This window comes from Vanessa tameamea, chromosome 23 (assembly GCF_037043105.1).
Source record: "Vanessa tameamea isolate UH-Manoa-2023 chromosome 23, ilVanTame1 primary haplotype, whole genome shotgun sequence".
In the NCBI taxonomy this organism is placed as follows: domain Eukaryota; kingdom Metazoa; phylum Arthropoda; class Insecta; order Lepidoptera; family Nymphalidae; genus Vanessa; species Vanessa tameamea.
This window is the reverse complement of record NC_087331.1, coordinates 8,949,045-9,093,223: the sequence shown is the minus strand read 5'-3', so window position 1 is coordinate 9,093,223 and position 144,179 is coordinate 8,949,045. Positions and strand designations below refer to the sequence as shown.

The 144,179-nt window shown below is 33.8% G+C and overlaps 4 protein-coding genes and 1 non-coding gene across 8 annotated transcripts; 4 read left to right on the top strand and 1 right to left on the bottom strand.

Annotated features, from left to right (window-relative positions):
• Positions 1–41,681: 41,681 nt before the first annotated feature.
• On the bottom strand, positions 41,682–103,477 carry LOC113395194 (S phase cyclin A-associated protein in the endoplasmic reticulum). 2 transcript variants are annotated; one of them, XM_064218592.1, is made up of 22 exons: positions 103,142–103,477; positions 97,041–97,195; positions 93,967–96,873; positions 93,110–93,284; positions 92,517–92,592; positions 92,276–92,341; positions 92,094–92,196; positions 91,924–92,013; positions 91,411–91,569; positions 90,839–91,009; positions 89,975–90,136; positions 89,618–89,757; positions 88,882–89,464; positions 88,521–88,633; positions 88,101–88,221; positions 81,378–81,559; positions 57,225–57,342; positions 56,863–57,054; positions 48,383–48,491; positions 47,828–47,928; positions 43,688–43,849; positions 41,682–43,502 (listed from the first exon to the last, which is right to left on the bottom strand). In XM_064218592.1, the coding sequence occupies exons 1-22, from the start codon at positions 103,224–103,226 to the stop codon at positions 43,404–43,406; spliced, it is 6,069 nt and encodes a 2,022-aa protein (XP_064074662.1). In that variant the 5' UTR covers positions 103,227–103,477; the 3' UTR covers positions 41,682–43,403. The 2 variants fall into 2 exon arrangements, with proteins under 2 accessions (XP_064074662.1, XP_026488550.2); XM_026632765.2 differs by lacking the exon at positions 92,276–92,341.
• On the top strand, positions 90,528–90,600 carry Trnak-cuu (transfer RNA lysine (anticodon CUU)). The gene has a single exon. It is a non-coding gene; the product is annotated as a tRNA-Lys (tRNA).
• A 712-nt stretch (positions 103,478–104,189) lies between the features above and the next one.
• Positions 104,190–107,357, top strand: LOC113395204 (small ribosomal subunit protein uS17). Of its 2 annotated transcripts, none has more exons than XM_026632776.2 (4): positions 104,190–104,281; positions 105,044–105,160; positions 106,225–106,430; positions 107,208–107,357. In XM_026632776.2, exons 1-4 carry the CDS (start codon positions 104,270–104,272, stop codon positions 107,329–107,331), a joined length of 459 nt encoding a protein of 152 aa, XP_026488561.1. In that variant the 5' UTR covers positions 104,190–104,269; the 3' UTR covers positions 107,332–107,357. The 2 variants fall into 2 exon arrangements, with proteins under 2 accessions (XP_026488561.1, XP_026488560.1); XM_026632775.2 differs by lacking the exon at positions 105,044–105,160 and adding an exon at positions 104,871–104,999 and having other exon boundaries at positions 104,244–104,281.
• A 2,289-nt stretch (positions 107,358–109,646) lies between these two features.
• Galla-1 (galla-1) lies at positions 109,647–120,213 on the top strand. Of its 2 annotated transcripts, XM_026632763.2 has the most exons (3): positions 109,647–109,851; positions 109,935–110,198; positions 117,232–117,648. In XM_026632763.2, the coding sequence occupies exons 1-3, from the start codon at positions 109,707–109,709 to the stop codon at positions 117,327–117,329; spliced, it is 507 nt and encodes a 168-aa protein (XP_026488548.1). In that variant the 5' UTR covers positions 109,647–109,706; the 3' UTR covers positions 117,330–117,648. The 2 variants fall into 2 exon arrangements, with proteins under 2 accessions (XP_026488548.1, XP_026488557.1); XM_026632772.2 differs by having other exon boundaries at positions 109,647–110,198; positions 117,232–120,213.
• A 2,925-nt stretch (positions 120,214–123,138) lies between these two features.
• Positions 123,139–136,876, top strand: LOC113395195 (cleavage and polyadenylation specificity factor subunit 1). The gene is made up of 28 exons (XM_026632766.2): positions 123,139–123,527; positions 123,933–124,153; positions 124,299–124,472; positions 125,368–125,531; positions 125,853–125,992; positions 126,140–126,250; positions 126,706–126,887; positions 126,956–127,103; positions 127,205–127,618; positions 127,692–127,807; positions 127,948–128,086; positions 128,764–128,903; positions 128,982–129,086; positions 129,382–129,519; positions 130,264–130,455; positions 130,994–131,176; positions 131,542–131,671; positions 131,810–131,988; positions 132,315–132,529; positions 132,611–132,757; positions 133,215–133,287; positions 133,650–133,802; positions 134,070–134,264; positions 134,783–134,897; positions 135,038–135,142; positions 135,380–135,509; positions 135,818–135,926; positions 136,744–136,876. Exons 1-28 carry the CDS (start codon positions 123,365–123,367, stop codon positions 136,822–136,824), a joined length of 4,362 nt encoding a protein of 1,453 aa, XP_026488551.1. The 5' UTR covers positions 123,139–123,364; the 3' UTR covers positions 136,825–136,876.
• The last annotated feature ends 7,303 nt before the right edge of the window (positions 136,877–144,179 follow it).

The following is a 144,179-nucleotide window of genomic DNA, read 5'->3' as shown; positions in this document are numbered from 1 at the left end:
ACGACCTAATCGCTAAAGTCATCGGTGTATCGTCCGAAAATCACGGTTCCCGTGTAATTATTGACACAAATTTTCCCTGATTGTCTTCTGATTAAAAAGCAAACGCACAATGCGTAGAAAAAAATGTGTTTTTTTTTTTACCAAACTATACACGTCGCTTCATTATCGATATGGGAAAGTTTCGAACCCCATGTTTGGATTTCACACCCATGATTTTTTGATTAAAACTCGCGTTAATGTGATGGGGTGTGCCGCAAGGGTGATGTCTAGGTCGCGGACTTTTTGTGATGCATACGTTTGAGTTGACTCGGTCGGAAGCAATATTTCCCGCGATGACAAATGGATATTGATATTTTCGTTCGAGCGATTTATAAGCAACGATGTGAACTGAGTGGGCTCATTTATTTTCTTAATGTTTACTAATATAGGATTTCTTCTAAAAATATATCCAAAAAAATATCACCACAATAGAGTAATAGCTATATAAATAAAGTCACATATATATTTTACAGCATGGACAGGCGGAAGGGCAAATGGGCCACCTGATTAGAAGTGGTCATCACCACCAATAGACATTAGCTCCTTAAGATTTTTTTACCATTATTTACATCGTCAATAACAAATCCAACCTTGGGAACTGAGATATTATATCCCTTGTGCCTGTAGTTACACTGCCTTACTGGCCTGAACTCAAGAATACTAAGTTCTGCTACATGGTAGAAGAATACGAGATATGTATTTTTGAATTTAAAATTGAGTGACAAAACCGTGCCACCTGATAAATTACCGATATAACCAAACAGTCTAATTCTACTTTAACCTAAATTTATTAAAAAAAAATGTCTTCCGAACCAATTTTTGTTTTATTTCCTTGAAAGTCAAATATTATGTTACGAACTCCCAACGGCGCCATCCCACTCGGCACGTGTCGCAGAATTTATTTTTCACAGCTGCCCAGGAGTTACGGTTCACATATTTTTTTTCATTTTTTTTTTTCTATCGCTTATCTAATTTGTCTCACTTCAATCTCCGTAGGGAAATAAAGACGGTTAGACAAGACACATATCAAAGTTCAAGGATTTTAAAATATGTCGTGGTAAATAAGCTGCGTTAATTAGGTCATTTTTAATTTTGTAATTACGCATAAAATATCCTATCACAAAGTCTACTCTATTCCCTCGCTCTAATGATACGATTGGACGGCGAAACCAACACGAGTTTTTATGATACTGAGATTTTTTTACAGAATAGGCAAGATAGCCACTACACTAACGAAGAATTTATATCATACTGCATAGCTGAATATCAACACATTGTGATTTTTTTTTTTATAGTTAATAACTACATGTTTTGCACCAATCAGTTTTACCTGCAGTGATATCAATTTTTTTTTATAGTGCGACCTAATTTCTTGTTTATTATTTTTATATTTTTACACCTTTAAAATAAGATACAAAAGGTAAACAAGTTTAGTTAGTATAGAAAAAAATATTTGTTACTTCCTTGACATACAAATATTTATATCGTTACCTTATTCGTAACGCTTGATATTTAAATCATGGAGTTTTATTTAAAAATAATCTCCATAATTATAAAATAAAATTCTTCCCTGGAAATCGAAAGACCGCACATTAATCTAATCAACACAAAACATTGTAATGACTGTCAAAAGTCGACGCCATGTCGGCGTGTGCGCGCCGCGTGCTGCCGCGTGCCTTCAAATGGATAGTATTGTTTTCTTTGCCATCCTTTTACGAAATAACCCTAAAAACTTCCATTAATACGTATCATACCTTAAAGTCTACAATATAGAGTTTATTTTTGAATTACGTTGAATATAAAGTCGCTTCTTCTACTATATATTATGTAGGATTACAGTAAATATTAAGGTATCGAATTTACAACTCTATTGTTTAATGTTAGAGTATTATTTCGCTTATCACAAAGGTCTGTAGAAAGTTTAACTTTTTAAATTGTCCGACGGCGTCTATTCGTATCCGCTCTGCCTTCAAGGGTTGTCCTTAGATTTTATACTTGAAATTTCGTTCTTATTTCTTGGCAAGTAGGGCTTATTTTTGTATTTCTCTCGATAACACTTTGGATATCGAAGATAATAAAAGTGACACATTGGTGGCCATTGTATAATTATCCATATTGTCAACAGAAACGCATTCGGAAGTTGAAATTGCAGCCCATAATTGGAGCAATTTGTCTTTGTTTGATATAATCGCTAATATAACGCGAACAGTTACGTAGCTTTGGGAATTGGGAATTGGGTTTGATAGTAGATTCAGATAGACATACATCTATATATATACTAAATTAGATTATATTCTCTTTTATATACCTATTGCTATACTGGATATTTATTCAAATAAAAGTAAATAAACATGTCTCCTTTAATTAACGCTATTACAGCCAGGTCTCTAAATTCAAGCCTTTTTCTCTGACTGTTTTATGGTTTGGTCCAAGTCCAAGCAATTCACCTGTGCTCTCTTTTCCTTTTTTTGTCTTATAATATGAGAAATAAAATACAATTATAATTTTAAAATATAATTTAGGTCATATATATCAACCCGTAAATCAGCCGAGTGGAATGAACACGGACTCTTTTCCTTAAAAAAGATGAACAGATTTAACACGCTGACTTTGACGTTTGTTCACTTTGGTCTTTATCAAATGTATGCATTTTAACATTACATGTATTTGCAAAGAGCTGTTATTTTTTTGATAAAGCTACGTCCATCAATATAAGTATAATTTGGCGTTGATTATAATCAATCTAAATAAGTAGCTTTATATTTAAAATTCGTTACAATCTAAAAATACAGTTCCAATACAGTCCCAACTATATCTTAATAATCAACTAACATACTTTATACGAATAAGCTCATACAAGGTTTTCCCAGTCTCACTCTTTTTCCCAATCTCATATTCCTTTAAAATAGAAGTATATCCGGCTCGGAATTTAAATTCTAAAGAAAAATTCGTTATCAATATAAATCCAGCTTAAAAGGCTTTAACGAATATAAAGTATTTTTTTTTTATTTTAATCATATTGTATTTTTACCTATTAAGATACTTGATGAAATAAAAATTTTTAGTTATTCATCTTTAGTTTATTTGCGATCCGTGACAAAATCGACACGCGCCGCCATACTGCTTTTGGAATGGCGGGAACTTCCGGTGTTCGCAATGGCGGCTTTTAGGCGGTTTTTTGATGATAAATCGTTCCGCTCCCGGTTCCGGCGGAGAGATTGATGTTTTGCGGTTTTACTGATGTTTATACGAAATTTAGACTGTTTAGTTATACTTTGACACGTTAATGTCTAAACTTTTAATCAAAAATAAAATGTGTACCTAATGTTATTGCATGATTATAGTGTGGAAGGCTAAATAACTTTACGGTATAGACTGCCTAGAGACACGACTGTCGCAGTTTCGTTCCGATCAAATTAATATTAGAATGATAAATACTCAAATCAAAATACTCTTTATTGTCGACCAATAAACACATATATAAGTCACATTCAAGAAAGATCCACAAGAGACGGGTCTTATCACTAAAACAGCGATCTCTTCCAGGCAACCTTAAGGCAGAGGAAAGAAACAGAGGTAAAAAGAGGTAGGGGTGTACATAGCAGAGTTAAACAACAAAATAGTAATACATATGGTCTTTTTCATTTGATTACTACAAAATATTTCAACTAGAACCTTCTTTTTCACACAATATAAATAATAAATCGCTTAGTTGTTGATGAAATTGTCATAGTAGATACTCTTTGGTGTGAACTCTTTACTCTTTATTCTTTGGTATATTCTACTGGCGCGCATTTAGCTCACAGTTAACACGTGGGCGATTTGAGGAATGATAAATATTACTTACAGCGCCAGTGCCTACGGGCGGTGGTGACGATTACCATCAAGTGGCCCATTTGTCGGTCCGCCTACCTTTACTATAAAAATATACATATATAGTGTTAGTAATTATAATACGTCATAATGTATACGCTTTAACAATAGGTACCCAAAAAAAATTCAAAAAAGTTCTATGTTAAGAAAATCTGAGGAATGTTTGTAGGACAAAATATGTTATTAAAAATATACATAAGGTATTATAGCCGAGAGCATACCCTGGGAATGAAACAATACGTTACAAAAACTCCTCATTGCAAACATATTTTTGAGTTTATCTCGCCGGTTCCTGTCCAGTCTGAGGTTCTATTTGCCGAATCGGTAACAGATTTTTGACAATCAATACTAAATGCTTCTATGTTGAATAAGGATTTTGAATTTTAGAATCAGCTGTAACAATGTTAAGGGCGACTATGGCAGCACATCATACAGAAGCCTAGTAGCACCTCCATATAATGGATTAAAATAATGGTAAATATTTGGATAAAAGCTAATCCATAAATTCCATTGACTTTTGACTTGACGAATAATGTCAAAGTTAATCATCCTGTATAATTTAAATCAGATTGAACTAAACGGATGATCTACAATCCGTATGGGGTTGTAATAGGTGCTAATGATATGTGCAAACGGAGAATCGAATCCACAGTCGGATTAAAGCAATCTGTCACCGGCTCACCGTGCATTGTGAGTCGCCCACGCGAACATAATTTTATGGTTCTACGAGCGATACAATCATGATATTGTTGCGGTTATGCGGAAGGTCACCAAGAATATTATTGTATTTATTTATTTTTAGTTAATACTTTATTAAATTAAATACACAAAAAATCACTGTTTTATATATTTTTTTTTATTTATATATATAGGTGGTGACGAGAACATGAGCATCCTTATGATAAACGGTCACCACCGCCCATAGACAATAGCGCTGTAAGAAATATTAATGAATTCTTACATCGCTAATGCGCCGCCAGCCTTGGTAAATAAGATGTTATGTCCGTTACGCCTCTAGTAGCACTGGCTTACTCATCCTTCAAACCGGAATTCTATATACCTAAGTTGAGAATATTACGAAACGGTTCTTCCCCGCATACAGCCATCCAATAAGTTGTATAAACCGCAAGCTTAAAATGAACTCATGAATTTTTCATAGTTAGCACTGCCCGGAAAATTACAAGATGTAACGTACAGAGAACCAAGTAACAAAACAATTCACACCAAAATGTCAACTATGTCAATACAAATAGAGACAATTTTGCCTTCGATCATTTAATCCGTCATTTCTGCGGTGATGTAAAATGCATTGATAAATGCTCGTGGTGCATTAGAGAAATTGCTTAAACTAACAAGGGTGGTGTCCCCTTGTGGAAATATTGAAATATTACGTAGCACACGTGGGTTGGGTTTGTGGTTTGAGGATTAGATAAAAAAATATTTGTTCTTGTTCAATTGCAAATTGTATCGTTGAAAGCAGAATAAAACCTCTGAGTGCATAGCCATAGCCTGTAAATAGTCCTTCTTTTCTTCGGAGGGGCAGGCTTGGAACTTACACACACGTGATACCCATGTAAATTTCCTCACGATGATTTCCGAGCTCATGATAATTAACAAAGCTGAATTTAAGCAAATAAAAATTCAGTGTACTTGTTTGAAGTGGAAGTTTTCGTCTAAAATTGGTAGAATTTCACCACTTGCCATCTGTTAATATTTTTGTGAAAATTAATAAAGAAAACGATGTTAGTTTTGTCACATAAAATTATATATTAAAAAATCATTTTTTAATTTGACAGAAGAAGAATATTTTTTTAAATATAAATTCTAAAATAAAAATAAATCAATGCAATGAACCTCCTTTTAAAATTTGACACGTCAATAGCAATAAAAATAGTTTTAACTAAACACCATTTTGACTTTACTTTCAAATTTTGCAATGAAAATTTGTTGTACATAGGATTATGTATACATTTTTACCTGATGCTTAGTTATGATGATGTAAAAGCGTGGAATTAATGCTTGTTGACTTCCAGGCAGGAGACATGACATACATATATAATTGTATTTAACTAACATGACTGTATTTTTAGATGTTGAAAAAGAGTAACTACGGAGCTTCTTGCCGGTTCTTCTCGGTTGAATCTACATTCCGAACCGGTGGTAGCTTTACTTTAAATAGTTTGTTAAATGACGATTCAAAAGTGCTTGTAATAGCTTACTTGAATAAAGTATATTTTGATTTAATTTAAGCTACATTTAAGGCTTTTTAAATTGCGAATTATATTACTTATACAGTACTCACGAATACAATAAGGGTTCATATACACATTTTAAATTAAAGAACAAACCTAAAAGTATATATAAACCTTCCTCTTGAATCACTCTGTTTATTGATAAAAATAGAATTAAAATCCATTGCGTAGTTTAAAAGATCTAATCGTAAAGACGGCGGGAAGCGACTTTGTTTTTAGTATTGTACCTATGTTTTCAGTATATACATATATTAGGTACAGTTCTATATACATTATTTCTTAAACGTATTTAATTTCTATATAATTTAATAAAAAACATAATGTTCGTATATTAATTACTAGCTATATATAATTTTATAACACATAAATAAACATATAAATATTTTGTACCGTAAGCAGTTCTTTTGTTTAAAAGTACATTATTAGGAAGTCTACGTGTCATGCCGTGGACACAATGGCCGGTAACAAGTCCAAATTACTTTGCGACCTAAAAATACACACAAATGCTTTTAAACATACATATGCGCTAATAACGTATTGTGGCTTGTTTGTGTGAATCGCATTTAATGTTTCCGCTTTTGATTTGACGAGTCTCTTAAACGTATTATAGGTATATTGTGAGACAATGATGTTTTTTTTATGATATACATAAGCGGACGTTAGGACCTCCTGATGCGAAGTCACCACCGCGCACAGACAATGGCGCTGTTTGAAATAATAACCATTCCATACAAATACCAACCACCACCCTTGGGAACTAAGAGGTTGTCCCCTGAGCCTGCAGTTACACTGGCTTCCTTCAAACACAACAATACTGAATACTGCTGTTTGATGGTAGTATATCTGATATGTTGGTGGTACTTACCCACAGGCTCGCACAAAGCCCTACCACCTTGTTTATTAAATTATAATTGTAACGCAGCGTATCTCTTGCAATGATTGCAACGCGACACTTGATCCGTAATAACACTGTATAGAATCAACTCTAAAGTTTCAATACTTTATAGAACAATGTTTTATGATTTATAAAATGTAGACAAACTAAAAAAAAGCCGAGATGGCCCAGTGGTTAGAACGCGTCCATCTTAACCGATGATTTCGGGTTCAAACCCAGGCAGGCACCACTGAATTTTCATGTGCTTAATTTGTGTTTAGAATTCATCTCGTGCTCGGCGGTGAAGGAAAACATCGTGAGGAAACCTGCATGTGTCTAATTTCATCGAAATTCTGCCACATGTGTATTCCAAGTATTGAAAAAAAAAAAATGAAGTTATATTTTATTTAAAACTTATCAAATGCTAACGCTATAAACTTTAAAATGATTATTCTTCTATAAAATTATTCTAGGCTTTGTTATGACATTATAATTACGAAAGCTTTCCAAATATAATGAGATTGATAAATTATAAATGCTTTGCTGCTTCCATTCGTTCACGAAAATGGATATGTTTAGAAAATCTTTAGTTTTGTTAGATTTTCATAAAATATAGTTAAATTCATTTCAAAACAATGAAAATATAACACATTTTTCAATATTTTCAAACAACGCATCATCAGTTGATCGGTCACGTGACGCTTTCGTCACGGTGCCGTTCCCACGCCTCCCGCGTTACAATCCGTCACGGTACCGTATCGGGAGGTGTGAAGTGTCACTACACGCAGTATACTCTACTTCATATACTCTGTTACAAGAAAAACTCTATTACGGGTAACATTTTTAAAAATTTCATACCCTGACTTTAACTCATTTTTATTTATTCTCGTGAAACAATGTATCCAAATAATAAACAGCTATTACTTTCGCTGGAAATAATGTAAGCATTTTCACTATATCTTGCGATATCTGTGTCCTGCAATTAGAATCCAAACAGACAAATTTACTTTCTCATTTTTAAGTTAGGCACACAAAACAACATATTTTTCAGCCTTTTCGAGTCAGTAACGTCTTATTATGTATATTACAATAACATATAGGGACATCAAACTCAAATTTGACCTTGAAATTTTACTAACATATTGTGCAAATAAAATTTAAAAATGTCATATTTTTGTCAATAGTAGAGCATATCTCGTGCAGTTCCTATTTGCACTGCACAATAAACTGTTTAATTAAGTTCACACGAACACAACACTGTGGAATTGAGTACAATACAATACGTTTATAATTTTTACGTATAAGCGTATTTATTAATTAATAATCTATATCATATAACTTTTTTATTCAAGTAGCTTCTTAGTCTGAATCTTTTTACAAGATTAATTGAACGTGAATACATTAAAAATATGTAATTATTCCAAATAAACTTCATGGTTAACTGGCCGGAAAAATAGAAATATTAGGTAGTTTCCGTATGTTCAATGCAAAAATTCAATCAGTCAATCCTGAGAGAATCGGCTGTTTTATAAATTGAACAGTACAATCATAATTCTTATCCATCAAGAAAATAATAAGTCATTAATCGTTCTAAAACAATAGCAACAAAACATTCGAAATATTAGCCAATCGCCATCGAGCGAATCGAAACAATGGCGAACTTCAAACGTCAGATTTGACAGATGATAAGATTTCTGATCCATCCATTATTTCGGGATATATTCTTTTATGTCTATACATCGAGATAATATAATCTCGATGTATAGAAAACTTAAATGCTATTCTTTAAGAATAGATTCAAAAACAATTGATGTATACGAAAGTGATATGCATTAAGCCGCAACGTTGACATATGGTTTAAACAAATTAAATTAAAATAATATCTATGGCAACACTGATACTGTTATAAATGATATCGTTTCAATAAAATTATAATGATATAAAATTCTATCGAAATGTATTTAGTGTACCTAGTAGTGTTATGTATAATTTCTCGGAAACAGTTCTATCGATGTCGTCCTAATTTTGTGTTTAGATAAGGTATTGCTTTTTAAGATAATCTTTACATATATGTTTCTTGGAAAAAGGAATTTGTATAAATATTTATTTTATTTTATTTTTCATTAGGACAACCAACAGTAGATACAATATCACAACCAAAATAAAAAAATAAATTACATTTCAAAATTATCAAGGCTAAAGTTCTACTACTTACAGCTAGTCTCACCACGCATTATCATATTACACAATGTAATTATTGAAAATATAAATTAAACATAAGCATAATAATTAAAAATAAGAAGTATAATACATTTTTTAAAAACCAATAAGATAAACCATAAAATTAGGAATTAGGCATAAAAAAAATCTTTGTTTTTCGATTGAACTGAAGGCGACTATCATGACATATGTCTAAATCTTATTTATATACAAATGTAAAACAAATTTGTAGACCCGAAAAAGTTTGACCGCCTATGTACTAACTACAAATTTATGATCGATTCAAGAGCTATGCCGATTAAACAGGAATCGAGTATAGTTGTAATCGATTTAAAACGACCTTAAGTTAAACAACAATTAAGTTATTTGTTAAGTTAACAATTCATGAAAACGTAAAATGCTTCTCCGAGATGCTCTCGCAAATTTTGTCTTTAATTTTAAGAGATAAAATATTGTTATATCTCACTAAATGATAAAATCTGACCTTAGATCATTTATCTTTTTATGTATTAAAACATTTTAAGAGTCATTATTGTAACATATCATTGTCTATTCATCTGTTGCAACTTGATTTTAATAATTTTATTTCTATTAAATAATTACAAATATCAAATCTGCTGTCTATATTTTCATGGACTTATCTTTTAATGTAATCGATGAATATGAAGTCACATTAAATGCAACATTAGTTCGATCAACGGGCTTAAAAACGGCGAAAAGAATAATTATTTCATTTTAATACATTTTTGCCTTTACATAGATTTACAATTTATTTCTGTCACAAGGTATTCCTAGAAATGATTGCTGTCAATAACACGGCGTCACCACGCTATATACATAACTTTCTTATAATGTATGTGGAGTTTAAAAGCAAATAGACGAACGGGAATGGACGTTAAACTCAATCTTATAGACTGAAATAGGCTCATGAATGTCATAATAAGGCCTGTTCGTGTGGCACGCTTGTTATAAGAGGGAAAGTAGTCTACGCTTATGGAAATGGATGTCCTGTAGCTGTTTTAATTATTGCAGACTAGTTATCGCCCTCGGCATCGCTCGCATTCTTGAAATCGGTTGTCAGGTATTGTTCGCACGATGTACACTAATATTATAAATGTAAAAGTAACTCTGTCTGTCTGTCTGTCTGTCTGTCGCTCTGTAGTGCGAAACCATTTAACCAAATTTGGTATGAAGCAAACTTGAACTCCAATAAAGGACATTAAAATCCATTCAGTAGTTTTTGCGTGAAAGAGTAACAAACATCCACACATACAAACTTTCGCCTTAAGAATATTAGTAAAGATTTATTTAACTACGTAGTAAAGTAACGTATCAAAACTTAAATTTAAAGATTTTTTAGATAATAATTTAGTTTTTGTAGTTAGTGTTGCATAAAATAAAATTATTCATATCAGTTTAAGCCTCAAAAACAAACTTCGTTTTGACGCAAAATATATTCTGAAAGAAAAACATTACCATCCATATTCATCTGACCACTTGTTGAATGACTTTCTAAACGCACTCGAACAAGCTTACTCGAATTAAATGTTTTATAATTTTTATTTGACGTATGAATTGAACAAGAAAATAAGCCTAACCTAATTTGAAAGAAATTTCTGCAAATAATAGTGATTACCAAATAAAATTGGACCAATTTTTGAAAATCGCCCCCATTAAGTGGCTAAAAGCCAAAAAACTCGACCCCTAAAGGAAACACCGATTTTGAAACATCTCTTGATGTTGCCGACTGTTTTGACAAGGCATTTTTAAAGTTCCTAAATTTTTGATCTATTTTCGACTCTATCGTTATGCAAATACGAACTAGCGGCGGTGTTTCTGTTTATTGCAGCGTAAAAGCTTTTATAAAAAACGCTGATAGAATTGTATCGAGACATGAAGTATGAGACGGCAAAACTGAATGCTGATTTATATTTTTACGAGTTGATTGCTGTACGCGACTTCGCCTGCATCGACGATGGATATGACTCCAGGTAAAATGTTCATTGCCAAGCATAGTATATGTACAATATAAGGCATCTCATACTACCTATAGTTAAATTACTATCAATGGGTAGCCTAAGTTTTGAGTGAGAAATTTTGCGTGAAATAGTCTCAACATATTATACGTATAGATGCTGAGCCAAGATAGACGTCGACAAGTCAAAGTGTGTGTAAACAATACCTAAGCGTCTAACTATGACTGAGAGACCACTGGTTTTAAGTGAGCCTGGCCTTGGCTTGGCATTAATGCTTTTACAGCCTCAAAAATCATCAACATCTAGTAATATATACCAGTGGTTAGGTTAGAGCATGTACAACGAATAGAGTTTACAGGTTCAAACTCGGGCAAAGGAGAGGTGGTCTGAACCCAGTATTGGAACATTTTCTGGTTGTTATTTTAAGAAAGCAGTATATAAAAATTGTTTATTTATAAGGTGAAGTATAATACCAAAACCAAACAACACTTTCTTTTAAAAGGATGAATGCTTGCGGATAACGGAGGCTTTGTGAAAGTTACTAAAGAAACTCCGGTGTCATAATATTCCGTATTTTCAGCGTAGTCGGATAAAAAAACTTAGTCATACATTTAAAACTGGTCTAAAATAGTCACGAGATAAATACACGATATAGAAATATTATAAATACAAAGTAACGCCCTGTATTCAATTTACATAACTGCCACAGATCAGCAACGAATTCAGAAATGGCATATGTAGTTACACCCCCCCTCGTAGAACGCGGTAATTCGTCAATCATAGATGCTATTCTGTAAAAAAAACTCGTTGATGAAATGTCAGTAAATGAATAGATACATTTACCATTCGAAGTGAATGTCACAGAGAATTTGTCAACACAGCATCAAATTTGAAATTTGTTTTTATGACTGTGCATTCACAAAGGTTTTTATCCATAAGTCATTTTCACACAAATCAACAAATGTCAAATGCTGTTGTAATATTAAGAAAATACGAAGTAAATTTTACTGAATTTATTTATTGTTTCGATATGATTATTAAATGCATTAAATTTTTCCTCCCATTTCGAATATAATCTTGTTCTTTGGTCATAATAAATTAAGACGGCCAATTCCAAATCCATAAAAGTAAATTCCAGTAAATTATAGACCGGGAACCACTAATTTCACGACGATAACATCTTACAAATCATTCTCGCAATGAAAAAACGCCTTTATTGCTATGACATTAAAATTTCACCTCATTATTCATTTTAAAATAAAATAAAACGAAAATATTATGACACGACATTGTTCCTATAAAAAGTTTTATCGTAAAGATCTAAGGCTTCGAAATTGTAATTATTGAGAAGGTTCCAGAGCCCCGCCCTTTGGGAACGCGGCGCTGTGATTGGCTGGCGGACGGCGCGCGCGCAACGAAATATACGTTTCGTGTTCGTGTTCGCGTCTTAAAATCCATTTGACCTTTAGATATGAGCAAGAAAAACATGATTTAAGTCTTGTTATAACCAAACCAACTTTATGACGGCGTCTTACATTTGATATATCATAAAACAGGTTAAATTTGCATCCTCAAATATAACAGACGTGAATTTGAATATATTGAACACGCAGCAGAATTATTTTATATGCGGGTGATAGGGCTTTGCACAGGTTTATTTTGGTACCATACATTGTTCTACCAAAAAATACCTTTGTATTACAGTGTTCCGACTAGAAGGGTGACCCAGTGTAATCACAGCTGCAAGGGCTTTCTTACAACGATTTTCTTCATTGTGGAACGCTAGAGGAATTATTAAGCGAAGCATTTCGAAAAATCGTTGTACTCTTTGAATGTGGAATTGTAATCTTCAACATTTGTAATTCCGGAACCCTACCAGATGGTAGGATTTCGGAATTACAGATTCCAATTTCTAACGCTATACCTGGGGCTCTATACGGGTCGTGACCACCATAATTCTAACAAGAGACAATTAAAGACAATTGAATAAAGTAATAACATCATTACTCTCGTAAATTCTAAAGACTATTTCGTCTATTTGTTAAGGCGTCAAGAAAACTTGGTCGAGAACAAGTATGATAACCAGAGATAAGCAGTCATCTCAAATGTAATCAACGAGTTTGCCAGTAAGGTTAGAGGACTTTCATTTGTTTTAATATATACTAGTTAGAAATGAAAACCCAAAAAATGTATACGAAAGTGTCTCTGTCTGTCTGTTGCTCTTTCATAGTCAACATAGTCAGCTGAACCGAATTCGGTGAAATTTGGTTTATACCATATTGCTTCATAACAGTCTAGAGCTCCAAAGGAGAGCATGGTCTACTTTTTTATGCCTAAGCCCTGAGCAATCCCTAAAAAACACTTCCAAGAGACACAGTATCTTAGTATTCATTGATATCGGCATATTTATCTTTTGGAAAGGATTAGTTAACGTCAAGGTCTTACAGCGCTTATATCTATCTATATATTATAAACGGTGAATAGATAACGTTGAGTAATGAGTTCTTTTAATCTAAGAATGATAACTTAGAAAAAAAGTATTTTTATTATTCAAGATGTCAAACGGAAGACAAAAATATCACTTGAATAATTTGGCTATGGAATAAAATTTTCAATTCCTTTAAAATACGAAATATATAAAAAAAAAACTAACATGTAGGGTTTTTTGAATTTGTTTCAAAATAGATAACTTCCTCTAGAGAGAGGCCTTAGTCCCAGCTGGGAGACATTTATTTGTCTATATTAATATTATTCATGAATTTCACCATAGGCTCTTTAAGTAAACAAATAATACTAAAAAAATACAACCAAAGCCAGCAGCAAGCGCTTGTATTTGGAGCATTGTTTATTTTATCATTAATATCGATTCAATTAAAGCACTTCAATAAGTGAACAAATGTTCGAAATCAAAAATACATTAGCGATATACAATTATTATTGCGCACGCGCACCCCGTACTCGTATTTTTAGATGAGAACAAAGTTTTTATACTAATGCAACACAGACAGATTTACGATAAGTACGTCTCTCGTCACATTCCATTATAGTTATTGAAATTACTTCCAAAAATTAATACCTTAGTCTAAAAAGATTTTGTTTATCATTTAATGGATATATTTTAGTATAATTATTTGATACAATTAAACAAATATTATGTATAACTATCTGTTGCACCCGCGACTCCTCTTGCGTTGTGTATTGTTTTTTTTTTTGGTGTATTAAGACAATCGGGCAAAAAAACCATCAAGAGGTTACGGTGGTCATCACCGCCCATTGACATTAGAACTGTCATTTTATTTTCTATAATAATGAAATCTCAACAGACATCGTTAAATTTAGCACATCATATTATTTTTTTTAATTTACATGTTTCTGGTGTGCCTGGATTTCTTTATTTCCATTTAATTTTTATGATTACCATACAAGTTTTAATTGCACTGTAATTTTGTAACATTTTTTTGGCTGTATGGCCAATGTCTTTTGGTGTTTTTTTTTTTTTTTACATTTACGATGTCTGTAAGTTGTATTAACGCGTTTCGGAAAAGGTTTTATTACCTATATTATATAATAATATGAGTAGCTGCACTTGGCAGTTCCTAAGGAGACAAGCGAGAATTGCTTGTATTTTTTTATATATTAAAAATTAATGTTATTAAATTATATACACAATCATTAGAGTCCAAACACTTTTAAAGCATTCAGGAAATGTTTTTAACGATAATGTAAATGCTAAAAATTACATATATTGTGATGTGAGAGGAGTCATTTAGTAATATTTCCTGCAGTTTCCCTCGCTTTTGTAATAAGTTTTTACAACCGATGAAATGCATTGATAAACCCAATTTGTATATAAACTTTGAAGAAGGTACTTTCACGTCGCTTTAAGAGTCGATTTTTAAGAAAGAGTTGGTTTGCTTGACTTTGTTATGTCCTTATATTTATCTTAAAACATTATTAACTAATAAATCAATTTAACGTATTAATATATACATTTTTAGAGTATTTTAGGCGCCAAACTCAAGACGTACCCAAAGTTAAGGTAAGTGGCATTAATTTTGTAAATGTAAAATTATTAGCATGATTATATAACGGTATTGTTTTGGATTATGTCTGCTTCATAGTTCTTGCGACTGCCTTATAAGGCCTCAGACCCCGACATCTTGGATTCAAATACCAAGTTAGCCCAATAAAAATATTTTTGGACACTTTGTTGCGAAATTCGTTGTAACAGCTCGTAGTCCAGAGAATTGACAGCGCTTACACTACGTTTTTTGGTTTTGGAAATTACGTAAAGTTGTTGGACCATTCCTGAACTTTATCCGACCCATGAGATTATGAGAATGAAAGGCAAATAGAGAGTGCGCTTGTGTTTACGCCCTAACGTGTGCACACTGACAAGTGCACTTATAATATGTCCAGTGCAGATGAACAAAAATCAAAATCAATCAGGAAAATGTCATCGTCGTATGACTATAACTCTGTTTGTCTGTAAACTGTAAGCCACTGAACCGACCGTATTGTGACAAAGAAAACTTGAATGCGTACATATGTACGGATTTAATGGGAAAATACTTAATCCATATAAAAACGGCCCGGTATGGGAAACAGCTTGGGAAGTAAAGTATCAAATGCAGACTAGACGCGAGTAACAATTTACACACACACACAACACACACACATCAAAATATTATTTCCAAAAAATCATACAAAACTTTCTATATTCAATGTTATTAGTAGTTTTGTATCGGCGTTATAGGATTAAATTAAATACAGAGCTACCACCTGTTCGGAATATTCCACACCGAGAACGAAATAAAATTCATAGTATACTGCTCTTAATAACAACATACAAACTCACACTTCCGGTTTCGTCTCTAATTCCTACTCCGTTCAAGTTGTCCGATTATGGAACAAAGTACCCGAACATATTAGAAAAGTTACCTCAAAATTTACTTTTAAAACTCGTCTACGTGAGCACCTATTGTCAGTAAGCCCCTAGCTCTTATGATTTCTGTTATGCACTATTATTATTAAATTAACTATTGTTATATTATATATATGTTTTTACGATAGACAGTATATATCAATATTTATTTTGTAGATACTATATGGATATGTATGTATATGTTTTTTTATGTAGTTTTATATAAGTATGTGCATATATTGTTATATATTGTTAATTCATTTTTAATTACCGCTTTCATGGTTTTCTGTTTGACCTATAGGTTGACTGGCGGAAAATGCCTTCAGGCATTAAGTCCGCCTTTTGTCCCATTAACTTTATGGTGGTCAATAAAGCATTTAAATAAATAAATAAATAAAATAAACAAACAAAAATTTATAATAGTATCAGAATTTACAACATTACAGTCGTAAAAATATAATGCCATTGAGAGTTGTTTTACTCTCGAAAGGTCGTCTATTGAATGATGAAATTACTATTTTATTAAAAAAAAAAGTGGAACGGAACGTCGTTGCGATTTTGACAAATATCCATTAAACATCAAAATGTATCGATTTTAAATATAACTCGTTTTATTGCCACAAATATAGAAGGTTCATTTTTCGCCCAGAGGATCGAAATTACGATTCATCGGGGAAATACTGCCAGCATTCTTGCCATCATTCCACGAGGTCAAGATTTATATAGTAACTAATTTAAATTCTTATCTGTGTATAGTTAATGCCTTAATGTAAATACTAATTCATCTCGTACTCGGTGGTGAAGGAAAATATCGTAAGGAAACCTGTATGTGTCTAATTTCAGCGAAATTCTGCAAGTACAACTATAATTGCAGACCAGTACCAAACCGGATTGGAGCAGCGTAGTGGAAAAAGCTCCAAACCTTCTCCTCAAAGGGGCAGGAGGAATTAGCCCAGCATTGGGAAATTTACTTAAATTTAGGCTGTTACTGTTACAAATTTTACATACACGTAACAAGAGCACATTCTTTGAATAGTCATACTTACATAAATCATTATTCTGACCAAGCATATAAAACGTCACTAAATATCCTCACTGTTGGACAAAGGCTTCACTGAGGAGAAAGTTTGGAGCATCATCATGGAACTGCCACTACGGGTAGATGTTTTGTTTTTATAAAATATGTAGACGGTGGACAAATATGCATATAGGTCACCTGGTGGAAAGTGGTCACCACCGCCCAAAGACATTCATGCTATAAGATTTTTTTAACCCTTTATTACATAAACAATGCACCACCAACCTCGGGAACTAAGATGTTACATCACTTGTACCTGAATTGAATCCAATAACTACAGAAGTATTACTGCTTAGTGGGAGAATACATTATGATGAAGTACCAATCTAGAGGAGCTTTTACAAAAGTCCTGCTACCAAATAAAATATAATAAAATACGTCCAGCATCGACTTCTCTCAAAGTGCAGCCACGCTTTCACTTCTCCGCCTTCCGCTTCCTGTCGGGGCCCGCCACTTTCTTCAGGTCATCTGGTCACTTGACTGGAGGGTTAACGTAACCTATAAATTTACCTTCAATCAAACTCACTAAACAGTAAACCCGCTGAGTTTCTTTGAGCGGCTGTTCTCAGGTGTGCCGCTTTCATTTTTATTGATATCGGAAATGACCTATATTTCCAAAGTTATGTTAGCTTGGCCACTTATGTCGCTTCATTCATGGTCGGATGAACGTCATGGAGAAATTTCATTAGGACGAGATTTTCAAATTTTCGACTATTGCTGAGATCTCCTACTGATCAAAACTCCCAGGATCTCTAGGTCTGCAGCTAGTAGACCAAAGGCCATCAGATAGTTTTAATTTACTAACAATAAGTATCACAAACCCAACCATGACCTACCAGTCCTAATGTCGGTTATAAGCCGGCCCTCACGAACTATGAACGGAAGCTAAAAATACTTAGCTATTTGTAGAGCACTCAAGATCTAAGTGCGGCTTCTTATCTCCCGACTGAAGAACTCTAAAAAATATGGCGCCGGCGGTTCCTTTGACGTAAGATGCAAGAGAGAGATGTAATAGAAATTATTTTAAAAATTATGCGAAATCGCATAATAATATATAGAAATTATAAATATAAATAGGCGGACGGGCAAATGGACCACCTGATGGTAAACGGTCACCACCGCCCATACACCACAACAATACTAAGTATTGCTCTTTGGCGGTAGAATATCTGATGACGGGCTCAATACCGAGTCCTAATACGGAGTATGTCTCCTTCACCAACGAACATGAGATAAATTACTATAAACACAAGCTCAAAATAATTTAGTAACACAAAAGTCAAATACATTGTATTAGTATATTAACAATAAATAAATAAAATAATACTCATTTAGGGAGTTAGACAGATTTATATAGTAACTTGTATTTATGAGAAAAATTGCCGAGAAACAGGTCGATTAAACATACAAATGAGTCAGTGCAGTTCGTGTAATGGTGAAAATAAAAAAAAAAACTTTAATTCGTGTAATTATTTTCTCTACCAATAGACTCGCTCACTAAGTAAATATAATAAAAACATAAAATACACGCCTGTCACGCGATAGTATTAATGTTATTTATTTAAAGCGGGTGAGACTGCGAAGCGTAACTAGCATAATAATATTATATTAAAACCTTCTCCAAGACGCTCTACATCTTCTGGTATAAGTTTTATGATTACTGCTTAAGTGAGATCGCTGCTTCGAATCGGGCAAGCACCATAGTTTTCATGTGCTCAATTTGTAAAGGACATTATCGTGAGAAAATATCTAAGAACTTACTTGGGAGTACACAGCGTGGTGATATCTGTTCCAAACTTTCTCCTTAAAAGGAGAAGTGAACCATGACCAGTCCTGGTTTATATGCTAACTTTTAATTTTTTCTTAATTTAAATTCTCCCATCTGTCTTGTAAGATACGAAGAAGCAAAAATTAAAGATTTCAAGTAAAAGTCAAAAAACAATTCCAACACTTACAACACAATACTTGAATAAGTAGTGAAAACTGTTACGTCATAGAAGTACTAGTTTTTCTAAACTCATCAAAATAATTTAAAATCTCATTCAGTCGACAGCGAGCGACAGCCGGATATGAAACACATTTGAATATCGACTCCACGAGTGTTTGACACTCGACTGAGATGAATTTAAAGTCAATTCGGATACACTCCGGGAAGCAATATCCTTTGTTTACTGAAACTTGAGGCATCAGAGCGTAATCGCTTTCATTTTTATATTAAAACTTTGGACTTAATAAAGTAAATAATAATCATTTATTTCCAATAATAAATAATCAACCTGCATGACATTGACCGTAATAAAATATGAATTTGAATAACCAATTTTTTTTTTCTATCTGTATCATATATTTTAGACAATTGAATATAAATATTTTATTACAACAGAACAAAGCCCAATTACCAAACCCTACTATTGGTACCTACCATTTTGCTCAGTTTCGGAATGTAAATGACATATTTTTCTAATATATCTAAGTGTCGTTAGTACCTTGAGCTTAGCTAGTAGCTTGAGCTACCGACTACTGTATCGTACCATTTAACCACAGATACACTTCCACTCGACCCCAAAGTTGACCCTCTAGCTACGTTGTGAGACTGGAAGCATGGCGGATGGTGTTGTGATTACTTTAAATAATGTCTGTCGTATGCGGGAAACACTACAATTTTCATTAAAATTGTCCACGGCAAAACCTACCTACACCAAAAACAACAAAGCTGTTACTCTTGTTATGATAAAATCTCAACAGCAATTTTAATGTGTAACTGAAACTATCCATTAAAAGTAAATTATACCTACATTTAAAAATATTACATAATAGTAATAATTACATGTAAAATTATAACTACATAATTTATATTTAACAAACATGTAACTAAATTGACAGAGATAAGCATCTAAATGAAATTGATTTAATTTAAATACACTTCGTTAAAAACTATGTAATACGTAAATATAATCAATAATTCATTTTAAAATATAAAAATCAAAAAACGTATTACAAGAATTATATTTCATAAGCATTTTAATTCGATGTCATTGCCCAATAGCAATAACAATAGTATTAACAATTAGTATTATTAATAGCAATTACATATTTAAAAATATGATTGCTTAATAATTATTTAATATATAATGTTATTTACAAACTTACTTCTTCGTCGAACTTTATATATTATCCCACGATACCAATTATATATCTTATTGATTTATATTACATTTTTAAATTATACAAAACCTAACAGTATGATTAATTCGAACGTGCTAGTGTCTGGGTCTACCAATTCGAATAAAAAAAAACAAAAATATGTTATAGCTACAAGATCAATGATATAATATATTGAAAGTAATTATTAACATTTTTAATCTAACATCAATTTAAACGTAGCATGCTTATTAGAATACATGATCCCCATATTATTGGGACGATGGTAACAGTTGCTAGTCGCGCGCACGCGAGTACCATATGCTTGGTAATGAGGACCGGTCAGATTGGGTGATCACTTACGACCCACCCTTGGTGTCATCCATACACGGAAAAATATGTAACATACTTGCATCATACTGTTTTGAAAATAGTGAATGAAGTTGGGGCCCAGCAGTGGAAGTGGAAGAGCTATTATTATTTAACTAACGTCTCTAAGTGTTGAACTTAAGTTAGGTGGGGACAGTTGCCCGTGCCTTTTTTTACATTTTACTTTTATAAATTTTGGCGTTATTTTATATTTTTACTGAACGTCAGCAGATCTTCGCTGAACTTCGCTCGTCGTCTTCTTGGAAGACGTGGCCCACACTGACTTTTTATTCATTTTAAAATAATGTATAATTAATCCATAATAAATAATATATGATAATATATAAAAATACTGTATATAGTAGTTTTTTTTTATCCTATTTACTGCAATTCAGCGGGACCTGCTCCGTGCAAGATGCCAAGATGCCGTTGATATATTATATTTGTAATAATATTAATATGTACTTTATTAAACGCGTTCAAACAAAGAAACTGTTCTACTTTAATACTAGCTGTACATCCCGGCCTCATCCAGGTGGAAAAAGAAAGGTAACCAAACCATCACAAAACCCACTCAAACACATACAAAATCTTTTCATCCGTTTCGAAGGAATTCAGTGACATACGACATACAACATACTGACTTATACGTATATATAGGTTATATCCATAGCAAAATCCCGGCTTTCCAGGTATCATTTGCCTTAATGTAACAATAAAATAATCCATCGCTAAACTCCACTATGCAATATATTAAAGAGCCGCATCAGTTCCGGGTCAGCGCCGGGACGCGCGACTAATACCGCGGAGTGGCTGCGCTTGACTGCGCACCCCACCAGGAATTCATATTGGGTATCGAAGTGTTTCGCGAGAGACGAAATGATGGAATGGTTTTATATGAAACAATAGAACGCAATCATTGTTCATAAATAGAATTTCAAATGTAAAACCAAATATATTTCTCATTTAAAAATGAGTATGTAAGGAACTCAGTACGACGTCATTCTGCCAGTCGATTAAAGAATTCTAACTCAAACTTATATCGAAACTTCATGATATTTAAAATTCTATATAAAGCAAAATAATACTATTGAGTTTATTATTGGTTTGTTAAAGTAACGTACAATTAATTAATTCAATAAAATTACAATTACAAAGTAGTTAAAGCCTACTTAAAGTTAGATTAAATTTAGATACAATTAAATGCTAAATTACAAAATTTCTACAATTTTACAATGAATAATCATTTATATTTATCAACAAATAATAAAAATATAAACCTTAAAAGAAAAGAAAATCATTTTACATTATAAATTGTTAATTTCTTATTTTATAAAAAATATGTTTTTATTTGGAACGTTGAGACAATGGTTTCATTGTCAGAATGAACGCAGCGTATAAAACTCTTGATTGCTATACTTCAGTACAGTGAGTTTGTCAACTGAGATTAAGGGTTGATTCGTCATTGATTGGGGAATTTATATTACAATGGAATACTTGAAATTGGAAAAAAATCACGCCACAGTTCCGTAACACTCATAATAACGAATACTGTACGTAGGAAATTGAGTCTTATTTGTGTATAATTAAAGTGCAAATTAATATAAACACACATTAAGATCATTTAAAACCGTAAAGTAACAACCGTAACCCGTAATAACCCGAGAATCTGACCAATCGCATTAGTATCATGGTTATTTTTTGAACATGTACAAAGTAATAACATAAAATTAAATATAAAAGTACCGAAACCTCATTTTATATACTAAAAAAAATGTTGAAAGACTCCATATGTAGATCCAATGCCCAGAGACAATGGCGCTGTAAGAAATATTAACCATTCCTTACATGGCCAGCTATCTTGAGGGCTAAGATGTTGTCCCATGTGCCTATCGTTACTTCTTCACTCATCCTTCAAACCGTAACATAACAATATGGAGTATGGCTGCTTGATGGTAAAATATGTAAATAGTTCCATTTGTCAATGTCCCAGCGCAACATTCCGCCTCCATCATTGCGGGTTAGTGGATTTACATTCTGGTCAGAATTTGTGTTCTCCTTAAACGAGCATCATATTAGTTAAAAAACACAAGTAAATAATATATGATGAGTGGTGGTTGCCTAAACGGATCTGTTCGGTTCGTTTTCTGCCTCACACAACCACTCTGTGGAAACACCTCTCTCATTTCTTAAAGACCGGTAACGCACCTGGTGGTAGACACTTTCCAACAGGTGAGCCTCCTGCTCGTTTGTCACCTATAGCATAAAAAATTATGAAATTAAATTTATATACTTTATTCCAACCACAAGAGGAAAAAAGCAAAATAAACAACATTTGACAGCAAATTGACGCGATATCATTGGTCGAGATCTTGATTAATCTTTGATATTCTATGGATTGGCGAAAATATGGCGTTTTGAACGTCAGCGAAACTTATCTGAATTTTGGAATTAAAATTAAAGTGGAAGTAAGTAGTTAAGTTTAATAGTGTTGTATTGTAAATAAAGATTACTCATAAACTCTTAGTAGTGCACCATGTAGCTGAGCTATTAAAAAATCGCATGAAATACGTAAATCTAAGGTTTGTTTATCTTTTTTCCTACTTTCCTTGGAATAGGCTATATATATAGCTATATATTTGAAAGCATTTGACATTTTATCGTAGAATTGAAGATCGATTCGTCAAACCTACGTGTAGGTACATGCATGTCAAAGTTTAATCAATAACTTCGACAGGCAAATGGCTGTAATTTTATTCCGTCGATATAATTGGCACCCCATTGGCATGAACTTGCATCTCTAAATTACCATAAACAATGACATGTGTTCATACTCGTATCTGTACTATTTTTTTCCTGCCATTTCTCTCTCTCTCGTGGGGTATGGTTAATTTTATAAACTTTTTGTATATTTCGTGATCAAAGAATTTTAAGTACAAGATAATATTTTTATGATATATAATTTAATTATAGTTTTTAACTTAAGTGTAAGTTTTATTGAATACTTCTAAAAATTGTCTTATTGAGTGCTCCGATATATTCAAAAACAAAATATACTTTATTTAATTTGGCATTACAAGATTCGGATCGGTAATAAGTACTCACTTTTTATTCTTTTTCATCGAACATATACACTTAATAATCATATAAAATTAAATTTATTTTTAATATAATAATAATGTTTAAACCCAAGCACTCTTGTCCTATAATATATAATCTTGTGTAGAATAATATGCCTTAGGTATTCATTTATACTTTTTAATTTCAACTTTAAATTAATTTATTTATAATTAATATAAAAAAATCCGCGTCGTTCTATCTATACAATTAAATGAAGCCTAACTGAACAAACTACTAAACCCATATACATAAAACTTATACCGGAACATACAGCGTGTTTTGGAAGTTTGGAGAAGGTTTTAGATATAACTTAATTTAAAACGCTTCGTCTGTTACGTAGACTGTTACTTGAATTTAATGTTCTGGTTTTTTATATGTATATAAGTTAACAGAATATCCATCGATATCCGTACAAAGCCGGATCGCACGGCTAGTATAGTGCAAACATTGGAACATAAACGTAATAGCAGTTGAGCTGTCTGTCAGTAGATTACACAGCAATTAGTTGATTGCTCCTAACCCTTCCACGGGGCTTATATGTGACTGTCGCTTTGTTTGCGTTTTATTGTAATTAAACGGCGATACTGCTGCCTCTATTATGCTTATAGAGTATTTAATAAACCCCCTCCCCCCTTCAATTACGAAAATATTTAAATACGATGACGCTAAGACTTTTAACGTAATCGTAAGACGACGGCAAATTAATCAAGGATTCGATTTTTGAATATTTTTTTTTTTTTAACTTAAATTATTTATAATTTTAATTTAATTAGAATTAAAATTAAATCTAATATTCCATCGTTAGTTCTTCTTAGGTCAAGATATTTCGTTAACAGTATCGATGGTATAGGTACCTAGTAATCAATATGTACGTACCTAAATAGAGAAGGGTGCATAAAAAAATCTTTGAATTTGCTTTTTTGAACTAAGTTCAATCATCCTTTATAACATAAATACTTCAACCTGTAAATATCTCACTGCTGGACTAACATCTCCTCTCTAATTAGGAAAAGGTTTGGAGATTCACCACCCTGCTCCTATGTGAGTTGGTGGATACATCTTATCAGTAGTCCGATACATACAAGTTAACTGCCGATGTTTTGCGTCACCAAAATACACGAGATGCATTATAATGTTTACTTATTAAAAGTGTGAAAGTTAGTTGTTACTTACATAAGAAACATTAAATATACAATGCTGGGCTAAGGCCTCCTCTCCCAGGCGGTATCACTGGACGTGGCGAACGCCTTCAGTAGACTTCCTTTCGAGACAATAGGGGCTGCATTTCGATATCACGAGGTGCCTTCCTATCTCAGAAGGCTGTTGGGGGCATACCTCCAGGATCGGGTTGTTCTTTGGGAGGGGGCCGATGGGCGACTTGTCCGGCGTCGAGTGGGCCGCGGCGTTCCGCAGGGGTTGGTTCTCGGTCAGCTCTAGCCCAGCGAGCCTTGATGAGAAGGTGGGAGGAAGACCTGGGGTCCCCCTCGGCAGGCCTGGCGACAGTAGAGGCTATCCGTCCCCACTTGAGTCGCTGGATGGAACGAAGACACGGCTCGCTCTCATTCAGGCTAACGCAGGTGTTTACTGGGCACGGCTGTTTCGGTTGGTATCTGCACCGGATAGCGAGGCGAGAGATGACACCCTCCTGCCACGAGTGCGGCGCGCCTACGGACACGGCCCGCCACACGCGCCACAGGGGCCTCAGCGCCATTCCCTGGCGGCCATTGTAGGGGGAGACCTCTCGCTGCCGAGCGTGATAACAGTACTGCCGACCCGGTTCGCCGAAGAAGACCGGGCAGAAGGCGTCTTCGTTATGGACACCTTCTTCTCCCGCCATAAGGCTCGCCGGGGATAGGGTCTCTATACCCTGAGAACCCCATAGGAATTGGAGGCCAACAGAGTTGGGCCTACCGTCAGGATGTCACTGTAGTATGCGCAAGCGATTCCGTGACGTCTCCCAAAAAGATGGAGTGGGTACCACTGGTTTTTAGTGGGTATTCCCGCGCCTTCAGCGCCGGCGAGCCCCACATAACCCCCCCCCCCCCCACAGCATGTGGGGGAAACGCGTTATGCGTTTTTCCAGCGTATAAAAAAAAAGGCCTCTCCCTATGGGGAGAAGGTTTGGAGCTTATTCCCCTACGGTGCTCCAATCCGGTTTGTTGGATATACATGTGGCAGAATTTCATTGAAATTAGACACGTGCAGGTCACATCACTATTTTTTCCTTCATAACCGAGCACGAGATGAATTATTATTAAAAAAATTAAGCACATGAAAATTCAGATGCTTACCTGGGTTTGAATCCGCACCCATCGTTTCAGATGTACGTTTTCTAACCTCTTAATGCACATTTCGCGTCTCACTGTATCTAGCTAGACACTTTAAATATAGATATACGTATACTTAAGCTATTGGGACCTCGTAATGTCCCCCGGAGAAACTGTGAGCTAAGTGCGTAGCGTGCGGGCTTGCTGCGGCGAATTTGCGATTTCCTTATATGTATGTTTTATAGGAAATATTAGTATTTTTTTTTCTTTAGCGGGTAGAATAATATGATGATAGAGACAGCTATCAATGCTATAACTAGACCATGTATAAAAAAAACATCACGTCTTGTATAATACAGAGGGCGGATATAACTAACCGGAAATTCATATTTAATGAAGTCAAACCAAGATTCATATAATCTATTAACCTGGTCGTTTCGGCTTCTAATATAAATACTACAGTAATGAAAATTTGAATCAAAATATCTGCAAAAGAAAATATATTTATGAACATAAGTATTGTCATTAAGGCCCTAATTATATACGAATAAAAATGTTATCAAGAATGCATTTTTTAATGCAAAATATTTACGTGTTTATATAAAAATGTAAGATTCGTCGTAACAAAGTGTCATTCTCTCAAACCTAGGGGAGACATCATCGTCGATCAGAAACTAACATAAATATGCTTTTATTTCCCCTCGCCGGGCCCGGACCGGAGCCCTAACGGGGCATGAGGACGCATCAAATTTTTAGACTCGATGGATTTTCATACTCAGCTGGGATTAGGGATTTGGGAATGTTTAGATTGAATTATTTAATTGTTCTCCTTGATACATATAATGTATACTATATACATATCTACAGATCTTAGAACATAGTCGAAAATACATTATCATAATATATTATTACAGTATGTGACGACCTCCGTGGTCGAGTAGCGTGTACACCGGTTTTCATGAGTACGCCACTCCGAGGTCTCGGGTTCGATTCCCGACCGAGTAGATGTAGAAAAAGTTCAATAATTCTCTATGTTGTCTTGGGTCTGGGTGTTTGTGGTACCGTCGTTACTTCTGATTTTCCATAACACAAGTGCTTTAGCTACTTACATTGGGATCAGAGTAATGTATGTGATGTTGTCCAATATTTATTTATTTATTTATTATTTATACGTCAGTGGAAAGGAAGAAACGCTTAAAGGCAAAAATTATACTTTCGCAATATTTTTTTATAACAGAAGTAGGCGTTCTGGCGAATGGGTCACCTGATGGTAAGTCACTGTTGCCGATAGATATTGGTGCCTTAAGGTTTACGATTCATTACATCGCCAATGCACCAGCAACCTTGCGGTAAGAGGTATTAAGATGGTTATACCCCTTGTACCTGTGGTTACACTGGCTGCAGGTAAGTAATGCTGTTTGGTAGATTATGTGATGGGTAGATGGTACCTACACAAACAGGCAGATAGGGAATGGTTTATATTTCGTACAGCGCCAATGTCTTTGGGCCTTGGGCACTTTCTATCAGATGGTCCATTTGCCCATCCGCCTACTAATACTTCTTATACAAAAAATAGAAAGTATATTTAACAATATCAATATCAAAAACTACCAACAAAACTATTCCGTAAGAGGAGAAACCGTTTCAACAGTGGGCAGTTATTGCGACACGTTGTAAATATAGCTAAATAAGTAGGTGTAAATGAATTTGATAGTGCCCATGAAGTTAATAGATTTTTTTATCAATTTCATCATTAGCCTTAATTCAATAGGAGTAATAAAAAGAAAAAATCAAAATGAAAACATACTTTATTCAAGGAGGCTTTTACAAGCACTATTGAATCGTCATTTAACAAACTATTTAAAGCAAAGCTACCACCGGTTCGGAATGTAGATTCTACCGAGAAGAACCGGAAAGAAACTCAGTCTTATACAAATCAGTAACAATATAGTTTATATTTTGACTAGATTAAAATTAGAAAAATAATTCTTTCATTATTATATGACTAGTTATGCCCGCACCTATTCCCTTCAAGCTTGCTTCATAAATATCAAATCGGGGTCAGTGGCTTAGCCGTAACATAACGGACACAGTTACTTTCGCATTTATAATAATATCGATTTAAAGGCAAAGCGGGTTCTTCACGGGACATATTAGCGCACAAAGACGAAGAAGAGGAAGGCAAACACAAGTACACTATCGTAACCTGATGGGATTGAGATGTTTGGAAAATTTTCAAGTGCAGGACTAACGGTTTCACATAGCTTCAAAGGCATAGTTTGTGTATGAACTTTAAATACTTCAACTGAAACGATCTCGACAATTAAAGACCCAGGACTTGGAGAACCGCAGCCTTAAACACTAGCCTCTAAACCCACGTGGCATTTCTAACTATAAACTATTATCGTATCAGCATTTTTTTTTCACGAGTCATTAAAATAGTGAAATGATTAAACGGTGAATCATAACAATTTGAAAGTCGTTGACTTACCACACCTAACAGTCGACACGCGAACGTTTAGGAGTTAATCTTTTTATAATAACTGGACTGAGGGCAGACTGGACTGGGGGGTGCGTGACGTCACGGCCAGGTGTCTTCTCTTTGTGACACACGGACGCGAAGGATATTTCAAAAATAGTAACGATTTCAGCGTAAATTAGAAAAAAAACGATTTTAGTACATTTGATCTATCTTTTTATAAGAATATAATTAAATCATAAAAATCTCTGAATATAAATAATTTAAATAAGATATTATCAAATATGAAAATATCTGTATTTATAAAGTTCTTAAACGACAATATCGCAACGGCTCCCTGTGTCACGTGACAAGAGGGTCTCACACACAGGCTGTTTGTTTTCGCTGCGAGTGACGATCTTGTTACACAGAGTGTTTGAACAGATGATGTGCAGTAAACATTCGCGTCTACATAGTATAACATATATTTACTGGCGTCTATATTACGATGGGGTATTACAAAACATACATACTTATATACATAATATAATACGTTTATTTATTTATTTATGCTTTATTGCACCAGTACTTAATACTACATTATACCTAAGGATTAACATTTACAAAAGTGGCATGAATGCAACAGGCGGCCTTATCGCTAAAATAGCGACCTCTTCCAGGCAACCTTTGGGCGGAGGACTGGATGTAAAAAACAAATTTGGGAAGGGGTACAATAACTTTGTTAAATCATATGTTGCATATAAAATATTATAATATAATTATAATACTATTTAATATAAATATATTTAGTATAATTATATTATTTAATAATTATATTTGAAATGAATTGTGCTCGTCAGTCCCATTCTGAAAGTTCACTTCGTCTCTCACTCGAAATGTTGACAACTGACTTACAGTGATACGCCATTTTGATTCGTGTATCCTATATAATAATTTATAATTATTATAGTCGCTGTCGCATATCAGATTCTAACATTTCATGCTCGTATTCTGCGATGAGTTTCGATATTCTTGTTTCAGAAAAGAAACGCAGCTATAGACATAAATATATGTATATATACGCTAAGTAAACAATATTAGTTTCTTTAAATATAACACTATATTTTAATTGTTGGAATTAACAAGTGTTTAATATATGTACTTGGGTTTTTTATGTGCATAAAGAAAAATTATCATAAGTTTCATATTTTTACTAGCTTTGTAGTATCTAGTGAGCCATTGTAGCTACAGATACGACGTACATAGCATCTTATTTCTTAAGGCTAGTGGAGCCTTTGGGATGGTTATTTATTTATTTTCATTAGGACAACCAACTGTAGATACAATATTACATTAAAAAAAACCATTACAAAATGATCTAGGCAAAAATTCTACTACTTACGGATAGTTTCACCATGCTCTAACATATTGCACAATAAAAGCAATAATTAGAAATAAGAAGTATAATACATTTTTTAACTATTATATAATTTAAAAACCAATAACATATACCATAAAATTTGAGATTAGCACAATAATAAATAAATAAATATTGGACAACATCACATACATTACTCTGTTCCCAATGTAAGTAGCTAAAGCATTTGTGTTATGGAAAATCAGAATAATGACGGTACCACATACACCCAGACCCAAGAGAACATAGGAAACTAATGAACTTTTTCTACATCGACTAGGCCGGGAATCGAACCCTCGGAGTGGCTTACCCATGAAAACCGGTGTACACACTACTCGACCACGGAGGTCGTCAAACAATAATATATCACGTCTAAGAGTGACAGCTTACCATCAAAAGGCCCACTGGCCAATCATACATACCTATTTTAAATAATAAAAATAAGAATATTATTACTTAATATTAATAATACCGGATACAGAAGGTATTATTAACAAAAACAATTAAACAAGATTAGTATAGCTTAAATAACATGTATCAAATAAGTAAACTATATATCACTATAATAATAAGAAAAATAATTATCTTTTTTTAAATCACAAAATGTTGCCACAAAATTATCCCATGATTCGAGCTATCTGTAAATTGAATTGAATCAAAATCGGTTCAGCATTAGTTATAATGGCAAGGATATGTATACCATTAACAAGGATACTTCGGTTAAACTGAATACACATTAACCAACAACAAAATAATTCACTCGTGGTCGTTAACTCAACCCCTCACAGTCCATCTGGTTAATTACGGGGGGGCGCGTGACGTCATGGTCGGGATGACCACTGCGTGTACTGTAAATGTTGATGTGTTGATTTATATTATAATTATAATTTTGACTTTCATTTGGAATTTATTATAATAAGTCTGCTTTTAGTAATTTCAAAGTTTGAGAAGTCATGAAGTTGAAAACTTTTTACTGTTCTAGTGTCGTTAGTTAAGTTTTGATTTGGCTTTGGATGATGAAGTCATTTTGTACTAATACGTTATATAAAATTATGTAACAGTGTGTTTTTAAATCGACAATATTGAACCGTAATGTCTTAACTTGCTTATCGAAGCACTGCACTGTAACACCATCAAATTTCTAACTCCGGGCGTCTACCGGGAATTTCTCTACATAAAAAATGGCACAGAAACTCAAGATCTGCTACATTAAGTACTTGATTCGGTCTATTAGGACCTATATTACGTATATTGTATACTGGCTAACAGTCCCGGCTTCACAATGGCAGAATGAGTAATATAAATTACATTAGTTGTTTATATTGAAGGATAAACATACAAACGAAAATCTTATTTCTGTTTTACCAGGAATCTTGTCCAGTTCATGTATAGTCTATACCAATCGCACGAAGACAAAGCCAAATAAACAACATTTGGCATTGAATTGATAAGACATAAGTGGTCGAGAGCTGAATATTCTATGATATTCATTATGGATTTGCGAAAATATAGCGTTTTGAACGTCGACGAAATTATTACCAGAACATTGGACATTGAAATTAAAGTGGACGTATTTAAGTGTAGGCCAAGATAGCCCAGTGGTTCGAACGCGTGCATCGTAACCAATGATTTCGGATTCAAACCCAAGCATGCACCGCTGAATTTTCATGTGCTTAATTTGTGTTTATAATTCATCTCGTGCTCGGCCGTGAAGGAGAACAACGTGAGGAAACCCGCATATGTCTAATTTCAACGAAATTCTGCCACATATGTATTCCACCAACCCGCATTGGAGCAGCGTGGTGGAATACGCTCCACACCTTCTCCCTAAAGGGAGAGGAGGCCTTAGACCAGCAGTGGGAAATTTACAGCTGTTAATGTAAAAAAAATAATGTAAAATATAATTTTATTAGTATTGTATCATTAATTATTTTAATTTTTTCTTCGATTAGAATAGACTATAAAACATTAATTTTTATTTAGGGGCATTCATTTATTACGTAAGACGATTTAGGGGGGGGGGGGAGGTGGTTCAACCATGTCTTATGTTTTCTTACAAGGGGGTGGGAATGAATCTCGATAGTTCTTACGCAAGATCAACAAATGGGCAGAGTTAATTAATTTAAAAAAAATAATTATTTGAAACATAATCATTAATATAAACCAAACGTGTATTCATTTTTTCCTTTAGATTCTTACGTAATAAATATTAAACAGGGGGGAGGGGGTCGACCTATTCTTATTTTTTTTATAACAGGGGGGGAGGGATCAAAAACAAGCGAAAATAGTCTTACGTAATAAATGAATGGCCCCTTATATAGACTATAATAACTATCGAAAAATAAATAACTCTTTTTTAATTATTTTGACATGGCACATTGTTCAGAAGTCGTGTATTTACGCGTTACCGGATGATTGCGAATTTCTATATGCTTAATTTGTGTTTATAATTCACCTCGTGCTCGGCGGTGAAGAAAAACATCATGAGGAAACCTGCATAGTATCTGATTTTAATGAAATTCTTATGATTTCCCATCTCGCATTGGAGCATCGTGGTATAATGAGCTCCAAACCTCCTCAAAGGAAGTTACCGTGAGCCCAACAGTGGAACCTATACAAGCTGTTACTTTATTTTCCTTTTTGTATATCACTTTTCGATCTCGATTCACGTATTTACATAACAGCATATATTATATCTATAGTATTTAAAACGGGATATTTACCATGTTTTTTATTTTTGTTTGGTGGAATTCGATATTTCGACATTATCTACGAATGTCTTGTTCACGAGACATTCGTAGATAAATCTTATTATTTAAAATCTTATTATATCTATAGTTTTAGCTGAAGAAATACGAAATATCTATTCTATTGAAAACTATGCATGAACCAAAACACTGTCACTGCTTGTACTCCAAGATTAAGTTTATGTTGCATTACATTATATATTAGTTTACTAATGAAACCTCAGAGCAAATTCTTTTATAAATGCCATCGGGGTTTTGTTATAAAAAATATTAACGGTCATCGTATCGAACAGAGTCAGAGTGGAGAAACAAAAAAAACAAACAAAGTCAGCTTTACCACTATGTATAATCTTTCTATTGTCTAAATAAAAACCAAATTCTGATTAACCAATACCCACCACCATAATCGGACCCCTAATTCTTAACACGAGTAAACCTTCCGAGGGTCTGCAAAATTTGATCATTATCTACCCTTCAATCGCACCATGTGTCACGGATACGAATCTAGTACCGTAATTAGATGATGCAGTAATAAAATCATTGCTGCGTCATGGGGGACGCTATCTTTTATCTTTTACAAAAGATAACATGTGTTACTTTGCTTTGGCTAAATGAATTTGCGATATATCTGTTTAATTTAAGATCCGTTTTGTATATTCAATAGTCGAAAGAAAATCTTTTTTTTTAAATACTAGTTGTCAGCCGCGGCTTCGTTCGCGTTTTAGGGGGGTCGTCAAGTGTTAGGAATACAAAAGTAGTCTATGTCTTTCCTTGGAGTTCGAGCTTGCCTCATACCAAATATCATGAAATTCAGTTCAGTGGTTTGGCTGCCAGAGAACAACAGACAGACAGGCAGAGTTACTTTCGTATTTATAATATTAGTATAGATAATTTAAGAAGGTTATTCACAGCTTACACAGTGTACCTCAGACGAGATACTGAATAAGTGTGAGGGTAATGCACATTTTATGTTATTTTTTTTAAATAAGGGTGTCTGTTCTATGGCGGGGTCCATCTGAATAGATTAAATCCGCACATTAACTTTTCTAGCATCTACAATGATTTATTATTTAGAGATGATGTCCTCGTAACCGATTTCTGTCACGACGCCAATTTCAATTGAACGTATCCAACTGCACAGGAGATATGCCCCACAAATTTGAACGCAAACAAAAGTGTAGGTTTCCTCTATTCCCTAGCCCCCCAATCCGATGAGGCGGGAAATGTGACCGACAATTGTCCAACAGGATCTGTGAACAAACTGGCAGCGAGAAAAAGGACAACGAAGGATGAGTGAGCCAGTATAACAATTTAAATCCCATTCATAATTAGATAATGTTCACGTAATTGATTTTATTTATTTCTATATCGGGAAAAACTCTCAGGAGCGTATTTTTCGTACCAAATTTTCATTAAGCTTATTTAATAAACACACTCCAACAACACTAGGGGAGCAACCACCACTATCAAGTATAAATTTGGCGGTAGAATATCTGATGAGCGGATGGTACTTACCCAGACGGGCTTGCACAAAGCCCTACCACCAAATAAATCTTAAAAATGATCGACAAAACATTACAGAGTAATGTTGTAATATAAACGTGAGCGAATAATCTTCGATGTCGCTAAAAATAAACTAAAACTCGCTTCATTATGCACGCGCGTCAATGCGTCCTGAAAGCTTTTAGACGCATGCCCGGGGACGTGCGATGCGAGAGAGGCGCAAATTTTTCTATTATATAAACGCCAGCATCACCCGTTGAACCGAAAAATATTATCAAATCTTCGAAAGTCTCGAAAGAAGTTACCAACGTTTATAATTTAACAGGAATTCATCGTTTTGCTATATTGCTTCATGTAAACGCTGGTAACAAAATGACTACTAGCTTGTACTTATTCTCATCGATAATATAAATTTTGATATAATTTTTAATAAAATATATTCAATGTTTAAAGTACTTAGATAATGGCATTGGCAAATTCGTTAAAGATCATTGTTTTTAAAAACAAACATTGCTTTATTCTCAATATAGTTAATAAGTGCAATCACAGCCTTATTTTTCATGAAATTTTAGTTATATATATTTTTATTACCTGCCCTTGCTCTCAAACGTTATTCAAACTTCACTGCTCTACCCCCTCAGTTGCAGCAATCAAAATATACTTTATTTAAGTAGGCTTTTACAAGCACTTTTGAATCGTCATTTAACAAACTATATTAAGTAAAGCTACCACCGGTTCGGAATGTTGATTCTACCGAGAAGAAACGGCAAGAAGTTCAACATCTAAAAATACAGTCATGTTAGTTAAATACAATTATATATGTATGTTATATATCCTGCCTGGAAGTCAACAAGCATTAAATCCACGCTTTTACATCATCTATATAAACTTGTATCGAATAATATGCTTTTTAATATAAATACAAATATTATATTATAATTAATAAACATTACGTCTAGAACGAGCTTGTCCGTAAAGTACACTTCATTAATTGGAGAACAATTGAAGATCATTTATACAACGCATAGTTTCATTTATTTTTATTTAGTCTTAATTTAAATAATATTGTGTTATTAATTGGTTACCTCTCGTATAAAGCGTGACGCACAACTCGCACAAGGTCGCGCATGTGAGTCGGATGCGTGAGATGAAGGCGAAATAAAATAACTACAATGATTTATTACCGCTTTCAATTGCTTGTCTGTACTTCTCTTAATAACTATATCTTATATTATATGCTTTAATACGTTATCATTTTTGGCAAATTGTATTTACGTTCTAGCCACCGGAACATCACTGATTGTAAATGAAAATGATTATTTCTATTATTTAACTAAATATATCAGTTTACCAATCAGTTCCAAGAAAGGGCTTTAGTTTGCCAGGAGAATTGTAAGGAAAAACTCTATTAACATTGTCAGAGATTATAGTCACAAAAATTGATTTCTTCGCCAAATTTAATCAAAGTCCATAAAAAAAAGAAAAACTCTTCTCGGTCTAAAATCTTATTTTAACATGTCTTGTATTAACAAGGTATTATTCGTAATACTTTTTCATATTAGGAAATAATTTGAAAAAAAAATGTTCTATTATAAAAACATTGAATAATTAAATTACATGAAACAGCAATACAGGCTTTAAAAAATATATTTGACAATGATTAGTATAAATAAATATGTATATTTAAAAAAATAATTTAGGTTTTAACATTTTCATTGTGACGTTATTACATTCCTTGTCCCAATACAGTACATATGAATGTACTGCGCTTCAAGTTTCCTTATCCGTTTAAATAATGTTTTACTTTTATTCAGACGTACAAATATTTTATTATTGATACATAACAATAATAACATGTAAGTATGTATAATAAATACAGAAAATAAACGATCATAAAATATTAAACAACATAATTTATTTCAATTCACGAAATCATTTAAATATTCAAAATCTTTCAACCGAACATTCTTCTTCGTGTCTGACGTGACATTGGCAGAATGTTTTGAACGCAAGTAGACTCGGTTATACGAATCCATTAAATAAAAGTATAAAATAAAATAAAATCCAAACGGAATGAACCGTAGAACCTTTAAAAATCCGACATTAAAGTATTATGCACACATCGTTTCCCAACAATGGCGGATATGACAAAACATTTTAAAGAAAAATGGTAAAATAGACGCGATGGAATGGAAAAACGCTTCCGATGGCTGTCGGGAGCACGATTTATGCGATATTAATGTTGGGCCCGAATACGTATTATGTTTTAAAATGGAAAGCTTTTTGCTTTAATTTCCTAGCGTAGTTGGTTACTAAATGTGATTATATTTATACAGATATTGATGTTACGCTTTGTTATTATTTTAACTACGTTTGTCGCTATAAGATGCAATATAAGTCTCCAACAAAAGATACACACTAAATATTCTTAAGATTAAACAACATAAGGGTTACAAGTTGTGTGCTCCTTCAATTATAGGAGACCACAGCGTGCACTATTGACGCAATATCAAGGTCGAAGGCTTAATTAATAGATATATGATATTCACTGTGGATTTGCGAAAAAATGGCGTTTTGAACGTCGACGAAACTATTATCGGAATTTTGAAAGTAAAATTAAAGTGGAAATAAACCGTTAAGTGCAATAGTGTTGTATTATAAATAAAGATATTTTAATCATATACTCTTAGTAGTGCACAATATCGCTGTGTTATTAGCAAATCGCATGAAATACGTAAATCTAAGTTTTGTTTAGGCTATATGTATGTTGGGGTGCATGTCAGTCACCTCCTCGTGGTGTACCCTGGGCAACGGGGCCGGCTTGAGCTTGCTCGTCGGCCGCGGCTAAGACTGGCGGGAGGGATGCCGCGGGGCCGCTCCTGGTACGTCCCTGATCGGCGTCAGGGCGGACCATGTGAGTGGCCTCGTTGGCTAGGAGGGAGTGGGAGGGCTCGCTACTCGAGCCTCCCAGGTGTTTTACACCGGCGGTCAGCGGCGGAGCCTACCATCTTATCCGCCGCAGGGCGTCAGCTTCGTTGACGCCCAGCCTCCAGTGGCGGACTCGGGGGAGTTCGCCACATTCCCACGTGGAGGATGAGGGGGAAGGCGCGCACTAGGCGCGCTTTCCATGAATATTCAGCCGCCTTACGGCGGCTGCCGCTGGTGGGGTCGCGGTTGCATGCCCTTGGCGATCCCGTTGCCTCACCACTCGGCGGCATGGTGGAAACCCGAGGATGGTTTTAGTGGGTAGGACAGGGCATTAGCATCAGCGTGCCCTGGCACGGGGCATTAGGCCCCGGTTGAGTCCCACATACCCGTCCCGGTCCCCCGACCGGGCGGCATGCGTAAATGCATTTCCTCCTCGTTAAACAAAAAAAAAAAAAGGCTATATGTATGTTGCGCTGTTTGGGTGGATAGATCACTCGTCATCAAACACAAATAGAAAAAAACATTCAGCAACTATTTTTGCTTGTTTATTACATCTAATCTGTTCATTATAACTGAGCGAAAAAAAAACATCCCAATGTCAAATACCTCTTTCATTTTAAATGGCAATACCTTCAAAGGCTATTTGCGCACGCAATTGTTACTCTTATTTGCGCAGGTTTTTTTGTACTATCGTAATATAATTTGCATTTAATAAAATGAAACTTGCTTGGTTTACACTTCAAAATCTAAGTATTTGATTTTATATGTAACGTTTGAGTGTAACACTTTACGAAAAAGTTTGAAGTCTAGACTGTATACTGAAAGTACTAAGTGTACTGAAAATTGAAACGCTTTATTTTCAGTTTTTATTTGAATAACAGTGATATTCTATAAATTATAAAATTAAATGCTGTAAGATATGCAATGTGTCCAATTTTTGTTTGTGAAGTAAAAAAATAATGGGTTGTCGTTCTTACATGAAGTAGGGACAGACAGACACATAAATTATAAACTAAGTGGAGGTATAAATACAATATTTGAGTGTGGAGCATTAAGTTCCGCTCGTACTTAGCTCTTGCTTCCGTAGTGGCGGATATACAGCGTGTCCACTATCAGTTGCAGCGTTTGTTGAAGTAATTCTCTGAATCTTGAATGGTCTAAGATCTTAAAACAGAATGAGAGTACCGCATGTCTATATGTAACGTTTTTAAACGTTCGTAACATACTTTCACTTATGTCCTGTATTGTATAGCATGCAACTGAATGCGAGTTTTCGTAAACGAAGTAAATATAAATAGTATTTATTCTGAAAAATTAACTACACTACACAATTAGTTCGATTGAATCCATCGATAAGTAATTCATGTCATTTAACTATCAAACCAAAACAGCTGTCTTACCAATAATTCTCACACAAAGAACGAAGCCTCACCTTCGTGTATTAATAACCCGAGGAACTCGAACACGCCGTATAACAAGCGTCGTCGCCATATTTCTAACGGCACTTAGCGTCGGCGCGTAAATTTGTCTGATCAAAGCGGGACCGCCACTCAACTACGTAATACAGGGCTGGCCTGTAACGTCGTTCAAATTGTATCAGTGACCCAATGACTTCTCGTCTCGTCTTTCATCTTACATTATCGTGTTTGATTTAATAAAGCGATATATCATTAATGGACCACCGTCCAGTGCATTTCTGTAAGTACCGTCTAGTAAATAACAGTCAGTATATATTTTTTTTAATTTTGATTGGATTGGCAGACTAGCAAATGAAAAGTGGGACCTTCGCCTAAGAAATTGGCACCGTATGAGATGTTAACCATTCCTTACATCGCCAATGCGCTACCTTTGGAACTAAGATGTTTGGTCCTTTGTACCTGCAGTTACATAGGCTCACACACACAAACCGAAACCCAACAATAATTAGTATTGCTGTTTGACGGTAGAATATGTCGATGAGCGGGTGGTACCTACCCAGGTTTGCACTAACCCCACCACAAAGTTAAATTAATTATTTAATATTAGTAATTTTAGCCCGTATAGATTATGTTTATTATCAGTAACAGTTACTACGATTTGTCAGAATTATTCGAATTTAACGTCTATTAAATTAAATAGCAATCATATAGAAAACTATTATTATATTGTTTATAAAATTTTGAACCACAACAGAATTTGTTTTTGTATAAATTAAATGTAATATAATGGCAACTTTGTGACGTTTAATGCCGTCTTTCATCTCGTTCATTACGATTATTTTGATGCGCCATCAACCAGTTCTGAAAGAGCGTAACGAAATATTAAATTCATTAAAAATTGTTCTTTATTTTTATTTAATGCAAGTATATTTTAGTTTTGTTGAAAATAATAAATAACACCTTCTATAATTCAAACCAGACGGCCAGATGGACTTTCCACCTGTAAACAGTGACTTTGTAGGAAATATAGGTCATCTCTCGCCGTGTAATTACTAGTCCCCTGTCAAATGTAGTTACACACGTGTGCTACTTTCTTATCTTTAAACTCTATCAGTTTCAATCCTACAGCACAACACAAGGTAGACGGGATATTCTTGAATTTGTTGTTTAATGTATAATTAGAATTATTCATTTACCGTGGAAATAATGTCAAACGTGCTCTTGTAAAACCTTCATACAATATTTGAAAAATATAAAAATACTTTTTATGATAAAACGGTGAAACTATTCTATTAAGCTTCATTTCTTATTTCAAACTTATATAGTTATAAATAGGAAATCGAGATTGCGATGGCAGCCATTTTGTTTTTGTCCGCAGCTTTCTAACGAAACATATTTTGCAAGAGTGCCACCATTGAATTACGTTTCTCCAAGTTCAAACGATGAGGTCGAGACTACTTCCTCATTTGGATCATACAGAAGCCTACAGGAGCCTGTCTGCCTGCTTCGAGCGAATTTTCAATAACAGCTAGCGGATGATCATTTCATTCCGAAGGTGTGTTATCATTTAAGAACGCACTGGCAAATGAAACACCCGTATTGTTTAAATAAGCAACAGGGAGTTCTATTGGTTTTGAGATCCTGTTTCTCAAAAAACGTCCGATCGTCATTTATGTTATGACAATCGCACTATTATTGATTACACGAACAAAAAATTACGAGATATAAAAATGTTTTCGGTGCAAACAAATAAAACAAGACTATATTGTTACACAAATGTTTATTTACCGCTTACACAAAAATAGACAATGAAAGATACACGCGAAAGTTATTAAACGCTAAAGGAAAGAAATCACAGATCCAATACATTCATTATAACATGACACTAAAGCTAACAAAAAAAAAAGTCTCCTATACATCGATAAGTAGCGTACAACTAATAAATGTAAATCACAGTTTTAATTAAAAGCTTATCACAAACGGAAATACATAATCATGAATGGAAAACCATCTCGGTACTTACAAAGGCTTTCGAATGTGTGCATCATCAGTCCTATACAAAATTTCAAATCGGTTACAAAAAGATTTTTCGCCAATTTTCATGTCTACCTCTACTTTTTTATCACAGCGTTCCTATAATTTAATATCTAACAATTCCCTTTCATCGTCCATCGTTAGACGGCTGGTGTCCCGCAAGGCACACTTCTAGCACACCTCCTCACGTAAACACATCTTACGCTTATAAGGTTGCTGACTCATAACAGCACCACCAAGAACCGTTCATTTCGAATTCGAACCATTTAAAAACTAGAAATAAATATAAAAAAGAACGATCGAAATATTGTCAATACATACCCAATATTTCAGAAATTGCGAAAAATAATTTCTAACGTTTTGCTTCGTGTACTCTGTCCACTGTTTACATGTTATTATTTTTTTAATGAACATTTATATACATACATATATTAAAAAACACAGTTACAAAATTAACTACCGGATACGAATAGATGTATAACAAATCGATTCAAATTTAATCGACCAATTTGTCAACCGGAAGATCAAAACGAACGCAATGCAATATTCCCTCGCCCATTGATAGTTATACCATAAGATGTATTTACGTATCTCGAACAGTTCCAACGAATGCACCGACCCTCCACGATCGAGTGAACACACTCAATTTCGTATAAAATTTAGCGTAAAACGAATACTGATCGAGGAACACAATGGATCGCAAACATAATAATACTATTATATAAAAAAATATAATTGTTAATTTTGTATTTAAAATTCGGGATAAAAAATATGAACATTTAGTTTCACAAATATATAATTGTGCGGATATAAAAGTCAGTTGATCCGAATAACTACTTGGAAATAAATAAAGAGGAAACTGATTTACAGAATTCCTGTTTCATCTGCAATCTGTTTACATCCATAGAAAAATATGTATAGACACATCAAAAATCGTAAGACGACTACATTTTACATTACCGAGTAACATTATACAACATGTTTCAAAGATTATCTGTAGACTAAACGTTTTTTCCATCTAGATTTTGGATAAATATGTCTGATATTTTTATTATTATTTTTTTTTAGTTTTTTTCGTTACAACACATAACATCAATAGTAAGATCATGCTATCACAACAACTATTAACTATTAACTATGCATCATTTTATGTTGAAAGCGAGCTACTAATTTCACATTGTAATCATAGACAATTAATTTTTTTTTTGTTTTTTTTTATAATGTTTTGAGACATACATAATTAAATTTTTAAATTCAAAACGATAGCTTTGATATGGAACAAACTTAAATTTAATTATATATTAATTTAGAAATAGAATACAATTTTTAATACAAAAAAATATACCCAGTGTTCAAGAAACGTATAGACAAAATTTGATTGAATGAATTAAAAAATATAAAAAAAAAAAAGTTAAAATATTTTGACGTACGAGAACACAAATCAGTGATATACGACGCAGTAGCTACTCGGGGTGACCTAAGGGCTTACCGTTTCGTGTATGTCCTAGAACTCCCCGATCCAATTATTCTGCATCGCATTCTCCGTTACAATTTCCAAATTCGAATACTAACCTAAATTAAGATTAACACGAAATAATTAAACTAAATATAGAAACAACAAAAAAAAATATCATTCTCTAAAACATCTGTAACGTAACGAAGCAATTTACAGTCACGAGGACGATTGGAGCGACTAGCACTGAAGTATTACCTTCAACGATGGAAACTTTAAGCTTTTACAAAGAACTTAAAACTGATTCTTGTAATAATGAAGTTAAAACTTCAAGAATACCAAATAAAGTATCGTTCGATAAAGTGTCTGTATAATTTGTATCTTTAAAATATTTACCAAAAATTTTGATACATATATTTCCGTAATATGAAGATTTATGAAGCTGTGTTTTTGAAACAAAAAATATAATTTTAGAAAAAAAAAGAAACCATAAATTAATATATTTCAATAAATAAGTACCCTAAATAATAACCGATGGAGTGCAGTTTCTTAAAGCACAACTTATTTCGTTAAATTGTATGATAATAATATTAATAATTTAAATTAATTATTTAGACCTTTGATTATTATTATTTTTTAAATAAATCCATCTGATGACATTTTATCTCTTTACATACAAGAAGGCAACAACCATTTTAGACTAGTATAGACGAGACCACCGATTCCGAAATGAGGTTCATCCTTTCGCAGACAATTCTTAAATTAAGAATGTTTCGAAAGAAGGACTTAAAGGGTGGAGGAGTTAAGAAAGATAGTTAAGTGTTCCACAATACCCACATTAAAATGTCACAAACAATGTCTAAAACATTATAAATAAAGGTAAATTAAAATAAATAGATAAGTATTTAAATAACAGTGCCTAAGAGATAAAATATCATGACGCAACTGCCACACACGCAGTTTGTTTACAACACATCGTGAACAAGATATTTCGCCAATTTTATTCCATAGCAGTCAAATCGACCAATAATTCTGTCATGTCAAATTTCATTTGTATCGTCAGTGAATCAGTTAAGATTTAAAATAATCGTATTACTTATTCAACTGTTCCTATTTCTGATGTAAATAAATGTTTAAAATGATGGAAATTCCTATCGGCTGTATCTATTAGTACCGTTTAAGGTTTGTGTTCGTTATGTTTTTCAACATCATTAGTGTTTGGTGAGTCATTAACATTGAAATTAGTCATAAATTCGGTTTTAGTTTCATTTCCTTAGGTTCAGTTGTTTTATAAAATTGTCGATTCTTGTATTTACTTCTTTCCTGGTGGTTTCTTCGTCCTCCCCTGTTTAATCACTTGGATGAGTTTTATTTTCTGAGCCTCTGGGCTTTCATAGAACTCTTCAAGCATCTGATAAGAGCAAATATTTCATTTAAACAACATTAACATAAATAATTTAAATTTATTACAGCCTGTTTAGTTTGCCATTTAATAGATTTTGTTTTAATTTTAAACTATTATCATATGCACCAAATACAATCATATGTTTTGAAGAATTTGATATATATATATACATATATGTGTAAAATACTTACGGTCATGCTGACTTCGGAGGCAATAGCAGCAGCGGACGCCGGTCTTTCGGCCAATGCGATTAATGTTGGTAACAGTGCGTGACTTCTCGCTTGAGATACGAGCCAATTGGCGGGCAGCGTACACAGAGCTTTGATCACACTCCAGCCCTCGCAGATTGTTTCCTAAATAGAAAAATATACCAAGTTAAGGAGTGCTCATTAACCTCAGGATTGTTTTTTCAAACTCATTACTTAGAAGTAAACACAGCATACGAATACATCCTTTTTAAATGAATTCTGAAAATGTATGAGTCTAAGTTATTGTAAATAAACTTAATATGTAAATACAATTAAAAAAATAAAGTAAAACTCATTAATTTTAATTAATACCAACGTTCTTTCTATTTGGTTTTTACTCAATTTAATTCATTTTATGGTGATACTAACACTGTTTATTCAAGGAAACTAGGAACAAAACGCGCTGAAAAATACATTACCTTTAAAATTTTATAAGTTTTAGCCGTTGATAATCTAGCCGTATTCGCCCGAATCGAATTAATACTGATAAGAAGTTTTAAGAATATTACTGATCCTGAGCTTATTGTACTAAAATATTTCTTATGTACCAAACTATAAAATAATATATGTAGTGAATATTAAAAACGAAAAATCTTACTTTATTATAATTTTATGGGTAGTTTAAAATTTATAGAAATTCTGTATAAATTCGAATAAAAATGATAAGATGAAGAAATCCAAAAAATATATCCATTAAAAATATCAAACGAAAGTTACGAAATAAGGCGATCACGGATACTTTCCGGAATCTACAACATTATTTACGCTACATACTATTCAACATCGAGACATTCCATCGTTATCTAAAAATACCGTCTACATTTTCTTTAGCAACCATAAAAGAATAAAGTTAAGGCTACTCCAACTAACAGTATTTCAAAGTCGCGATAACCGAAACCATTAAAACACCTATTAACGTATATCACAATGTCCAACAAAAAGGTGAAACGGCCGAAACACTGTACATACATATAATCGACATCGTGTAAATACAATATTTTTAAGGCATTAATCGTTGGAGATAATTTGATAAAGGCAAAAAACACATTTTACTTAAATATTATCTGTTTGTCTGTGCAGTGTGCGTGCAGACAGCGGTAATGGACATACTTTAATTCGAAATATTTTTATATATTGTTAAAAAATATATAGTATATTTTTTAACAATATATACATATTAAAATATATACATATATATAAGTACGTGCAATAAAATTACGAATATAAAAGAAAATAGTATGTATAGGATCTAAGCCTCTTTTCTTGTTGAGTAAAAATAATTTTATCATAGTAAAAATATTTGGCAAAAAAATAAGGGGAATTTAATTCTGGAAAACTAAATTGCTAAAGAAGGGCCACGAGCTCGTCGTGGATAAAACGCATGTGTTCTTACGAAAACGAAATTCATTATTAAAGTTGAAGTACCATATAAATTATTCATCTGGATGGTCACTTCCCTGCTCTAATGCAAAAGGAACAACAGCGGCCCTAATTTGCTTCCTTGAGCGACTCCACGTTCAAAGACACCTGTGCCCGTGGGAACTTTGTTGTCTTTTAATAATTAACTTCGCTTCTTGTGTTTACAATGTGTTGTTTTTTAACGGTCAAGTTAGAATCACTTCGAAAGTGGATAATACAATTAATTCTAATATGAAATATCATGACCAATAGATTCTAACTAAAATCAATCTTTATATTGGCAATGAATATTTGAACAATTACTTAAAGTACAAAACTGTGTAGTCGAATAGATTACAGATACAGCAGTTAGTGATACGTTAAACTTGTAGAAACTATGTTTTCCCATAAATTCACTAATATAAACATAATTCTCTGTTAGCGTTAATTTATAAAACATGAACACACAGACACGGAGATATCACGCGCCTGGAATGTATTCTTTTTCTTTCGATTTTTTATTTTTATTTATTTATTTATATTATATAATTACAGAAAAAACATGTCCTGACAGACTGATTAATCATCGCCGAGCGTAAACTATTAAAGTTGGGGCCATGAAATTTGGTGAGTAGGATTGTTTTATTGAGTAGACATCTACTAAGGTAGGAATTATGGAAATTCTACCACTAATGGGGTGAAATAGAAAAAGTGAAAGTCCGTCATTTTTTAAGTCAGAAACATGACACTTTATTTATGAGATACTGATTAAAAATGAGCAGATACGTATTTAAGCGTTTCTGGATATTCTGCCTTAAGGGATTGAAATACACTCCAATGTATACAAGGAGGTCTTAAATTAACGTAATATTTTAAGTTAATCTGTAAATATATTAAACTTCCACGCGAGCAAAGCCGCGGGCAACAGCTAGTTTATAACAAACAAACACATTTAGTTAGCTTTTTTTAATAAACAAATCATATAGGTAGGCGCCGTGGCAGAGGGTCTTCGTGATAAGTGGTCCCCACACACCAACATACAAACATTGTAACTAAAATGTCATGTCCTACTCACCCTTCGAATCAGAACATCACAATACTAAGAACTGCTGCTTGGTGGAATAGAACATGTAGGTAGGTATGGTAGAATGTGACGATTAGGTGGGATAGGACAGACCCGTACAAAATCCTCGTCAACAAAAATCTAATCAGTACCCACAACGTTAAGTGTTAAATTTGGCGATTTCCATAAAAAATGTTAGGGTGAAACTATTTGATATCAACAAGAGCTAATATTTATCTTCTAAACGTACTCATTGACGAGTTTTTCAATACGCAGTTTACTTTTTAATTACGTGACTTTTCACTCAACACCGAAACACTAAAAAAAAAGCGAGCAGTCCGCTATAAATGTGTACGAATATATAAATAAAACACGAAAGCCGACCTTCCGATAAATAAATATTTTAGTACAAGACTTCGAGCAGCTTTTTCTGGCATTACAAATTCTCGGCCGTTCATTCGTCTGTGTCAAAGTGCAATAATCGCCTTCGTATTCGTTGCGACCGCTTAGTTCTCATGCGGGCCACACCTGTCTCATCACGTGCGCATATTTTATAATTAAAACGACCACAGGATTATTTATAGGTTTGATGTTTTATGAAATTGAAAAAAAAGAAACATATTGTTTCAATATAAATTCGTTGTTAATTAGCGAAGGCTTTACGTAAATAGTCTTACCTATGATTGCCAAACGTGGATCTATGACCACAAGGCGAGATATAAAATACAGACCACTCAGAGGGCAATGGAAAGGAGCTGTTTAAATATAAAAATAAAAGATAGAATAAGAAACACAGAAATCCGAAGGGTAACTAAGCTAAAGGATGCTCTACAGTTCTCTCAAAGTCTGAAGTGGAGGTGGGCTGGTCATGTGGCGAGATATGACGACAGTCGATGGACTATCAACATCACGAGATGGAAAGGACCGTTTGGCGCTAGGAAGAGAGGTCGCCCGTGCGCTCGGTGGCAGAACGAGATTGTGGCCTACATAGGAAGGGACTGGATGACCTCTGCCAAAAACAGAAATAAATGTAATTCTTTGGAGGAGGCTTCTACCCTGAGGGGGTCCACAAATCAAAATGGTTCAATTTACTAAATTTATTGGTAACAATTTATGTTTGTGGAATAAATAAAGCTGTTTTATTATTATTTATTATTATTATTACGTAAATAATATACGAGATTTTACTTTTATTAGCGACTAACCAAAGTTGTTTTTAAATTTAAATTTTAACGATTGGCACAGAATAGGAATGCCTGGAGGAAGGTGGTGCGAAGTGTACAGGAGAGCCACACACATGGTAGTGACGACCCTCAGTAATGAGGAAACGACTAGAAAGAAGAAGAAGAAGAAGAAGAAGAACCAAAGTTGACGTAAAATATGTTAATAGTCATTATAGTTCATGAAATGCTAATCAAAGTGAAATAAACTAAGTCGAACAGTGACCAATCAGATGAAATTAATATTAGTTAATCTAACTTTGTTCAGTATTTCAGACAATGAAGGATATAAGATACAGATTTACAAAAACCTAAAAAGGTTTATATAAACAGTCAGTAATAAATAAGAAATATTTAAAGTGTGAGACAGTAATGTCCCACTTTTCTAAACGCGGCACCAACCTGTAGCTGAGGATTGTTGACCACCACGAAGCCGACGAGTACTATGAGGTCCAGAACCATCGTCTCTGACAAAGTCTGATCTAGACGTTGGTTGCTCAGATCTGAAAATATATCTGGTTTACGGAATTGAACAATAAACATAACGTAATAACCTAATAACAAAATTCGTGTAATATTTGAGTATGAATGATCTGAAAACGAATCTAATTTTTTAATGCCACCTGATAGTAAGTGATTGCCACGGCCAAAAAAGTATTAACCATTATTTTCATTGCCAGTGCGCTATCAACCTTGGGAACTATTATGTTATATCCCTTGTGCTTGTGGTAGGTAAGGTGTAGGGTAACACAGCTTTACTAAGCGCGCTTGTTGAAACAACAGAACAAGTATGTTAAAATATTGTTTTTCGTTTCGTTTCAAAAATGCTTTAATTTTATGCAGATTTTTTTAACATACGACGTTTTGTTCAAACAGTAACAACGATATTACGATTCCCGGCTAATCTCACAAAGGCTATACACAGTAATTTGGATAAGGATCAGGTAATTTTCTCACGTAAAGCTGTAGTCCGCGGTGCCTCCTTTTCATTCGGTGCGTGCTGAGAGAACAACCTCGCGACAGCCGCGCGGAACTCCAACGGCCATCCGCCTTCACCAAATGCTTCCTGACAAATTAATAATACCATCCATTGAGTAAACGACGACGGTAATTGTTTACAAGAGACAAAAACGACTAATTCATAATTATTATATTCAAGAAACGATTCGTTTTGCTTACGGATAGTAGAATTTTCAACGAGATTTTATTCATAAGCTACCATTACTAATTACGGATTCGAAAACTACAAATAATAATAATTAATATAACGAATAAATTACAAATATTAGTGTTTCAATCGGAAATCGTAAATGGGAATAAAACAATTCTACTATCCGTAAGCAAAACGAATTGTTTGTTGGATATAGTGACCAGCTTGAGTTATTTCACTTGAAAATTACTTATTCAATAGAATCATTATGAATTAAACTTAATCCAAATTTTAATTAAGAATAATATGAGTAAACTATGAACGAACATATTCCCGCTTTAATTTAAAGTATAAGACATTTTAAAACCCTAAGTAACACGACCAAGATGTGCTCGATTAAATAAGTTTATTTAAATTTAAAACAATATTAACAAATACTAAACGTGTAGTTTCTGTATTTACTTTTTTTACAAATTATTGAGTCAAACGAAACCGCTTCTCGTAACTATACTTAAAATCCAACTAATGTTACCCCGCCACGAATGTTTTAACATTTCCCCCCATTCCACCGTGAACCAAGTTTTCTCACTCAAGCGTAGATGTACAAATCTCTTCTCGTATTCCGAGCACACGGCTGCGGGTCACGCAATGCCATTGTTTCAACCTCTCGCTTTCATGAGACGTGAACATGCGAGATTTTTATATAGGGGATTGATTTATTCGCGTTTTCACACGTTGGTAACGTATTATTTATGAATACAGCCTTTTTTAAACATACTAATATTTGATTTATAATATAGAAGTTGAGGTGACGATTAACCACTAATTGCAAAGCTATTTTGAACTTTGACAACATTAACATGTACTTAGAATGCTCTTATAGTTTATAAACAATGAAATTTGATATTTAGTCCTTCGAGCCGGATAAATCTGGGACATGATACAAAAAATGTTTAACCAATGTTGAAAAACGAATATATTATATTACAAACCCAACTGTTTATAAAAACATATCGTAAACAATAAACAAAAAAGGCCGGGATGATTATTTAAAAAAAATACATACAGCAATTGCACAACAATCAATCATAAAACTTACCCTACACACAAAAACCATTACAAACAGGAGTGTACCACATCTGTGACCGCAGCTAATAAACTTATAATCTTGTTTATTATCTATTACGGCCCACCGTAGACAACTAAACAAACCGAGAGATCCCATGGGTCGCCAATTATTCATGCCATTATGGGGCCGGTATACAGACATCAAAGTTGGATCCAGTACCCGGGAGAGTTGGATTGTTTGATTTTTATTATTATCTGTAGACGCTAAGTATTTACATTCTGAGTTTACTTTGAAGTTATGAGTGAAAGGTAAATTCATTATTCCGCTCTGAACATTATTTTTCGTATATCTGTACAGAAATATGATCATAGCTGAGTACGACCTAACCTACCTACGACCGACGTGTTTGTGTGTGTTTTTTATACTCATATGTTTTATAATACTCATTTTTCGATTACTATTTATATTATAAAACTGGGTAGACGAAGATGTATAGTTTTATAAACACTAATTAAGTACAAAAAAATCAGTGGTGCTCAAGTTTGATCTTTTAGGTTAAAGACATGATCTATTATTAGAAGTAAAAATCCAGTAAGTGAAACATTCTATTCATTTTTAAAAAATGTATAAGATAAAAATATTGTACTCCTAAGTGGCTTTTTTATTTTTGTCCTCCTGACCGATTTTGGCCAAGGCGACTTTTCTCAAGGGAGGCTCTCAGATACGGTGCCAAATTTCAACTCCGAAGAATATATGTATTAACAAAAACATTCAACAACCGGAATATACAATCTAATGTAGACGCTAAACCAACGAAATAATTGATTTTATAAAATAAATGTACAAAATAAAAAGTGTCTGATAAGTACTAAGTCGTCATTATGGGAATTCAAATTTCACAATAAATTCGCAAACAAACAAATTGGAACTAATTATAACTTCGCTTTTAAAACACTGTTTAATCAGGACATACATAACAAAGCATCATCCCATTCATATCCCACAGCTGGGAAATTGCCTCCTCTCACACAGCATCATTTAGCAGCAGCTATTAGCAGAATTTCCTCTGATACATGTATTCTAACTCGAATGTTTTCCTTCACTGTCAATTATGCTGTAATCTCTTTTCTCAATAATAGCATCGGAGACCTTCGACCAGAACAATATTTACTATTCTACATAAAAGACATTGGAATCGATACAAATACAGATATATAAATATCTTACCGATTTCAAATACGGTTACGGATACAAAATTATTTCGCATTATCCTATTGTTTCGGATACGAAATATTACGTCATTTAGAAATTATAAACATTTTTTTCATTTTATTCGTCGGCACAGAAACAAAATTGTCTTAAAAACAATCAGCTACTCTCTTTAATTTTTTTTTTATGTTAGAGTTGGCAAACGAGCAGGAGGCTCACCTGATGGAAAGTGACTACCACCGCCCATGGACATCTGCAACACCGGGGGGTATGCAGGTGCGTTGCCGGCCTTTCAGGAAAGAGTACGCTCTTTTCAAACAAATAACACTATGCAAAGATAAAAAATATTATATAACTTATTTATCGGATTCGGTTACGGTATCGAATAGATTATTTCGGATATCCGATGATTTCGTTTACGGCTACGGAACTCCGTGAAATACCTGATTCCTAATAATACAAAATTAAATAACGACCAATGATATCGCGATGGGCGATGGTGACCACTTACCATCAGGTGGCCCATTTGCTGACCGCATAACTATTTCATGAATAAAAAGTTTTTGCTCTATTTGTTATAGACGACACACGTTTGAACAAGACCGTGTTTTTTTTATAGTTTTATTAAGAAGAAACGCTGTTTGACATCAATTTGATATCAGTTTCCACAATTAATTCGCTTATATTATTGATTAAAGTACATCACTATGATATCGATTACGGCTCGCTTCGCTACCACGTCACAGTTACCGAAACTTTGACGTTCGAGTGACATCTGTCACGTTATATTCACCCTCGAATAATAATTGGCGCCATGTTTTTTTTTGCGATCGAGTAACGTTACATATTTTGACAATGATTTCAAAATAGTAATATAATTTACTTTTAAAACAAGACACCAAAGAAAAGATTCGACGAGTAATAAATAAAATACAAAAGCATATACATTAATACCTCGAATTTGTTTAATGAATTATCTTTTAACTTCGAAATAAAAGTCTATTTATCTTCAATACATTCGTACTTATTCCATTGTCTGACCGAGGGTCAGGCAAATAAATAGTTATTGGGGTGTTTCTGGCAAGACACTCTAAATAAGTTGGCGGTGTTCCATTGGCTTCAGTGAGCATGTAAACCCGTTGGTCCTGTGCCTGAACTCTGGTTGTATCGGACCATGCCAAACCGCTACAAGAATAAGGAAAGATACGAGTGGAACTGTGTTTGCTCACACACTTGCACTATAATAACTTCTGCACAGTTGGCTAATCTGCGCCATTGACAGAATCAGCTGGGATTTAAATCGACCAGAAGAACATTTAATTGGTGGTAGGGCTTTGTGCAAGCCCGTCTGGGTAGGTGCCAATCATTCGTCATATATTATACCGCGAAACATCAATTACACACAACACTTGGTATTTTTGTGTTCCGGTTTGAACGGAGAGTGAGACAGTATAATTACACTCACAAGGTCAACGTCTACTTCCCAAGGTTGGTGGCACATTGGTGATGTAAGGAATTGTTACAATTTCTTACGGCGCCAATATCAATGGGCAGTGGTGACCAGGTACCAGGACCATTTGTCCATTGTTAAAATAAAGCATCATCGTCCACAACATTCAATGAAATCAAAGCTATATATTGAGATATGTAAATTTTTACAAATATTTTGGAATAGTCAAGCGATATCACCGGGCGGATTCTACCGAGAAGAACCGGCAAGGAACTTATTATCCTTATCATCATAATCGTTGTGCTGCCTAATAAATAGCTTAAATATCCAAAAAAATATTTTTACTGTGTATAATATAAGTTTTGATAGGACCCGGTTTATATATATACATATATATAAATGATATATACATCAAAATCAAAATATACTTTATTCAAGTAGAACTTTAAAAGCACTTTTGAATCGTCATTTTAACTATAGTCAGTGAAGCAAGTAGTACCATCGGTTCAGAATGCAGATTATACTGAGAAGAACCGCCGACAAGATACTCAGTAGTTACTCGATAAACCTTTAAAATACAAAGTTATGTTAGTTAAATACAATTATATCCTGCCTGAACTGAACGCTCTTTAATTTCAAGCAAAATTCTTAAAATCGAAGTACCAATTGAAATAGAAGGATAATAGAATTTATATAAGTTACACAAGACCGGAACAAACCAGCACCGATCCCGGTAGTTCTGTAAACAGTATCGCTACGTAATATATTTGCGATGGACTCCGCAAACGTTATGTACATCGTGTAGGGTTGCCTTTAGTGTTCTATCGGAGACATCGATTGACCGACGAACCTATTTTGGTAAGATGTTACACGTGATTATCAAAAATTATGGTATTTTATTTAGTTACTATCCGAGCCCGCGACTTCGTGCGCGTTTAAATTTAACAAAAATATATTGTTGTATCCTGAGTTACTCCTTATTACATCAGCTATCTGCCAGTGATAGTCACGTCAAAATCGTTCCAGCCGGAACAAACAGACAGACAAAAATTTAAAATAAATGTTATTTTGATATATGTATCGTATACATACCTACATTTGCATTTAGTAAAAAGCGGTTATTTTAATATTACAAACAGACACTCCAATTTTATTATATGTATAGATTATTATAATAGTTGGTTTTTGAAACTTAAGCCAGCCGAAGGTGTGCTGTATATATGAAAAAATATTCAGTAACGGGCGCTCGTCCATAACACGACAATGATGACACTCAATATTAAAATACAAATAAAAAAATCATCTACCGTTATATTGTTTTACTTTAAGACTCTTTACAAACGAATATATTTGTAAATGTTAATTTATCAAATAATAATTTAACAACAACGATTAATCGATAAAGAATTAAAAACTTTTTACTTATGTTATTTTAGAGTAAATTAAAATATCGATAATATCGATGTCCGTACACCGCACATCACTAAGCCACGGTTCCGTGAACAGATGATAAATTGGCTCCTTGTCTGTAGCCGCTGCGGTTTTAAATTGATTGAGCTAACCTAACTTCGTTACAAGGATCAGGATTTCATTCTTTCATTTTCAATAAAGATTAGAATTGATTCAGGATAGAATTTGCCTTATATAAATTTTCTTAGCGAATTGATTGTTATTTTAGCCGTCGATGAATAGAACCTCATACAATTTTTTTAAAGAGATTCTACGTAAATATATACAAAGTACTTTAGAATCGTCATTTTACATGATTACATTAAATATATAGGCTACAAACACAGATACAGAACATAGATATCTCCTGGAAGAACCAGCAAGAAATGAATTATCACATTTATTTCTCAGCATGAATATTATTATACACAGTTCATTTAAATAAACTCAGTAGTAGGTACTCTTTTGTACCAAACCAACAAATACCAGTCACGCTTTTTATCATCTTTGTATATTTCACTAGTCACGTGGTTACGCTCACGTGTGGGGGCAGGTGTTAGTTACCGTATTACCATTTCTGTACAGCTCCCGTGTATATAACATTTCACGATGATCACTTGACTAGTTAACACGTACAAGTAACAAACAAATAAATTCCCATTCGCATTTATAATATTAGAAATAATATTGAGTGATGTGCCTTAGTTATATAATCATTTAATGTCAAATAGAATCTGTGGTTTCTCTTGGATTATATTCATAGATATTATGAGTTCTCGCCTGCAACGACCTAAAGTCAAATCTAATTGACGTGTATAGTAACTGCTCCACTCCTCAGTATCGTGGAGTGAAGCCGTACAGCCTACAATCCACCTACATACCACACACACAAACACACATGGAGGTTACCTTACGATATTATCTTCCACCACCAAATACGAGATTAATTACAAACACAAATCAATAAAGCATATCTACAGTGATATCGAAAACGCGAAAGTAACTGTCTGTGGTTGGTGAAGAGCTCTTGCCCTTTCGAATTAAGAACCGAATTTGGTGAAATTTCGTATGAAACAAGCATGAATTCTAAAAAAGGAGTAGGCTACTTTTTACTAACTAACACCCGGCGTACAAACTCTAAAACACGAGCAAAGCTGCGGCCGACGACTAGTATATAAAATATGGATATATTGTATTATTTTCTGCCGTAGTTTTTTCCATAAATTATTCTACGTTAACGGTACAGTTGTGGTGCGATTGTCATAACATTTTATGTTTTTTTTTTACTTGTGCATATTGTGTTCTCCTTTAAGTAATATTTGTGCTCTACGTATAGATTAAAGTTAGAAATACTTTAAGTGTAAACGTTTATGTACAACCTATATATAGGCAATCCTAAAAAATAAATATGTAATAGTCCGAATTTGAACTTGGAATGTTAACTTAGCTTAAAATCAAAGTGTGCAAACCACCAAACCATCTCAGCATTAAATAATACAAGATATACGACAAGTAAACAGTAATATTTATGCAAAGGGAATTGGTAACATTAAGCTCACTACAATAACGTATAAACCATTTCACGGAATTGACAAACTCTCGTTTCGTTGTCCTAGTTCGTTGTTGTCTTATCTCCGAGCGTCTTACACTAATACATTCTCGTAAGACAGTAGTCGTGGTCAAACAGAGAAACACGACGATTCACCCGAGACACGCGGCCCGGAGTCGGATCGAGATGGATAAGATTCCATATTTAACTCTCGTCCAAATTGTTATATTGAAATCACATAAGTAATCACAAATTGCCAAAAAAAAAACCTACCGAGTTTCTTTCGCCGATTCTTATCAGGTCGGAGTATTTTCTTTGCCGAACCGGTCATCGAATACAATAAAGTAATGCTTCCATATTGAATCAAGAATGTCTTTTCATTTGATTTGATATAAACTAATTTAAAAAAAAAGTTCTAATATAATAGAAACGTAAACCAAAAAATAATAATCGAGTACAATTCACTATACGTCACAAAAAAACGAGAGGTTGGAACGAGTTATTTTACCATTATGTATTATTATTATATAAGACATGATGACATTCATTAACAACGTTTGAGGGATTCATTTTTCTAAACCCAAATACTACAGCAAGTATTATGACGGTCATAGTCTTACGATTATTTTTGCCCAGTATCATTCCCAAAGTGTCTGGAGTATAAAGCACGAGGAACTTCGTTCCAAAAATGAAACCTTTCGAAAAATCATGAAAAACTAAAATATGATCCTTAAAATTTCCTCTCTAGAATTCAATTTAGAAAAGAGATCCATAAATATAGACTTTATGTAAACGTTATATTATGAGGCACTTTTTTCTGGCAAAAATTTGAAGAAAATGTTTCAAAAAATACTTCCTCCATACACAACCAAGTCACCCTTAGTATCATTGAGATCCTAAAGCCCACACATTACATCCCGCTGTAACCGGACCCCTGTTTGCTGAGCACACATCCAGCATTGATACTCCGGTTAATTAAGGACTCTGAACAAATACTATGGTAACGAGATGCCGTTTAAATAAAACGAGTGACCGAACTGACGTTCGGATATCTTTTGTTTTAATTAACAATTAATGATAGAAAATAAAAAGACAAAGTTTTGATTGCTATTCGCTGAAAATATTTAAAGTTATTATTATCGAAGTTAAATATATTTAAACGTAATGTTGATAGTAAAGCCGGTACTGCACATGCGAAACGTAGTCGTGCGCATTCCCTCCACGATCGTCCTTTCAAATCATCTCCCTTTATTGGTAAATAGAAATATTTCGACGGGCATTGGCGCCGAAATATTACCTTCTGATATACCCACAACACTGTAAGCTTCGTGTAACTACAAATATATATTTTATAAAACTACTGGTTTTAAGTGTGCGTCATTTGCATTCACAATATTTCAAATACAAATTATATTGCAAGACTTAAAGATCGCTTTAAATAGAAACCTAAAAGAACATCAAGTAATCCTATCCCGTCAATCAAGTGTGAAACCTGAAAACACTAACTTAAAAAAATAAATCACTAATCCAGCCATTTTTTTCAGTAAATTGATTGTCTCACCTGTACGATCTGATGGTCCATCTCAGCGATAGCTCGTAGCAAGTGAGCCGTTCTCGCAGCTCGCACGAAGTCCCCGCATTGTCCTAGAGACGCTCCCTTAGCGAAGAGCATGCAGAATTCAGCTCGGGAGCCGCATACGCTTTTTCCGAGAGCGGTACGAAGCGCCTGCTTCGCGTACGTCCGTTCCGCACCCTGGTGACATAACGACAAATTGTCGTAACCATCAAACTGTTGTCATTCTAGCTTAACTCTTAATGAGTGCCTGATTATTTGACAGTGATTATTGGAGACATATAATCTATAAATTTAACTTTATAAAGATTATGAAAATGAAATTAAGGACGTGAAACTAGAATACTCACAATATCTGGCAAGTAAGGATGGCAGAGATCTGCGCTGACCGTGAGCAAGGTCTGAATACTCTCGCGCGCTTCACCTGCCTTTTCTGCACGGGTTATACAACCGCTAAGGCAGAGGTAGCTGGAAAAAAAACATTCTTTTAGATTTATTCCAGAAATATTATTTGATGGTAGGGAAGTACTACCCACTTATCATAAATTCTACCACAAAGCAGCAATACTTAGTATTCTTGTGTTCCAGTTCATAACATCTCAGTTTGTCCTCACGAGGTTTTCCTTCACCGAGCATTATATAAATCATTTAAAACACAAATTATACACATTATTCTCGAGATTGGGCCCGTATACATCGTTTAAGATTCACAAAACAGTACTTCTAATTTTTTACGTAGCATGTTTTAGTATTTAAACATACAGCACCCTTAACCGAAGCGAGCAAATCCGAATGAAAAACAAACATCACTGTGTTGACGACCGCTCAAACAAAACAAGAGGAGAGAGCCACAATATTATGATATGTAATGTTATTCAAATTTAAAGTATGTTTGCAATTTTTACAAAAACATTGTCTACCTACATAATTTTTATTTCATATGTAAATATATAAACATTGTTGTCGTTGAACGATTTCGGTCAGAGCCCCCTATCTCAAGAGATTCCCCAATCAAAGTGCACAAGTGTGTGCGTAAGCACAGGTGCACTCTATTTCCTCCCATAACACCATAGGACGGCAAATCCAACACGACCAACCATAGTTTAAGTTGGTTCTCTTTCACGTGCTTTCCGAGGCACGGGAGCGAACACACCTCCAACTACCAAACTTCAATGATAATTTTCGATTGATAAGCCCAATAACTTTATTATCGGCTCGTTTTGGGGGATTGGACCCAGAACCTCTGGAGCTTGCCTTATATCTAGCCGCTAGACCAACGAAGCAAATTATATGTATCTTATTCAAAATGGCTCTTATTTTTGAAGCATCCTTTTACAAGACAAATAAAATTTAAAGCAACTTCTGGTATAAAGAGTTTACTAAGAAGAAACGCTAAGAAACTAACGATATTTATTGTTTTTCATCAATCATATACATTTATAAATTCTGTATAGGAATCCAAAAATACTAGCTCTTGTACAACTCAAATCAAATTCCTTTATTTGATAGAGAAGCATTACACTTACTTATTGATTATCAAATTAAACACTACTACTTGTCCGGAAAAGAAATACCCTCACCTAGGACAACCGGCGAAAGAAACTCAGCGGTTTTTTGTCAATTTGTGATTATTTACGCATATAAAATATCAAATAAGAAATTGCCAGGAGGCAATCGTTTCATTCTAACCTAACTCACTAATAACCTTTCGAATACAACCGTTCTTTAAAAAAATATATACAATTTCGCAATAGAGGCATTTTTAACCATTACCCCACAAAAGTGTTACTGACTCTATTTAGTTGACTAACAGGAGTAACAAGTTTGTTTTTTTCCTTGTACTAATGCTATGAGTATCACATTTTCTCACAAATTCATCAGTACAGATTTCTTCAGACTTTAAAATCAATTGGTAATGTAAACCCTTAGAAACCATAGTCGAGTACCCAAACGATTCGCAAATAAAAAAAAATCGCTGCAACATCATCCAAACCCTTGCGAATCCAATTATAACTCGGCTAATATTTAAACATGATATACGAAATATAATAACCCTTATTGCATAAAACATAAGATTTACATTGGGAATGCGACGCCAAGTTCATTATACTGGTACCGTTGAGTTAAGATCGTTTGTTTAACAAAAGCACGATACTGGAAAACTAAATTATAATTCAGATAATATTATTCTGTTGACTGAGTAAGATGGTTCCATCTTTCACCATTGCGCCTAATTTTATGAGATTTCTTGTTAAATTTTGTAGAATACAATTTTTTTATTATTTACTGTTTGATATTTTGTAGGTGCGTTTCTCGTCCATTTGGACCATCAACTTTGCATTGCTTATGGTATGGTATGAGGTATCTAGCGGTGAATTACAGCAAAGTGGATTGAATAAAAACCTTACGTAAGAAAAAATATATCATAATATTCACCAACTGTCATTATGATCGATCAAACGTTGAAGTCTATTAGTATCAAACAGATGTAGTCTATCTATTTTTTATCTATTTATATATAAGACTAATTGCATAAATCATTTTTTTACTAATTACTACCAATGCGTACAACTTCTACACGCGTACATTTTTATTAGGTATGTTATCCGTTCTACCGTTTATATGTTGAGATTCTCTGAAAGAGATCGGAGTTTAAGTAAAAAGCGTATTTTTTTTTTGTTTTAGAACAATAAAGTTTATAATGGTAAATTTGCTTACACAGCGTCATTGATGTTAAAGTTTGTAAATAAAAAATTAAAAAAACAATACATTAATAGATGATAACAGAGCGTGGAATTAGTGTTCATGTTATTTTCACGTATGCTATTCGCAATTTAATTGCACACGAATGCATAATGCGTCTGCGAAAATAACACATTAACTTTCACGCCAGTAAAGTTCTCAGTAGACATTTCAAATCAGCTGTGGCTTTAAGTTTAATTAACTATTAAATGAAGATTTAAAAATGCCGTTATAGCCTACTTGAATAAAGTACGATTTGTGTCTGGGTGGTTTGTTTTTATTTATTTTTCAACACAGTTCGCGTACGCATTTACGGAGCATTCCAGATAAATTTATAATTCCGTATATCCGAAACGACGTTGGACCGATGGATTCCAGGCAAGAAATATTTAAGATAACACTATCTTAACACGTCACTCGGTGAGGAGGTCCAGTAATCGTGTCTCGAAAATACCGACAATATTATAAATTCATTCAAATTAACCATTATGTTTTAGTTTATAGAGTTCAATTTAAACAATGATGAGAAAAAATATTTTTGTTGCTGACCACATTATGCCTGAGTGACCAATCGGGAAAGCGAGTTTGTAATTCCAATTTCGAATTCCCGGCGCTCGAACGGCGCCATGTTGGTATTTCGTTTTTTAAAAAGCCGAAAAGTTTTTAGTGTCTTATTTTAAGTGTTCTTGTTCATTTTAGATTTTCCATACTAGTTTTATCAAAAAAATAATAATTTATGAAAATTGGAATTCCGAAGCGGTTTGTATTACGGGATATATCTTTATATATTCTGAAATTTCGATTACCAACTATTAAAAACAAAATAAAAAAAAACTATCACTTCAATGTTCGATTAACTCCAGAGGAGCGAAAGTCTGGCATTCAAATCTGGTTAAATTTTCACGGACTTAATTGTTGTTGATAAATAAATAGATCATTTACGCAAAATAAACTTAATATTCCGAACTTTGGACATAGAGCATTGGAAGTAGGTAAAGATCGCAGACAGAGTAAGGACGCTGGCAGTATTGCACTCAGGTGCTTCTCACTCCGGTTATATCGGATTTCCCATCCCATCTGACTACAGGACTGAGGGATACCTGAGTTTGCACACCTACAATCATCGGCCACAACATGTATTGTGTATGAGTATTATAAGTAATACATAAACAACACTGATTTAAATGTAATAGTAATTTAATTATTATAATGTAAATACATATTCTTAATAACAGAGAATATTATAAATTCAACAAAATTATACATTGATGAATGTTTCAATATCAACTTAAAAATAAACTTAACGTATTATTACACTCCGGTTATTATTACCATCGAAATCGCAATGTTACATTAAATCCGAACGAAATAATGGTAAAATATATTTCAAAGCAGGCGCCAATGATTAATGGCCCACGTCGCCCAATCGGGGCACGTTCTAAATTCAAACGCGCTAATGGAAGACGAACTAAACAGGCGGCGCCTGCGCATTGAGTGTTAACCGACTGGAAAAAAAATACCCGAATTTAGATCAATTATGGATTTAATTGAATTATTAAAATTATTTTATATTTCTTAAATTAAATTAACTACGTTTAAACGACAATTTTCGATAGTAATATATATATATACATAAAACATATTTTAAAAAAAGGTAGTAAACATTTGTCTGGTTATCTGCTTATATGAGCATCACATTTTTATCATATGATACTACTATTTACATAATAAAAACTTTTATTGGATAAAAATAATTCAACTGAAACTACTAAACGAATAAGCGGGAAACGCGTGGTAGAATAAAATAATTCAACTAGCAACACTGAACTTGCCTTCGGCTACAAAAATTTATAGCGCGTTTAAGATGTTTTCGTTCTTAATTTCAGTTAGATAAACGTGGTTGGTGAGTTTCGGCGCCTTTGCGAGGTGAATTATGCTCCTCCATTATAGAGTTTTGTCTCGTCTCGACGTGTTCTAATTTAAAACGACCATGTATTTTTAGGAGAAGTTCTAGTATCAACAAAATATTTTCAATTTACTACTATAAAAATTTTTTTTTATTTGAACAAGCTTCGAATACATCCTGTTTGGATTGAATCGAATTTATATTGCCGCTGATGAAGTTTATACAAGTTACAACTGATATACTATTTCTATTGTCCGGAAAATTATAAGTTTGCCTGTCACTAAATTTAAATTTTATATTAAAATAAACATAAAGAGATATAGCTGATTACGCAATATGTCAATTTAATAGAATATAGTAGAGTTTGCATGCCATAATATGAGAACATATTAATACCATATAAGCACTATATCCTCGGTAGAATAAGAAGTAAAAAATTAACGAAAAGTTTTTTTTTATTATAAAATATTCTGATAATATAATATTAGAATAATTTTCTATTACTGGTTCGGAGATTCGTTTTCACCGATAATAAAATTAATTTTAATTTAGCAAACCAATTCATTAAAATTTGATAGAATTATTTCTCAGAGTTTTTTCACTAAACATATTGATTTCCTTTCCATCGAATGTTTCCCTCTTTAGTGTACGAGGTAAAATATATATATATTAGTAAGTACTAGAAGATGTGATGAAGCTTCAAGCCACTCATCACCAGGGCTCACCTTATAACGACTTAAATACATATTTTATTTATCATGTATATTTATATTTATACTGATGTTATAGAGATAAATTTGGGGATAAGGGTAGTTCCGAACTATATATACCTTATAAACAAAATTACACTGTAAAATATTTAATATTGAAAAGAAAAAAAAAACAACTTAATAAAAATTCAAAGTAATAAATACACAGAATATTTTTTATTTATTTGTTTAATTTAATAAATCTTATAATCCTGAAGTTAAAATAAAAACCAATTGACAAAAATCTCCTGTTCACATTACATGAGTGACCGTCATTTGTTTTATTGATTTTGCGCGGGAAAACGTCTTGTATTATTTTTTAATGCCATACGAATGACGTTCTGAAATCGTTTACACTTATTACTTATGAAATGGGATCCAATAACAAAATATGAGTTTATTAAACATATAATAATTATAATATAAATGTAACTGCAAAAATAAGTATTTCCAACAGGAGATAATTGTTATACTTCACACGAATTAATTTTAAACGATAACCAACACAACGTTTCCACAATAATGAGTATAACGTACGGCCTGGGTGGGTCTGGGTAAAATGGTCGCATCGAGATTGTTGTGGCATCTTAAGTGCGGAAGGTATGTTAATTTCTCGGGACGATTTATTTCAAGCGGGATCAATACGGGACGCGCTTGCATGTCCCGATATATCGTTGTGACGTTTGATTTGATATTGTTATTAGCGTTTAACAGCTGTTAAATATAAATTATAGAAATAATAAAGCCGACCGATTTACTTTAAGACGTTTTAAACCTAATAAGGAACGTTTATGGATATTAAGTTCGTTTTTAACGATTTTAGATTTAGCTGGGCATGCAATACAATGCTTATAAAAGTTATCTAGACTAAAATTATAAATACAAAAGTAACTCTGTCCTATATATCTTATGCCTAACATGTAACAACCAACCACTTAAACGCAAGTAGAACCGCAGACGACAACTAGTTTTTGATGTTTATATTTTTGGATTATCCTTTTAATTTATATACATATTTGTACTCTATCTGTTAAACTGTAATTCTATACACGATAGTCTCCCCTTTACCCATATTGTCATATTTCTTGGTCTGCAGTTGTTTATTGATATAATGACGCTGTCGAACTACCCATAAAACACAAACGTGCTGCTCAAATGAAGCAGTATCGTTAAGCGAGGCACCGTTTTCAGAAATCTGAGATATCGCCGATTGAATAAAAACAATTATCAAATTCGATTCACAATAGATTTCTACTATGAAGAAAATTAAACACAAAATAAGAAATCTTCTTTGTAAAGTCGACTTGAAATAGTAGAAGAGAAAATATTATGATACTATATAATTCTATTTTTTATAATATCCTTAGTTAGTTCGTAAAAATTACGAAACATGAAACGTTTTTCATGAATTTACATATAACATAATAACATAACATAATCAGCCTATAAATTTCCCACTGCTGGGCTAAGGCCTCCTCTCCCGTTGAGGAGAAGGTATGGAGCATATTCCACCACGCTGCTCCAATGCGGGTTGGTGGAATACACATGTGGCAGAATTTCGTTGAAATTGGACACATGCAGGTTTCCTCACGATGTTTTCCTTCACCGCCGAGCACGAGATGAATTATAAACAAATTAAGCACATGTAAATTCAGTGGTGCCTGCCTGGGTTTGAACCCGAAATCATCGGTTAAGATGCACGCGTTCTAACCACTGGGCCATCTCGGCCCAATTTACATAATTTAGTTAATAATACTAATCACGTTGGCCTTAATATATTAACTTTCCAATAGATAACACACAAAAAATCACAACACAACGTAACAGGTGTTTAAATCATTACACGAACCTATAAACGTCCATAAAATCATTCATACGTATCATGTAACGACTACACGAGGCGTGACAGCGGCACACACATTGAGACATAAGAATTTATTTCACTTTAATAAACGCAAATATAAAATTCAAATGTAATCTAAACAAATTCATTGCCCCTTTTAGAATATAAAATTTCAATTCAAGAGGGGTTCGGTATTAAAATGAACTCGCTAGTTTGTTTTGTTATGTAAATGCAATAGAATGAAACCTCATTGATAAATTTAATTATTAACAATAAATAATCATTGTAACTAATATAAAACTATGTTATCGATAAACACCAAGACAACTCGTTACGTAAATCCAAAAAGTCGAACATAGAGATAAACAAATCATTTCATTCTTCTATGTGGCGGTTGTTTGATTGTTTGTATATCAAGCAATCGAAAGTATTTGAAAACTAATATAATATAATATATCATAATAAAATAAAAAGTAATTAAAGCAAGTAATGTCAGTTCTCTTACTTCTTACGCTTCTTTAATTTAGATTGTTTGCGAGAACATAGTATTACGTTTTGATTAACAATATTTAAGGATGAACCCCTCCCATATAACGCGCATAGCTCGCGTATAGTTTGTAATGAGCATCGTCAATATAAGCTATAGCTTGCAAGTTTACACGTTATGCTATTCAACAAGACTAAGTGTATTTTGTTCAAAGATGATAATAAGCAAATAATTTACTTGTTATAATAGAAAAGTAAAGTTAAAAAAATTGTTTGAAATGATGTTTCAACATGAACGTATCAACTGAATTAAAATATATTTAGAAATCGGCTCAGTATTACAAATTCAAAATACGTGACATATTTACATATGAAAAAGGGGCGGAGAAAGTCGAGTAATCCGTATAAGTAATTCTCTCTGAGTAAGTAATGCGTTGATAAATGAAATTAAATCGCACAAACAAGTGCTGCCATTCGGCCCGCGGCTCCCCTTTCACGAGGCCGCGTCTATGACAGTAGTGATGGTGTTTTGTATCGAAGTGAAGTATGAAACACTATACTGCTGAACAGTTTCATAAAATATAACATTATTATTTTTTATTTAATATATAGTTATCGGTTTTAGTTTTAACATTTTATCATTAATTTCTAATCTCCATACCCCGAAACGTAACAAAAAATAAAAGTAACGATGGTAAGAGATGAGCCAGGCAGATCGGAATACGTTATAATTATTTTTTTTAATATGTCAGCTATGCTAAATCCCTAAGCTATTATATCGATAAAAACAATAAACCCTCAGGACACATCCCTATCGTAAAGTTGGCAAAAAGCACATCGCATCTCGACATGTGCGCGCCAATCTGTCGCTACTATTCCACTCTGAAGCGCCTTCCCCTCTCCGTCTAATGTACGACTAAGTACATCTATCCGTCTCCCTCGCACGCCCCAGTCCCGTTCACCCCAAGCTCCCGACGTCGCGAGTACTTAGCGACGCGGCGATAATCGCTAGTTCGAGTATTGGATTGTTTTCGATTGTCCGATTCGATTATGAGGGTCAAAAAAGTCGATTGTTTTCATTCGATTACGCGTCATATGTCCCGGAGAACACATGCGACGCTGTATGAGGGCTTTTTGGTGTTTTTGTATACTTGATTATACGTGAAATTCTTTTTTATTTCTTTGCCCTTTGTTTGATTAGCATAAAAGACCGTAATATTGAAAATTTGATATTGAAAAATATTCCGATTTTTTATTTGCATAAAAACAGTACTTCTCGTCGTAGCTCAGTCTGCAGATTTTTTATCTTGGTTTGCTAAGAATTGAAGATGGCTCAAAATCCAATATACATAATCAAAGCTTCGTAATGTGCAGGCAGTAAGGACGTTGCCGTATATACATAAATATATAACATATAAAAATACACGTGAGTTTTATTTTTATTTTATTCATGTGTATTTTACGCCAGAAGTACTTTTCATAAAGTTTGTAACAACAAAGACGCACTATAATATTATTGGTAAAGTTAGACTGAATTTAAAACAGTTCTATCATAACATTAGAATTTAAATAAAAATGAAAAACAGTTAGGATCGTCATCAATCAGTACTCAATCAAGGGACTACGAAATCTGTTAAGAGCTGTGTGAAATATCACGTGGTACGTTGACTGAGAAACGACACTTGCGCGCCCAATTGGGGGTGAAATATTATGATTACGATTGATTTTTACTTAACGCAAACTAACAGTAGAACGCGGCTTTGTCTAATAGAAATTAACTCATGCAAATCTTATGTAGACATTGCAATTTAATTAAAAACTTTTTAATTTACCAAACTATTTAATACTAAGTAAAGTAACATAGTAAATATTATTTACGGTATTTAGAGGCAGCTTATATCACAAACCAGCCAACCGGTATCAGGTCTCTTTGTCATTCTAGCCTAAATGGTTCTATGCAAACCCGGGAAAGCATTACTGATATGTTTAAGTTTTATCTGGTGTTTGGTAAAGGCAAACGTCGTGAGGTCAACCTGCTTCTGTCAGACGAAATGGAGCAGCGTGGTGGAATGAGTTCCAAGCGTTTTTCTCAAGAGGAGATACGACCCAACAGTGAGACTTTTATGAGCCTACTTGAATAAAGTATATTTTGATTTTAATGTTGATAGATCGGACGTCAATTACTGTTAATTTATAACTTAACGATTAGGAAATAATATTCCAGCTAATCTTATGTAATCATTTGATCCGCTCTCAGTGAGGCGTAAATAGACGTCCCGTGGCGTTGCTCGTCGCCCGCTGAGCGCTGCCCACACGCCTACATCACAAGGGCTTAGTACATTGAATAGATTTTGTTTTGATTAAATACAACTTGTAGCTTGAAGTAGTTGATATTTTAAAATTTGGAATCCCATATTGGGTTTGTGAATTATCTCTAATTAAAAAAGTATCTTAGGTCCAAATTTGCCGATAGACAATGGCGCTGTAAGAAATATTAACCATTCTTTACATCACCACCAATCTTGGGAACTACGATACGTCCCTCGTACCTGTAGTTACAGTGGTTCAATCATCCTTCAAAACGAAACACAGCCGTACTTAAATATTGCTGCTTGGCGGTAGAATATCTGATGAGAGGGTGGACTTACCCAGACGATGCACAAAGTAATACCACCAAGTATTCCATGCCAAAATCACAATCGCTATTAACAGGGTCAAAGTGATTGAACCAGTATTATTAGATACGATACGTAGCCTCGAATCTCGTGGTTCTTTTGGTTTTTTATGAAGCATTTTACCACTTGTATCAAACCAGCGTCGACGGTGGCTTACCATCGTCTGTAATGGGCCACCGACAGACATAACGATCCTTCAACACCACTCCGCCATAAATCTCTAACGTGCGGTAGCTCTACGTTATATTATTTAGTAAAATATGAGTTTATCACACAATAGAAGCATTACGTTCAGTGGACGCAACAACGCAGCCGGCGCCGCGGGACGTCGATTGAGATGTCCGGACAATGGGGGCGGGGTGTTTATTTGCATTCTATTTAACTCCTATCTAACCGACTGTTAAAATATTAGTAATGTTTTAAATTGTACATCAAGATTATAAGGGAAAATGTCTGCATGATTTTTTTATTTAACCACAGTTAGAGGGCTTGATGAATTGTCATAAAGTAATACATATAATCAATTATATAAAATAGAACAAATTATATGTTATATAATCGTATATAATAAATACATAAAAAACAAAATTGAAGCAAACATATTTAAACAGTTGAAATCGCACACATATGACCGCAACTTTACAAATATAACTTTTCCATGCAACTGTCAGTGCAAATTCTATTTTTGTAATTAATCTAATGCATGTTCGAGAACCGCGTGGAACAATATCGGCGGTAAAGGCAAACACCGTGAAGAAATCCTCCTTGGTACGGATTACCACAATTGTGTTCTATAGAACAGCTTGCCGGAATAACTCCTAAACCTGACCGTTAAGAAATTCCTTAACACTAGTGTAGTAGTACAATTACTATTATTTACTTTTTATCAATTTAAAAGAATAATTATATAACATTTCCATCAGATTATATATCAAAAGCCATGTGGAGCGTACCGAACATAATAGTGAAGAAAAAAAATCGAATACAAGATCCGAAGATCAGATTTCCCAGTAGTGCAAAATGACGCATCATTTAGTTAAAACGTCAAAACTTTAATTATTCAAGTTCAATCTACACTAATATTATAAATATTTATGATAATATAATGTTTATACAGAAGAATATACAAAAGTATTCCATAAAAGCTAATATACATACTATTAAAACAAGAAATAAGAATAAACTTGTAATCCCCGCTTTCCGTTTGCATGCGGTACAGAGAACGTTTTTGGGCAATGGTATACGCATATATAATAAGATACCGGGAAATATAATCAATTTACCATTTAGTAAATTTAAAAAAATTATTAAGACTAAATTAATAAATAAATCTTATTATTCATTAAAAAAATACTTTTTTAGTTTTTCTAAACGCCTGGATAGGCTCGGGTTCCATCAAAAGGAAACTTATTATTGTAAAAAACAGCATTGTAAATCTGTTCATTTGAAAAGAGCGACAATGCGAGTTTCCTGCCGTTTCTTCTCGCTGGAAGCTGCTTTCCGAAACGGTAGTACTATTTAAATATCGACGATTCAAAAACGCTTCCTTGTGAAGCTTACTTGAATAAAATTGATTTGATTGAAATACGAAAGTAACTCTGACCGTTACCTCTTCACGCTTATAACAGAACTGATTTAGATGAAATTTGGTATGGAGATAGTTTCGAGTCCCATGGAAGTCCTCAGCTACTCTCTCTGAATACATCCCTCGAGGAGGTAACATTGGGGATGACGGTTAGTGTAGTTAAATTTTTAAAAACTTCGCGCGTGTAAATCCGCATATTCAGCTAGTTTGTAAAATGATTGTGTTTGCAAGGAAAGGAATAATACAGGTCGTCGTAGTATAATTATTTAAACTATATTACTGTGTGAACAAAAATCAAAAAATCAAAATCATAATATACTTTATTCAAGTAGGCTTTTACAAGCACTTTTGAATCTTCATTTAACAAACTATAATAAGTAAAGCTACCACCGGTTCGGAACGTAGATTCTACTGAGAAGAACCGGCAAGAAACTCAGTAGTTACTCTTTTTCAACATCTAAAAATACAGTCATGTTAGTTAAATACAATTATATATGTATGTTATGTCACCTGCCTGGAAGTCAACAAGCATTATCTCCACGCTTTTTTATCATCCATATAATCTTGTATCGAATAATATGACTTCTTTACCAATGTATTTTTTACAAATGATTTGAATCTATGAAACGGCAAAGTTAAAACTGTCTGCGGAATTTTATTATAGAAACGGATACCTTGCCCCAAGAATTATTTTGACTTTGCGGAGTCGGAAACTTGGCGTTATAAGCTTAAATATTTATTATTAATTATTGGCGTAGTACCTAAATGACATCTCGTTTTACACTATCGAGAATTTGTATTCACATTTGTTGCTTCACTATAAAATTCCGAGCGCTCGATGAATCTGAGACGATTCGCATACATATATTTTCAGTATAGAGGGCGCAAACGAAACACATACATAAAAATCACATCGTGACGAGAACCGACCGAGCTCCCGTGGGGGTACAATGAAAACGCATTTGTGACAGTCATTACTGTACCTTTGAACCGTGGCTTTTAAAACGTTGTCGTGTAAGTATAGTTTAGGGTGCGAAATGTTATTTATTATTCACTTAATTATTATTAAAGTCACAGATAAAATAATAACGAGACAATAATTTTAAAAATTCAAAGATATTAGGAGACCACCTGAGGAATCTACGTGGTCTTCACCGATCATATACTGAAGCTATGCACCACCAATGCCCCACCCTTATACCTGTAGTAACATTGGCACATGCTTAAAAAACACACAAAAATACTAAGTACATAGTACTAAAAAATTTAAAACTCATGTCAAAAGAACATTGAATTATAAGGCATATTACTCAATACAAAATTATACTAAAGATAAAAATCGTGAACTTAGTGTTTATTGATTTCTAGGCAGAATATATTTAAAAAAAAAACGTTGTTTACTGACATACTCTGTAATTAAAATCTTGGAAAAGAGTAACTAATGAGCCCGGTTCTTCTGGGTAGAATCTACTTTCCGAACCGGTGGTATCTTTTATTAAATTTAACCTTGTAACATGACAATTCGAAAGTACTTTTACGAGCCTACTTGAATAAATAATATTTCGATTTTGAACATCAAGACTACGATATACCGATATACACAAAACATTGGCTTCGAATGAATCTTTAATATGTGTATATAACAAACGAATATTTGTATATTGTTTGTTTTACATTACAAAACTTTAAATCCTACGAGAAAATTCTCATACCGAATGATGATGACATAAGACGAAGATTTCGTTTACGCGAAACGTTTACAAACAAAACGAGCCCCTAATCCAATTACGAGTGTAAACAGTTATAATAATCATACGGCACGTGTTTGTTAATTACGGGAGGATTGTAGAAAAAATACACACGCGTGCATAGTTATTGTGAACTCTATCGCTAACGGGATAAGATTAAATTTCCAACTACATTGAATTCGAGTAAATAAGTGAAATATTATACTATTTAAGATAGAAAGAATTTAAAGCTTTTTTTACATCTATTTCTCTACAGATTCTTACAATATAATTAGTCTTAATTAGATTATAAATATATTTAAAAAATAATCACTAATAAATAAGAAAAGGGTTTAGAAAACCGTAGAGTTGCTTACATGTATAACACAAGTCTATAAATAAGTATAATATTATTTATATAGATGTAGGTACCAACTATATATATATATATACGAGATTATACATCTGTAGATCTGTTCACTGACGAAGGCGCGTTTCCACCTTAATTTATCGGCGAACATTAAAAAACATTAATTAATTAGATTTTTTTTGGCTGTCTATGTTCTTACTTTAGTCAACTCACGCACACTAAGACGTCGTGTCAGCACGACCGTCACCCGTACAAATACACGCCGATGATTAAGCATGGAAGGGCGCGCCTTCATGAGAGAATATATCTATATATTCTGTTGAATTGTTAAGAGTAACTACAAATTTATGCCGATTTATCTCTGTGTATTCTACATACGAAATTGGTAGTAAATTTATAACAAGTCTATTAAGACGAATATTTGTTTAATCATTTTTGACGAATATTATTTAACAAATCAAAGATAAATTTAATCCATTGTCAAATACCACAAAAAAAATTATATTACAACGTTTGCAGCTGAAATGCGTCATATCCATCGCGTATCACTCGCACACGACACGAGGACGCGAGGGACAGTAATCGAACCGAACACCCCCGAGGATACCGCGACACCACGACACGCGACCTGTCACATGTTGATTGCGAACGTTGAGTCTTAAATAAAAAAAAAAATTATAACCACCGCAATATATTGAATTATGATTGGCTGTAAATTTTAGTTAGATTCGTAATACGTACGGGAATTATATCAGAATATTAATGTCGGTAATTGTCTATAGAGTAGGTACTGGCTACGTCTACGAACACTTCAAACAAGTAAGTTACTTTATAAAATACTGGTTCTCGCCCGCAGCCTCGTTCAAATTTTAAATTTTAGGTATTAAAAGTAGCCTATGCCTCATTCTTACTTTGACGATCAATACGAGTAATGCTGTCACATAAAATAAATATCTTGTATTTAAAATAAACTTATTAGATTAAATATCTTCCTAATTTGCAATGAAACATACTAAGTAGTCATTACGAACAGGGGTAGTTCCTACCACTTTCTCCCAAAAAATTGTCCATTTAACACACCCTATTAGTCAATACCTAATTCAGTCACTTCACTGCGCACGACTCGACATATGCGCGCGTTGACTGTGAAATTAAATCAAAATATAGGAATAAAAAATATGGCGTCGAAATTCGCGTTAATTGCACTTGCACGATTGCATCGCACCCCACGTGAATTATATTATTGGATGAATTAAATAAATAGTGCATCTTTTGGCATACAAAACAAAATCATCCTAACACGTCAATTTGTTAGAAAAATTAAAAATAATACGTGAGCGTCTCGGGACGTCCGACAGAAGTGATAACTTAAACTAATCTAAGTTGAATTATTTAACATTGAAATTGTTCAACTTGAGAAAGGCTTGAATTGTTACTTAAATTTTACTATACAATATTGGCATTCTGAGCAGAGAACAGCTATTAGCCGAATGAAAAAGGAAAATTACATTATAACATGAATTAAAACATACATATTCAAAATAAATATAAAATAATACATCGTACTCTTGTATAAATGGAAAGTAGGGTAAAGTTCCGAATATCCGTCACCTGCCATTAAATAGAGCTGGAATCATTGACAAAACACAAATTGAATGGGTCACCCCCGTCGTCCGTCCCTGCCTCTATTGAATAAATATTGTTTCTTCGATGGATTGAATTATGTTGTTTTGGTGGGGCATCGAGTTTAATAGACCTCGAATTTTATTCAAAGGCAATAAATAGTATGCATATATTTATTAAAAATGTTTCTACAGTTTACAGTAATCATTTTTTATCCAATATATATATTTTATGTACTAATTTAAATCTATCTTAACTTTAAATTTAATTATATTAATTTTAATATTAAATATAGTTTCTATAAAGTTATGTATTCCCATTGACATAAAACATCGGTAAATAGAGAGGGGCAAAAAGTAGGTAACTGCAGAATAATAGCCCTGCATAAAGTCATTTATAAATTAAAATTATAGATTCGCACACATTGAAAAATAAACATGTATAAATATAAAGTTACTTTTAATATTTAATTCGTTACTTCAACTGAAATAAAAAGCGAAACTACCTAAATATACAAATCTGTTACAGTTTGTTAATAATTAATCAATATAACTTTATAAAGAATTTTTATAATTATTTTTATAATGATGATACTAGTAAAAATTTGAGCTATCGACAATAAATGAGCGAAATTCAAATAATCTGTCTCCCCATCAAACCGAATGTGAGAAGCTAGCGCTAATAAAAAACAAATATTGGTATATAAAATAATCATCGAACCGACAGAGTTTTAATAAATTAAAAATGTCCTCGTTATAATTGCTGCCCAAAAGGACTCCGCGTGAGTGGTAGCGACTTACGACATATAATATTATAAAAATTATATTCATCGTTGAAAACTTTCCTAGCTTTTTTATATAGGCTAATTTCAAATTCAAAAAAATACCATTTAAATAAAGACTACTTGCAAGCTAAATTAGAGATATGATGACCACAGTAATTTTATGTAGTATTTTTTAAAAACCTAAATTGAAATAAGCAGAAAAATATCGGTTTATTTTTAAATAAACCTTAGGATAATTCATTTTAATTATTATTTTATATCGAGCAAAGTTTATTTGTACCACATATACACACATTTATATAGTGTTATTAAAACGCTGCAAAAGCAGCTCCAACTCACTGATCGCTCCATCTCCACAGGACGGAACCAACCTTGTATTAAAAGCTCAACATTTTAATTTAGCAATTGGTAGGCGTGGCGTGTTCCGACGACATGCTGTCTAATTATAAAGCGGCTCATTGGCTTTTTGATATTCAAACGAAAGCGGGGTCGGGAATAGGTGTTCTTACCCTGATTATATTGTTGGCTTTGTCGGACAAATGTTTGACAATTTTTTTTTTAATAATAAGATATCAAATAAATTAATTTTGAAGTAATTATGGTAAGAGCTGACCTCTAGTAAAGTAAAGTACGTCTTTACAATGTCTTATCGTGATGTTAAATTATTTTTTTTTATTACATTCATATTAAATTCTTCGGCTTTTATTAGAAAAAGTAAACAAAAATAATTACCCCTTCCATCGAAAATGTACCACCAACATTAGAAACTAAGATATTTCCTAATTCCTGTAGTGACCCACACTCACTCAACATTCAAACCACAACAGAAAAATACTAAATATTGTTGACGGTGGAATATCACACAAGTATTCAGAGCAGTACGAATAGCGATATTATCCAGAGTAGATAATCTATATCTCATTGCCTCTCCGGTGATAAAAGTGGTATTTACCATTTCTGCCACCACTCCACAAGACCTTTATATATACTCTTTACAAATTCAACCTGTACAATTGTATATATTTGGTCTCTAACATAAAGTTAGATCGATACCTGAGTTTAAGATCGTACAACAATTTCGAAGCAATTACGCCTATACTTTAAAAACGAACAGTTAAAAATGTTCAGAAATAAAAATCACCTTCACGATAAGAGCGTAATAGCATTATCGAGACGGAGAGGTAATCGAATCGAGTGTTTAATTCGATTCCTCCACTCGATTCTATTGTCCACAATCGAGTGCTCCCGATACATCCTTGTACCCTTTTACGCCTATAATTGCGATGATATGATTGGTTATACGATTTACGTGTTCTCGTATATAAAATCGATTTTTATTTCAAGTAACGCGTTGAATGATTTAAAATTATATTTAAAGACACAATTATAAACATGGAACACTTTAACGTGAGCTGTATATTCAAGGTCTATGTGACAACTTGCTCAGACATACGCATAGTGCATACAATTCATAGTTCTAAGCATTTGCATTAACATTAGCAGCCTGTAAATTTCCCACTGCTGGGCTAAGGCCTCCTCTCTCTTTGAGGAGAAGATTTGGTGGAGTACACGTGTGGCAGAATTTCGTTGAAATGCAGGTTTCCTCACGATGTTTTCCTTCACCGCCGAGCACGAGATGAATTATAAACACAAATTAAGCACATGAAAATTCAGTGGTGCTTGCCTGGGTTTGAACCCGCAATCATCGGTTAAGATGCACGCGTTCTAACCACAAGGCCATCTCGGCTCATTTCTAAGCATTGCGTGTTAATTTGTATTTTTCTTTCTTTTAATCGAATTGTTATACATCGTGTAGAAAAAATACCATGTGATACTGATTTGTAAAATTAAATATTCAAGCTGCCCGACATTCAATATAATATGAATTCTGACGCATAAAAAAACCAATAAAATGTAATTAAAAAAAAAACAACTAATTTCACCTGTTCTATTCAATTAGCAACCCTAAAACATGTGCGAACGAATTATTAATTTAATGATGGAATACAGTATAAAACCAAAACTAACATTAATAACCTACCAGTGGGTCGCCCGCGAAACTTAGCGTTTAATCAACAGATTTTTAGGAATTTAGAAACCTATGACAAGTTTCGTTTTATTTAATTCCATTGTAAGCTGACGATGCCTGTTACATCCATAGCGCCGATCTCTACCCGGCCAGGAACTTTTATCCGCTCTCTAATTTAATAATTTGTTAAATCGTAACAATTTAGTAAATTGCAATCAAGAATCCTCTTTAATTTTCTGCACATCTACGGCTGGAGCTCTTCAAAATCAGACCATAGCCGTTTTTTTACGTGCAGCTATCGTCCCATAATCACTGGGACAAAAATCGGCTCACGCTATTAACATATAAGATGTCAATAAGCTATGTATAGCTACTTACGTCGTTTCTTGACATTTTAACATTAAGTACACTTTTAACAGACTTTCCAACGTGTTTGACTACCTCCGTGGTCGAGTAGTGCGTACACCAGTTTTCATGGGTACGTCACTCCGAGGTCCCGGGTTCGATTCCCGGCCGAGTCGATGTAGAAAAAGTTCATTAGTTTTCTATGTTGGCTTGGGTCTGGGTGTTTGTGGTACCGTCTTTACTTCTGATTTTCCATAACACAAGTACTTTAGCTACTTACATTGGGATCAGAGTAATGTATGTGATGTTGTCCAACATATATATATATATGCCAGAGATATATTTCTAAGCCATTCACTTATTAATATTAACGAGGATATAATTCTGAATAATGATGTTTTACTTTTAGCGTTTGAATTTTGGTAACGATTACAAGCAACGGAAGCCCGTGGGATCAAATCAAATCAATTTATACTTTATTCAAGTAGCATTTGCAGGTTTTAACAAGCACCTTTGAATCGTCATTTAACAAACTATTTAAAGTAAAGCTACCACCGGTTCGGAAAGTAGATTCTACCTTGAAGAACCGGCAAGAAACTCAGTAGTAGATTGATGATGACTTAGACACGAGGGTAGTATTATTAGTTTTTATATTTACTTAATTAGGCTTTGTAATTCATCTCATTACGGAATCAAAGATTAAATTCTGCAACATACTTATATATCGACTAACACGCGTTGGATACGCGTGGCAACCCGAAGTTCCTACTAATGTAATAACAATTTAAAATAAAAAGTTCGATAACTATTTAAAATATTGCAAAAACGTATCATATTCAACTTTGTTTTTTTATTTCTATTTTATCGTTGATTGACATTTTATTTAATGGTCGTCAATTAAAACGCTAAAGCTGCTAATTGTTACCGGATATTTTTTATAACAATAAAACCTTCAACATAATATAATGATACAAAACATTATGATTCTATAACGATTTTTTCAAAATACGATACGAAATAAAACAAAAAATATAAATGTTACGCTGTCTTAAAAATCAACAACTGGACCACCAAAACATTGAAATGATAATCTCAGTTTAAGTCAAGTAAACATCACCTTACAATCAAAGGGGAAGCTGGCAATTACATTCTATATACATTTTAATAAAAATATCACGAGACATTCTATTACAAAATTAACCCTAACGTTACACTCAAACCGACCCCATGTTCGATCAAACTAACTGTATCAGATTTAAACGATAATCACTTGTAATCTCACGTACATTGATACATCATTCTGTTCTGGGAAAATTACAGAGTATAGAATACAGTATACCGAATTAAAATATTAATTGTTGGTTAACAAGAACTGACATATGTTATGGAATAGAACACATAGTTCGGACATTGTCACACTTCTGTTGTAAGATGTCCTATTATAGATGTATTTATTGCGAAGGCGCGCCCCTCCGCATGAGGAGTCACGTGCTTTACTATGAGTAAGTGACGCTCGTGCTTACAAGATATCTTAGTGTGCGTGAGACGTCTAAGAGTAAAGACGAAAAAAAAATACAAATCAGATCATATTTGTTACATTTATTTTATTCAAAATGAATTAATTTAACGCGGACAGCGCGACTTCTTGACTGCATAGACTTATAAGAATTTTGACCGATTTCAACCCGCGATTTCAGCTAAGCTACACATTTAGAACAAAACTTAATTTACTAGATCGTCTCGTGTTCGGCAATTTTTTAACCACAGTAGATCGAATAAAAAAATATTCAAGTAATTGTACATTTTTATAAAAAGTATATATATAAAAGGTACGATTACTTGAATAAATTATAGCATACTTTTAACTATAATAATTCATATATACTTTAACTTTTAAAAGAATACAAAAAAAAATCGTAAATATTATTATTAATAATAATAATTCACTACCGACACGAAAGAAATAACTTGGAAACTGGTTAGAATTTAGCGTGATTTTTTACTCTGTGACGCACGGGGCGAACAATAAGGAAAGAGTGGCCATATGTACACAAAGTAATGGCGCTGTCACACACATGCTCACTGTTCAAGTGAAACGCGATTAAATTGACCACTTTCAAATATATTCTCAATAATTTACTTTCTTAATTATAATATTTTCGAATAATGATAAGATTAAAGCATATCAGTCATATCTAAACCTTTTTAATTATAAACAATAATGGATTTTAATTCGAAAAAATGAGTGATAAATGAATTAAACAGAACTTGTTAGTACCTCATATAACCTACATTCCGGGCCTTTTTATTTCATTTAATCTTGTAAATCAATAATTCAAGTATTTTTGTGAATTAATTAAATAATTTATATTATTATTTAGATTTTAAAAGATTTTTGGTACCATTTTACATATTAAACACTAAGAAAACTACGATCATAACATCATGGCCGATATTTCGCCGTTAAATCGAAACTTGTTGTCGGCAAAGTGGAAAATTTATGTGAAAATTTATAGTATACTAACCAACATCGTACATAGTTTGAAGTACTGTCAGCTCAAGTCTATCAAGTAAATATTAACCAAAATTCTAATGTACTACTTTTTTATTATTATTTTCGAAACTTGAATAAGTACCGCTACATTATTAACACGATAAATGAATTAAGAATAATTTAAAAATCGAATTTTTTTTTGAAAATTGAAAAGTACAAAAAACTTTATTAAATCTCCGTATAAGGTTGTTATTTTTTTTGGAGTATAATTAGAAACGGTACGGTTACGGGATTAATAATAATTAATTAACGATTATATGATCCAAAAACCTACGTACTTGGTCATAGCGTTTTGTGCAATATCATATGGGTGGATTACATATTCTACCGGCAAACAGCAATACTTAGCATTATTGTGTACCAAATTAAACGACGAGTGAATCAGTGTAACAAAGGAGACATACATCTCAGTTACCAAGATTGGTGGCGATGGTCCTAAGGAATGAATGGTTAATATTTCTTATAACACCAATGGCCGGTCAACCTACCTAATTTATAAAATAATCAAATAAGATACCTAAACCGACATAGAACCTTTGAAATCTGTCTCAATATATTTAAACACAGCACGTCAACAATGCTAAACTTTTCGCGTACAGACGAATTGTTCGTCGATACGACAAAACAACGGCCTTTGTTTATAGTGATTAAATGGAACTTTTGTTGAGTTCGATGGGGCGTTGGAACATCACAATATTTGTATTGACATCGTTTTTGTTTGACTTGAGAGGAAGTGATTTTTATTTTTCCACATTAATCACAGCTATTCAATACAAACAGTAAAACAACTTTAGTTTACTATCTAATAAACCAAAATATATCAGTAAAGCTGTACAGTTACATATATATAGAATAACATCGAAATAGTTAAATTTGAAATATAAAAAAACCGCTGATTTTTTTTCGCCGATTCTTCAATCTGCGGTGTTTAATTTCGAACCGGCGGCGGTGGAATTTTGACAATCAAAAAGCAAATTTAACACTTCTATATTGAATGGAGATTTAAATTTTGAAATAAGAGTCTATTATTGTTAACCACTGAGTTTCTTGACGGTTCTTCTCGGTGGAGTCTACATTTCGAACCGGTGGTAGCTTCACTTAATATAGTTTTGTAAAATGACGATTCAAATGTGCTTGATAATATTCACCAACACATATTGCAATAAGCTAAAAACCTCTTTACCTGGAGAGTAAAGAGCCTTTGATCAACCCTGTATATAGATAGAACATTCTCGAATGATACCAGAAAGACTCATATTTGATGCAACTACATTTTAAATGACAAAAAAAACAATCTACCCTAAAGTTACTATATTATTGATAAATGTTTAGACACAAACATAAATGAAAACAATATCGCATCCAGTAGGCGTAACTGGATTTTTTAAATGGTTAAAATTACCTCTGTGTGATTTTAAACATTTTAAAAGTTACCATAAACTAAAATCCTGCTTTCAAATTGAATGTATGGATACATATTGAATAGAACGTTCGATTCTTTTGTTTTTGCCGAAAAATCTGCATCAAATACCCAAAATCGAAACTTCCCCAAACAAGCGTAGAAAATTCGTAAATGTATTGAGAAAAATCCTCCCCAAACATTTTTTACTCGCCTCTCGCCCCCCAAATAACGGAGGGCGGTGAGTGCTAGTGCATTAGACAAATTAGATTATGACTAACCCGATGTACATCAGAGTGAATTACACGAAATAAGTCCTTAAGAACAACAGCATAAACAACATATTAGCAACGATATTGCGAAATATAATATCCAAAAATGTTTTAAAAACCTTTCCGTGCTTTTTGGATATAGACTAGAAACAAGCGTCTTGGGAGTACGAATTAATTTCGCTTTTCGTATAAAAAGGCCACTTATAAAACGTTTCAACCCGTAAAGAGATTATATTATGTGATATATCGTCAAAGTATCGGAAATGACAATCACTTATCCAGTAGAGGAACATATAAATAATACCACGTGTATTATAAAGAAAAGTTAAAATATTTTAAGTGAAATTTTAGTAGTATTCATTTTATTATTTTATTTATTTTATGGCAAGCAACATTGTTCATGTTTTCTAGATCGCAACACTCTCATAATCAAAAAATTCCTACAGTTTGCTTTGTAAAAAACAATAACTGAAAAACACTAAAAATCAAGTTTTGCTCAACGTAAGTATTTTAATGAACAAATCTTACATTGATATTTCCAATTGAATTCTAAACTATGTAAATCATTTTGTAACGAATAGCCAATGAGCGTGAACTCTGTTGTGATAGTTTTTTATATTTTATTTTTTATAGAAAAACGTTCAGAAAAGTTACTATATTATATAATGATAATTTATTTATTTTCAACGCATAAATTTCTTTCTTCACCGACTCTTACGTTCGTGCCTTTTTGTAGTATGATATATTGGTCTTTTACGACTCCATTACGTTCTTATTATCAATGAAGTTAATACTTCTTTATACGTACTGAGAGTAAAATTTTACAGTTAAGTGGAAATTACGTCACGTATATTGCACAATCGTTTACTCGTCAAAGATTGATATGGAAGTTTGTGTATGGAAGAAAACCGTAATAAATATTTTATATTTAACTAGCGCCCCCGTCCGGCTTCTCACGGGTGCTATTTATACGATACGGATGTGTATGACTCAGGAATAATGTAGTACTACCAGTAAATTTTTTTTTGAATTCAATCAATAGTACCGATGTTTACCCCCTACATAAAAACAATATTTTTTTAAAAAAAAAAAAAATTAATTTATGTCGACTATCAAACTCGTACATTATTTTGAACACATTTATAATTATTACGCAATACTATTTAATAATAAAAAATATTGCAATAACAAGGAAAAAATGTCTCCAGCGTATTTATGTGATAAATTCCTTGTTTTTTTTTTTATTTAGTATAATTCGAAAGGTCTTGTATCTCTACCATTACGGTACCCAGCAATAGTCATTTATTATAAGTTTTCAATAACGAATGCAGCTGTTTGTAATACAACCGTAATTTTCGACAATGATAAAACATCAAATATTCTAGTATTAAATAGTCTAAATATTCCGACTCACCTGATAATCTGATGTGCTCTGTTCCTCAAGAAGACCAGCACATCCACCTCTTCCTTGGGCTTGTTCCCTTGTTCCTCATGGATGCGGCTAGCGCACAGCACGGAGTCCAGGGCGACGGAGAGACAGTCAGCCAGCTGTTTCGCTAGTTCCATTTCCTTCTGATCGAATTGAAGATTTTTGTCCTGTCGATGAAATAACCTTAACATCAACGAAAAAGTCCCATATCTAGGAACATGAATCATTAACACTAATTAAGCACATGAAAATTTAGTTACGACCGGGTTTAAACATGCCATCTCCAGTTAAGATTTACGTATTATATATGGGCAATGGAATTTTTTTTTTTTTAAATTAATTTTAATGATTTTTCTGTTACAATATAATGATCCTTAATGAACCTTCAGTTTTGCTCATTTCCAATTGCGCTTTATTGAAGGTTGATCCCGAGAAAATTAGGTCAAACGATGTGTATCACGTGACCTGATACACTATACAATTAGATAACTTTTTTTATTTTCCTTCACTTTAAGCAAACAATCTTGTATTGCAAATTTGCTCTAGTGTATATTTAAAATTATTAGTAACATTCCAATCGCTGCAGATTTAAACCAATCATGTTACATGCTACGTAATAAAAAAACTCAGATAAAACCAAAGACAGGCACACGCGGTACATCATAGTGAAGCAACAGAAGCGAATACGAAATCAAAAATCAAATGCAAATTCCCTGTAGTACAAAACGACGCGTCTCTTTGTTGATACGTCAAAAGTGCCATCACTTTTGTTATCAACTATTGTCGATGTATTAACATTGGTGAATACGACACGCGTCGCCGGAAATTAACAATCGATTTAGACTTTCTACACTCTTTATTGTTGACAATTAAAAAAAAATCTATCATTTAAATAGTTAATGATTATTAACATAGATAGAAAACTTACTATAAAGTACAAGTGTTAAACGTGAAACGTTACATAAAGAAACGTTGGCATCAGAGAGAGGTTTTACATATAAATGTATTATATAGTTGCAGACGCAAGGTCGTGGGTACATTAGAGTAAGAATATAGAAAATTTCACGAACGTAAAAATGCAACGCACGCCGACCATTAGGCGAGGTTACGTAGGTATGTGCTGTATCAACGTAGGACATTAGGGATCGGGAGCGTTCACATCGTAACAGTTACTCGCTTCTATTTCATTTGTACCAGACATTTATTTAAAAATACAGCCTTAAAGAAATTATATACAGAAGTTTTTATTGCTTAAAAAAGAAAATTAACTTGAGACAGTCGATATAACATTAACTCTTTATTCTTAATGACATGTTTAAAAATAAAAATTTTGGATCATCGAATGTGCACAGTGTGACGTTTATGGGAATACATAGGCTGTTATAAGTGTAAAATTCATTTGAAATTTCGAAAAACTTGAAGCGTATTCCAGTTACATAAAATATAGACATCGCGCTTGGAAAAAAATATACAAAAAAATATATCTCTAAACTAACAAATTTGGCGCGTACGGTGATCTTATCGCCGAGATGTACCCTCGCAGACCTCGTAAACAACTAGATTTACCGCATGCCGAGAAAAACGTACAAAAAATCAAAGATGGCGTCAATGATAACAACAATTAACAAGGCATCCAGCGATTGTACATTTTAATAAGTCCTTTTTAATTAGCAAGAATGAAATAAAGTATTTCGAAATCGGGGCAAAATTTGAATAGCAGGATTTTTTTTGTTAATTTATTTGCTTTGATATTTTAGTTTAATTATAAAATATGAATGCATTTTTATAAATGTATCGGTAATCTATTAAGGTAAGATAAGCATCAAGATAAGACTCTTACCAATTTAAGAAATGTTTGGCTTAAGAGTCTTATCCAAAACTTACGATAAACGAACCGGTGAAAAAATCCACATCTATAACGTCATTTTAAATTATCAGCAATCACAATTGTATCGGATAATTCATTGGGTTTATTAAAAATATATGAGTTTAATTCATAATAATAAATGAGGAGTAGTTGTTGGGAAAAACAACTAAACTAATATACATAAAACCTATACCAGAAAACGCAGCGTGTTTTGAATTTTTTTTATTACATAATACATGACAGGTTGTCAATGGTTTTCCTTGTGAAATATATAATATGTATATCATGGATTTTTTGCAAGTGACATTCAATCTCAAGGACTTACCTACTATTCGATAGATTTTGATGTTAATTCCAATCATCAACTTAAATTTATATTTAATTATATTTAAGACTTCATATTAAATATTCATATTCATCTTATCAGAAGTTTTTACATGTTATTTCGTTTTTTACCAACTCATAATGAATATTGTCAATCTTAAATTTAGGATCCAGATACATCCACAACACAGTGGATAGCATACGTTACTTAAACCAAAAGATAATGGCTTAAACATGAGGCAATACTAGCATCATGCATACATAATTTTAATTTGTGTTTAAAGGTAAATGGCGTGACATCAAGTCGCATATGTGATAAAAATCTGCCATATGTATATCCACACAGCTGACAGAAAAGGGTCGAGAATGGACCTTAAGAGCGTGTACTATATCTAGCGGTGAGACATTTACGTTCCCTTACTTTACTGTCTGCCTCATGTTTTTAGAAGATCCTTTTCCGTATAGGTATCAATTGAATTTAAAAAAAAATTAACTCCAATACTAACCGCGTATAACATACGATTGTATTCAAAAATTAGATAAACATTGACGCGCATCTCGAAACGCTTGGCATTTAACGAAATCAAAGAGACGACATTAACATACAAAATTAGACATTTAACGCTACATATTCCGATCATAAAAAAAATACCCAACGTATGCATATACATTTATTTTGATGTTAAAGATTTTAAATTGATAACGATAACGTCGAATCCTCATCAGATGAGCGTAAATTTAATGCAAATGAAACCGCATAAGTATCAATTAAGAAAACGACCGATCAAATGAGATTTTTTATTCCAAATATGGAATCTAAAACTTGATCGGTTCTCAATCGAATTTCGCAAGAAATAACGTATACAATTAATTAGCTTTAAATTAATTTTACTGAATTTAAAAATATCAATGTTCTTGTTTTAAAATGTATTGAGTGCAATTTTAGTTATATCGATTTGGAGTTAGAAGCAATGAAAATAATAGAAATTATCAGCAAAATTTTCCATACTTAATTCCATTTTCCTTAACCAAGTTAGTAATTTAATACCATTCTACATATCTCATATTGCTTTCATAGTTATGTTTCAAGCATTTAACCTAGAACTATTAATAAACGCGTAAAAACTTAGTGCTCTTGTGACAGAAACTAAATTAGTTGATTGGTCATATTTTTAGCCAAAACATTTTCATTTAAAACGTAACGCTGCACTCAAAAATGAATTTAAATTTTACACGTATGTCATTCATTGTTCTCTTCAACACTTAAAATACTTTACTTAAATATATATCTATTTTCATTAGACAAGCAAGTCTACTGGATAGTACAAACGCTCCCTCTGGGTGCATTAGCGCCGCTTTTAAGGCGCCCGCCCACTCACCGCTACCGGGTGTCTTCAGGGGTGACCATTGTTAACGTGATTCAATTATTTTCTATTGAAATGTCTTTTAAAAATAATTCAATATAAAAATTATTCCCAACACAAGATTCTTAAAAAATATATAATTTTTTTAGACGAAATATTATTTATATTCATTTTTAAAAACGAAACGTACCAAAATATACGAAAGTTCTTTTACAATGAAAAACGAAAACATAATTTTATTGTAATTTATATTTAAAAATAAATAAATATGTATATATGTCATACACAACCAATAACATCAATACTATTATATTGTATATAAAATAAAAAAATATAGCAAATAAATATATATCATAATGTAATGGCAACCCTAAGAAGGCAAAGGCGCGGCCGACGTGTACTTTATACGAACGACCCCGCTGTTTAACCGCACACGAGCTGTCTAGTGTAGCTATATAACAATAATAGTTCAAGTGTATATTCTTACATAAAAATATATATACATACTTCTCATGAAATTTACAAATATATAAAATTAATTTCCACACGCGTCTTTGCCCGCATGTGAGATAGGAGGGGAGAGGGTAGAACTAAGAACATATATTGGTACTGTATGTCTTTTTCAGTCTCAGCCATCGGTATGCAAAATTCTGCTGTTTGGCGGAATATCTGTTGTGTGGGTACCCAGAGGGGCTCAATCAAATCGAACCAACATATAGCGATTTAATTATCGTTTTTTTTTTTTTTATTTCGTTGTTGCAAATTATATTTAGTCTATATTAAGTAACCGGGTATTAAATCAATATTGTTATAATAGATTTTAAAACAATTCATCGGAACATTCCCCGTGATAAATTCTGTAGAAGGTGCAGAGCGATCCAACCAACATCTCTACGCAAAGCCAAAGGATCAAGCAGATCGGAAAGGGCTTGAGCGTCGATAATTCGCGCCGCTCTACGTTGGATACGGTCGAATGGAAGGAGCTGGTACTGGGGAGCACCCGCCCAGAGGTGAGAGCAGTACTCCATGTGTTTTTTTAGCAGTTAACGCGCAAACTTGCGTCTTTTTGGGATTGAAATGGACTAGGTTTAGCTGGCCCCAGTTCGAGACTTTGTTTAACGAAGATTCGATTTCAGACACAAGTTTGTTCCGGTTTTCTACTTATAAATTTATTAATAAATAGAAAACCGGAACAAACGGTTTTTATTAATCACAACTTTTCTATTATCCGTAAATATTTTGAGTAATTTTTAATTTTAATTATTTTCTTACTTTTCATATTATTAATTTAATTGGGTTTAAGAGAGAATAACTTTTATTTCGTTCGTTTTTATTTTATGACTTTATCTCTTGTCTTCTCTGTAGTGTAAAACTGTGGTTCTTATTTATTAATTAAATTAAATAACATTTATTAGACAGTACTTTTATATATCAGGCTTTACTAACGTAGCATTAAAAAAATAACATAAAAAGGTAAATAACTTAAATAAATAAATAATATATAGTGTTGTAAAAACCCTTGTAATAAAACTATAAAACTACTAAACGAAATCGTCTAAAAACATTGGGAGTCGGCGAAAGGTTGGCGACGTCTGATTGAAGGACATCAAAACTAACAATCCAGAAAATGCTCGTGAACCCTTTTAAACTGATAGAAAAACTTACGTTTAGGGCGCTCGCTTGTTTATGGTCAAAGTAGATATTGACATTTATTGGAACTACATGAAATTATCTTGTTTATGATTACATTTGTACACTGAAATATATTATTATGTCTAATATATAGGGGTTACGTATTCCATTTGCATACGCACTGCTTGTACGAAGTAAAAAATAAATGGACATATCTAAATTTATAACGTGTTCATCAAATATATAAAAAATATTATATAAAGATTTTATTCTGTGAAATTGGTGAATATTTAAGTGTCATTTTATTTTCTAACTTCCCTACAAATAAATATTGGTATCATTGGTAAAATAAATAGTATTAGTATTGGTATAATAAATATTGGGAGGGATACATTAAAGTTGCATTAAAATATTAAATAAATACTGAAAGTCTGTCGAATATCAAACGGAAAGTATAGTGAGGCACCGAGGTAAACCAACGACTCATAATACTTTACGAGTAACGCCATCTATGAAGCTTCGACGAAGCTCAAAAGCGGTTCATAAGTTGACGGGATGTAAGTGTTCGCGGCATCATCATCATATGATGCAGCACCTACAGAAAGAGAGCGCATGCGTGGGTTTGGAAATGAACCTTCAAAAAACTAAATCGATGACCAACCCCTAAAAACTACCAATAAAGATAAGAAACGAAAACCTAGAATATGTAGATACCTACATATACCTAGGTAAACAAGTCTCATTTCACCGGAACAACAACTTAGAAGAAATAACTAGAAGGATAAACATGACATGGCAAAAACACTGGGCTAACAAAGAGGTAATGAAGGGCGACATGCCGCTTTCTGTGAAAGAGGAAGTAATAGATAGTAGCATTCTTCCCTGTCTAACATATGGCTCACAAACTTGGACGTACACGAAACAGGCAAGGGAAGAAATTAGAATATGTCAAGCCGCCATGGAATGATCCATATTAGGTATACGAAAGAGAGATAAAATACGCCGCACCAAAATAAGAGAAAAAACAAAACAAATAGATTTCTTAATTCACTCCATGAAACTAAAATGGAAATGGGCAGGTCATATAGCCAGAACAACGGACACTCGACGGGTGAAGCGTGTCATCGTCCTATGGAAAGGACCAAAGGGAAAAAGGAAAAGAGGCAGGCCTCGTAGAAAATGGACCGACGACATCAAAGATATAGCAGAAGACAGATGGCAATCAAAGGCGGAAAATAGAAAACAATGGACAAAGTCGGAGGAGGCCTTCACCGACACGGGGTTTCTCATCTCATAAATGTAATAAAATAAGAAAATTATAATAATAAATAATTCAATTTTAAATTAAATAATATAAATTAAAAAAAAAATAAGAATGTTAATTAAAGATATAACTTACATACAAATACTGTAAATATATATATATATATCACTGTAATTGAAAATGAGAAAATAAAAAGGCTTATTTATTTATTATTATTAAACACTTAAAAATATAAGCGTTTACGGCGCGGCACGTACCATCTGTCGCGCGAGCAGCGTGGCGAGGTGCACGCACGTGTTGGTGGCCAGCAGCTGCGCCGCGCTGGCCGAGCACGCCGCCAGCGCGCGCGACACCAGCAGCGCGCCCGCGCACACGCACCTGCGGCGACAGCCGGCTGCGTGAGACCGCCGTCGGCCCGCCGTCGGACCGCCGTGAGCCCACCGAGCTCGAACCGGTGTATTGGCGGGACGACTCAAGGGCGCTCGTGTGAGCGTATGTGTCGGTAAATTCGAGTGAACTTTGTCCCTCTTCAGTTCGTCGAAATCATAAATCAATAAAGTAAAGTCCTTCTTCCCGGATCGAGGATATTATCGAGTAGTAATGATTATTAAAAAGAGATTGATCCGCATATTAGAACTGACATCTCCTCGGAAAAATCAATAAATAAAAAGACTCACTTAGCAGATATCGGCGGGTTGAGATCCTCCTTCTCGGCAGCCACTGCGAGCATCTGCGCGATTACCTTGACGGCTTGAAACCTTTGTATGGCCATCTTCTCTGTTATGTTTTGCTGTTAAAAGAAACATTTTCGTTTTTAAATCATTTTACAAATTGAGATTCAGCGACCAGCAACTCCTAACTAAAAAATATGTTACTATATAGAATCAACAAAAAATGCTGGTCTAATAGATTATTAAAGATCCTGGGATCCTGGTTTCAAAGACCAGTTTGAACCAAACTTTATTTGCTTAGTCTGCCAAGTTTATCTCAATGGCATCTTGGTATATATTTTAAAAAACGCATATAGCTTTTGATTACCTTCTCAAACTTGTCCATTATTCTGTACAGCTCGTTCATCTGCTTCTCCAGGTACGGCAAGTCCAAATCAACCTTAGTATTCCTGTCGTTTCTACCGCTGCCGCGACTCGTGTCACTCATCGAGCTACAAACTGAACTAGCTTTATTCAACGTCGGCTTATCTTCCGAGTTCTTCTTTTTCTTATTCTTCTTCTTCGTCTCTTTCTCAGGTTCATCCGGACTCTTGTCGGGCGGCTGATGGCTCGTATGTGGTTCTTCGGGTTTAGTTCCAATTGCATCTTTAACTTCTCTGTTGACATTTGCTTCGTTGTTAGAATTCACATCGCTGTTACCTTTCTTGTTTTTACCTTTATCTTTCTTCTGTTCCGCTTCAACGTCACCGTTAACTGCTTTACCTTTTTTCTTCTTCCCAGATTTCTCTTCTTCGTTTTCAACGCCGTTCGTATAGTTTTTGGTATCGCGTAACAATGGGGCGATGATGTTCCGTATGGAGCTTATGACGCGATAGACTTTGCTCGTAACTGGATTTAAGAACGTGTCGAGTGTTGTTATGTTGTCATCGAATATTGGGTTTGAATGGCCGCTGTGGGATATTAAACGATAACATTTTTATTAATCAATTAGTCCAGGTCTATATATGTCTACCAAATTAACATTATTATCTCAATAGACTGACTAAAAAATTATTAACATAATTTATGTTTTTCAGTCGTCAAAATATAATATCGATTCTTACGCAGCGAGTAGTTTCTGCTTCAGTTTCCTAGCCTTCTTCTTAATCGCCTTCTGTTTCTCTCTCTCTTTCCTTTCTTGGTCCTGTCTGCCAGTTTCTTCTTCTACTTCTTTAGGAATTTGGTCTTGACTCTCTGATGTTGTCTGATAAATTTTTGGTACTTATTGAGTACAGCATTGTAAGTTAGTAAATAATAAGATATTTTTTCTTACTCATCAGCATTTTAATTCACTGTTATGACGGAAGCAGAAATAATAAAAAAATATTTGTTACTAAATATTTTTCTCTACAAGCAGAAATTAACTTAAAAATCTTCTACATTATAGTTAAAAATATTTTAAGAAATATTCTATATCTCACGGCTTGTCGTGGTCCCGTGGCTTTTTCTCGAATCGCTTGCAGATGAGACTCGAGTCTTTGTTGACTTGCGTCTTGTTTGTCCCGTATCCGCGACCTCAGGGCGTCTGCTTCTAACTCTGCAGCCGCGGCTAAAGCTGACAGACGAGACTTTACACCTTCCGCCTACAAAAATAAAGATAAGTTTAAAATGACAGCCAGTTGAGGTAATCTCTCGATCATTGGCATCGATGGCATCGGCACTCCTTCATATTGTAATGTCCTTTATATTGAATTATTTTCATTTTGCGCTCAATTTTTTATAGCTGAGCGCTGCACTGAAAATTTTGCAGATTAAAATAGTATAAAATAACCGAATTCAATAATTTACTTGACTTTTTTTTTCTGGTTCTCTATAATTTGTACAAAATTAACTATAAATGTTTTTGTTGACCTTACATAAACATTACTACGCTATGATACGCTATTTATAAACATTTACTTGGCAAGCATTATACATAGCTCGAAACGAAGAGTTATTTTGTATCTTTAGAGCAATTTCGCATTACAATTCACAGCCCGGCTAGCTCAGTCGGTAGAGCATGAGACTCTTAATCTCAGGGTCGTGGGTTCGAGCCCCACGTTGGGCGAATACATTTTTTTTTTTTTTTATTAGATATAATTATTTAAAATTTGTTGAAAATATTTTAATATTTTTTTTTTTGCTAAAATCCTAATTCGTTTTGAAGTTTATATAAAGAGTAGATTAAAATTTTATTTGAGGGTTTTTATAGATTTTTCATTGTAACAACAATATTTAATTTAACAGTTTCCAACCTGAAAGTTAGTCCGCGTTCAGGTGAAATCTCGCAATCGGAATCGGCCTACCTTCTCGCGCGCGGCGTCCCCGCGCTCCTGGCGCCGCAGCTCGCGCAGCTCCTCGACGCGCGCGTCGCGCTCCCTGCGGCGCTCCAGCATGCTGGCCACGTGCAGGCGCCGCGCGGCCTCCAGCGCCTGCCGCCGCGCGCCCACGGCCGCCTCGCGCGCCGCCTTCTGCTCCTGCGGAACGGCCAGCGCTCGAGGTGCTGTGTGCGATTGCTCCTCGGGAAACGACGGGTGAACGCGGACGAGCGAACATAATCAATTTTATGTCACTTTTTTAGCTGAGTGTTCTTTGAGAGCGGCATTTCAGTCATATTGGCATTCAAATTCGTCGTTTACGTAAATAAAATAAAAGTATCTGACACGAAAAGTTCACTTCTGACGTGAATTTAAAAAAAATATATTTTAAATTTGTACGCAATTTTTCCCAATCTTAAAGTGAAGGCAAGGCTGGGCATTGAGATATCAAAAAAAAATTTTAATCTATCTAAGAGATCCTTTCATTAACAGGTTTAAAGAAACCAACTCATCCCCTCTATATAAAGTATAGATTAAAATTGTTACTTATCCACACTTACCAGCTTATGAAGTCTATCGCGCCTCATCTGCCTCAGTCGAGTCGTGTGAGACCGGCACTGCTCCAAGAACTCGTGACGTCTGTTCTCTGCTTCCAACTGCTTAATGAAAGCTATTTCCCGTAACTTTTCTTCTTCATCATGGGCTTTGCGGACAATGTCCTGAAAAAAAAGACGTTTTCCCGATACTTTAACCATATAAATATATATAATAAATTTACACATATACATAAATTTTGTTTATGTTTTAAAAATGTTTATTTACATTGCCAATGGTAAAGTACCAACGTATATAACAACTCGGTTATCGAATTGGTTAATATTTCTTTATCGTCAATGTCTATGGGCAGTGGTGATCACTTACCACCAGATGACGAATTTGGCAATCTGCGTACTTGTATAACATGACATGACATGACATTAAAAAAATGTGTTGTTTTATTTATGTTTTCGAGGGCTAAGTTCAAAACACCCTGTATCGTAGGTTACCATAAAATTTTTGTATTGTATCCTTACCTTCAAATGTTGATCACGATTTTCAGTCGCCTTCTGAAGTCTCCTCTCCATCCTGATTCTTTTCTCTTCAATCAATTGATTTTTCGCTATCTACAATAATAATAAAAAATAATAAAATATTAATAATAATAAACTCCATCAAAATTTAAACAAACAAGAGAAACAATCACCTTTACTTCCTCGACCCGCGCCAGGAGCTGGTGAATCTTCTTGGCCCGTTCCGTCTGAAATTCTAGTCTTTGACGTTCAGCTCTCGCTTGCTTCGCTTGGAGTCTGAAAATTATAATAAAAGTTTTTCGACTAACATTATACAAGAGCAAAATCAATACATATATCAAAAACTTTTATTTACATTTTGAAGTCGCTAAGCTTCTGAACAATTTTTGTTGCAGTTTTCATTGTTGTAAAGTTTAGTACCCTAGAATGTAAATAAGGCATGAATAATATGTGATATGAAGCGAGCTATGAGTTAGGTGACATACTAGCATACTGCGAATGAGACCATGAGTAAACACCACCCCAGACACCACAAAACAACCCCCCTCCCCCTCTATACACCACACCAGTTATGTCAAAGTACTTGTATTTAATACCTGCGTAAAGCGTCTTGAAGGCTGCCTCTACGTTTGATACCTTGTGACAATTTAGCATGCAATTGTTGCGCTCGACCTGAAAAATATTTATTTTAATTTATTAATTTCATCTAAGTAAATAATAATCAGGATATATATAAGTACATATTTATTATTAGATTAGGGTGTGGAGTTTTACATGAAACGCTAATAGTAATTCTAAGGAATCGTCGATCGGAATCCATAAAAGATAAACCAATCTATCGATATGTCAACGCTAAGCCTGGTAAATGTTTTTTGCTTTTTTGACCACAAGTCTTAGCAGTCGTTTGTACACTATAGATGGTGATATGTTATAGCGCCATCTAGCGGCGAGTTACAACAGTATGAATAGTACAAAAACCAAATCCATGAATAAGAAAACATCTATGTGACAACTTTCAAGGCGTTCAGTTCAACTGTGTCAAATTCTATTTATCTGCACAAATATAACAAATATATTTTTATCTATTCATATATATGTATGTATATATATATATATATATATATATATATATATATATATATATTTCAACTAGAAATACACTAATTTAAGTATTGCATCAACATTTTACCTGGATCCCTAGCAACCAAGGCTTCCAAAACGACCAAAGTATCGACGCGTTCCGCCCACGACATCCCTGCGAGGGCCGTCTCGTATTGGTCTTCCAAGCTCGCAGCCAGCGAACCGAGAGTTTCTGTCGGACCAGCTTGAGGTGACGGATCTTCGGAAAGAATTTCTGCGTCCGTCTGTAATTTTGAAAAACTTGTATAACTTCATTTAATGTTGATTTCATTAATGAAAGAGTTAATATAGAGTTCCTAGTACAATAAATTTCATCTTGTAAATTTAAGTTACTGATAATAACATAATTAATGTAAATTTCATAAGATATACATTTTTTATAATTAATTCTAATGTAAAATTTTTAGAAGACTAAAAAGTTTTGAGATGTCAATAATTTTTTGTACGGTCTGTCAATGTCAATTGTCTTTGCCAATCGTGAATCGAATTCCATAATTTACTTCATAACATCACATCACAAGTCCTAATAATCCGGATTAGATTTTTTAGGAAAGAAAACAGATTAAATTGTTACTTATTCTCTGTGTCACTCGATATCTTTTCCTTTCATACGCCGAATGTATATGTAATGTATAGTATGAATAAATTACCCTTTCTTCAAATTAGCTGTTACGAATGATCTCATTACATTCAAAGAAAATTCAAACGTGAAACCAAAAGTGAAATAACATTGAATAATTAGGGGATTCGTCAATTGTTGTGTATAGTTCAATATCTGTACCGATAATTGTAGATTTTAATAATTTCATTTTATTGATCCCATGTTAAGTAAATTATTAAAAAATGTTTATTTTTAATGATTTACACGACAATCAAGACACATACTGAATTAAAAAAATATATTACCTCGGTATCGTCCGTTTCAGTGTCAATATCAATATCTGAAACTTGTTGTAGTTCCAATATTTGTCTATTTAGTAAATCTTCTTCTTCACAGAGCTTCCTTTGATCAACTTCCGATTGAAAATCTAAAGCCCAGCTTATTTTCCTTTCATTTTCTTCTATCTGTGACGTCATTTCCGCTATTTCAGACACCTCTGAGGGATCTGCTGCCTTTAGTATCTCATTTTGATCAGGGATTTGATCATCATCTTCCAAATACTTAAAAGTGGATTTGAATTCCGCTTTCCACTTATCAAAATCAAATACTTCTTCAGTACTTTCTTGAGACCTTGCTAAAGCAGTAGTAAGACTCTCCAAAGAAGAATGCAATCGATTTTTCGTTAATTCCGCATCATCGTCTTGTTTCGCATCTTTTATTCTCTCAGCTCTCTTAGTAAGTACCTTGCTTCGAGACGATTTCGTTCTTAAGCCAGTTACATCTGATTTTTGTCTAATCATTGAAGGATCTCTGGTTTTATGTTCATAATTTGGCTTAGAAGGAACGTTTATAACCTTTTCAGGATCCATATCTTTCTCAATTTTCTCGTCCAATTTTTCAGCTAATTGGGGTTGTTCTGATTTTGCACGGTCGACATTCGACACTTTTGTATCTATGAATTCTTTAACTTCTTCTTTAGGAGATTCCAGCATATTCAGAGTAGGCAGACTAGTTGTAGCAGATGGCTGATGGAATCTATTGGCCCAGTGCGATTTTGAATGTTTCTTTGATTCTCGACTCAATCGCCTTGACTTCACAGTAAGCCAGCCTTCGTTATCGTTTTTATTACTATCGACGTTAAGTACTTCTATTGAATTGGCAACATCTTGCAAGACCTGATGATCTTCTGGAACAAGAGTTTTCAAACTCTCGCTCGATTCTATTCGTGACATATCCATCTGTGCAATTGCGGTATCACAAGTTCCATAATCTTTACAATTTTTATCTTTTTCTAATGTTACATTGCTATTTTCTTTTTTATCAATTCGCTCGGCAGTCTTAAAAGTACTAGGTCTTGGAGGGCGTTTTTTAAGGACTTCTTTACCTGTTAATGGTTTTGCGTCACCAGACGCTAACTGCATATTTCTGTTTCGATCTATCGGTCTTTTATATAATGTACCTTTATTAGTTGAACCAGTTGGATTCGTGTCAAAAAGACTAGTGCGACCAGTTGTCAAGTTAAACGGATAACTACATTTATTGGTTTGATGTTTCTTTTGGAAAGATCGTTGAGTCTTAGGTACAGTTGAAGGTCGCATTTCTACAACCGTTGAACTTCTTGCTAATCTTGTTGGAGTTTTTACTTCTATTTTAGCTGCGTTCAATGATTTTGGTTTAGCTGCTGCTTGAGAATAAGCTGGTTTAACAGGTTGTTTGTTGTCAATGCTGGATTTAGCAAAATCATTCTTTTTTAAATCATGATCTTTTTTGTTCTCATCTACTTCATCAGTTAACATATCTTTCGGAGACTCTATTATACTAGAAGTTTTATTATCTTTTTCATCGTCTTTAATTGGTATTTCTGCGGTCAATCCATTAAATATGTCATTTTCAATGTATTCTATCGACTTCATTTGTACTTCAACTTTTATATCCTGTTTGTTTTGTTGTTTATCGAATTCTGTTGTATTTTGAATAACTTGCAAAATTTCATCATTTAAAACTTTAAGTTCACTGTTTATTGTAGGAAATGAATCCTTTACTCGACTGAGATTGCTGATTTCTTCGTTTTGATCAATAATGAGAGGATTTATATTTTCAAAAACACTCTCCTTGCCATTACCTTCAATGTATTTTCCGTTTGATTTTTCATTATTTATGGGATCGATTGTTTCAATAGATTTGTTATAAATAGCCGGAGTATCATCAGCTCGAATTTCAATGTTATCAATATTATTTTTGTCAACTTCTAATTTGGGAGAGCTTTCATTTGAAATATCAGCAAAGTTATCTTCAGATTTAGTTGGAGATTCTGTGGAAAACATTTCTTTGTCATCAATATTTTCTTTGATTATTATATCTGGAATAATATCTGTTTTATCGTTTCCTTTCTCGATATCTTGGTTAATCATATTTTCATTTTTCGCTTGATTAGCAGATATTTGCTTTTCTAAAAAATCACTTTCCATTGCATTCAGCTGTGCTGCAGTCACTTTAGCCTGGCAAGAAACGTCTTCAGAAATTTTATCAGAAATTGCTACTTTTGATTTAGCATGTTTAGGCGATTTTATTATAACTTGTTTTGCGCAAACATTCTGGTACTCTTTTACTGTTCCTATCTCAACAGTCGTGAGCTTCGACTCTTGTTTGTCCGGAATGTCATCCTTATTTTTTTGCGCGTTTATTTTAGATAATTTCTCTTCACATGTATCTTTTACATCTTTTTCTTTGATGTCAGATAACCTAGATGACTCTGTAGCAATTTTAGCTTCTGGTTTTGCGGTTATTTTAGAAGTAGCTATTTTGTTACTAAAAAATTCAATATTTGCTTTGGGACTAGAGCTAGGCTGTGCGGTTATCTTTGGACTGATTTTACCGCTACCTGGGCTAGCTTTACCGGTTAAATTGGGGCTATTTTTTCCACTGGGAGTATTATGCCCAGATAAACAAGGGCTGTTTTTCCCAGACACAGATGGTGAGCTCTTTACAGAGTGAGTGCGTCTTGACTCTGGTCTTACGAAATCTGTCTTTCTTATCTCCCATGCTAAACTCTGTGGTCTATGTGGTGGGGGTGTATTATCGTATTCCCATTTCAGTCTAAACCATTCTCCTAAAGCTTTGAAATCACGGGTATAATTCTCGAGCACTAGTATAACTTCTTGACACTCGCTTAAGTTCTCGTGAGATTCAACAGTATTGTAAATTTCACCGACCTGGAAAAACGATTTTTATATATTAACATATACGAAGTATATTGTGAATTTTAAAAACCCAGATCAACAAAAATTCCAGAATAAAATTTTGAGTAACTCAAAATAATACCTAAATATATAAATTCCATTAAATACGTTTTAATATATAAGTTTTTTAAAATACTTACAGCTCTTTGCAAATCGCCAAAAAGTAAAGCCCAATAACGAGCCCTTAATTCAGATCGCTTATCACGACCAGCTGATGCAGAACGGAGACGAGACGCCCTCGGTAGCGTTCGCCGAACAGGAGGAAGGGCACGAGGAGGCTTACGGGATACCCGAGCTTTAAAAGATATTTGCACATATAATTACAAAAATAACATCATCGACATCACAAAAAAATATATACAAATAAAAATTATAAAGAGCACTTCTAGGAAAATACTTTAAAAAAATGGAGTCTAAACTTTAACCAAGTATTCAAAAAAAAAATGATAATATTATACTAGATAAAACCAGCATCATCATTAGGGCGGAGCGGGTTTTAATTTCAGTTGCGAGATTAGTGTCACACAATGCTTGTTAAATAAGTGCTTACGGATCATCGCTATAAACACCACACACAGCAAGTCGGTTTCATAGAACGCTAATCGTCCATAGTCACCGCCTTCCTTAATCCATAAATGTGTATCCACATATATACGAAATATCGTCTATTCCACGCGAGATTTAAAGCTTGAATGTATGGAAATAATTCTTAACGAAATGCACGTCTGGCTCTATTTCCTACCGCTGCTAATACAGTCCATTTCTCCCACACCACTTTTGGGGGGTGGTAAAATATTTATACTTGAACTACACAGTTCATACATCATAGAGCGAAATTGAAAGACGATTTGTATGGTTCTCGATACGTTAGCCTTTACAAACACGAAATGATTTATTGAAACATCGGATACATATATCAAGGGCAAGGAATATCGATTGAAATCTAAATAGGAAAGCAAAATACAAGGACATCTACATACGACGAAGTTGCACTTTGAATATAGACCTATACCCATGTGGAATGAATGACATAACACTGCTTTATTATTACTTACTTATTTTAAACTATAAATAGTTGACGACGATGAAGAATTTGTAGCATTGAATGCGCTAATCACAGAAGATTCCAGAACGATTTGGAAAAAATACTTCTTACGCTCGATAGCCTATTTATTGTGGGTGGTTGTACGCTAGACCAATATCGCAGACAGTTTAAAATAGACTTATATTACATTTAATAAAATATATAAAATTAGAACTACTGATAAATACGGAATACTTTTTCTTTTAATACATACATTTAATATTAGAAGATGCAGAGCGTTTGATAGATTTTGATATATAGTATTATTATTTAAGTAGATGCGCTTCGCAGTAACACCCGCTTTAAATATAGACTATTGGCATGACAACTGTGAATTTCATGTTCTTGTAATTAAATATAATATATTAAAGCATTTAATTATCTTTCTAGGAAAGATACAAGTCGATACGATATTTACGCAAATATTATAAATGCGAAAGTAACTCTGCGTGCTGACTGTGTGTTACTTTTACTTGGCCAAGTCCTCATCTCCGGTTCAGTGCAGTTGCAATTTCAGATGCTGTGCATAATGTTCAATTCTAAGTCTTCATGTTTGGCATAAATTGACGTGATGCTCGCCGAAATTTAATAAATATTGGTATGAATCAATATAGAAACCAAACGAACTACATAGGATACTTTAATATACCTAACACGAGACGACCAACCCCTAAAACGCGAGAGAAACCGCGGGCGACAACCAATTGTAAAAATACATGAGTTTTATCTCGTAAAAGTACACAATTTTATGTTATTTTTACTTTTTAACATGTTGCGAGTCAAAAGATTGAGCAATTAAGATTATTCAGCAATTCAATTAAACGAGAACCCGGACTGTCGGAGAAGATTCTATTAATATTTTGAAAAATATACCACAGAAACAAGTCAATTTGATTAAAATTTAGCAGAAATTCCAAATCACGAATGAAAACACGAAAGAACCCAATCAGAACAACACCGTTTTATTAATAGAAGATGAGAAGTTAAGCCCTTCTATAGTATCTCACAGTGATGAAATTCCAGCATCATAGACAACGATGTTAGCACATAAAGAGTTAGGAATTCCATATTGTTAATGCATTCCAATTCAAATCAATTCTGACTGCCTCTTTGGTCTAGTGGATAGATATGTATACGGCCGCATATTCCGAAGAGCAGGGTACGAAATTTATTTGGTTTTTCTGATGAAAGATTCTGAGTAACAATAATATTTGTATTTATTTAATATCAGAAGTTGAGTTTATCAATGTTTCTCATTTTATATTATGAATGAATAAATACCGTATTTACAAAACATATTAATAAAATAAAATAATAATTCCTAAAATACAATTACTAAACATTAAACAAATATGGATATAGTACAGCATCCACTAACACGAACGCAGCTAAACTAGTCTACTGGGAAATTAAAAAAATCGATTCACATCTCTGCCTCCACAGACAGAAATAGTCTTTTGATTAACTCTAAATAAATATGCGTAACTCTATTAAACTTGGTTTCCGAATAGAAGATTTAAAATTGAAATCATTTGTCGAGTATATTACATTTTTGAAATACCTTATTTAGTTAATGTAACTTGAAATATTAATTAGAGTAAGTCAATAAATTTGCCACAGCTGGGTGAAGGTTTCTTCTTTTAGGGCAACAAGCTGCTCCAACGCCATTTGGTGATTACAGAAGTGGCACATACAGATCACGACGTTTTATTTTCACTTTTATAATATTGATGGGCTAGAATAGATCAGGCAAATAGGTTACCTGATTATGAATGGTCAACACCGCCCATACACATTGGTGCTGTAAGAAATATTAACCATTCCTTACATCAATACACCAGCGACCTTGGGATCAAAGATATTACGACCCTTGTGCCCGTATTTACACTAGCTCACTCACGCTTCAAGCTGTAACAACGATACTAAATATTTCTGATTGGCGGTAGTAGATCTGATGAGTAGGTGATACCTAACTAGACGGGTATTCCACGTGCTCAAGTTTACATAAATAGTATCCATTTTGAATATTTTTTTTTTAATATTTGCTTTAATAATCTTTAATATCACTTTAATAATCTAACAAAATTTTCTTAAATACCATTGAAACTAACATAACTACCTACAAATCGTTTTGTAAACAGATCGTTCCCTTTTATATTGAAACAAAATTCAAATATCTTGAAGTTACAAAGTAGGACGTTAACTTATATTGTTAAGAATAAAAATAGAAACCTAGACGGCAGACAATCGATATGACCTGCTGCAGCTGTCGGTACACGTGGCGGTTCTGAGCATCAAATATTCAAACAATGTATTGATTTAATAGCCATTATGTATGTTGATATTGAAAGAAAGACTTCAAAGTCAAACCGCTTAACGTATATAAGAGGAAATTCAATATATTTCGTACAATTGGTTATAGATCTTTTCATTCAACGGCCTCACATTTATTAATTAAAAGAAAAACAAACTTAACGAATATAATGTAGTTGTTTATTTTTTTGCTATCTATACTCGTGGTCTTCTCACGCACACTAAGACATCTTGGAAGCACGAGCGTCACTGACTCATAATAATATGCAGGCCGATAATAATTTAACGTGGAGGGGCGCGCTTTTATGAATAAAGTAACAGCCTGTAAGTGTCCCACAGCTGGGCTAAGGCATCCTCTCCCTTTGAGAAGAAAATTTGGCGCTTATTTCACCTCGCTGCTCTAAAGCGTGTTTGTGGACACACATGTGGCAGAATTTCGTTGAAATTAGACACACGCAGGTTTCCTCACGATGTTTTCCTTCACCGCCGAGTACGAGATGAATAAAACATAAACATAATCAGCCTGTAAATTTCCCACTGCTGGGCTAAGGCCTCCTCTCCCGTTGAGGAGAAGGTATGGAGCATATTCCACCACGCTGCTCCAATGCGGGTTGGTGGAATACACATGTGGCAGAATTTCGTTGAAATTAGACACACGCAGGTTTCCTCACGATGTTTTCCTTCACCGCCAAGCACGAGATGAATTATAAACACAAATTAAGCACATGAAAATTGAAGAATGAAGACCTGGGGTTGAACCCGAAATCATCGGTTAATTAGCACGCGTTATAACCACTGGGCCACCTCGGCTTATCAGTTATAGTATGTGCTTTTATATTTTGCTGCCATTTACCCATTTAGACAAGGTCTAAAATAGACCTGAAACAAATACTATGTCTATATCTAATTTTGTTGCGCATAATAAATAACTGATTCGGTTTTCTTTTCATTTCGTTATTAAGACTATTAATTTATTAGTTAATTAATTTATTATTTTAATCAACTAAAATGCCATTATATATTTTACTAGAGCTGAAAATATGTTGGTACAAGGTTTACATACCCCAACTTGCTTTGCCTTTGGACTCTAAGATGGAATAATAAAAAAAATATCATCATAATACTACACTCATAATAATAAGCTTGCACTCACATTTCGTCGCAATACAAATCAATCAGCCAGAAATGTTCGCCTTATGTAGCATTTAATTAATTTGGTACAGCAGCAGTTTAGCAGGTAGAAATTTATTTAAACATTTACACTTACAATAATAGAGTAAATATATGAGTTAACAGAGACATAATTTCTTTCCATATAAAGAAAAAAAAAGCTGTGCTGAATTCAAACAATCATAAATAATATTATAAATTTTTATTGGTGAGTTTATTTATGCTTTCAAACGTTACCTACTCAAACTATCATGATGAAAATCATGGAAATTCTTAATAACATATATTATTGTTAATAACAATTATTATTATTATTAACTTTGTGGTAAATAAGAACACACAAATATGGTAAATGATCTTTGCTCTGGAATGACTAATTTGTAATGATTAATTGACCTTCTTTTAAAATAGTGAGTTGATCATAAATGTTCACTTTCAATCAGAAACACTAACAGTATGTAAAATATAACCCACATGGATACCTGTACTCTTCCTTAACTCGGTCTGTATAATTACATTGGCTCATTCACCATTCGAACATTTGCTTTGGATTTATGTTTGAACAACTATACCCAGATGGACCTGCACAATTCCTTTTTCAAGAATTCACAACAAACAGAATACACAAAATCTTTTAAAGTACTTTTCATTACGATAAATTGTTAATAGATATGCAATAGAATCCTCTTAGAGCCGAGATGGCCTAGAGGTTAGAACGCGTGCATCTTAACCAATGATTTCGAATCCAAACGCAGGCAGGCACCACTCTATTTTCATGTGCTTAATTTATGTTTATAATTCATCTCGTGCTCGGTGGTGAAGGAAAACATTGTGAGGAAACCTGCATGTGTCTAATTTCAACGAAGTTCTGCCACATGTGTAGTCCACCAACCCGCATTGGAGCAGCGTGGTGGAATATGCTCCTAACCTTCTCCTCAAAGGGAGAGGAGGCCTTAGCCCAGTAGTGGGAAATTTACAGGCTGCTAATGTAATCCTCTTAAAAGGCCAAGTCTAAAATAACTATATTATTCGAGCCCAAAAAGGCCTACCAGTGGTCTTTTTCTTACACAGAAAATACTATAGTGTATAAGTGTAATACATAATGCATAAATCTAGCCAGTCTGATATCTTATCAAAATCATTTAAATAATTTTCTTTAAAGAAATAAAAAATAAATTAAATATATTAACTTACATACAACTAACAGTTTAGTAAATTATGGATATTTCATTTATAATTGACTAATGAATAAATTAGGTGTAACAATAATTTTGATATTTGCTATTTTAAAATTTAAAAAATAAAAATTGGCTCAACACATCATACACACAAAATAAAAAAGAAGACATTGTTCTCAATTCATTATTCCTATTGGATTATGCTTATCTTGAGTTCAATATAAACTAGAAATTAAGTTGAATGGTTTAAATTAATAAATATAATAAAAGTACGCCTACCCTATGATAAGTAGAATAGTAATTTAGAAATATTTAAGCTAATTTCATAAGAAAATTAGTATTAGACAATAATAATCCAAAGTAGTAACTGAATCAATGCCTAGATAATATTTACAGTCGGTTTTTATTGTGACTACTTCCGCCCACGGTTGTTATCACTATCGACATGAGATATATCTACCTTAATATTAATTATAATAAAAATGTATTGATTTACCTGGCGTATCCACGGCGACATGGAATGCCACTAGGTTCCTCGCTTCCCTACCTTCCTCCTGTACTAGCTGCCTTACTTCTTCCATACCAAAACAACCAATAATACTACTGGCTAACGAAAAACAAATGGTAAAACTGAACACATCGCTCTCACAAATACATTCGAGTTAAACAGTAAAATTAGATGAAAATATTATAAAAAATATTAAATAACAAATAAACTATGAAATTAACGCTTCAGAGACGGAATTAATATACAAAATCGAAAAAATGGAACGTTAAATATTTTCATAACAATTCCCGATTTGACAATTTGATTTGTTTTTTTTTTTTCACTATTCTATGGTACGCAATAGTTTAAGTTTATAAAGTCTACTATTCATTAAAATATTGATTTTTAAATTCGTAAATATATACTAATTTTTAAAAAGTATAAACATAAAATATACCAATAAAAATATCCTAAAACGTTTATTATATTTAACTTTAACGTTTATTATTATTTTTTGTGGTAGTGAAGTTTTACTATGTGTGAGAGGTTTGTTCGGGCTGAGTATCTTACCTGACTACATACTTAAATTCAGACAAATGCTCTTCGCCATTGTAGGCTATTATGGGATCGCTTGCGAATAATATCGTGTCGTCCCAGCAAGCAGAAAGTCCAATCACCAATTAATGTATTAATTATTATTTACTAGTTGCCCACACCATTTTGTAAGGGGCACATTAGTATTTTACCTAATGGTCATGGTCCAAATAAATATCATACATAAATGTCTTTAAAATTATCGGTCACAATTGCAGTGTGTACCTCGCATATTTATCGAAAAAAAATAATAATTAGATATCATATCTTTTGCAATTAAATTAAACTAAAGGTACCGTACATTCTTTCCCGTTTTTCATTTCAAAATAATTGTAGATATTATTATTAAATTTAATGGGAATGTATACACTAAAAACTTATGAAATAGAAACTTTTTATCGACAGCATTTATTATATCTAAAAGTAATTCGATCGAAATATGAAACTCTTTCGCATTTTTACGATTTTTTTTTGTATTATCTGTGACCGAATCCTAGATGGGATTTTTGTAATCTGTGATATTTCTTTTCATTGTCAAGCAAAATGGCGGATCAGGTATGTGCAGATTTTATTCAAGAAAAATAAGTTTTTGGATAGTTTTCTTCTATTTAACATCATTTTTTAGAAGCAACAAGTATATCCTATTTATCTCGTAATATGTTTTTGTGAAAGTGTTATTGATGTTTGTAAAAATGTGTTTAAAAATATCCACGTGGGATTCGGCTATTGTATTATTTCTCTCAAATAGTGTGTCTATTTCTAATGTGGATTGAATTCTATTTGAATGAATAAATGCAGTTCGATTTACTAATAATAAGACATGTTAACTTTATTCAAAAATAGTGTTAAAACATACAACATGAATAGGTTAGTTTTTACCAAAGGTTTGACTGTTAATTTTTCAGGAATGCGTGCTTTGTAAGTAGTGGTACTGAAAAATGTTTTTTTCAGGCAAATTATTTTGTTTTAAATTGAGTAATGACTAATTGTGTTTTACTTTTCAATTTAGCTTATTTCACAACATTTTTAAACAAAACAATTTTAATATTTTTCATCTAAACTATTTTTAGTTCTCACCTCGTTGATAATTTTTTGTCTAAGAGCAACCAGTTATTAGGTACCTAATAAACATTGCCAATTCCAGACCGAACGTTCATTCCAAAAGCAACCGACGGTCTTCTTGAACCGTAAGAAAGGCATTGGTGTGAAAAGGAGCCGGAAGCCACTGAGATACCACAAAGATGTGGGACTCGGCTTCAAAACACCGAGAGAGGTAACGCATGGAGTGGTTATTAATGTGTGTTTTTCTTTCCGTAGACAGAGAAAGCGTTTCAGAAACAGGCGACAGTCTTCCTCAACCGGAAGGGGGGTATGAAGAGGAAGGATATGAGACATCATAAGAATGTCGGTCTAGGTTTCAAGACACCACGAGAGGTCTGAGTTTACCATTTTGGTATCGGTGGCAGGCGGTGGCTTCTACGTCGCTAACAGTGGTTTTATTACAGACTAGAACAGTCAACATTACAATAAATTATTATAAAATTAAATAAGTGGATCTGTATAGTATTAGTATTAATTAGCAAATTTTGTTTACCGTTCTATCTGTAAAGGTGCTAGTCCATGTTGATAATTAAGCTAACAGTAATGTAAGACTTTAATAGATCACAAAATATATTTCATAGTGCTTTGAAATATTGGTACCGAGTATATTATTAGTAATTTTTAAACAACAGCTATTTTTTTTTACACTTAGGCTTATATTTATAATAAGCAATTAAAATGTTTATAACGCATAGTCATATGCTATATTAGTCAGTTTCAAGTTATTTTGTGGTCTATAATCACTAAAATTAAAGGTAAGTTGCATGATTCCAAATGCATGTTACATACATATAAGCCAAATTTACTATAATTATAAAATGGTATGTTAAAGAAATATTCTATCTGCTGCATTGTGCTAGTTAAAGCTATGGTGCATAACATTGGGAGGAAAGGAAAGCTGTATAATATAAGCTTGATATATACTTTGGTTGAAGCTATATACATACTCTTGCAGGTGTGCTAAGTATATCAAATTCTTGATTTTTTTTAATTAATTGTGTTTCATTATTATCTTTAAATATAATATTCTGACTGTAACACAATAGTTGCTCCATAAATCCACTTTAAATCTGCATTAGTATGAATAGTTTTACCAATAATTTCACATAATTCTAAGCTATGTTTAAGTTTTTCAAAATGATGATAATCACACGACGGTCTTCTTATTTACAAAATGATGAAGATAAGTGTTTCAACCCATATTCTGATTTATTATAAAAATAGCAACTGCTGTCTATGATTGTAATGATATTTGTCTGTAGAATAGTTTTTTAATTATGATAAAATAATTATTACAATAATATAAAGCACTTGTTATTTTTAATACATTTCAAACATAAAAAACGTTATTACATTTTATGAAAGTAAGCTTTAACCTCTGCATATAAAACTTACAGGCGATAGAAGGCACGTATATTGACAAGAAGTGCCCATTCACCGGCAATGTGTCCATCCGTGGACGTATCCTAACCGGTGTCGTCCAGAAGATGAAGATGCAACGCACAATCGTCATCAGGCGTGACTACTTGCACTACCTACCCAAATACAACAGATTCGAGAAGCGACACAGAAATATGTCTGTTCATTTGTCACCTTGCTTCAGGTATTTACTATTTGTTTTTATTTTATATAGATCAGTGAATAGTTCTTCATATGAATGGTGTATGATATGGTAAAGTTACAGGACATTACGTTATAAGTATATATCAAGTTCTACTAATTACAAATAATAATTTTTGTTATTTACACTAGATGATCACAAAGAAAATATTAGTTAATGCCTAAAATTAATATACAAGTTAGATAAGAGATATGTCTAAAAAGTGTTAAGTATATTTTTCTATGAAGTTATTACTTTCTTTTTGTGTACTATAAGATTTTACTGATGTGACACTTTTTACTGATGTGTGATTAAAATTAATTGTAAATGCATAATTATAAAACTAAATATGCTTTTCTCTATTTTTTAATATATATGCCGCCAGCAGATCCTAGCAGTATTTCCCGCGTTAATCTTTACCGTAAATGTTTGTTCAATTCAGACTCGTAGATCGTCAGATTTGCACGGTCAAACAAACGAACTCTGCTTTATATATTTGTATAGATATAGGTAGTTCACTTATGATAAAATAAGAAAAGACACTTTTTCGTAGTTTTCGCATAACTTATGCATTTAAAATTATTATTTTTTACCATTTTGCTCATCATTTACTGATAGTTGAATACTATGTCATATTAAATGATGATACCCACACGACGGTCTTCTTAATACCAATTGACGATGAACGTGTTCTAACCCAACATCTGATTTATTTTGTACAATTATTGAATCAATAATAAACCTCGTAAGATGTACAATAGAATACCTATTAATTTCCAGGGACGTGGAACTCGGAGACATTGTCACGATCGGCGAATGCAGGCCACTTTCCAAGACTGTGAGGTTCAACGTGCTGAAGGTTTCCAAGGGCAAGGGATCCAAGAAATCCTTCAAAAAATTCTAATCTATTAAAATTACTTCATAAGTAAATATGTGTATTATTTATCACTTTAGAATAAGGTTAAAACTTGTTAAATCAAAGTTTTTTTTTTAATCATATCGGTCAAAAAACCAGCAGTAGTGAGATTTAATGGTAAGTTTCTTCGGGTGGTATATCAGGATCGGTTGCGTGTGTTATCGCGATACCCCAACAGTTGCCCTACTGCGCGAGCCACGTTATTCTCGAGGTACAGAGAAACCCTAGTCTTCGGCAATATTATATAATTAGTTTTCTCTTTATTTGTAGTAAAAAATGTTAAATTTTATGTTAAAATCTGGTTTCAAATAGGCAATGAGACAACTAAAGGGTCCGCCCAATTTTTGTACGAGACCTAATATTGGGTCGTTATTCATTCTTTGGAATAGGCTAGGTTTATTGGCTTAAGATAAGCTAAATGTTAGAGAGTAGCCCTAGCCTCCAATACGGTGTTACGTCAAAGGAAGTCATAATTAATTATATCACATTATTATAGATAATGGAAACTATATATAAAATTATTGGTATAATTAGTTGTTTAATAATTTGTTAAACTTTAATTAATACTATTTTATTAGGCACACTATTTAAGATTGCCACAAATACATATACATACTGCTTTTTTTAAAAAGATTGATCTGTCAAGAAATGATGGCATGATTGGAAGTTATTGAAAAATATATTTGTTGAGAATTATTATAAAACGTGATTTTTGTTGTCATCTTAAAACTACTGAAATTACATAAGGCTAGATGTTTTTAGAATTCATGCCAGGAGGTGATAAATATAGATTGAAACGTTATCTGCATTTCGAAATTAACACAAAAATAATATTTCCACAATATTTGTTGATCTAAATGTGTATTTAATTATTATTATTAAATTAGGATTTTAAGTGGATATGCCGAATTCACGATGCGTAAACAAATGATATCGTGTTCAAGCGCCTACTAAATATTTATAGCAACAAATTTCAATACAACTAATAATAATATAATAAAAATAAATTCATTGTCTTTTAGATTATAATATATATGAATACCAACATTGCATGTCTTATAAAAATCACCTACTACTCTACTTGTCTAGTTTGTTCGTATTCTAATGTAATGGCAATCTGAACTCAGAGGCGACTGGAGAGAAATATAGTTCAAGTATGATTATAATATTGATACATGCAACGAGAACACGCGAACAAATATCCAACATTTATTGTTGAAAATTTAGTCCTGCCTTCTAAAATAAAGTAGGCGTTTGCTTGAAAATAGTATTTACATTGTACACACTAATAAAGGAAATTAATTATTTTTTTTATTTAACAGATATATAAGTTAGGTAACATAAAATAAAGAGAGCGATTACTCAGATTGTTTTCAGATAACATAACATCTTCTGAGGCGAGTTTGCAAAAAGCGCTTTCATCAAGTAATTTCAAATAGTTGTACAATTTCAACATCGTCAAAACCACTGAAAAATTAACTTTCAGTTAGAACAGTATTTACTCTAAAAGGATAACAGTTCCAAAATAGACACTAATTAGTTATCTATATTTATTCATAATAGAACCTCATTACGTATATAATTAATCCCGATAGAATAGAAGATACTACATACACAATCAAAAATGTATGTATGTATGTATAGGGCTAATTAGTGTTAATAATAGAAACACTACATTTGTAGTATATTCTAATAATAGTAAATACAACAAATATTATAAATTCGTATTTATTTAAATGTTTTTAAAGTCTGCGTGGAAAAAAACGCTTCAATATAAAATATTTTATCTGTTCTAAGTGAAACATCGATAAGGATGTTCATCATTCGAAGAATAAAGTATCGATTAAAATTAATATATATCTTATTAAAACTAAACATATAATATTATTTAAAAATGATATTTTAACGTAAAATACTATTGATACCGAGTGGGAATATATATTATTTCTTTATAAATTATTACATATGTTTTAGTTAATATAAATAAATAAAAATACAAGAACTAATATGTATCCTCACAAATTGCCATATCATAGTCTGACTATAATGATTTCAAATTTTTTCATGCTAAAATTGCAGTATGATTAATATGAGACAGAATTATAAAATAAAAAAAGTTGTATATTTTATAGTTTTAAAATCACTATGTAAACTACTAATATTTCAATTCAATTTTCTTAGATTTTTAATAAATATATAAATCATGTTAATTACTAAAAATTAAATCGATTTACATCGGCAATCGAAAACGATATTTTTTTTATACTTACTTCACTTAAGAATTACAAATATATTCAATGTCCAATGTCCATCTTGTGAACTTGGCAACTTGCACGTAACAGCAACTAGATTCACTAAACGATATGATATCGTTCTTCTCGAAACTCTCGTTGAAGAACTCAGAAAAGCCGGCTGAAGAATTAGCTAAACCTGCGTATATGGACAAAAGTGCTACATTGCAGGAGCTCGGGTATAAAGACGATAATGACCTGAGAGAGACAATATATGGTTTGTTTTGAACATTTTCGAGTGCTTTGGGATTGTTTTTAAAGAATTTTTCCGTGGTTTTAACCAGTGTTGTGGTGTTCTAGACTTTTTGCGGACAATACGGGATCCAGAGAAGCCGAGTACGTTAGAGGATCTCAAGGTTGTTTATGAAGAGGGAATATTTGTTAAAGAGCCCACAGCTGACAAGGTTCCTGTTTTGCGTGTGGAGTACAATCCCACAGTGCCTCACTGCTCGCTGGCGACGCTCATTGGATTATGCATTAGAATTAAAATATTGAGATCAATACATCACCCTGTGAAATTAGATATATTTATAAAGAAGGGAGCGCACACGACAGAAGATGAAAGTAAGTAATAAATTATTTTCAATAAATAGTAACTATCAAGTTATGCATGCAGGTGTTGTTATTGCAATTAATTTGTTAACTATATGTACTAACAGACAAAGATTAGCAAAACTTATAAAATATATTCAAAATCCCTATCCAGTTTCTCTATTACAAATATATACTCAATTTTTCTTTACTAACTATCATTTTTGAATATAATGTATTACTTACGAGATTTATTACTCTGATTAAATATGTGGTGCAAATTCTTTGTAAAAAATAGTTCATAATAATAAAAATATACAAAAATTACAGATAAATATTGCCTTAAATATGTGCAATTGAAGGTGCCTGGGTCATAATTAGTAAGTTTAATAAACATTTACTGACCCTTAAGCTAAAATGAATAAGCATTTACTCAGAGCGCCTGACCTCATCAAAAATAATATGTTTTTTAATAATATACACTTATCTGCATATCAACCTTGGATTAAGTAAAAGCTATTACAAAATACATATCCCAGCATAATAATTACTTGTTTATGCAAAACATGATTATAAAAGCAAACATTTTATATATGAAAAGGGTTATCAGACACTAGTGATATATCATGACTTTGCATTTTTATAAGCAATGTTTTAAATTGGCAGAATATTTTGTACATTATAAGTAAAGATAAATCCAAAAAATAAGAGACAAACATAAAATATGAATATAAAAATTGTTACAATGTTTTTCTGTATGATAATTATTAATAATGAAGTATTGTCTTTTTTCATAATAGAAAAGTACTGTGCATTTTGGCAGAATATTTTGCTCCTTATTATTTGCACAACAATGAAAGCTTAATATTAAAGAATATTTACAATTGAAATAGTAATACAATAAAATCAATATTGTTTATTCAATGTAGAAGTTAAACTTACTTATTGAATATCAAATTAAACGCTGGTTCGGATAAGAAAATATCTCAGGATATTTGAGAAGAACCACAAAAAAAAAACAGTAGGGATTTTTTTTAACAAATTTGTAATTGTTTACATATGTTTAATATTACAAAGAAATAGCCAGGAAATGAGAATTCTTATAATGTTCATATATTAAATTAGTATTATACAAATAATACCTAGAAACATAATGTCTTCTTTCAAAATTATTATTTACAACATTAAATCTATATGCACTAATACAAAAATCAAATTAAATATTGCTCATAATATTTGTTTTTCTTATAGTTGTAAATAATATGAGATAACTACATATATATATATACATATGTCTTCCAAGAAGACGACAAAGCTCGAAGTCCAGTGAAGATCTGCTGATGTTCATTAAAAATATTAAATAACGCCACAATTTATAAAAATAAAATGTAAAAAAAGGCACGGGCAACTGTGAGCCCGTGGATGTTGTAAAGTAAATTAAAAAAAAAAAAAAAAACATATCTATAGTTATTTAACATGATGTAAAAATAAAAAAACTAAAAAAAAACATAGTCCTTATGCAGAATGAAATATTTTTGTAATGTAAACACTTTCCTGAAAACATCTTTCTAATAATAAATTGACATTCCTTTTTCTGCAAATACTAATTTAATTTGTCTCCATTGATAGAGTTAATCAAAAATTTTGAAGGTGTTTATAAATTACACCATAAAGATTTGTTACAAAATTACTTCAATTTTTTACATTACTTAAATTGTTTTTAATTAAAAAACAATATATTCCTCCAGCTTCGCCTGGAAATACCTAAAAATATTCAAGATATATTTGCATAGTCAATGTTATTCTGGGTTACAGTCTTTCTTCTTCTTTTAAGCATAGGACAAAATCAATATTATACTATCCCTAGATTCAAAATAGTATTATGGTAATATACCATGTTAGTATAATTTTTTAATAATACCAGCTTGAATACATTTGTGTACCACTGTTGTCTTTAACTAAATTTGTGTCTATAATTCATCTATATTTTGTTAATTAGGGAAAACACTATGAAAACTAGTATGAATTAAATTCTTCCACATGTGCATGTCTACTGAAGGAATGTGGTGTCATCACCAGATTAAACTCAAATTCCATAAGGTCCTTGCCCATCTGAGTGCGACACACAGGCCATTTTACATTTTAGCAGACAGTGACTGTGTTATGATAATGAGCAGGCACAACTAGTTGTTCATGTAAACAAAGTTATATTGTTATTTATGCAACTTGTAGGAAGTGACAATGGTCTATTATTGTAACATTTGATACAATGTGTTTATCTTAAATGCTATTGTAGAATTACAATTGATAACATTGTATGTCTGAATAGCATGGTCTCGTTTTGTTACTGAACTTTGTTGTCAAGCTCAGTTATCTGATAGGAGAATTAGTTCTGTTTTTTTTTTTATGCCGTTGCTAAGTTGTGCCAGTGTCCTGTTGTGTTTTCAGTGTTTGATATTTTTGTGCTATGATACATTAAGTTTTGTTTGAGTTTTTTTTTTTTGGTAATTGTGCACATTTAGGTAATTTTAAATCGTTCAATTTAATCATTACTATACAATAAATATATTTCACTGAGTCTGAATTTAAAATTTTTATTTTCGTATTTATCTAAATTAATAAGAATGAAATAGTAACATGATTACATATAAAAATTAAGTCTATGATTTGTCAAAATATAACATAAAAAGATCAATTATTCCGTTCTACTTGAGTGATTGGATACAATCAAATCCAAATCGAGGTTGTGGAATCTCAGTAATGCACAGTAACTGAGAGTTCATCTACCTATGTAATTTGTACTATGAATAATTCATCTATTGTTAGGATTAAATTGTATCAGACGTAAATCTTAGTAGTAGTACAAAACACTGATTAGTTAAGCTAGAGTTTTTGTGTCCCAGATTTTCATTAAGTTTCCTTCATTCATAGATATATATATGAAAATCACTTTTTAGGTACTTACCTAATTATTTTGTAATCGAATTTTAGTAAGACAATAATTGTGTACAGTAAAAAGAAGTAGCATTTAATATTCAAATTATGCAAACTACAATTTGGGTCATTGGTTTCTTTTATCATACTAAAATAACACGTATGCAAGCTCATCGTATTAAAGTACCCGCATAATAGACGATAAATAACATATACTACATCGATCTTATAACAGACTTTGAACTTGAAAGGGTAAAAATACAGTCTTTGTATTTTGATCCTTGAACAATTCTTTATCTATGTCTTTTTGTTATTATACAGAAACTACGATTTTTATAAAATTTGTTAATATGCAAGCTTGAACCCCAAGGAAGGACTTGGACTACATTTTTATACATAACAACTTGACAACAACTGGTTTTCTTATATACATTTTTATAATATATTGACTTAGTAGTTTTTTCAGTAAGGCATTAGAAAAAAAACTTCTAATTTATGAGTATAGCTTATATAAAACTTAATTTCTACTTATTCATTTGCACACAAAAACTATGAAATTTTATTAGGGGTTTTACTACTTTAGAGATTATTTAATCTTAGAGTTGAATAAAACATTAAGTACTAATGCCATTGTGTGTATTTATTTGTGTATGTTATGCATAATAAATAATCTATGTCCTGCGAAGTTCAAGTTCGTTTCATAAAAATTTCATCAAATTCGGTTTAGTAATTTAGCCGCGAAAGAGCATCAGTCAGAGTTACTTTCTCATTTATAAAACTATAGATAATATTAAGAATATTGTTATTTTTATAATTTTTAAATATAATTTTAAAAAAACTAACAGTATGTAGATGTAATACAGCTCCTCTCAAGGAGAAGGCGTATTCCACCATGCTGTTACAATTCCAGCTAAAGTTAAATAAACTAAAAATATGAATCTAATGGGTACAACTTTAATTATATTATAGATAAACGTATAGATAGTTTTTTCTTTTACACATCTAAAATAAGTATAGTAGTACTTTATTACACATTTGTACAATGAGACGGGCTTATCAATCAATATTTTTTTCCAGACAATCTTAAGCTTTTAATAAAATAATCAAATGGTTCAATAAAATTATGATTACTATGCATAAATATCGTTATAAAATCGTATATTATACGTAAGAATAATACTAGCAACCAGCAGTCACTATGTAACGACTGAGAACTACTCCGAAGACTTATCACTACAAATTAACAAGCGATGGGTACCAAATGAAAAATTGAATAGGCACAAATGTAGGTCAAGATCTTTTTAATATAGCAATATTTATAAAAATATACATATATGATTACGTTGGAAAAAATATTTGCTTTATTCTCTTAATAACATACAATTAAACATAAATACACATATATTGGGAATTTGATTTTTAATGAAAACCACTGTGTGAGGTTAATTTGTTTTAAAATACGATTTAATTGGTGGTAGGGCTTTGTGCTACCACTTGGGTAGGTTGGTACCTTATCTTATATGTGATATGTGGGACCAACAAACATCATACATTCTATCGCCAAACAGAATGGAAAATGAAGGTTGAAGCATCTTATCTCCTAAGGTTGGTTGTGAATTGGCAATGTAATGAGTTGTTAATATATGACGACCTCCGTGGTCGAGTAGTGTGTACACCGGTTTTCATGGGTACGCCACTCCGAGGTCCTGGGTTTGATTCCTGACCGAGTCGATGTAGAAAAAGTTAATTGGTTTTCTTGTTACTACGGTGGTTTTCCATAACACAAGTGCTTTAGCTACTTACATTGGGATCAGAGTAATGTATGTGATGTTGTCCGATATTTATTTATTATTATTATTATTTATAATATTTATTATAAAAATACCATACTCTTTTTGAAACAGTAACGGCCATACTTACAAGTTTCACGGATGATTAGTTAAACACTGAATTCATTTGAAAGAAGAAGCCAGCATTGTTTAATTTAGATCTAGAACCCCCCCCCATTTCCAACATTAATAGGTAAAGCCATAAGTGTTTATCATTACGATACAGCAATTAAATGAATACGAACGCTTTGTTATTCTAACAATTTGATAATGATTTATAAATAATTCACTGTTATCTATACGAATAATGATTATTATCAATATGTCTAGCTTTTGTTTATAAACATTCATGCACACGTACGAGAGACCCGTTACGACTTTGTACAAGAATTAATAACCTGCTGTACCTGATTTCTTAATGGCATATTATTATGGAATTATTTTCGAAAGCAAGTTGGATATATCTATCCCTATATGATATAAAACAAAGGCATTTCCCGCCTTCTGTACATTCTGTACATAGATGTGTTAAATTATGCAACGGATTTTAATGCGGTTTTCATCAATAACAGTGATTCAAGCTGAAGGTTTATATGAGTAATACATGCATATTATAGGAGAGAATTTCAACTTTCCTGACCGGAAGAAAACGGTGTTTTTTTAAGTTTGTTCTCCAATCAAAATTTGTAGCTTAGTAATATATAAAGCTACGTCGATCGAATCGACCGTAGGCTTAAGCAAGATTTAATAGAGTATTCATGTCCTTTATTTGTATATCTTAACCTCTTGAGTAAGCCTGCATGTGCTGGGTTCTGTCACATGTATGACAACTAACCCATAGTTTGGTTGGAATAAATTCCACTCGTTATCCTTAACTACGATCTGGAGTTATGTTTTACGCAAACAAATTATTACCGTCAACTACAACTTTTAAATTAATGTAATATTCTAATAATAGATATAGTCCAATGGTAGGAATCGTAACGCATCTTAAATGACGATTTCAAGTATAAACTTGCCTGGGTTACATTACATACATACATTAACAGCCTGTAAATTTCCCACTGCTGGGCTAAGGGCTCCTCTCCCATTGAGGAGAAGGTTTGGAGCATATTCCACCAAGTTGCTCCAATGCGGGTGGAATACACATGTGGCAGAATTTCGATGAAATTAGACACATACAGGTTTCCTCGCGATCTTTTCCTTTACCGCCGAGCACGAGATGAATTATAAACACAAATTAAGCACATGAAAATTCAGTGGTACTTGCCTGGGCTTTAACCCGAAATCATCGGCTATGATGAACGCGTTTTAACCACTGGGCGATCTCGGTTCTCGCCTGCTTCGCCTGGGTTAACGCACTACTAAATTTTCATGTACTGAATTTATGTTTACAATTCAAAACGTCGTGAGGAAACTGCGCGTGACCGATATGAATTTATTTCTGCCACAGTAATATCCATCTAAACGCATTGGATCATCACGGAATAATAAATTTGAAGCCTTTTTGTCAAAGGGAGAAAAGGCTGTTATTATTTATAGTCTAGTATTTGTGTAACTGGCTTGTTCAGTTGATATTGGTTGTCCAGTTAGTGTCCAGTTCATAAAATATTATATATGCGATCGAATTAGTAGTATCCTAAGAAGTTTGAACGCAGACATATAGACCTGCTTGGAGATTCAACGCTCTTGGTAACACTAAGTTGCCAACTTTACTTTTGTAGTGATACAGCTTTTATATTCGTTGTTCGTGTATCATAATTATTCTCGTTTACACACAAATCAGGTTTTAATGAGGAAGTATTGCTTTCCTTGACTTTTACGATTAACGTGGGAAGTTTAATGCAACTACGAATTTATATTCAAACAAAATGCGACAATATTTTGTTTGACTGGATAATCCAGTATATAAGGAAGCTATTCTGTACCTAACAACAACAAAACTCACCGCAAAACAAGATAGTGAAATGTCAGGTGCGAGTGACGTGACATATGAAAATGACATTTGCCGTAATAATTATCCTTTGTTTATCAATCGATTTTCTTTTTGTTTTGTTATCGATGAGCTTTAGCGTTATCAATAATACAAACTTGGAAACATAAAATGCATTATAATTATAATATGTTTTCACCGTAATTCGGTTTTACGATCGAGTCGACTAGTATCGTTTTGAATTCAGAAAATATTCTCATTTATGACGTTTTACGAAAGTAACTTGTGTCCTTTATATAATAAGAAGATATATGTATTTCTCAAAGAAAAGTTAGGAAAAGGGTATAATAGTATTTGTTTTTTGTTACAGTTAACAAGCAAATCAATGACAAAGAGAGGATTGCAGCCGCGATGGAAAATCCTAATTTAAGGAACCTTGTGGAAAACTGCATCGCTGACGAAGGATAAAAAAGTAGTAGAGTAAATATAAAACATTAGATCGAGTTCGTAGTGTTGTTCATAATACATTAGCGTAGAAAACATGGCGCCAGATGCAGCTTTTTCAAATATAAGTGACAAGAATGAGTTCACAAAATTCGCCAAATTCCTTGCCTACAAAGGAGTCCAAGTAATCGTCGAATCGAGGAAAGGTGTCAAAATTGAGCCAAACAGTAAAATAAACACATCGGATTCTGATTGGTTCAACCTGCAAATCCCAGACTCACCAGAAGTGAACCAGGCAACGAAGAATGCCTTACCTTCGGATAGAATTCTGGAAACAATTAAATCACAACTACATGTTGAAATATCCGTACAAACCGAGGATGGAGATGAGATGGTCCTAGAGTTATGGACTTTGGAATTAGATGATACACAATTTGACACATCATTGAAAGCTATGAATACTGTATACTTCCGAATGGGTATATTATTAAAGTCCTTGATAACTATTACGAGAATAACACCTGCATATCATCTATCGAGGAAGCAAAGGACGGAATCATTCACAATATTCTACAGAGTATATAACGGAGAACCGAAACTTAAGACACTTGGTGATTCGGTTAAGAAAATTCAAGCTGGACTGTTGAAAACACCTTTGGGTGGCCTCTGCTTCACCGTGTCTTACAGAACTAACTTTTCGATATCCCCAAATCGTTCTCAAACTGATAAAACACTTCTGTTAAAGAGTGATCATTTCGAATTGAGTCCGAAACATGTCATTTTTGAATCCAAAAAGAAAAAGGAAAAAGAACCTAAGTCGTCGCAAGTGGATTTGAATAAACCCCTACGATTACCGGCGTTTGTTGATGAGGTTCTTATTCAACAAGTGATCAAAGATTTTTTTGAGCAAATACCGATTCCAATTTGTAGAGTGCGACCAAAACCGAAAACACCAGAGGAAATTGTAATAGATTGCAAAAGTACACAAGATTTGGACATGAATGCCATGTCGAAGAGTCCAACTTCTTTAGAATTACCACCGAAAAAGTTTCCCGGTTTCCGAAGTGAGACTGAACCACCATTGAAACTTTTGCACTTTCCTTTCGCTGCTGACCATCCTATTCGAGAGCTGGCTGAATTTTATAAGGATTTTTTTAATGCACCTCATTTGAAGTTGGCTGATGACTACTCAGCGAGGATTAAGACAGCGGATTGTCAGGAAACTGAAATTACAAGCGATGACCTTTCCAGAGACCTGGCACTACACGAAAGCTCGTTACTGGAATTTGATGAGCTGCTGGCCGACATGTGTAGATCAGCGGAGTGGAGTGGGAATTAAGGGATCATTGGAGTGTATGGTGTTGGAAGACTGAATGTTATTAATTATCAAATATATGTATTTATTCCTTCAAATTCGTATTTAATTTACAACATAAAATTAGTCATAATTTTTCTTTTATATCTAGTTACTATGTTTAAGAAACGATTCGTTTTGCTGTGTGACAGTGGAATTGTTTAGGATGCTTAAATCAAAAACTACCATCGACTTAATATTTCCAGATCAGAAGCCGACATGTAGCATAGTCTAAAGTAGTTAAATTGTACGAAGGTGACAGATCAGTTTTTCTATAAAGAATTGGAAACGTCAATTAGACAATTCTACCCTCCGTAAGTTAAACGACTCGTTTTTTTTAATATAGTGTCGAAGTTTAGTAATTTTAAGTACCTGACTGAAATGGAATTAAAGATTGAAACATAAAGCGATTAATTATATATTAATGTCAAAAAACACTAATATTTATTCCTTATTTGTTGCTTTCTGTAGTCTATTGTTGGTGTTTTGCTATCTTTAATGTATAGAAGTATATTTGAATACATGGACTAGTTAGATCTCAATGTTATACTTTGCTCATTTATTAATTGTAAATTCCTTGTATTAGTAACCCTTTAGGATAAAATCATTTTAGTTGGTAAATTAAAACACTCCTTTAAATGGCAACATTTGTAATAAGATTTAAAAAAAAGAACTTTAATAACAAGATTTGTTTTTGCGGTAATTTGAAACAAATTTCCAAATCTCGTAAAGGTTTATATGAATGATTGTATTGTTGCCAGAAACGAAAATGAAAAAAGAAAAATAGCTAAATAAGTTTAAGTTTTAAATTCAGTTCCAAAAAATGATATCTTACTAACAATTGAATTTAAATAAGATATAGTAAAAAGAATGGGGACCAGAAAAGCTCATATGTCTTCGACATGTTTGTCAGCAGGATATCGATTTTATTTTATTATTCAATGAAACGTTCCTTTATTATTATTAAATATTTCAGTTAAATTTAATAATCGATTTAATTGAAATAAATATCCGAATAATACCAATTCAATCAATTGTTATAACTTGATTTTACATCGACATATCCGGTAATTAATACCGTATTCAATAAAGTAAAACAAGGCGGCGATGTATCGAGTTAAATGAGAACTGTAGATGTCCAATTCAGGTTTCTGGTTTACCGATTATGAGGTTAAAGAATTACCACATGATTAATAATAATGATGATGGTCTTTTAGATAAAACTAATAACTATTGGTCATTGGATTGATTGACTGTGTGAATGTATCGTGGACTATGGATAGTGAATTTAATTTTTGGTTGGGAAAGAGGTCGATGAAACGTACCATATTTTCAAGACAGTAATATCATAATTACATATTTTTATTGTATTGTATATAATTGGTATTAAACTTATCCTATGAATTTTATAATGTTCTGAGTGGCATTGAAATGTATTTTAAATGTATATTTTATAATTACGTTACTTTTTAAATGAATTATTGTGTACTTCAAATAAAATACTTTAATGTATCTACTTTTCAAATAGAATAAACTTTTATGAAGTTGATAGAATATTTATTGTGTTTTCCTTTAATATGTAGACTAATTTAGGTAGGTACATTTTATACTATTTTTTTTATTTTTACAATAACTTTTCATTGCATTGTGTTTTTTTATCCTATTGGTAGACGGACGTGCAAATGGGCTACCCGATGGTAAGTGGTCACCACCGTCCATAGATATTAGCGCTGTCCTTTAGCTAAGATGTTATGTCCTGGATGCCTTTGGGATTTTCTGCGACTTATCCAAAGCCTTTGATTGTGTTCAACATGAAACTATATCACTATGGAATTAGAGTATGTGCACTCGACCTTCTGACTTCTTATCTTAACAATATAATTGAGAGGGTTGACGTTAAAGGGACAAGGTCTCCTGGGGTCTCAGTTGGTATGGGGGTCCCACAAGGATCAATTCTTGGACCTTTTCTATTCCTCATATACATAAATGACTTGCTCTTTCTTGTTGGGAACAAACATGATATAGTATTGTTTGCTGATGATACCTCTTTGGTTTTTAAATTTAATAGGAAACAGGTACAGTATGACGATGTAAACAATGCTATGTCTGATATAGGACACTGGTTTAGCGTAAATAATCTTAGGCTGAATAATAAAAAAACTAAAATTATAAAATTTAGCACACCAAATTTGCAAAATGTAAAACTCGATGTACTTATCAATGGGAAATCCATGGATCCAGTTGAAACAACTGAATTTCTTAGCCTTAACTCTTGATGCCAAGTTACAGTGGCTCCCCCATATAAACGGATTGGCGGGTAGACTGAGTTCTGCGGCATTTGTGGTCAAAAAAATTAGATTATTTACCGATGTTGATACGGCTCGCCTAGTTTATTTCTGTTACTTTTACAGGATAATGTCCTACGGTAATAATACCCCAAAGCATAAGCTTTGGGGTAACGCAGCCGCTGTCCATACTATATTTGTGCTGCAGAAGAGGGCTATTCGTGCAATCTATAACCTAGGAGCCAAGGAATCATTAAGGTATTAAGTATTAGTATATATATATATATAGTAATATACATATAAGTATTTTTGAGAAAATGTGATTCTCATACCATTGGTACAAGGAACAAACACAATCTTGTTACTCCTGTTACTCGACTGCATAGAGTCAGTAACTCTTTTGTGGGACAATGTATACGCTTCTAAAACAGGATCCCAGAAAGCGTTCAAAATGCTTCTGTTGCCAAATTTAAAAAAATTGTTAAGGAACGCTTGTGTGCGAAAGGTTACTATACAATTAGTGAGTTTATGTTTGATAGCATACCTTGGGAATGAAACGATAGCCTCCGGGCTGTTTCTATTCATATACAATTATGTATCTAATTAATTTGACAACAAAAAAAGACCCGATGAGTTTCTTTCGCCGGTTCTTCTCAGGTCAGGGTGTTCCTTTTTCCGAACCGGTGGTAGTGTTTAATTTGACCATCAATAAGTAAGTGTAATTCTTCTATGTTGAATAAAGGAATTTGAGTTTGAGTTGTCCCTTGGGTCTGTAGATACACTCGTTGACTCACCTTTTTTCTCCGAAACACAACAACAATAACTATTGTTGTTTGGCAGTAAAACATCTGATGACTCGGCGGCCTCTACCTAGATGGGCCTACACGAAGTACTACCGCCAAGTTCAAAGACAGTATTGTTAAGTAACAAGCTCCCCTTGATGATTTATTCCTTTATCGCCTAGCACGATATGTATTTTGGCGACGTGAAAACTCAATGCCTGTCTGGTTAATTTGAATTAATGATTTATTTTTGCTCAACCAGTAATTTTGTTGTATTTTGCTGCTTCCAGAGCTTCTTTTAGCGTGCAAGCAATCAAAATTTGTAAACTAAAGAACGGATTTCTTAGAAAGTTCGAGTTATAATACCGACAGTTTATTACGGGCTAGGACAATAAAGCCACAAAAGAACGTACACATCTGCGCAGTTTTTACTAATTTTGGCAACTAAAAAATAACTTTTTATTATTTAATGTGTCGTTAGTAAGAGTGGGTGTAACGCTATATAGAGTGTATCATTGTATGGAAGACAAGCTGAACCAACCAAAGTCGAGTGATTTCGATGCTTTAGGGAGTTTGTCGTTAAATCGAGTGACGTTATATGGTGTTTACACCGTATCTTTAATATGTGGTCAAGCGTAATGACATCTTATATTTTAAAGATAAAATATTATATTAAGCCTATGAGTGTTTAAAGGCAGGAGAGGCACCAGGAAGAATTTGTTAACAGTGCCTTTGTCGTACGCCATGTGTGTCGCCTCGTGATGTCAATTAATGTTTTTGGAGCTGTACCAGTCTGAATGTCTTATTATAGTTTTATTACTAAGTATAAAGATTTCAATAAATAGATAGTAGAGAAATATAAAAGCTAATTATTATTATCTGATTTGAGTACATTATAATTAATTAATTCGGGTTTGATTTACTTGTAAGCGGCCATTAATTTATTACGTAAAACGATTTAGGGGTGAAGGGGGGGTGGACCACGTCTTATGTTTTCTTACAAGGGGGTGGGAAGGAGTTCCGATAGTTCTTACGTAAGACCAAAAAAATTTAAATTATTTGAAAAAAACGCGGGAAACCGCGCGATTGCTGAGGTTCGGTCGGATACGTACCTTTAGAACCTTTGAAATTACAAATAAACACATTTCAAAAAGTTTTTACATTGAAAAATAAACAGTAAAATAAAACAAACGTGTATTCATTTTCTCCTTTAGATTCTTACGTAATAAATATTTAAACAGGAAGGGAAGGGGTCGGCTAGTTCTTATTTTTTCTTATATTAGAGGGGCAAGGGGTCAAAAACCAGCGAAAATAGTCTTACGTAATAAATGTATGGTCCCTAAGTAGGTTTTAAAAACAGGCAATGTGGCAACTTTAAAGTTAGCTGTCGCCTGCCTGGCTCTGGCGTCTACTGACATTTGATATAATTGTTTTATGTTTAATGTTTTGGCAAAAACGGATAATTTTGAATTTTGATACTCGTATTATTATATTTAATTGAAAAACAAGTTGAACAAAGTGCTATTAGTGTAAAATGTTTCATATTTCTGGACTTAAGCCTGTTGAAATTTAAAAGTTTAATAGTTAGTTAATATAAATATTATCCTAACCTCAAAGATTATTTAAGTTTCATTAAAAATGTTTTCCATTTGTCGGCAAACTCATCCTGCTACGGGCATTGAACACGCAATAAGTTGTTGCTTCTTCAATAATGATGAAGTATGTCTTATTACCGCTGGAGCAAATATTATTAAGGTTTTTAGGCTTTTGCCTGAAGGACACACGAAGGAGGTTAATGCCGGTATGTATTATATTTTTAACGTAATTATTAATTAAACGTTGATCTATATTGAATTTCACTTTACTTGCCCTTTTTTAAACTTATGGTTTTTGGTAAAGTGAAAACTTCGAAATTTGAAATTATATTTCGTTTGAAGTAAAAAAGTAGCAAATTTTGTTATTACTAGTTAGGATTTATTTTATTATCTCACAATTTAAAACAAAATAAAAAGATGCACCTTTCAATCCACAAAACCTAATTAATTCTGTTAAGGAATAATAAGCTTTACACAGTAATTAAAAACTGTTATAGAATGTATTCATAAAATAATATATTAATGCAAAAATTGTTAATATAAGGTAATAAGAATAAAAAGCATAATTAAAAAATATATATATATTTGTTAACTTGTAAATATGTTTTTAGCTGGTCAACCAATTCCACCTAAAATGAAATTAGAATGTTTAGCAACATATACTCTATGGGGCAATGTGATGTCTATTGCCTCTGTAAAATGCCCGAGTGCTGGTCGTGATTTATTGCTTGTTTCGTTCAAAGAGGCAAAGCTCTCAGTAATGCAATATGATCTGCAGACAAATAATCTAATAACACTTAGCATGCATTACTTTGAAGAGGATGACATGAAGGTATGTCTTATTTTATACATATATTTACCATACATAACATAGTTCTTATATGTTAAAATGATTAAAACACATGGTTCTATACTTTAAATTTAAAAAACAATTAACCAGTTAACATTTTTTCTTAATTTTTATTTAAATATTCTAGGGTGGATGGACAACTCATCCACATATACCCTGGATCAGGGTAGATCCCGAGTTTCGATGCGCTGTCATGTTGTTATATGGACGGAAATTAGCAGTATTACCATTCAGAAAGGATATCACTTCTGAAGAAGGTGATCCCTTGGAGGCTAAACCATTGGCTGATAGCAAGAAAAATGTAAGACATTTATTATATATATTTATTCAGTAATTTGTATGTACTAAGTTAGTTGTATATATTTTATTTATTTATTTATTTATTTTATGAGTCTCCAACAAAAGATACACACTAAGTACATAGACTAAAAATTAAACAATATAAGGGTTACAAGTTGTGTGCTCCTTCAATTATAGGAGACCACAGCATGCACTATTAAGCAAAAAATGTTTAAATGCAATTAAGATAAATAGTGAAAAAAATAATAGATAGCAGTAAAATACAAATATAAATTAGAAACTTTAATTTAAGAAATGGTTTTAAATTTAAGAAATTTATGAAAATTAAGTTTATTAATCAACCTTCTTTTTACATTAGTTTAAAAGTTTAGTGAGACATTCTGAATTTGGAACAACTGTAACAATGAATATTGTGGTCATTATTATTCCTAGAAAGTGTGTTACATTATCTGTCTAGATAATGTAGGTAAAGGCTCTCTAGCCTTGGAACAGCAGCATTATGTCCTAAGTTTGATTGAAATATAGGAATATTAAATAGGTTCTATGCTTTTATACAGAGATAATAAAATATGATAGGATATTTATCTTTAATACTCTATTATAATTGTGATTGTTATATGTAACAACATGTAAATGACAAGTCATTTACTTTTATATAATATATATATATATATAACATAAACATGTCAAGAACTATTTGTAGTGCATTTATTAGAGCATTTAGAAAATCAATTGGTTTATGTAATGTAATGTATTTTTTACTCTTACTGCTATTGAGATATAGTATAGTAGATACTGGCCGTGCAGAAAACCTTTACAAACAAGAGCAACAATATTTCTTCTTCAATTGTGCACCAAGATCGACCCTTATCTTTATTTATTCCTCTTGTTTACAGCAACCAGCACAGCCAATGACTAGAGCACCTACACTGGCATCTTATGTCATTGTATTGAAAGATCTCGATGAAAAGATAGACAATGTTCTTGATATACAATTTTTATATGGATACTATGAGCCGACACTGCTATTGTTGTATGAACCTGTTAGGACTTTCCCTGGGTATGTAATTTTATATCTTCATTGTAATAAACTTGATGATATATTAAATTGTTAATGAAAAAATAAACCAATTAACTTTTCACTGAATGAACTAATCAATAATTCTTATTTAGTACTACCAACACAAATGAAATTGGAATTTGCAAGTTGAGATTGTTCATAATCCCATTGATCTGAAATCACGTAAAGCCGTTAGTCCTGACGTCTGAACTCATACCCCAACACAATATCTCCTGCACAGTTGACTTCCACGGAAAGTGGTTGCCATGCTCGGTATCAGTCAGATCAACATCATCATAATCACATACTATATCTTTTCAGACGCACAGCAGTACGTAGCGACACATGTGCGATGGCCGGTGTCAGCTTAAACATGAGCGCCAGAGTTCATCCAGTCATCTGGGCCACTGGGGGCCTGCCTTTTGATTGTATACAGGCTGTTCCAGTGCAGAAGCCACTTGGCAAGTTCTTCTTTTTAGTTTTTATTTTGATAAAATGAATAAAATATTTGTTTAACCTTGCCTTATTTGGATGGATTAAATAACACTTATATTTTATTATCAGTTTTCTATGCAAGTGTATATTTGAAGTGCTATTTTTTTTTTCAGGCGGTTGCTTAATAATGGCTGTAAACTCGTTAATATACTTGAATCAGTCCGTTCCGCCGTATGGCGTCTCGTTGAACAGCATCGCAACCCATACGACCAACTTTCCATTACGTGAGTACATGTCGGAGTAGTACAGAGAATATTTGAAATTTCATAAGTGAACTCTAAGTTTGCATTAATTAATATTTAAACTTATAGAAATTATAATTCAGTGAAAATTGTTTTATAATATGACATTACAGTCATATTTAAAAAAAAAGGAAACATTCCTTTAATAATATTTTTTAACTTAAGAATATATTCATTCTTTTTTTAAATATTGTCAATTAAAAATCATCAAAAAGAATAATGTCTGTGTGGCTGATCAATTTTGAACACTTCGGTCATTTTCAACGAAGATTTCGCTGGAAGTTAGAAAAGTAAAAGTATGCAACTGAAGGTCCGCAAACGTGTCCTCCAGCAAGTACACCCTGTTTCTTCCTATGTGATGGTAATCCAGTAGAAGCGTAGAGAGCCTAGGATCGGAGCGGCGTAGGCGGCGTAGCTGTATAACGCTGTGTCCGCAGGCATCCAGGAGGGCGTGTGCGTGACGCTGGACGGCGCGCGCGTGGCGTGGCTGGGCGACACGCGGCTGGCGCTGGCGCTGCGCGGCGGGCAGCTCTACGTGCTCACGCTGCTGTCCGACTCCGTGCGCAGCGTGCGCAGCTTCCACCTCGACCGCGCCGCCGCCTCCGTACTCACCTCCTGCGTGAGCGCCCGTGCCCTGTGCCGCTCCTCCTCCCCCGACCAGAGTCCGACACGTTTTTCCGCTTACAGATGTGCGTGATAGAGGAGGACTTCCTGTTCCTCGGCTCCCGTCTCGGGAACTCCCTGCTGCTGAGAGTCACGGAGCGAGAGAATCGGATGCTCTTCTCGGTCGATAAGCCGCTGGAAGCCACGGTCGATCTCACCGTATCCGAGTCAGGTAATATTTCGATCCTCCCGTGAAGCCATTTACCGATTTTTGATGATAAGAAAGAAAAAGTTTTTATTATAAAAATTGACGATAAATATATATTTTTTCAGATAGGGAAAGGGAAACCACCACCGCGGCCCCCGCCCCCAGCAAGGAACCCCAGAAGGAGCCGGCGGACCCGAGCGCCAAGAAGCGGCGCATGGACACGATCACGATCAGCGACTGCGTGGCCAGCAACGTGATCGAGATCTCGGACAAGGACGAGCTGGAGGTGTACGGGTCCGACATCCGCACGTCGACGCAGCTCACGAGCTACGTGTTCGAGGTGTGCGACTCGCTGCTCAACATCTGCCCCATCGGCGACGCGTCCATGGGCGAGCTGCAGCTGCAGGCCGAGCCGCCGCGCCGCGCCGACGCGCCGCCGCTGGAGCTCGTGTGCTGCAGCGGCCGCGCCAAGAACGGCGCGCTCACCGTGCTGCAGCGCTCCGTGCGCCCGCAGCGCGTCACGGCCTTCGACCTGCCGGGTGAGGCGCCGCGCCGGTCGTCCGCTCGCCTAGGCCCGGCCTCGCAATCGCGCTCTAACCGCTCCCTGCGCAGGCTGCGCGGACATGTGGACGGTGATCGGCGAGGCGGGCGAGGGGGGCCGAGACGCGCACCGGGATATGGAGGGCCTGCACGCCTACCTGCTGCTGGCGCAGGAGGACGCCACCATGGTGAGCGCTCTCGGATACTTGCCCACTGGAAAGTCTATAACGAATGATAACGATCGATCGAATTTATTTATGACCAAAGAATACCTAATTCTATATTATTTGATTTTTATTATAATCGTTTTAAAATTCCTTCACTCCAGGTCCTGCAGACGGGCCAGGAGATCAACGAGGTGGACAATTCGGGTTTCATGACGAGTGCGCCCACAGTGTTCGCGGGGAACCTCGGCAATAACAAGTTTATGGTGCAAGTGACGACATGCGCCATACGACTTGTGCGCAGTGAGTGGTCGTGACGCCAATGCGTACATAAATTTATACCAGGCTGGCAAAACTCGGCTGATATTATTCGGCCTGGGTATATAACTTATATACCCATGTGATACGATGTGCCGAAGCGATATCTAGCGGCCACTCGTAATGAATTAGATATATAGCAGAAAATTCTCTTTAAAAATATACATATATATGTCGGCTGTCACTGTAAGCGTTCAAACACTGTCGAAGCTCCAACCGTTCATCTATAAAGTGCATTTAATAATTAAACGTATAAATATTTTCATATACTTTAATGTTTATATATTCTTATGATATAAGTTCTGAAACACTGAAACAAAGTCAGATTGTGTAACTTGGTTTTAAATTTGAACGGTCATTGGTCGAGGGCCGGTGGCGTTATTGACGACCAATGGCCAGGTTCAGGTTCAGGTTCAGTCAGATTGAAATTTAACTTTGCTCTAGTTTTTCAGAATCAGACGATAAGTTTTACTATCGACGTTCTGATTTCAATTTTGTGGTTCTATTTGTCTTTTGGTTATTGTCGGCCACGCTCATAGTAAGTTACACCTTTAAACAATGAATAGGAAGCGGTACAATCGAATGCATCGCTAGTCTTTCTGTAAATATTTGACGGTAACTCGGTATTCGGTGTCCGAGTGAGACTGAGGTGCGCTGCGCAGACGGCGCGCTGGTGCAGTCCATCTCGCTGGAGTGGTGTGCGCGCAGCGCGGCGGCGGCCGACCCCTACCTGTGCGTGGTGTCCACGTGCGGCCGCGCCCTCGTGCTGGCGCTGCGCGAGCTGCGAGCGAGGGACGCCGCGGTGAGTGGGGGAGATTCCCTGGACTGGAGTGTTGCTAATATTGTTTAAAATAAAGTATAACCCGACCGTCACGCGCAGTCGGCGCGGCTGGCGCCCACGCGGCAGGCGGTGGCGGCGCGGCTGCGGCGCGCCGTGCCCTACCGCGACCTCAGCGGCCTCTTCGCGCCCGCCGACGCGCCGCAGGTACGCGCCTTCGCTTTAGTTCATGGAAACCTACGTCGCCTCTACCTCGCCTCTGCCGCGGTAATGCCGAAAGAAACGCATCAGAGCTACGAATTGCCCGGCACTTGCGACGTTTTGGTTGTGAAATTATTATTCTCTATGAGCGATCAGGCGCTGCATGTTTTAATATTTTCATTAAATGACGTAATAAAGATTAATGAATGCTGTATCGAACAGTTTTGACTCTTACCTATAAGTGTGATGATAATATTATATACCTATTTAATAAAACGTTTAAACTAATACATATACACAGGTTAAGGGCGAATTTACCGGTAAGATGAAAGGGAAGAACGTAAAGGCGGAGGGATTCAAGCCGGACACGGTTTACGAGTTGAACGATGAAGACGAGCTACTGTATGGGGGGGACCAAACGCCGGCTTCTATGGCCAGTGTAAGTATATATTTCAACAATAATTACTTATATTTTCTTGCGTCCCGTGCCCCTCAAATGTTTATGTTTAAGTTGATACTGTCATTGCGTGGCTACAAGGGAGACAGCTGAAAATCAGCAGAGGGATAAAAATCCCTCATAGCCTGAGCTGTCTCCTTTTGACTGCACACAAGTTCATATTCATTATATTTAATTATTTTTTCTTTATTATTATGTTGTTTTTATATCCATTTTTGTATATTTTTTTTTTTTTCTTTATATGTGTGTATGTCAATAAATGTTTTTTCTTTCTTTCTATATATATTATATTTTTAATATAAAATATTATTATGGTGATTACATTATTTTTCATTATGGAATTATTTATATAACTAACTTGGTGGTAGGACTTTGTGCAAGCCCGCTTGGGTAATATTTATTAAAAGTTCCCATGGTTGCTGATCCATTGGTGTTGCAAATAATGTCTATGGGTAGTGGTAACTATTGACCATCAGATGGCCCAACAGCTCGTCTGCCAACCGATGATATTAAAAAAATGCAGAAAGTGCTAAAACTAATTATATTATGAAGTGAAGCCGTGGCCTGATAGCTAAAATTGATTATTTAGTTGTTTAAGTGTGCATAAGTTTCTCAGTGGGGCAGTGTTTACATGATTTTAATAGAAAAACGATCTCAAAATCGCTGGCGTAATCGCGTCTCATATCCGATAAGTGATAAGCTGGCAAGTCTCCTTCGTCCCGGCAGATCCTGCTGCAGGAGCAGTCGCTGAGCGCCGGCGTCCCGCGGCGCGCGTCCCGCTGGTGGCGGGGGGGGCTGCAGGAGCACAAGCCCTCCTACTGGCTGTTCGTGGTGCGCGACAACGGCAACCTGGAGATATACTCGCTGCCCGAGATGCGCCTCGCCTTCCTCGTGCGAGACGTCTGCGCCGGCGAGCGGGTAACCCTCCCCCTCTTGTAGCGAGTGCATCACCATCACACCGATTTACTAATAACACTGCGAGCTGTGTATTGAAAAGGACAAGCGTTTGTTTACTTAACTAGCTAACGCTCTGCCAGCGTTTGCATTAGCAATGACCATCCAATTTGTTTGGCAGCTATTATTTCATACGGCTCGTACTAAAATGTTCTCCATACTCAAATGCGTTCAATTGGAATCGCGATAACTTGAACGATGTTTTGGCCGAAATATTTATATTCGTAGGATCAATATGTGAATTATTTTAGGAAATGCATTATGATCTGTTCACGAGCATATTTTATTTGTTTGCTAAAGTTTACACTATATATATACCCATTAGCCAAAATCTGGACAGCGCGATTCAGGAAAGATACATATTCAATTAGCGCCATCTATGATGAACAGATGTAAAAAAATTAAAATTGTTGTCCAATATTATAGTAATCGATCACTCTTTAATCGATCTGTTTAATAATAAGAATAAAAAAATTATTTAACAATCCCTTAAAAATTGTAGGTGTTGGCTGACAGTCTAGAATCAGTGCCGATTATGACCGAAATGGCGGACGAGGAGGAATTGAATACCGGCCACAGTACCAACGTCGACCGCCTTCAGGAAATTTTAGTCGTTGGTCTGGGGTACAAGGGCTCCAGGGTGCTGCTGCTACTGCGGCTCGATGACCAGCTCATGATTTACCAGGTAAGAAGGTGATTTTTTACTTTCGTCCCGTAATTTGATTGGTAATTAAATTGAAATGAATATGCAAGATTTAGAATAATATAACAGTAATATTTTTTTTTTTATTTTACAAACTTAGTGGAAGTTTTAAGCGGACTCGACAATTACCTCAATGTAAAATTTAACTGTTTGAGATCGATAATGCATCTCTGTGTGAACAAGGTCAATAAATATCGGTATTTTAGACATCGGCACTGTTTCCTATTAATCACACGTAAAGTTTAGTTCAAAAGTTGTTGTTTGTCGCCGCGACGTCGGTGCGTGTGACGTGACGTGACGTGACGTGCCGTGCCAGCGAGTGCGGCGTCAGTGCGAGTGAGTTGCAGGCGTACAAGTACCCGCGCGGCAACCTGAAGCTGCGCTTCTCGCGCGTGTCGGCGGCCTTCTCGTTCGGGTACCGCGGGGGCGCCGCGCGGCCCGCCGACGCGCCCGACGTGCGCCAGCTGCGGTACTTCGGTGAGTGCCACTGGGAGTCGGTGTAGCGGAAGTGATCCCGATTTACGATTGATATATATTACTGTATTTTAATTTTGTGCAATGAAGCCTCCCTACTTGAAAAAAACACAGCAAAACTCAATCATATATCTTTGACAGGTAACGTGGGTGGTTACAATGGAGTGTTTATTTGCGGTCACAACCCTTACTTCCTACTTTTGGGTGCTCGAGGTGAGCTCAGACTGCATCCCCTATGTCCCGATGAGGGATCGGTCTCCTCGTTTGCATCCTTCAACAATACCAACTGTCCACAGGGATTTTTGTACTTCAATGCTAAGGTAAAAAAATGCCCACTTATTATATTGAAAAACAAGTTGTTCTGTAACATATATATTTTATTTCTATAGTTATTAATTATTTTAATCTACTGCTGAAACGAATGGAGTCATTAGCAAACAGTATATCATGTTTGTTCCCTGCAAGAAAAACGAGTCATTTATATATGTGAGGAACAGAAAAGATCCAAAAACGTGTCCTTGAGGTACTCCAACAGAACTCGGACACTAGGAGATCTTTTTCTACTGACATGAATCTTCGGAGCCTCGAATAGTATTGTTACGATAAGAATCCAAATGCCAGCTGCTCAGCCCGCCTCCGCCGGCAGGGCTCGCTGCGCATCTCGCTGCTGGCCACGCACCTGTCGTACGAGGCGGCGTGGGCCGTGCGCAAGGTGCCGCTGCGCGAGACGCCGCACGCCGTGACGTACCACGCCGAGTCGCGCACGTACTGCCTCGTGTGCTCGGCGGCCGCGCCCTCGCCCTCCTACTACCGCTTCAACGGCGAGGACAAGGAGCGCGCCGACGAGAACAAGGGCGACCGGTGAGCCCCGCCGCCGCCGCCGCCGCCGCCGCCGCCGGTGGGCGAGTCTCGGGCGAGTTTTGATCCTTTTTATGGTTCCAGGTTCCCGTACCCCATGACGGAGAAGTTCGCGGTGATGCTGTTCTCGCCGGTCTCGTGGGAGGTGATACCGAACACCCGGATAGAACTGGACGAGTGGGAGCATGTCACCTGCTTGAAGAACGTGTCTCTGTCGTATGAAGGCACTCGGTTAGTATGATAGATGCGAATGGCACATACGCTGCCAATGATAACAAAAATAAACTATTATAATTCAAACAGCACATGTTACTATGATAGAAAAAGAGGTTTAATTTTAACTACACAGTCGTGTGATCTCACAAATTGAACAACCAATTTCAGCGACTTCCATATTTAAGTTCAAAAATGTTGTGTTAATAGTTACTGATGATAAAATGGTTTAAGTCTGTATTGACAATATATCTTTGAATCTCAGATTAGAAATTGTTTTTTTGTATCAAAACTAACTAACTGATCCATCGACTATAACATCGAAAAAAAAAATTTTTAAAGGCTTGTTTTAAGTCAGTTTACCAACGAAACCAAATGTGGCCGGGCAACCTAAATGTTTTCCTTATTTAATGTGAAACTAAATACTGACACATGGACCCGCTACGAAATGCCGCCATTGAAACTTTGTTCCCAGGTCTGGTCTGCGAGGTTACATCGCGATAGGGACAAATTACAACTACGGTGAAGATATTACTTCTAGAGGAAGGGTAGGAATTTTATACCGTTTTTACTTCTGAAATATACTTCTAAAAGAACCGTGAATTGTAAACTAACAAATCGTATCATTCATTTCATTTCAGTAAAAAATGATATCAGCATTTTCATGACAGATTTACATTTATATGCAACTCAAAAATGATAAAATTATTTGTACGATTATAACACTATTTAATTTATACTTAAAATAATGCATTAAGTGCTTGGCGGTGAAGGAAAACCTCGTGAGGATTGCCTGATAAAAAATTGTCATGTGGTAGGATAGAATCCAAGTCTGATGTAGAATACTAACGGGATATCATGAACAGTGATTCTTCAGATACGATGAAAATAACATATCAATATTTCACAGATAATAATCTACGATATTATAGACGTTGTACCGGAACCGGGCCAGCCTTTAACGAAGAATAGGTTTAAGGAGATTTATGCGAAAGAACAGAAAGGTCCGGTCACGGCTCTCACACAAGTTCTCGGGTTTTTGATATCTGCTGTTGGACAAAAGGTATGATTTGTTTTAATTTAGTTATTATAATAAAGCTCTATATATATTCTTAAGTAAATAATCTTTTAAATGCCAATGTATTTAATTTGTTTGCTCTCTCTTTCTGATGTTTGTACGGCAAAAGAGATTGTATTAGCAGGTCAGGAAATTATTTAAGTATAATATTGCTTTAGTGAATGACTTTAGGATGACTATCTTATTTCATTATATCGAAAATCATTTATTTGTGCTTTAAAAAGATATTTTAATTTACATTTGTTTTTCCAGATCTATATATGGCAACTCAAAGACAATGAACTAGTGGGCGTGGCTTTCATAGACACGCAGATTTACGTGCACAGGATGTTGGCTGTGAAGAATTTAATTTTAGTAGCGGATGTTTACAAATCGATTTCGTTATTGAGGTACCAGGACCAGCACAGGACACTCTCGTTAGTGTCGAGGGACTTCAGGACGGCTCAGGTATGTTCTCTAATAAAATCAATCTCAATGTGATTGCTCGTTAGTTTAGTATTATAGCTTATAGTCAAAGTCTAATTTAAGTCAAAGTCAAAATCAAAAATCTTTATTCATTGAGAAGTGTTTACACTTGCTTATTGATAGTCAAAAATCTACCACCGGTTCGGAAATTAACACCTCGGACCTGAGAAGAACCGGCGAAAGAAACTCATTTCATTTTCACAAATACAGTATAGTTCATGTACAATAATAGTAAACACATTTTCGTAATTATTCGTTACATTATATTATAATGTCACAGACTCCAATCTTCTGAGCTCAAAGCCTAGAAAGATCAGGCTGAGGCCAGTAAAAAGTTATTCAGTCTTAACTAAAAAAAAGCAGCTGGGATATTAGCGTTGTTTAAATTTCTCTGTCCCTCGGACTATGAGATATGACGAGTAGCTTATATATAAACCCACTTCAGCAGCAAAGTATATATATATTGTTTCCTTGATGGTAATTACACTTTCCTTATACAGATTTACGACATGGAGTTCATGGTGGACAATACGAGTCTCGGTTTCCTGGTGAGCGAGGCGGAAGGGAATTTCGCCCTCTTCATGTACCAGCCCCAGGCGAGGGAGAGCTATGGAGGTACATCAACTGATTTCAAATTAAATTTACATCTTAATTAATTATTGGGTCAATTTTCATATTTTCTAACCTGTACATAGAAATATAATTTTTCTATATTTATTCAATCCGGCTGTACTAATTGCCAACGCCCCCGGCAGGCCAGCGCCTGATCCGCAAGTGCGACTACCACGTGGGGCAGCAGGTGCACGCCATGTTCCGCATCGCGGCGCGGGACTCTACCACCCGACATTGCACCGTCTACAGTGAGTGTACAGGGGAGGGGGGGGGGGACACCTCCCGCATCCAACGTACTAAACTAAATATGAGAAACATTTAACACATAATGCACAGTCTTCAATATAAGAATTATTATAATTACCTCTACGTAGTATGTATAACATAATAGATACGATAACATAAATTAAAAACCACCTATATAAAAAAAAATGGCATAGCGTGCTTTTCATAATAACTTAATGATTAAATATACTTCTCTCCAGCGACCCTCGACGGCGGTCTGGGCTACGTGCTACCGGTCTCCGAGAAGGTTTACAGAAGACTGCTGATGTTGCAGAACGTGATGAATAACTACTGCTGTCATATCGCAGGGTTGAATCCGAGAGCATACCGGTACAGACTAGATATTTTATATATAGATTTCATGTATTACCAATAAGCGAGCCTTGGACCACTCGACGACGCGTGGCTTCCTCTAGCCACACACATTTTAAGAAAGTAACAGATTTTAAAAGTCCCACGACAGGTCAAAAACCATTACTCTCCTCTGAACGACTGGATTTCCGTCTCTGACAGTCGAATGGACGTTCATATTGTGTAAACGTAGACCGGGAAATGGAGCATTTCCCGGTCGCATAGGGCAACGGGGGCCGGGTCGGGCTCAGCGACTTGGTATGGACCCGAGCATGAGTGTGTCGCAGGACGTACAGGAGCGCGCGGCGCAGCGTGGGCGGCGGCGCGGCGCGCGGCGTGCTGGACGGGGACCTCGTCGCGCTCTACGGCGGCCTGCCGCGCGCCGACCAGCTCGACGTGAGTACGCACGCAGGCACACGCACACGCACGCGCACGCAGACACGCGCCCACGGATACATAAACGAATACACAAATATATAGAATTTATTTATCTATACACTCTACATATAATATTTAAACTTGACTTATAAGAAAACCTATTTTGAGAGAACACATCTAGTATCAAGTCTAGTACCTATAAAGTACGTGTTGTACTTTATAGGTACATACGCTTAGATCTTGACTTAAGATGTCATGTCAATTCAGGTTCAAAGTTATTTATTTTCTTCTTTATCTTTAGTCCTCCTGCCATTTAAATCGACTGTACGTAGTATCGTCCTACTCCGTTATCGATTCGTGATCGATACGAATTCGATTGTTTTTGTGTTAAGGCTAGTGAGTCTCCTGGGTTCAAATTTGGTGACCAAAATTATTATAAGGATTTGCATTTGCAAGCTTAGGTGGATAAAAAACTGCTTTGACAAGAATTATTATAACTAGCTACCCCTTCCGTCTTCACGTACAATAAGGGTCTAATGTTAAGTTTATATTGAAGAACAAAGTCGTTTCCGGTTAAGAAAGTTCAAATTCTCGACTTTTCTCTACTAAAAGATGTATTAAACATATAAATCTTCCTCTTGAATCAGCCTGTTTATTGATGTTGATTAGTGAACCGCAATAAAATCCGTTACGTAGTTTAAAAGATCGAAGCGTTGAGACAGCGGGAGGCGGCTTTGTTTTATACTATGTAGAGAAGCTGCGGTCATACCTGTGAAAGTTGAACTCTTTGAAAATGGTCGATCTTCATAATCTGAACCATACATCTTTTTTACAGATTGCCAAGAAAATAGGTACGAAGGTGGAAGAAATATTGGGAGATCTCTACGAGATTGACAGACTGACCGCTCATTTTTAGTTCTAAGATTGTCTTGTAAATATTATGAATTACATTGTTTGATTACTGCAAAGGTATACTTTTATTTAACCGACTCAATTCGAAGTGAATAATAATGATATATGGTCATACACACTATAAAATTTACCTTTAGTTATCCTTAGTATTAAATATTATAGCATTAGAACGAATCAACAATTAAACAATAAATTATTTTGTGTTTTATTTTATAATAGTTTGCGCTCATGTGTGCAGGGGGGGGGAGGTACTGTATGTCGTTTTCTGCACCCCTGACAACGAATATTGAATATTTCATGACGATCGGTTCAGCAATTAAGACGTCAAATGTATATTATTTTTTAAGGATGGCCATGAGAGCCATCCGATGGAAAGTGATCACCACCACCCATAGACAATGACGCTGTAGAAAACATTAACCATCCCTTACATCGCCCACCCGACACTACTTTGGGAACTAAGATGTTATGTCGTTTGTGCCTGTAGTTATAGAGACTCGCTCACCCTTCAAACCGGAACACAATAATACTGAGTACTGACATTTTTATGTCTTGTTAGTCTATTTTATGTCTAAGGGCTCCTGGAGTGGAGAGAATTAGAAGCTTTAGAAAGACATTGGGCAGCGTGCTTGCTACTTCTTAATATAGATATTTTATATCCTTGCCAGGAGTTCAGCATTTCATTGACTGATTGAAATTAAAATGTACACAACTATTTTTGTAACCATTAGTAAGTATCTCCATTAGGAATAAAGTTTATTATTATTATATTCAGTACTACAGTCCTATCCTTAACTTGTAGTCACCCTTGATTTTTTTTTAAATGTTATATTATTTTAAAGATTATAGAAGGTGGGTTATCAGGGTGGCGACGAAAATGACGAAACGTTATATCAAGAAACACTTGTAATGCTCGTTAGGACGGCTACAATACCAATGCCCGATATATTTCAACTGGCGATATTTATACTAAAACGTCCTAATTTAATACTAAATTCACAACTACAACTTAAAAGATAATATTAACATTGTTTATCTTAATTATTCTAATGATTATTTACGGACAAATATTATTTAATAATACCGGATTATGTAACATTAAATATTAAAGATTAATATATTACACCGGAAGTTGATAAGCAGCAGAGATTATACCTATTTTATTCTAGTAGCTTAATCCTTAAATTATACATAATAAAACAAAATTATTATAGCATTAATTAATCGACATAATTTGAGAAAATATAAATAACAATATGCACTATTTATTCATAGCGCCGGAAGCTGCCAAGCGGAAGGCGCCATTAATGAATAGAATAATATATAAGAAAATGTTCCAAGTATAAAGAAATGATTCATATTATTTTTTACTATTTGTTTGATTATGAAATTACTAATTAAATTGTAGAACAAAAGTTTTAATCTATACTCATTAAATAATCTTCAAGATGTACCCGAACTAGCCGTATATGTAGGGCCGGAAGTGTTAATTAATAACAACATGTATGTGTATGTTGTATATTATTTCTAGATATATGTATATTTAATGTTATGTTATATTTAGGATCTAAAAGATTTACCGAATTTTACGATATGATATTGGTATGATTTGTATTCGATAGCTTGACAAATATTTGTACTAACTCTGAAAATGTCTATACTACGAACAAGGAGTAAAGATAAACAAAACTGTAAATTCTACATATTCTACAAATAGTTCTCGATTAATAAATCATTATTCATATAATACTATACTATTCCACTTAACAATTGTCTCAAATTAATTTTACTTCCAAATTCCTGACTTTGCTGACATTTAAAACGCAGTTTATTTGATTTTTATTTCCATAATGAATACCATAGATTATATTATTATAGATCTCGATCAATTGTTGTTGTCAAATATGCCGCCGATTGATTAACAAAGTTATTTGAATTTATCTTGCTCTTTTATGAGGAAAAAATCGTAAATGTATTTGACGAACATTCCACTACGTCCATATTAATTGGACATGGGTAGCTCGTGAATGTCATGTTCGTCCCCCACTTCCGTAATCGCTGTAAGTTGATCGATTACGACATATTACATTTTGTATATAAGGTACGACAGATAACGATAATAAGTTCCTTTTGTAAATATTGTTTAATAATTAGAATAAACTGTACCTAAGTTACAAAAAGAATTATTGAGTATAATATAAAAAATGGAATAAAACAAATTTGTTGGTTAGGTTAGCAGGGTTAAATTTAGGTGAGGACATCCGGTAATACAGTCCCGTGGCCACCTCAATTGATATTACTAATATAATTATATATATATCTAATTTATTATATATATAAATACATAATAAACATATAAATCAACGGTTCCCGGTTGCCGAGACAATGTCCACTATACTAATTGTCAGTACAGATGGTATAAAATGAAAAAACTATATACAAAACAATTTACTTTAAAATGTAGAATAGCTTAAATGTTTTGTCGGAGCGGAAACTAAGGTTTTGTCTTCCCGATCAGATCTCGATTAGACAAGACAATTGCTTAGAACAATACAATCACTTCGCAGCTACTTGTACCGTCAGCAGCGGCAGCATTGTTAAACATTAGCGACAAAGAACGTTCTAATACTTCCAATGGATGAACCAATTCCAATGAGCTGGAATTTATTTTGAAATAAATGAAATTTTGAATAAGATAACAATTTTAAATAATCAGTATATTATCGGTTTATTTTATATAAACCGATAATATACTGATTTATTTAGATGGTATTGATTGCTAATTATGCCGTCATTATTGGGTCTTTTTATAAATAATAATAATAAAAAAAAAAAACTAGAAATAAGCGGCATAACAACATCGTCCCCAAAGTTAGTGGCGCAATAGAGATGTATGGAATATTCTAATGGCGTCGATGTCTTTGGGCTCATTAAAAATACCCTAAAAGTAATAATTTCAAATCTATACAATTATAACAGTAAAAGATTGTTCCTATATGAATATATGTTATAACTTATTAGCTAAAACGGCGGCTTTACCCGCGCAAAATTAATAAAACTTTACAAACCGTCACCCTTTATTTTAAAGCCTCGAATTAAAAAAGCCTAAGTCCTTCCCCGAGACAAACCATCTCCATAACAAATTTCACCAGAATCAGGTCACCGGTTTAAGCGCGAATATATATATATATATATAACAGACAGAGTTACTTTCGCATTTATAATATTAGTATGGATTTTGAGCACTTCCTTTTCCAATAATGTACGTACTTAACCATTTCCCTTTTTTATCAAAACCAGAAGAGAATTACCATTAATTCGCGAAAAAAATATAAATAAACATCCGTTAGATGTGATGTGTTATGTCATGAAGTAATTTAGAATAAATGATAATGAGCTCGGATGTTCGCTATCATAATCCAGATGCTATTAGTGCTCGCTCTACGCTAACAATATTACTAGTTCCCTTGATCAGTCTTTAAAACATCTATACAAATAAACTTTCACGTATTTATCGCTGAATAAACAGATTGTTATAATGAATTAGTCCATTATGATAAGGATGAAGAGGTATTTTCTCAAGGAGATGTTTTGGAGCTTATTTCACCACGCTGTTCCAATGCGAGTTGGTGAATACGTTCGTGACTCGGCTTATTATCATGGATTATCTCGGCTATGCGAAAAATACCTATTCAATTAATATATTACAATTAAAAAAATCTATGCTGACCCTACATCATACATTCAACGAAATATAGTTCCGGTATTTGTAGTATATTGTTTCTTATGTAAAAGGCATTAGGATTTTTTTATTCCGGTTTTAATAAATATGTAACTATTATGTAATATTAGATGGTTCTGATTATGTGGTCTTGAACATAAGTAATTGCATCTTAGCGCATGCCTTATTCTTTTATTTATACTTTCGAATATGTTTTCGTTCAAAGTTAAATTATGATTCTTAAATGGGCAATTCAGTAACATAATATTAATGTCTCACTACGAAGGTCTTATTTTGAGGAGGTTGGAGCTCATGTCACCACGCTGCTTTTAAGTGGGTGGGATACACATGTGGCAGATTTTCATCCGATCTATGAAGGTGCCTCGCGATGTTTTCTTTACCTATGAGATTAATTCTAAACTAAAATTTAGCACATGAAATTCATTGGCGCTTGCTTGGGTTTGAACCTGTAATCTAGGTTATTCACAGGTTAGATTCTATCTATTTTTGTTTCCATTAATTATGATTGACTTCTAAAATGAAATTTATTTGAAATATTTTTGATGTAATAGTAAACATTAAAAGTAGGTCAATACATTTTGAGGAACGTTATTTTCAGATAATGTTCCTCGGTTGGGTAAGATTGTTTTTTTTGTTAAGAAAAAGGGTTGTGGTATGTTTCTCTATGCTGATTCTGCTACGAGTAGTATCATCACAGATTTTTATGTGGGATATTGATGACGTCGTGGTAACTGCCACTCTATCTAGTTGTTTGATTGAAGAAGGCCGAAGAAAGTATTAAGACATTATTGTAGAATACTGATAGGAATGATACTGCGTTCACTTTCAAAACTGTGGAATTTGGTGTATAGCCAACCATACAGATATACTTCTAAACATTGTTTTAACAAATTTAAAAGACCTGATTACATGATTTTCTTCTTTGGGTACGTGGAAGGGTATCAGATTAAACCGCTAGATAATAGACGACGTCCGATTCATTTTTACAATAACATACAGGGCGTCCGCTCAGTTTATAAAACACACAACTGTTACATTCATAATAACCATAATAAAGTTAGTTACTTTGAACGGTAAGTTAATATTTTATGATTTTTTAAATTGTATTAATTGTCTGTTGAAAGGATTTTTTTATTTTTTTCATTTGATTTTTCAATCATAATTTTAAACATCTCAAAGTTTAAAGATTTAGAGTACATTGATATAGAGGATGTAGAGACGTCACTGACAGACAGAGAGGCGTTAAAGTACGAGTACGTCCTTTTCAATTGTCGTTTCTCATTTCTAGAATAATTCTAAAATAATTATTCCAACAAGGACCGGTTTCATCCGACGCATAATTAAATAAAAAAGATTTTTGTACCAAAAAACTACGATCTTATGCAATTACTGAATATCGTTCTTTCTTTTAAAATTATTGTTGGTGTATGATAGATGTCCATCTGTCCATCTAGGTTAGATCATCTATTATTATATACATAGGAAAAGGGTTATACATGTTTAAAATACGCTTCTATTTTTCCAATGTTATATTGTAGGATTCAATGGTTTTTTCTTTTTAGAGATTTTTTTCTGTGAAGTTATGTGAGTGGCAACCATTTTGTTTTATTAGTTCCTTTTTATACAATTGTTTGTTTGCCAAATTAATAAACAAAATATTTGTAATTATACATACTAGATTATATATTTTTATTCATTAAACATGTTTCGATTAAATCATTATTGGTATTATTGTTAACACATAAAAAAAATCTTGTAAATTGCCTTATCAGCAACATGTATTCCCTTGGGATACAAATCTTCCGGAAAATGTATGACTCATTAGATTCGTCCAGCTCTAATTTCTATTCATTCTTGCGATGGAAACCGAAAATTGCTCGTTAGTAGTGAAGGTTATATAACAATAATTTGGAGCAGAGATAATAGTTACAATGACTAGAATTTTTCTGACTAATGACGCAAATTAGCCCGAATGTTCCGAACATTCGGGCTAATTTGCCTCGTGTAACTTTCTGTTACACTTTCGACGATATTACCGTTAATGTCATAGACTGAATTCGTTTGGTTGAAAGTTTATTTTATTTGAAAGATTTCTATGAGTATGTAAAAGTAAAATAAAAAAGGGAACTTGTACTTTTTATGTCCCATTGGTGGTATAAGGGCTCCTGTCCTCTTATGGAGAAAGTCAAGTGCTAGAAAGACATTGGAGAAACATGCTTGCTGCTCTAATTTAGTTTGGTACCCAAGTGGCTGACTATCTTCCGACCATATCCACAGTTGAACTTGGGATCTTTGGTTCAGATCTACGTGTTCTATTCACTGGTCCTCCTCAACTACTTATTACAAATATTGTATATATTATAAGCGCAAATGAGCATGAACTACACTGGACAAGTGTCGGTAAGGGGTCACCCATAGACAACTATATCCGCAAAGCGTCGTATGATACGTTGCCTGCTGGAAAGGTGCGTAATACGCTAGATCCGAGTTCGGTGCCCAGCAGCGCTCTACATTCATTTATAGTGAAGGCATCAGACGATAATATGTAACTGCACTTGGTTACATAATGCACAAATGGGATTCGTTGAATGCCGACTATTGGTTTCAGCGGGACGAGTTGCATCGAACAACATCGAATATCCTCTTGAACTCCAGGATTTGTCTTTACCGTCCTATACTCGATCGTCAATAATTTGACGTGACAGACACATAAACACACAATAAAATAATAAACAGTTCACCAGAGTAGATAACTTTACGATAAATCATATTGCAACGTAAATGAGCCTACTTGAATATATAATATTTTGAATTTGAATATAACATAACTTCATTGCATTATTAGGTGGTATGTCACAAGCCCAAGTGAGCATACTTAGCATCGTTTTGCTCTTGTTTGAAGGGTCAGTGAGCTAGTGTTACTATACAAGGACATAATAGGAAATAGGATATCCTAAGGTGGTGACGCATATGCGATATAAGGAAAGATTACAATTTCTAACAGCGCAAATAGTTTTGGGTGGTTGTGACCACTTTCCATAAGGCGGCCCATTTGCCAGTACACTTACCAAATGACTGTATCGTGTGATTTTTTTGTTATTAGCATTTAAAGGCTATGTTTAAACACTATGTCGAACAAATCAATCGGTTACAAATAAACATTTGCTTAAGCATAGCCCTTGTCACGTGATAGATCAAGTATGTCGCTGTTTTGCTCAGATGGCTAGACACTTTTGAGAACGGCTGCCTTAGACGAAATGAGTCAACAGGAAAAAGCACCTGAGTTACTTGCGTGTCCTTGTGGGGAAAAGTGTCATTAAGCGTTCAATTAATTCATGGTAAAGTAGTAATTCAATATATATTATATCACCGATGGTTTGCGGTTCAAACCCAGAGAAGAACTAATGAATTTTCGTGTGCTTAATTTGTGTTTCGAATTCATTCTCTGCGAGGCGATGGAGGGAAATATCATAAGGAAGCCTTCATAGCCCAACAGTAGGCTGTTCACAGGCTGTTACATTTTTTTAATTTTTTTTATAATGTTTGAGTTAATGTCGTTTAATCTTTCCAATTTTAATTGTACTAAGATAATTAAAAAAAAATTTTTTTTTTATTCC

Coding starts and splice junctions, on each gene's coding strand:
- LOC113395194 (XM_064218592.1), bottom strand. CDS start 103,226: ATGGAAGAAGTAAGGCAGCTAGTACAGGAGGAAGGTAGGGAAGCGAGG. Junction 91,570..91,923: donor ATCGTGATCAACATTTGAAG/GTAAGGATACAA, acceptor CTTTTTTTTCAG/GACATTGTCCGCAAAGCCCA. Junction 57,055..57,224: donor ATCCTTACTTGCCAGATATT/GTGAGTATTCTA, acceptor TTATGTCACCAG/GGTGCGGAACGGACGTACGC.
- LOC113395204 (XM_026632775.2), top strand. Junction 105,000..106,224: donor GCTTCAAAACACCGAGAGAG/GTAACGCATGGA, acceptor TAAAACTTACAG/GCGATAGAAGGCACGTATAT. Junction 106,431..107,207: donor CATTTGTCACCTTGCTTCAG/GTATTTACTATT, acceptor ATTAATTTCCAG/GGACGTGGAACTCGGAGACA.
- Galla-1 (XM_026632772.2), top strand. CDS start 117,403: ATGGCGCCAGATGCAGCTTTTTCAAATATAAGTGACAAGAATGAGTTC.
- LOC113395195 (XM_026632766.2), top strand. CDS start 123,365: ATGTTTTCCATTTGTCGGCAAACTCATCCTGCTACGGGCATTGAACAC. Junction 129,087..129,381: donor CGCCCGCCGACGCGCCGCAG/GTACGCGCCTTC, acceptor ACATATACACAG/GTTAAGGGCGAATTTACCGG. Junction 131,672..131,809: donor GCGCCAGCTGCGGTACTTCG/GTGAGTGCCACT, acceptor TATCTTTGACAG/GTAACGTGGGTGGTTACAAT.